At 40.2% G+C, this 144,179-nt stretch overlaps 1 protein-coding gene across 2 annotated transcripts; it reads left to right on the forward strand.

Moving 5' to 3' along the window:
- The first annotated feature begins 16,383 nt into the window (after positions 1 to 16,383).
- On the forward strand, positions 16,384 to 67,563 carry BASP1 (brain abundant membrane attached signal protein 1). 2 transcript variants are annotated; one of them, XM_054285150.1, is made up of 2 exons: positions 16,384 to 16,574; positions 65,935 to 67,563. In XM_054285150.1, the coding sequence occupies exon 2, from the start codon at positions 65,944 to 65,946 to the stop codon at positions 66,673 to 66,675; it is 732 nt and encodes a 243-aa protein (XP_054141125.1). In that variant the 5' UTR covers positions 16,384 to 16,574; positions 65,935 to 65,943; the 3' UTR covers positions 66,676 to 67,563. The 2 variants fall into 2 exon arrangements, with proteins under 2 accessions (XP_054141125.1, XP_054141126.1); XM_054285151.1 differs by lacking the exon at positions 16,384 to 16,574 and adding an exon at positions 16,763 to 16,840.
- Positions 67,564 to 144,179: the final 76,616 nt, after the last annotated feature.

Consider the following 144,179-nt stretch of genomic DNA (forward strand, 5'->3'; position numbering starts at 1 on the left):
TTCATATGAAATGATACTGTCTAAAATTAGGTTTATCGCTTCTTTGCTATCAAGGACAGTCCTTGAACATGTTTTACATATATAATCGAATACCACTTTTCCAAGAGCAAATATTTCCAAAGAACAGAATTTTCCCAGAGTTAACAGTGACTCACTCATGAGGTCTGAAGCTTTGACTGATGTAAATAAGCAGAGAAGTAATAAATGAGGTTATGTCATCTACATCAGCTGAAGCTGTCTTACCACACAGCCTTGAGAAATTTGCTGAAGGCATACCCATTTTAAGAACTCACTGATGGATCATGGAGTCTACTACTGATATGCTTTTTTATTGTTTCCTTTTTGGGTTCACTTGAAAGTTGTAGCATCTGTGGGCCCCAAACAAAAGACCAAAAGACTGAAGCAGTTATCTGTTAGCTGCTTGTGAATGAACATAAGCCAGACCAGAACACTTTTGAAGAAAACTGCTTTAAAATCATGAGGGTTTCCAAAGTGAAAACAATGACATGTTCTGGACTAAGACTCTTTCCAGAAACTAAACAGTAAGTTACAAAATAGGCCAGTTCTCAAGCATTTTGGAATGACAACAGTTCAAGATTTTTGTGGTGAAAGCATAACCTTTGAAACTGTTATTTCACAAACAAACGGCAAGCTCTGTCCGTCTTCACACAAACACAAGATTTGATTGCCTCTGTAAAAACTGTCCCCAAAGCATTTCCTTTGGCTGGTGTGGAATGCTGACTATTCATTAAATCAGGCATAGAAAGAAATTTTTTTGGCCCTTATGAACTTTTGAAGCTTTGGGGGCTAGCAGCTGCTTATCTTGTGAACAGAATTTCCTGTTAGTATCCTTCTGGCCTATTTGTTCACTGGAAGCCCAACAAATGTCAACAAAAATAACACTCTATGTTCCAATTTTTAAACTCAATTGAGAAATCCCAGATATATATTACACTTCTCAAACAGACCTGTGTACTCTTAATGAAAGTACTATTATGACCTTGCTCAGACCTTGTTTGGTTCTGGTGGTTGTTAGCTGAGGTGAAATTATAAAGATGTTGAGGAACTGACTATAAACACCATGTTTGTGTAGCATAAAATGTACTTCCAATAGCAGTGCCAGCAATCATTTTAGGAAAGACTAAATAATTTTAATTGTTAAAAAAATGGCCCTTTTCATGCTGTGAGAGTTTGATTCTTGTTAAATCTGCTATTTCTGTAGAGCTAAAGGATAAATGAAATATTCTACTCCCTCAAAAGTTCATTCAAATTGTAAATAGTTGAAATGAGTCTTTCCCTCTGATCAAAACCAGTCCTAAGGGAATCCTGCTTGATTTTAGGATTGGCAAATGTGCAGAAACATGAAGCTTTCTGATAATGCCATTTCTGGCAATGCCTGCTGCACAGAATGGCGCTGATCTACTGTCTCCAAGGGTATTTGTCACCAACATTAAATCAACTGGGTAGATACCCAGTTTCTGATGGAGCAGGACACACAAGTGTAGCAAACAGTGCTGCTAGGCTTATTCCCAGGGTGGCAGTCTGAAAGCTATGCCTGATTTTTCAAAGCAGGGACCAGACACATGAGAAATAATTTATTTCATTTAAGACACCACTGGAGACATTACTGCAGAAAGCCAAGAGTCTAGGAAGACCACCCACCATCCTGGACTTAAAACTCCATTGCCTTGAACTCCTATGACAGCAGTGGGTGACATTTGCAGCACACAAGTTTGTGGTGCTCTGTGATCCCTTCTAAAAGGCAGGAGCCGATTGGGAAGCCATGAGAATTATGCACTACAGAGTATCACAGCGTTTGAAGGAAGCGATCCTCCTGCTGGCCTTGCAAGTTTTAAAGTATCAAGAGAAACAGCTTTGTGCAAGGAAACAAGGAACTCTGTGAGCAATTGAAGTTACTGTAACAAGTAGAAGTTTGTTTTCCAGATCCCTGTGGCTGATGTCCAGTGTCTGCCCCACACACACATGTTGTGCTGCATGCGCACACAGCAACTGCAAAGCACGTGTGCAGTAAAATCAGAGCATCCAACATCTGCACAGCACATCTGGTCTCGTTTATGACGATGAGATGCTGACTTGCTATGTACATGCGCCTTAAGATAAATGTTTTCAGTGTGTCTTTAATAACTTTTTTGCTTTCTGACTCAATTGTCTGTCTAAAGATGTGTCCAAACATTTTCCTAAACCCAAGGCATTCAGGATGCTCATATCAGTTCTTTCTGGTGTTCTTGGGGTGAAAGTTGACATTAAAACTTTTCCCTAAAGTGGAGCAAAATGGGAGTCCCTCCAGAAATGAACACATGCTAGCTTTTCATGTGAGATTTCTATTGTCATTGTTGGATAAAACTGCCCAATATGTTCAAAGCTGTGAAGGGATGCAGGAAAGAAGTTTAGATTTTGCATTTCTGATTGCAAACATTTTATTTTCCATACCTTCCTTCATAAAGAACATCAACAGTGGCACTGTCAACACTGTCCTGTAACCCGGAGTCCAAAAAGCTTTGTCTTGTCAGCAAATAGCAAATGCAGAAAATGTGAATTCTTCACAACTGGCATTCACCCTAAGATTGAGACAACAAATCCAAAGTAACCAAAAATGCCTTTTTATTGACATTAGTGATTTTTAATACTTCAGGGAGTATGTGCTTATTCACACATATATTTCCATTATATATTTTCTGTTAGGATACTGCATTCCTAAGTCCATTGGTAAGGAATTTTTTTTGGCATCAGAAATTCAAGAGTCATACACAAGCCACATACAGTCTTTCTTACAGCTTATTACATGGACTGCAAGTATAATTTTCCTTATTTGTAGCTGAAACACATTTTAAAATAACTGCTTTATAAATAATCAGGCATATAATGAAATCCACGTGAGTACTTCAAGGTGGCTCTGGATTCTCACACAGAAGTTCTACAGACCAAACCTGTGCAGTGTTTCCCATGTGAAGGGGGACAGACAGCCTTTCCTAAGGATGCTTTCCTTTTATTGAGTGCATGGTAGTGTTTTGGGTTATGAGGAACTGCTTCATGGTGTTCATTAGCATTTCAAAAGCATTTAGCTTGGCTGGAGCACTATAAAAGATTGCTGTGAACTGTATCACTGTACATATATAGGCACTACTGAATACAATAGGAAATAGGATATATTTACATTTTTATAGAGTTTCCTGTGTTAAAGGAATGTGCTGACTACTTTGAAGTTGAGAGCAAATTCTCTTTCTTCTCTTCCTCAGCCAGAATGTTCTTATGTGCAGCACAACTGTAGTATCACAGTGTAGGCAAAGGCAAAGTCATTGTTATTTTACCCATTCTTGCATTTTCAAGGGTGCAAATGCGGGTATGGGTAGAAAACTGAATCTGAGTGCTGGGGCTTGTCTGGTGACTATTTTCACACCTTGTCTGTGCTTGCAAGACATGTCACAGGGAAGAGCTGTGTTGTCCCCTTTCAGATCACAACTACATCTACCCCTGAGTGCAGAAGGGTAAGAGGGACATGTCCTAGAATTCTATTCACTCCAAAATATGAAGCATTTAACACAGCAGGTTTTTCACGACTTGTGAAAGTGAACAGGTAGCTAGCTAGAAACAGGGTTCAAGGTTGCAGAATACTGTATTTCTTCCTTGCATAACAGAAATCCTGCTGAACAGTAACTGAAAGGCCATGATCAGACAGGAGTTCTTCATCCTTCCTTGTAGGAAGGATGAGCAGGGGAAAAGAGACACAAGTGAGGAAGAAGGGAAGGGAGGTTTATTAAGAGTCAGGTTGTCCGGTGTTTCAGCATAAATCTGTAGGACACACTCACTGAGCATGTCCCTGTGTCAAAAGCCCAGGAGGAGGGTGCACTGAATCTGTAAGCACCACCTGACCAAGAAGACATAGAATATGAGGCTTTCTAAAATGATTAGAAAAGGTTTCTTGGTTATATGCTCTCATCCTTGTGCTTCTCAAGCCTCTAGACATCAACAACATGGCAACATTCCAGGAAACCCCTAAACTGCGTTGGTGATAATTTCACAATAAAAACATTAGAGGCTCAACCACAGGTTGAGCTCTATCAGACTATTGCTCACAAACTGTGAAGAGCTGGTGGAAAATGCAGTTGTGGTTGGCAGCTTGGGCTGCAGTAGCCACAGGAGCTCAATAGCTCAGGATCTGAAGGAGGGCTGGGAAGCAAAGCAGCAGGGTTAGGATTTTGTATTTCAGGAGAGCAGACTTGAGCTTATTTTTAGGGAATTGCTAGGCAGAGTGCCCTGGGAAGCAGCCATGAAGGGGAAAAATGCCCAGGAAAGCTGGCTAATTTTTAAAGAAAACTTCTTGAGAGCTCAGGAACAAACCATCCTGTTGGACAGGAAGACCGGGAATTCTGGCAGAAGGCCTGTTTGGCTAAGTCAGGAGTTTCTCAATGAAGTAAAACATACAGACAAAAAAAGGAGTCCACAAGAAGTGGTAACAAAGAAAGGTAATTAAATAAGCGTGCAACAATATTGCTGAGCAATGCATTAGGACAAATGTTGTAGAGAAAAAAACAGGATGGTCAAAACAGAAGGTGGGTCTGGAGCTAACACTGGCCATGGTCAGAAAGGGCAATATGAGATATTGAGGAACATCAGCTGGAAGAAGCTCAGAGAAAATGCAGGCCAGTAGATCAATTAGGAGAGGGTCTAGGAGAGGGTCTTTCCATGTGACAAACATGGAAATGACTGAAATACTGAAGTAATAAATCTTGCTTCATGAACAAAACCTTTTCTCAGAGGCCTGTGTGTTCTAGCACATATTTGGAAAGAGGTGGTGAGTAGGGAGGCACAACACATTAGAGGGAATATTCAGTTCATGGGAACAGGTGGATGCTGATGGAGATGGCTGATGTGATTGTGGTGCCATTGTCCATAGAAAATAATAACAATCAGGAGAGGTAGCTGAGGACTGTGTCCTCTGGACATTTCCAAACCCATGGACAAGAAGGCAATGAAGACTAGTCAACAGTTCCAAAGGATTATTCCTCCTTTGCTAGCCAACTACCTTCTCTGACAAAATGACTGACTGTGAAGGCAAGGGAGATTGATGGGGATAATACATCTGACTTTAGGAAAGAATTTAACATCAGCTCCTACAGTAATCCAAATCTCACCTAGCAGCTGAGAAAGTTTGGACTTGACTAGAATAGAAATTTGGGCTCTAAGGCTAGAATTCAATGGCTTGAGGTCTGACTGCTTACTAGTGCAGTTCTTCAGAGGGTAACACTACAATCCATATTATCCAGGGTTTCATCCACAGCCTTGATGATGCACACACCTTCCACAAACTTGTGGATGATGCGAAATTAGGGGGTGGCTACTGACACCTCAAATGGCAGAACTTCACAGCTGTTCACAGGTTCACAGTGACCTGAGAAAATGGGACTCAGTAAGAGCAAGCACACCTGGGGCAGAATAAGCCAATGTATCAGTACCAGCAGGGAATTGCCTGGAAGAACAGCAGCCTCAGTGATAAAGATCTGGGATTACAGGTGTTATTTGGTGTAACAGTGGATGCCAGGCTGAACATGGGACAACTGTGTGCTCCCATCATGAATAAAGCAAGTTGTTAAGGGCTTTCTTAGGGGTGCATGGCTGGCAGATCAAGGAAAGTTACTCCTTGCTTTAATCTGCTGCTTGGGAGACCACAGCTGGACTAACATGTCTGGCTCTGGAACTCACTCCATGAGGGAGATGGTCTTGCAGGAGGCTAGCAAGGTGGCAAGGGATGCAGAACACATAAGCTGTGAAGTAAAATTTAGGGAGCTGGCCTTGTTTAGTTTTGTAAGGAAGAGACAACAGGGTCATTGAACAGCCTATAAATGCACAAAGCAAAGGTATGAATATGACTAAGACATTTCTTTTTACAGTAGCAAGCACAAAGCAGACAAGAGTAAGGGACACATTTTGTGGCTTGGGAGGTTTAAATAAGACACTAGGAAAACAATATTCACCAAGATGGTAATGCAGCACTGGAAGATGCTATGAAACATGCTGTAGAGTCTCAAACTTTAGAGATTTTCAGGACTTCTCCACATAAAGCCATGACAGGCCTAATATAACATTAATGATTGTCCTGATTTAAGCAGAAAACAGAACTATATAACTCTTCAAAACAGCTCTTGTAGTATGCTGTGATGTGCCTCTAGTCTTGAAATCTGGCATTTCAAGGAGCTTATCTTGCTACTGGGTTGTGTATCAGGGAAGGATATAAAATTCAGATTGTCTGGGAATACTTATTGGTAAGGAAGTAATTTCAGTTTATGGCCTTTTTCTCCCCCTTTATCTCAAAGCAGATATTTTTTAGAGTTTTTTGTTTGGTGAGAGAAGAGGAAATAGTATATTCAAGCACTTTATTTTGAAAGGTCTCTGTAATCAATAAAATTGGATTGCACATAAATCCAGAAAGGGATAATTAAGCAATTAAATGGAAAACAACCTGTAGTCAAACTGATTACCTGTAATTTTTGTTTACAATATCAACTTTAGTATACTGTGGTAAAAACGGTCTGGTTCAGCCTTTGTACCATAACAGTGCAGGAGCTTGCAGTATATTCTTCCCATGTTTCCTTACACACCAATGACCTCGTAGTGAACTCAACATTCCTGCTATTTACTGAGGTAAATCTTGTTTTATCTTCAGCAGAAGGGGGGAAGTAAAGGCAAACCTTGAGCATCTGTCACTCATCGCATGGTATTGGGAATGAGCTGTACCAGCTTCAAGTGCCTTTGCATTTTGTACTGAAAGCAGCTTTAGAAATGTCAGTGGGTACAGGGAACAGGAGGAGAAGTCAGCCTTCCTTCAAGCTTCCAATTTTTTTGTCTGGTTGGTGTGTCTTGTGCTTTTTGTGACAAAATTGCTCATGGCTGTAAAATAAATTGCTGGCTACAGGCTTGCTCCTCCATGAGAAAGGCCTACTCTGTGACTGGTGATTTTTGCAAATAATTTCAAAATTTCCAAATTTCCAAAATGCTTTAGAAAGAGCTAGCAAGTATTTGCTTCTGTATTCAGAAGAAAGCAGTTGAGAAAGCGACATGAGAAAGCTTATATTTTGTCCCCTACTACTGAATTTCATCTGTGCTCAGAGGCATAATTAGTTAGGTGATATACTTTTCCTTAAAAACAGGCCTTTTAAATAAAATATGCAAAGAAAGAAGTCAAGAGGATTTGCTTTGTTATGTGACCAACTTCAGCACACAAAGTAAACAGACATTGAGTAGAAGTGGCAGAACAATAAAACCAGATGTACATTGTAGACTGAACAAGATTGAAGCTTCAGAATATGCATGTGCCTATGCATTCATTACCCATCACTGCAAATTCACCATGAAATCCTCAAAAGTAAGCCTGTTACATCTATTCTGGAAAACCAGTATTCTCTCAGTATATGACTGGCCCAAAATGCCGTGGTCAGCTTTTCTTTTTGTGTGCAACCGTAAGGACTTTTATTCTTAGTATTGGCAGCTTCCATGCCAAAAATTGTGTGTGATCCTGAAATGATCTGATAACCTCTCCAATACCTTTCTTTTCTTCTGCAAGCAGGAAATCATCTGCTCTAGGTGCAGTTCTGATGCTTCTTCCCTGGTGCATAATTTCAGAGGTGACTGAGCCAACATCAGAGCCATTAGCTACCATTACACCAGAGGGACGCAGCCCCTACTAAATCCAGCCTTGCTGCCTCTGAGGCTCTTTCACTGCCACTGCAGGAGTATCACCCATGCTTGTGCTGTTTGTGCTCCTCACACCAAGAGCAGCCTGGCAAGCAGCACAGCCTTGCTTCTGTGCTCACCTTGGTCAGGACCTACAGCACATGGGTGTGCATCACCGGGAGAAGTGGCCCCACACTGCAGCAGGACAGACTGCACAGGTGGAAGACTGGACAGCAAGATGGCTGTGACTTGATTTTCAGTCAATTTTGACTTGATTTTACTTACATTAGGAATTCCTGTAGATCCCTTACATTCCCTTTGCCCTGGTCAAAAATAGTATAAACCACTACATCTGCCAAGGAGCCAAAGTACTGGTTTGTAAAGGTAGGAAAGGGAGAGAGTGGAGAGGAAGAGTACAAAAAAGAGCTAAAACATCTCTTAAACTCCAATATCATTGTTCTCTGGCCACTGTTTTGTGCTCTCATTTCCTAGTTCACTTTCTCAGTTCAAACAAATAGCTGCCTGGAAGCCCTCCTGCTAATGCAGTGGCTACCATATGTGGAGCAAAAACTCTTTAATGATTTGAGTAGTAACCTCTGCTTGTTAACAGCTCAGCCTCAAGATTATGGAGCTCATGGAACCCAAAACACATTTACTAAACTGGCACTTACTTCCAGGTGTGGTATTAGCCTTGTTATCCTGACTGATGAATTAAAACACACAAGTTTGCTTAAGACCAAAGAGCAGATGGGGTCAATACAAGCTGAAATCTGTGGACTTGACTAACCAGAAGTAAAACCATACTCCTCTTCACAAAAATCCCATGTTGAGGAGCCTAGACTGTAAGGTCACACCATGGATTGCTCTGCTGGTCACAGCTCTTCTGGAAGGTGCTTGGGAGTTTTACCATCTCAGAAATGATGGTGCTCCAGGAAGAACACTTGGAAAATACTTGCAGAGAGTTAAAATTTCGCATTCCAACAGGTGGCTTGTCTTCTGAGTTTTGTGTCAGATCTACCAGCAGTCAGGCCTCTTCTAGTGATTTTGATGAGAAAAGATGATGCCTTCCTTGTCCCATAGGAAAATTATCAGCTTTTTAACTCACTAAATAGAAGCTGGAGGTGCTGTTTGCATGGCCTGAGTGGTTGTTACTGAAATGAACTGATCTTCAGTGAAGGACAGAATAGCAGTGTGGTGGCAACAGCAGCCATGCATGTCACCAAGGCTGCCACCAACCCCTAAACAAATAGGAGCTGCTGGGCAAGCAAAAGTAGCATCTGCTTCTGCTACATGAAGTTTTCCAGTTACACTGGTGTACAAACTGCGACTGATAAAGCAGGCAATGTCTGATACTTCTGTGCTGGGCTACAGTCAGTTATCAGCTTCTGCATCTCCACAGATCCCACTGGTCTTCATCTTTTTCCTTCAGAAGTTTTTCAGTAAAGCTTGAACTATTTTGTGTGTGTAAGTAAGTGTTGGATTTATGTACTGTGACAACCTTGATCCTGCCATATGTCAGGAATCCCCATATGCTCTTTCATTTGTAGCATCCACAAGGTTCACTCAATAAAGGCAAAAGGTACAGCCTGGCTACAGACCCTCTGTCATTCAGCTACAAACAGCTGGTAGTGCACATTACAAGGCTTATTTAAAGCTCAAGTACTTTCACCCATCCTCTCTTATAGCTAAACTTGGCACGTAAAAATATGAAAATAAAAATATCAGTGTAGTGTAGCATTTCAAAGAAGCATTCAGAAAGCAGACAGACTGTCTTGCTCCAACATGGAGAATCCTGTGGCTGAATGCACAGCCCATGCTCTGAGAATGTACTTGTCTCTGGTATGAAAAAACAGCTCCTCTAGGTGTGGGGTGCACAAATTACCACCTAGCTGCTCACACTTGATTTTGGTAGTCTGAAGCACTGAATCCTTTGTGTGACCATCTACTACTAGCATTTTGACTTCAGATAAATCTCCACAGCTGGCTCTTGACTGGAAGAAGAGGAGTGTTTTTGCACACAGGAGTGTTTTCAACAGCTCTATGGACATGTTGTTAGTCGAGGAATAATGGGTTAGAGGCACAAGTACAATCTGACTCTTTTTCTGGAGGAGCCACTTCAATCTCAGCATTTACAAATATTTTTAGCTTTAGCCTCCTCAGCCGTAGTAGTTGTTTGACACTTCACAAGCCATTTGCAGCTTGCTCTTGGTACAAATAGCACAATAAAGAAACAGCTTTAAATCTAGTGCCTCCAAGTTGAAGGAATAAAGGGACTGAGAAAGGTGGCTGTATTGGTATATGACTAGAGCTGCTGTCATTTATGAAGGTTTAAGCTCTTTTCCATGCCTACTTCAGGCACCATATATTCCCAGAACACCTAATTTCAGTCAGTTCTTGATCTAGAGATACCCTTCATTGTGAGAGGGTGGGAAAGGACAGGCAAGGTACACAAAATAAATTTATAAGCAGTAGGAAGACAGTAGAAAGAAAACCAAAAGATCCTATAAATTCATCTCCTACAATGAGTACCCAGGGCTTCCACAGTCAGCTTCCAGGATGGGAGTGGTGTGAGCAGATGTCAACAGCGGCCACAACAGCAGGCTCCCAGGAATGTTTGCCCCATCAGAAAAATTCGTCCGTGTCTGAAAATTTTTCCCATATTTTCCTATCTTTCTCTACTTTGACTCTGGGGTAACACTGGCACTGCTAGGAGAATTTTAATTATAAGACTGTGTTTGCAGAAGTACAGATGTAGGTAATTCTCATGTGACCCAGCTTGAATCCAAAAGCTGAGCCGTGGTACCAGTGTCACAGTGCCTTCACCAAGGAGCAGCATGCCAGGTAAACCAAAAGGCTTAAGCTGGAGTTACCTCAAGGAACTGCATGCTGTGCTGTCTTCACAAAGCTAATTGAGGTGCCAGCAGGCCCCTGTGACAAACTGGGTATTGCAGAGCAGCAAGCACAGGGCTAATCCACGAGGGAGGAGGAGCCAGGAGCTGAGAGAGGGGCAAGTTAAGGAGATAAACCAGACCCACAGTCCACCCAGAAATTTCAGTCAGAAGAAATAAAAGATTGGATCAGAGACAGGGATGGGATCAGGGACAAGAGTGGTGTAGCTGGGACAGGGACTGATGGCTTGGGCTGAGCTGGAATGGGGTACTGAGTCATGGGCAGGGGTGGAGGAAGTCCCAGGGGAGGCTTGGCAGGGGCAGTCAGGGCTAACAGTGACTTTGGGGCCATGGTGCTGGGGTTCACAACCAGAAGTTCTCTCTCAAGGTAGGAATCCAAAAATTTGTGTTTCAGACAGAATAATGTTTTAGTTCAATAAGTAAGGTATGTAAGCACCCTTTATTGTAGAGATCAGAACACCAAGTACTGGAGCAAAGAATTGTTTTTCTTCTCTGAGGGTATTTGACACTCTTTTCTGTGCACTCACTTCTGCCTTTTAGGAGGTACATTGTAGGTAGCTGTCACATCAGTTTGATCATCCAGTCAGGTGTGCATTTGCTCCTGCATTACTGGCATTCTTGTAGCTGAAAGAAAACAGAATAAAATACTACAAGAGAAGCCAATTCTGATCACTATCAAGATATTGATATGGTCACTCCAGCTGTTAACTGAAAGACATTTTTGTGGCCATAGAAGCCAAACAGTGAATTCCTTATTCAGCTATTTCTTCGGTGAAACTTGCCAGTGAAAATGGAGAAAAGAGTCTGAGATCTAACCTATAGATGGTCATGGAGAAGCCTGGCATGAATAAATCATAAGGGAAGCTCATGGTAGTTGAACACATTCACTTCTTTTGCACATAAGTAACTCTAATTCTTTAGGGTAAGTGGGGTAAGAGACAGAAATAACCCAGATAATTGTCAGAACAGCAAATATATCCATCTTTGGAAAAACTTGCACGCAGACTTCAGTGGAGCAGAGAAGCCCTTTAAAATCGATGGCTAGTGCAGGACCTCCTGGGAGGCACATATGCTTTGTGTTATAGACTGAGCTGAAGCCAGAAATGCTGGGGTAAAGCAGGGTTCACAACCCACATATCCCTACCTGGCTATAGGCACAAAGTGCCACTTACGACATAAACAGAACCAGTCTAGTAAAACTAGACTCAGATACACCCACCACCATAGGATTTTGGGTTGTCCAGATTAAAATTGTTATCAGAAGTTTGCATCTGTCTTTATGTCAGGACTTAAATTTGGATTGAGGTGTTCCAGTAGTGATTTATCAAAGTTGTTATTTTGGGATTTGATCAAAACTCTTTATTTTATGTGCTTTACCTGCAAATTTCCGTAATGATACCTTGTGTCTGCCTATGCCATTGCAGTCAATTTTTGAAATTTATGTAGCTACTAGTTATATAGAAGAGGAGATGATATCCACTGCAAATAGAAAAAATTAGATATGTCTTTCAGCTTCTTGTATTTGCCTCAGAATACATGACTCTATAACCTCTGTTAATTCTGCAACAGGGAATTAAACTGTAATTACAGTTTAGATATTAATTTAAAAAATTATTTTAAGTGAATAATAATCTTAAGAAACTCTTAAAATTTGCATTGAATGGTGAAAGAAAAAAACCCCATTATTATTAGGAAAATGCTTATGGGGTAAACGGGCTTGGGAAAATCACTACATACGGGAAACTGCGGTTGTTCTCTCGCCTGGATACCGGGAAAAGCAGGATCTGCCAATAAACTGAACAAAATGCTCCCTCTCGTGGTGTAAACTCGGGAACAGGAGAGCGCAGGGCAGCAGCTGGAGGCTGGGGCGGTGGGGCGGCTGTTCCTGCAGCTGCAGCCGGAGCTGGCAGGTTTGGGAAGCCCTCTGAGCTGCGAGAAGCCTGGGTTTGCTCCTGGTTTGTTGTGATTGTAAGTGCGAGGAAGGCAGTGTTTCATTTGCAAGGCTGAAAGAGGGGCACAGGCGAGGGTTTTTACTTGATTTGTTTGGTTTTTTTCCCCCTTGTTTGCTGGTCGTCTCTCTCTTCCTATGGAATAAAATGGAAAGCTCCCCTGCTACCCCCAGCATAGGAACTCCTTACTGATCCTAGCGTCTTCTGAGGAAAAAGTCCAGAGTGCTCAGACAAAAATGGAATTGTGGGTGACAAGGATACAGGCAGAGAGGTGGAAGGAGTTGGGAGCTGGGCTTGTGAGTATTTTGGACTTGTGTTCTGGACATGCTGGGCTAAGAGATGTGGCTCTTGTAATATAATCACAGAACAAAGACTTGATTATTAATCAGAAGAACAAACAATAAACATTAAAGATGAAGAAAGAGTATTTAGGATTGAATTTGTTTCCTTCTGGAAAAGATGGAAATATGACAGCAGGTGACACCCATAAGAGAGACAAGGCTGGGCCTGAAATGTTGAAGCTGGAGGGAAGAACACTGAGGTACAGTAGTGCCAAGAGGTGACAGGAAGAGCTGGCTAAGAAAACGGAGGTAGCTTGGGTATTTGTCAAAGCAGAGTAACAGTGTGGATTTCAGAAAAGCAGCTGTTAATTACACAAAAAGGCCTAGACTTGCCTTTCCACAACAGACCTGGTTATTCATCTTTTTTGCAGGTGTCTCTGTTCTGCACTTTTTCTTCCTCCAGATACTGGTATCCAGTATTTCAGAAGAAAACGGAGAGGATATCTTACACACCCTTAGTTAAGACAAAGGCTGTTTAGAATACCCATTTGCCTAAAAGTATCACTTTTATTAAACAAGGCATTCAGATATGTATCTTACCTTGATGCAGCTGAGTAAATGAAATGAGCATTTGACAAATTTTGAATTTGGCTGCCCTGAGATACACAATTTAGCATGTAGGTGTATTTAAAAGAATGCTGGCTGCTAAACTATGGTTACCATCTGAGCCCTCCAGTTGCTGAAAATAACAAAATGATCATAACCTCTCACAAACTGATAGTAGCAATGACTATTTCTGTGCCATTTTCAGTTGTACAGGCTTTTCCAAGGAAATGACTCAGAACACACTTTTATTTCTGAAATATATTGTGACCCCTGTGTAACTTGTAATTCAGCTACAAAGTCTGATAGCGCTCCACTTTATGCAGGTGAGCATTCATTGCCGAAGCCCATGTTTAAACGCAAGCTAAAATAACAGCCTCTTTCTTTCCCTCTAATATTGCTTCACACTAATTGTGTGGTGCTTGGGCAATTTTACAAGACAATCTCGACAGTCAGAATGTCACCGCCGCATGGGCACGGTTAGCCTTGATCGTCCGGGCCAGCATAACCTGGGGCTCCATCTGCGCCCTGCCCACGGCCCAGGACTGATTTCAGCCCAGCCCAACCTGGGGCTCCCTCTGAGCCCTACACACGGCCCAGGACTGATTTCAGCCCAGCTCAGGCCCCCAGCCCCTCACTGAGCCTCTCTACGCTCACGCTGCTGCGTTCTGCACGCCTCTGCTTTACTCCATGGCTGGATTTCGGACCCATCTTGCCTCTCGCTTCTCTCCAACGCTGCCTCACAAATACTCCTGGCTCAGAAATAAAACTGAGAGAGGGGTTTTCTCCCTTGACCTTGCAGCACGCCGCCCCCGGGCAGGCGCCTGCCGCTCCAGGGATGCTCCCGGGAGGAAAGCGGACGGGCGGACGCGGCTCCCGCGGGATGCGCAGCGGCAGCGCGGGGGCGGGACGCGCTCGCCTCCCCGGGGAGCAGCTACCTCCTTCTCCGGCGTGTCAGGGCGTGTCCCCCTCCCTTTCTTCTCTTTCCTCGATTACCCAATTTAACGCTGGCTGCTGCATGCCCAACCCGCGCGGTGCAGCCGCCCCACCCCCGAGCTCCTTATCGTGAGCGCAGAGATATCGCGGCCGGGGGGAAGGGTCTCGCTTGCCCCCTCTCTCTCTCTCCCTCCCTCCCTCCCTCCCTCCCCCAGCTGCGGCAGGGCGCAGCCAGTCCGCACCGCGCCTCGGGAAGGTGGGATGCTGCATCGGGCAGGTGTGGCATGGCGAGCTCTGCGCCCCGGCGGCTGCGGAGCGAGGGTTAAACCACCAGGAAAACGCCGAGATACGAAGCAGAACTAGGAAAATAAAAACCCTCATAAAATAAAATATGAGGAAAAGGCTGGCTTGCAAACGCTTTCACTTAAATATAAGGAATTGTTCCTGCCCGGTGAGCTCGCCGTATCCAGGCTTCTCCTTTCCTCCCTTCCTCCCTTCACGCCCAGGGCTTTTGTGTGATGGCGGGGGTACAACGGGGGTTCTGGCCGCGCTGCCAGGTCGTCCCCGAGCGTCTCCTCTGGCGTTTCGGACCGGCTCCCCGCCCCGGCAGCGGCTGGGAGGATGCTCGGCACAGCTACAGGTTGCAGGGTGCGGTGTGTGAAACACAAACTCAGACGCATTTTATTGCCCGATAGTTTTCCCTCGTGGGAATGTCCAGGAAGCGTGACATCGCACATCACACCGCGCACCACGGCCCTCAGAACAGCACCCTGGCGGCCGCGCCCTCCCTCTCCACTTGCCCTGCTCCCCTTTCGATCCATATCCATCGAAAATGCAAGCCGGACTTAACCTTATCACGAGCCTACTACGCGTATCTCATTCGGTCCTAGTCCCCAGACAAATGGGAAACAGCTTCCATTGTTCTCGCTGAGAGATGGTGCTGCCGGCTTTGAAGCCCCGGCGCAGCCGGACCGCGCCCCTTGAGCCAGAGATTTCCCCAGACGTGCCGCCACCGCGGTTCTTTCCCAGCGGCTCCGCTCCTTCCCGGGATGCGGGTCCAGGGCCGGTCACCCGGCGGGGCCAGCCCAGCCCAGCCCGGCCCGGCCCGGCCCGGCCCAGCCCAGCTCGGGGAGCAGAGGGCGCCCCAGCCCAGCGGATCGCCGCCGCCGCCTTTGCCGGGCTCCCGCAGCGCGGAGCGGGCGCGGAGCGGCGAGCGGGGCGCGCCCGGCCCCGCCACAGCCGAGCTGTAAAAAGAGGGCGGTGGGAAAGTGCGGGCAGCACCCTCGGTTGTGCTGCGGCGGCCCCAGGGATGCTTTGGAACAGGGGGAGCTCTGGAGGGATACCAGTCCTGAAGCCCCAGCGACGTTCAGGCCAGCTCTTCAGCTGCAGGAGCGCCCGGGAGAGATCCATTCTCCTGAGAAATGTGTTGCTTTCCTCTATGTGTTGCTGCCTTTTGTGTTTAACCGGCAGACCCTCTCCTTAAGCGTGCCAAGAGCATCCAGGCCCGGGAATTTTTAGTCTCCTCCGCCCGTGCGGCCCCTCTCCGCCGTGCGAGCGGCTTTCCCGCTCCCCGGGAGGGCTGCAGGTGTAGGCAGGCGGCCCGGCTCGCCCGCTCCCTCCTCCGCGCAGCATCCCAGCTCCGCCGGGCGCGGCCCGTCCGCCCCACGGCGCGCTTCGGGCGCGGAGGGTCGCGGAGCGCCCCGCACCTCGCCGCGCCCGCTCTCCTCGGGGCAGCGAGGTTGGCCGCTCCCTTCCCTTTTTTTTTTTGTTTTTGTTTGAGGGGTGTGGGGGTGTAATGCTGCAAGGTGCGTTCGCGGAGCCGCGGTCCAGCCCCCCCTGCACGGCCGGTATTTAAACGCGGGGTCCGTGCGCCCCCTAAGCGCCAGCGCCGCGCAGCGCATCCCCCGCCCGCCAGCGCGGGAAATAAATAAATAAAGCGTGTGGCTTTTGAACTGCCCACAGACTGTCACAGGGAAGGGGGGAGGGAGGGAAAGAGGGAGGGGGAGAGAGTGAGAAATGCAGAGGCAGCAGCCGCGGTAGCGGCGGCAGTGCTCCAGCAGGCACTAGGCACTCCGGTCCCGGCGAGCGAGCGGGCGAGAGCCACAGCGCTCCGAGCGAGGCGAGGGGGCTCTGGGCTGCCCGGGACTCTCTTTGTGACACCCCAGCACACAAACACACCGACAGGGACAGAGGAAAAACACAAAAAGGTAAGACGCGGTGTGTCTCACTTATGCCATTTACACGGCAGCCCGCGAGAGCTTTGCCATTTTTATCATTTTCCCCCCTTCCGTTGTGTCTCGATTTGTGGGGAGGGGAGATGTGCGTGTGAATCGGTAAGAGCAGAGAGAGCGGAGCAGCCCGGGAGGCGCCTGCCCGGGCACATTTTAGGAATATCGCTGCGAGGAGCTCGATTCCTCGAGAGGGGACCACCTGGGAGCGGGATCGAGGCACACAACGGACCGAAGGCGATTCCGTGAGATTTAAATGCCCGGGAAGGCTCTCCTGGGGAAGGGTGGGGGTAGCGGTGGGTGTGGTGGGAATAATAGTGCTTTATGCCCAATTTCTTTTCGGCCCTTTTAGCCTGTTTCCAAAGGGAGTCTCCTTAATTAATAACAATAATTTAAAATAAAAAGAGGAAAAAAAAGGAAAAAAAAGAAAAGGGAAAAAAAAAAAAAAAGGGAAAAAAGGAAGATGCCCCAAGCTCTCCATGAAAGGAAGCGCTGGGAGAAGAGCACGCACGGCGCCAGGAAGATGGCAGGGCGGCTGGGCGGGGGGCGGCGGTGCTGCAGGGGGATTGCGGGCTCCGGGCGGCTGCTGGGGCGCTCCGCGGGCTGCGGGGGGCGTCGGGACGGGCGAGGAGCGGCCAGCGGCGCTCGCCCATTGTGGCCGGCGACAAGGCGATTGTCGCTTGCCCATTGTGGCGCGGAAGCGGCGCTGCCTCCGCGGTCACGCGTGCGCGTGGGCGCGCCGGCGGGTTTGAAGCGCTGCTCCCGGCCGGGCGGCACACGCCGGGGCTCGGCTGCCCGAGCAGGGGCCACGGACCCGCCGTCAAACACGACAGGGACCGCCACTGCTGCTGCTGCCCCCCGCGCTACGCCCCGATGCGCCTGGTCTATGAATATTCACCGACTGCCGCCCCCCGCTCCCCACAGGTCCCCATCGACCCTCTGGTTTTCCCCCCACCACGACTCCCCTCGACCTTTTTTCCCCCCCTTCCCCTCCCGACTCGCCGTGTCGCCTCTTCCCCACGCACACGCGTGTCTTTGGAACGCGGCACCCGCAGGGCGCTCTCTCCGCGCCTCAGCTGGGCGTGGCGGCACACGCGGGGGAAGGGAGGCGGACACACGCACACCCCCGGGACACCCCCGGGACACCCCCGCCCTCCTGCCAAGCCGGATGGGCGCCGCGCGGGGGGATGCGAGGCGACAGGGGAGTGCGGAGTGGAGCGGGGATGCGGGGAGGAATGGAGGGCAGATGCGGGGCGGAGGGGGATGCGGGGTGGAGGAGGGATGAGGATGGAGGAGGGATGAGGATGGAGGAGGGATGAGGATGGAGGAGGGATGCGGGAAGCCCCCGCCGCCCTGCCCGCGCCTTTGTCTGCGCCCGGCGCATGCGCGGAGGCGGCGGCGCGGCCGGGGCCGGCGGCGGAACAAAGGCGGCTCCCTCAGCTCCCCGAGCCCCGGGTGCGAGCCCCGGCCGCCCTCGGCAGCCCCGGGGCTCATCGGGGTGACCCAGCCGTATCCCGCACCCTTCCTTCCCCGCGCTGAGCCAGGCTGAGCTTGGCGTCTGTTGCTGTGCGCGGTGGCGGAGCGGACCCGTGCCCCCCCTCACCTCACCCACACAAATTTCGGCGTTTAGGAAGGGGAAAAGGCCGGCCCGCTGCCCGCCCCCTCGGGTTCGGTGGGCGGCAGGCGAGCGCCCGCGGGTGCGAACTCCCCCGGGGCGGGCTCCAACACCGCCCCCGCTGCTCTCGGGGGCCTGAGGGGCAGGAGCCGGGGCAGGGTCCCTCTGCAGCGGCCTTGGGGGCAGGAGCCGGGGCAGGGGTCCCTCTGCAGCGGCCTGAGGGGCAGTAGCCGGGGTAGGGTCCCTCCGCAGCGGCTCTGGGGGCAGGAGCCGGGGCAGGGGTCCCTCTGCAGCGGCCTGAGGGGCAGGAGCCGGGGCAGGGTCCCTCCGCAGCGGCCTGAGGGGCAGGAGCCGGGGCAGGGTCCCTCCGCAGCGGCTCTGGGGGCAGGAGCCGGGGCAGGGGTTCCTCTGCAGCGGCCTGGGGTCGCTCGGGGGTCCCTTGAGCAGAGAGGGCGAGGCGGGCGGCGCGTACGTGCCGCAGAGGCGGCAGAGCCCCCGGAGCAGCCCCGCCGCAGGGACGCGCTCCCGGCCCGGCTCCGGCCGTCTGGGAGGCACACGCGTGCTCTGCGTGCCCGGGCGGGCGCTCTCCTGGAGCATCGCATCTCCCTCTGCCGAGGGGAAGCAATCTATCAAGAGGAAGATTGTGTGCGTGCGTGTTAGTGCGACATCTTGAGATCTCTTTTGTTCGAGTTGTTGCGTCTCGATGCTGGCAGCATCGGTGCCTGTTCCTTCTTCACTCTCTTCTTTCCCGGCTCTTGTCTAAAATTCGGATATATATCTCTTTCTAGAGGGAGCATGCTTAAGCCTGTTTGAAATGTATGATTTTGTAAGCTAATGACAGTTTCTGAGCAGAAGACAACTGGTGCGTTAGTCAGGCTGGAGTTAAAGCTGACAAAAGAATATTGCCAGTGGGCTGCTAAATAGGCGATGGCAGTGGATTTTATTGCTTCCCCTCGAGGGTGATGAACATTCACTAGAAAACATACACCCTAAGGCCCCTTGCATAGCAATTACTTGATATTTCCAGTGTTTCCAATTAAGATCTCCTCTGAAGAAGCCATCAGAGCCCTAAAAAATGTCTAAATGTCCCCTCTCTGCTTGCCAGATGCTTGCCAGGCACCACCTAAACTGGTGGCCAGGCTTCAAACACTGAGGGTTTTTTTCCTGTGTAGATGTTCCCCATTAGCCAGGGAGTGTCTGAAGTGGGGGTGCCATACTGAAGGAAGATGCAGCATCTGCTGCTACTGCTCTCTCCAGGGGAGATACCTTGTCCAACACAATCCTTTTGTGTTCAGGGTGTTTCTGAGAATTCTGGGCAACGTTTAGGGGTGAAGAAAGAGAAGAAGCGAGAACATGGCCGAAGGTTTTTGCACTTGCTGTCAACTCATTGTCTCCCACAACTTCATTTGAGGGAGAAGCTTTGCTTTGTGATCTCCCTTGCTAGTGTATGCAGTGGATATTTTTTTTTTTGTCCGGCTGTTTCAGTTTAGCCAGGCAGCACCAACTCTGATCTGTGGACAGAATAAACACAAAATGTTGGGAAATTTGTGGTGGCTCTGTCTATTCTTGTATGCTTCATGTATGGAATAGCTGATTGTGTAATACTCCCTGTATTTCCCTAATTGTACGTAGCTGCCAAAATGCAATCATGCAGCAGTTTTTTTATGTTCATTTCAACCTCTGAGTGTATCATATCCAGTTAAAATCAACATTAAAAGGGTGAAAATGGTAAAATCACTGTTCAAGTTATTGCCTGAAGCAATGATCAGGTGAAATTTTTTTCTCCCCACCCCGCCCTCTTCTATACATCATTGCATTTGAGATGCAACACTCTCTAAAGCAACGTGGTGATACAAGGTTGATTTATTTGATTTATTTCAGAAAGTGGAATACCTTTGGTGCATACCCTTACCCTAAGTCTACAGAGTGTGCAACCTCCATAATTCCTGATCCATGTCTAGAGCTGTCTCCAGTCCTCAAGTACTTGTGTTTTGATCTTTCAAAATCAAGTCTGTGGAATAAATTGTATTTTCCAAGTGAAGCTGCTTCTGTTTGTGCTGTGTTCCACTGGTAGCTTTGGCCCATGCAGTGAACCATGAAGTCCTTCAGCAGAACCTCCTGCGTACACGACGGCTTCTGTCGAACAATGGTGAATTCTTCCCTCGTGCCAGCACCCACCCATGGCCCAATGGCACACGCTGAGCAGGGTAGGAAAAAAAAAAAAAAGCTGGTTGCAGGGTAGAAACAGGCCTTCCCATGAAATCTTGGGTGAGTTCTGTGTGGTTACAGTTTTAGACACTCAGCTACCATTGAGTTAGTAATTATTTGGAAATCTGCCATGGAAAGCTGATCTTGCACTAATTTATTAATTTCGAAATTTTGAAAACAAGAATTTTGGAGGGCTTTTGTTTGGTTTTTTCTTTCTTTTTTTTTGGTCCCATCTCTATGAAGAGTATTCTGCAGTTTTTTGTACGCGTTTGTGCACAAATCCCAGGTCTTGATCTAGGTGTGTAGGTGCAAGTGTAGCGTAGGGTGCAGTGTAAATTTAATGGGTAAAATCTAGCTCTTCAAATAAGAACACTGGATGATCTTCAAATACATAATGAAGAGTATAATAACCAATATTCAAGGCCTTTCCTTTATTCATACAAGGGTAGCAAAGGCAAGCCATTTTGAGGTATGCTACAGAAGTATGGAGACTGATTTATAACTAAAGAAAGATACTTAGGAATGACTTGGGTTGCTGCTTCTGTGTCAATAAGGAATGAAAAGAATGAGGTAACAACCAGAAAAATCAAAGAAATTCCTGAAAGCATTATAGACTTGATAATAGAAACCATATGCAGCATAATGGGGGTTTCATGCATTAGTAGGAAATGCTTTCGAGATTAAAAAAATATGCAGGGGGAAGAAGGCGGGAAACCTTATGCAGAATGGAAAAGACTTTAAAGTCTTTCTTGCAATATCTTGTATCTCACACTTCTCTTCCCTAAAAGTGATGCCACCTAAGCTTCTTACTTCAAGATGGAGAAATGTGATTAATCTACTGTATCTACTGGTTATTTGGTATGAAAATTCATAAGTTTAAGATAGAAATAAATTGATAGCAATGTGATTCCTCAAACATGAAAGATTCCTGACTTACCAGAATCTGAAAAGAAATCTTTGGCTTTCGTCTGCACACCAATAAATGTAAAGAGATACTGATTTGTAACACATGTGGAATGGTCAGGTTTTGCCTGGGAGCAAGATGTGTAGTAATTCTGTCTTAAGTACAGTTAATGGAATTTAACTCTGAGGAAACAGTTTTATTAATAAAAACCTCATGTCTTAGGATATAAATAATAGTCTGATCTCTTTTGATGTGTTTGGTATTGTCTCCTGCAGAATAGGAATGAAGCAGTCTGTATAGTTGCCTGTCTTGTTGGGTATATACTGCCAAGTACCCCAGCAGTGCAGTAGCGTTGGGAAAGCCACATGCTTTTTAGTCACATGTTGCATAGTTTAGATGTTAGCCTGGTAAGTGGTGCCACATATGATTATGATCTGCTGACCCAGGGATTTTTTTTTTACCCTTTAGGAATTTGAACATCTTTTCAAAAGATTTTATTTTGTGTACACTGCCTTAGCAGTTGTTCAGAGCAGCATGACCTGGCACTTCATGTAAACTGTAGGACTGATGGCAGGATCTTCATTTTGAATAGACTTACTGTCCTTACAGAGGATACAACACTGAATGTAAGACTGGGCCTTAGCTACCAACCTTGATGGATGATGTCACGATGGTGATTGTAATACTACTGGTGCCTTGGCAGGAAGAGGATATGAATGCACTGTTGAAGCATAATCTTTTCCTTCAGGCAACAGCCTAGTAGCTGTAATGACAGTTTCCCAAGAATTAATTTTAATGATAGAAATCTGTGCCATCATGATGTTGTGTGACAAATGGAAGCTAGTTCTGTAAGAGTAATGAAATCGGGGGGCTGCTGGCTATCTCCTGTTTCAATAGTCTTTAAATACTCAATGGGATACAGAACATAACCCCTGCAGAGAGACAGAGCCTGGTCATAGTTTTTGAACTTATTTTTTGCTATTACTGTTTTCCTTGTGTGATTGGTTGGTGATGGAGGGGCTCATATTCAAAATTACATCTTGATGTGATTAACTGTTTTAGAATGAAGTAGATGGTCACATAGTGGGATCCTGTAGATGTGCATCTTCTAGACAAATTTAAGATGATTGATGAACTATGGAGAAGAAATGAAGCAAAGACAAAACAAAGAATGGATCAACAATGGTAGAATTGATGCAAGTTTCCCTCATCTTCCTACCTTAGAAAAACATATGCCAAACATGCACGAATCAAGATGTATAAAACAGTGAAAACCCAATTACAAACATAGTCAACATGGAAGAGTTACACCATGGGAAATGCTTTGGTATGTGCTTGTCTGAGATAGTCTGGAGCCAGAGAATTGCTTCATCAGTTTCCTGTAATCATCCTTCCTCAAGGCAGTGAAGCGGGTCATTAGCGCAGAACGAAAACAAAAACAAAAACAGGGTAGAGGTGGTATAAAATTAAGAGTCTGGAAAAGGACAGGGTGAAACCTGTCACCACTGGATGAGGTGTTGAGATTATTTCTACATTTCCCTTTCCTATACAAAGTCTCCAGTAACACAAAGTTGCTGTATTCTGGCCAGGGCTGGTAAGTGCATGATTGACTTCTGCTGCTAACTGTGCAGATCTGGTGGGAGGAGGCAAATTCAGTGAGATCTGAGGTGGTGAAAACTGTCTTTGTGGGTTTCTTGCTGTCACCAGGAAAACTTCAGCAGATGGGGAAGATGTGCTAGCTGCTCTAACCAACGTTTCCTAACTAGATGTGCTGAGAGTGTGAGGCTCACTTTCCTCCAGCAGCATCACTAAACCCTGCACAGGGAATGCACATTCTGCACTGGGAATAGCTGGTGTCACTGAAGAGAGGTGAAAGATGTGTGTTGGACCTTGCTTTTCTTTTCAAAGAAAAGAAAAGCAAGGGAGACAGAAGTTCTCCAGATGATAAAATTCAAAATCAGGACAGATTTTCCAGGCTCTTCCATCCCACACTTTGCTTGAGATGTAGGAGTGTACTGTTGGTTTGCAACTTTATTTTACTTGGAGCTTTCGCTAGGAGCTTGTGAGGCTTCTGTAGGGGACCTGAGTGCTCAGGATAGCCCCTGAGCCTCTAATTCAAATGCTTAAATTAGCACAACAAAGCAAATGTGGAAATGTGGAAACCCTTTCCTTGTTTGCAGTCCACACATGTTCTGTGTAACTCCAGCAATCATAGCTGAGAGCTTTCTGATAGCCCTAGAATGCTGCATGTAGGATGTGAGAGTTCAAGGAGAGTGACAAGTTGTCCTTGAGGATATCTTTTTTTGAAGGATCTGGTGTTACTCACAGGCGAGAATTTTGGTAAGAGGAATTTATCCATTCTCTGCTTCTGTATGGTATTCCCTTTTCTCATTCCCTACCCTCGGAGATCTTCATCTGGAAAAAAACCATCCTCCGGTGAAGAGGTACCAGCAGAAACCTTTTTAGCTGCTTGTAGCCATCTGATGTTCCACCAGTATTGTGCATTTGAATGATTTATTCAGTGCTAGTTTCCTTAGTGATATCTAGGGGAACATTCAGCTTTCTGCATAGTGGCCCATCCTTTCCATCCAGTTGCCTCGAACAGATGACATTACCTTAATGAATAATAGTTTTAGAGCCAAGCTAAGTAAGAGCTGCCATGTGCACTGAAATATAATAGCTCACTGGGGTGCACTCTTTTCCTCTTCGTGTAATAGTGAGTAGAAGCCTCAACAGAGCTCAAGAAAACTAATATTACAGTATATTTTTGTAAGCACTAGAATGATTATCAGGTCACTGGAAGTTCAGCTGTCATCCTCTTCTGTGGATGAGTCAGTGACTGACAGATTCATGAAGAAATTATTGGTGCTGCTAGCAATAGGAATGTGGCACTCCTTAGGGTGTCTCATTCCCCACTGAACAGCACACTGTACTGACAATCCACTGGGCCACAGTGCATGACAATGGCCTTCAGTGCTGAGGTACCTCCTGTTACCAAGGGTTCAAACTGGACTGCAAATCACCTACAGGTGTCCTTGCAAACACCTCTTGGAACGTCACTGTTACCAAGACATTACGGAGAAGAGCAAATATATCAGCTAGCAGATGACAAATGCTGGAAGCAGGATAAATATTGTGTCTTTAAATACTTGCCATGTGTGTTCTGAGCTGGAGTTGATATATGGAGTACGGTGTTGAGGGAAATGAGCTGGCATTGCTTGCTCTCCCACAGCCATTGACCCTGTGACGAACATCCGAGTACCTCACCATCCGCAACACAGAGGTGATAGAGGATGAAGGAAATTCTGCACTGACAGATTTGTGGTTCAGAAAAAAAATGTCTGTCCAGGAGTTTTCTGTGGAACAATGACAGTAAATTTACAGACTAAGGATAGAAATATTTATCTCAGCAGCTTTTATTTCCTTTCTACTTAAAACCCAAGTTCTTTGGCACATTTTGTCCTGACTGAAGAAGCTATTTTAAATGCTTCTTATTAGAAATTGCATGCTAACCTGTTGGCATTTACTGTATTTTCTCTGTCCATATTTGTAGATGTATCTTATTAAAAATGTTTTATTGTCTTCACACTAATTTTTCATGTAGCTTTGGCTCTGTGCACTTCCTTGCCATATTACTGTAGCTCACTTATCTGTATTTAAATGAAGTTATCATGGTGGCTATGTAGCTATTTCCCTTGTTTATCCTTTCTAGAAGCCCATATTTTCAGCCATGAACTAACTCAGCCTATTTCAGGGAACACCTTGATAATCACACCGTGAGAGGCAATGTGTGCATTAGCAGACATGTAGAGCACAGGAAGATCTGTGTCATCAGCTTCATTGTGTGCTGGCATTCATATATAATGAGAGTCCACAACCACTTCTTGTAAAACTTTAATTTTAAACTCTGTAACTCATGCTACTAGACCCCAGCGGTTTGCATGCATATGGCTCCCAAATCTAGATGTTCACTAAAGTGAGATCATATCAACATGAGAACTTGGTCTTAAACAAAGTTTCATGCAAATCCTGTAACAATATGGAAAACTTGGAGCTCTGCCAGCTGAAAGCATTCAACAGTTTTAAACTTCTTACCAGCTGAAGAAATAAATGTGATTTCCTCTGCTGAGTGAAAAGGGAGAGAATTTTTCCTTTTTACACATTGTTTTAGTTTTAAACAAAAGTGGCTCTTGACTAAATGAAAAAAAAAATTCACCAGAAAACCCAGCCCTTCTGTGATAGCTTGAATTGTGTCTTATTTTCAAGAAGAACTAGATTTGTTTGATCCTGTAGACAATTAAATTGCTGCAAGCTCATAATTAGACTGCATTAGTGAGTTGAAAAACCATCCAGAACACAGTTTTAGGGGAAAGATTTGCTATTATAAAGGACAAAGCTTGTCTGTCAAGCTGTGGGTGTGCTGGGTTGCATATTGCATAAAGGCCAGTAGCTGTCACAGTCATACTGGCCTGGGCTTCTTTTATAGAGAACCATTATTTGGATCCACTTCTAATTGCTCTAGATTTTAATTGTGTCTAAATAAAACACGACATCTATAAATGATGGAGATGACAACGTGATTGCTGTGGACATTGAGCGTGATTCCATCAAGGTGAGGACTGTGTTCAGGCCAAGTGAGTTCATGATGACAGATATATATGTCTTTTATTCTGAAGGACAAGTTTGTAGCTACAGGGTGAAGACACAAAATAGCCTTTGGTCTCTCTGGAGGGTCCCCAAGTAGGGGGCCGGGTATTGATTTAGATCATCTGCTGTACATTGTGGTCCCAAAAAACCCTCTCAAAGGATATTCTTTGCATTAGAATTACAGCTAGTCATCTCAGTTAATTGACTTCATACACAGAGAAAACTTACAGTGTTGATAGAGCCAAAATAATAGATAAATATAAGGTTTATTGACAGCCTCATCTCCACCCACAAGCTGTTTCAAGTTTTGAATACTAATGCTTGTTTCAAGTACGCAGAAGTTTTGGAATGAAAATCTGGAGTCCTCCCTAGTCCCAAACTTCCTTTTTAACACCCTTGGAATTGACTGTGGGTCCACTACCTGGTCCTCAGCATTTTAAGGATTTTTTTCCTAAGCTTCAAGTTCCTGGCTTGAATCTCTTGCCTGTCTCACCCTGCTGTCTCTGGAAACATCACCTCTGAGCAGCCTTAGGGAAGGAGCTCCTCTGGTCATTGTAAAACAAACAAATAAAATCAGACTGTCCAAGGGAGCCCTCTGGGCTGTCTTGCAAAGAGTGGCTTTGGTGAGACTGCATCCATGGTTGGAAGTGCCAGTCATTGGTTGCTCACTTGTGATGTTCATTGACTCCCTGCTGTGGAAAGACCAAAGAGATGACTTAATTATTACAAATGCCCTGTTTTATCCTTATCTTTTATCTAGCCATATGATTCTGGTCCCCTGATCTAGTTAGTTAGGGAGATAGTTAAATATAACTTCATGTATCTAGGCGCATTTAGCTATTTGTGGTTAAATCTGCTCTCGGTTCCTAAGAGACTGTATTTCAAAGTTTCAGAGACACAGCCAGGAATACTTTCATATGAAATAAAAAATACAGAGAGTTTGTCTTAACTAACACAGTGGAATATTTTTTATCTTAGCAATACACCTCACAGCTTACAATCACATTAAAGCCTTTCATGGAAACAAGGAGTCATCTTTCTGTCTTCTGTCACTAAGGACTAGTAGGTAACTGAGTGAGATTTCTACTGTTCATGTAGATGACTTTGGACTGCATGAGGAAAACAGTTGCTCTTTGCTCTTTAACAAATGACAGGTGATCAGTAAGCTAAAATTATTTAAATAAGTTTTAATGAATAAATCATAGTAAAAATTCCTTGTCTGTGGAATAACTTCTAATAAAGACAGTATGTGGTAGTTGTTGAGAATATATGGTCAGAATTGCCATAAAGAAGATTTTGTTGATGAGAAAGGGAAAACAAGCATAACAGAGGTCCATTCCTTAGTTGTAAGTGTTTAGAACCAGAACAGAATAAATTGCCTTTTAACTATCCTAAAATGGACATCGAAGATTTTCCTTTTTTATATTGTGCTTTGAACATTTAAAGATATTACCTGCGTGGGTCATATGCCACATAAAAGAGAGCTACTGTTCAAGTGGATGCACATGTAAACAGTGTGATCAAACAGGACCTATGAAAGGGAGAAATGAACACTTTGGTTTTTGTGCAGTGTAAAGAAGCAAATGATTATTTTAAGACTAGGTTATTTCTTACCATTGAGAGATTACTTAAATATGACTCATTCTGCCTTGGGGCAAGGAGAGGAAATATCTTGACTTCTCTTGAGGTATCTTTCAGTCTTGTGGTTTGTGTGATCAGGGACATGGGGAGCCTTTGGAATGAGCTAGTTCTTGAGTGCAGAGAAATTAGTTCAGTTGAAACAAAATCCTTCCCAAGTGTACTGATTTATGGGCAGTGTGTCTGAGCTCTGTTAATATTGAGATCCAAAGATGAACCTCTGCAGAGATGCTTTATGGACATGGTATATGCTGTAAATAAATACACAAATAAGGCTTTTCTAGAGCTGGCAAGAGGCTATTTAGTTTATTGATGATGAACAGCATAGGTTGTTAAATGAAGATTTCTCACAGTGCTCTTGACAGAATTCTTTAAATGGACTGTAAGTTTGAGGATATTCTTCAAAATGGGGTTGATGTGCAAAAAGGGGAGTAAAGCTTACAAAAATTGAGGCTTTTCAGGTCATAAGTTTTATTTAAAGACAGTGATAAGTAATCATATGTCTGTGTTTGAAAATGTTACTCTTCAAGCCCAGAATGAAATTTTGTGACTGCATCTGAGGACAGTTGCGTACTTCTGATTGATATGACACTAGGATGTCTTTTGTTACTTAGTCTATAGGCTGCAGAAACCTTTGCTGGGTTGTTCCACAGTGGAAAAGGCTATTCACATGTTTTCAACACATGGTGACTGAAACTTAATGGTATAATAACTGTAGCTTGGAAAGTGATATAATCTCTAAAGAAATCCTTGGTGTATTCATAAATGCTTTTGAATAAACATAATATTTAGCTGAACAAATATCTTTGTGTAGTTCATCTTTGGCATGCAGGTGGGCAGCTGCCATTGAAGTTCCTGGCTCAATACCAGGGGCTAGATCCATGCTACTTTGGACTATGTGTTTGAAATCAATCAATCAATCAATCAATCAATCAATCTTTTCCTACCTGAGGGCAACCTAAGAGGTATTTAGTTTCCACGTGTGCTTACTGGAAATAGTGTGCTCTCAAGAAGCACTTGCAGATTTTGCCTGTGTTTTTCTGTTTAATGTACCAGGTTCTTGGCTAGTTGCCCATGTCTTGGTGTTATTAGAGATAAGGGAATGCTCACCTTCGTTTAGCTGCTAATTGTTAGATTATTCAGCAATGTATGGATGTCAAGTTGTGCACAGCAGTGTGTTGGCACTTTTTATAGTAAACCTTTCCAAGAGGGAGGCATGTTTAGGAGCAGAGCTAGAGTGGTGGGCTTGATTCTGGTTTTATTCATGTTGATCAGTGAGTATCTGATTTGAATCTAATTGAGTTGCACTAACAAAGTCAGAGCTGTGAGCCACTAGAATTTCACTGTAATTTGGATGGTTGAGTGGGCAGCACTGATTGGGATTGATGTTTATATATATATAAAATGTAAAATGCTTGTGTTTGCAATCATAATACAAAAGCATTTACCAGAACATTAAATCCCAGTGTTCTGTCACCTGTCTGCTTTTCTGTCTGTCTTTCTCCTTGCTTCCTTTGAGAAACAGTGGTAGGTTATTTTGAATAGTATCAATGTTGAAGGTGAGTTTTCTACTGCCTGAAGAGGAAGAAGCATTATCTTTTCAATCTGTGCAAGGTAAGTGTGTGCAGCAGTGAAGTTTTCATGTTGGGAAGATAGGTCAGAAAACAATATGCCTTAGGTTAGAATTCTTTGGTTGGAAACAAAATCCCTGGCGTTAAGTCTTATTAACATTAATAAGCTCATATAAACTGACACAGAGTACTGCAAAATGGAATGGGGTTTTTTTTCGAGTTCATGGGCTTGTACATGAGAAAGAGCACACCTAGTAATTATGTCAGTGAGGAAAAGGAGTGTGCCCTGGATAAACTGGGTTCTGCAAGTGTGTGCTACTACTATGCAGTAGCATGTGCTACAGTAGGTAGGGAATGTGTAGTAGTGTAGACACAGGCAGTGCCCCCTTCTCTGTGGGAGATCTCTGTGTGGGAGCTATTGAATGAGGGTTGTGGGTTAGAGTGGTTGTGGGGATTTCACTGCTTGTCCTGGGTTTAGTCAGCACCCTGAATCAGAGCTGCCTGCAGCTGTGTTTTGATGGTTAATCTGGTTTTGTTAAAACTGCTCACAAGTAATCCAGCCCAGCCTGTTTCATCAGCTGCCTTATGGAGCTCTGCCAGGCAAACAACAGGTAAGCAAGATGAAGGGCTAAAAATGACATGTTGGAGCTTCATTTACAGGCTTATAAATCCTAGAAAGCAGTTTTAGTATTTAAGTATTATGTTCATGCTGATGCCTAAACTCAGAGCTGGTCTGATTTGTCATAGAGAAATACCTCACAGGTATCAGTCAGATATGGTTGACACAATTAGTCACTTTTACAAAAACCTTTTCTACTGAACAGACAGGCCAAGGAAAATAAACATGAATTTTAAAATCAGCACTCAAATTTGCATTTCAGGAGTAGAATATGGTTTTGAGACTACTATCTGCAACATCCTCTGCTGTGAGGATAATCTGAGAAAGTTGGGGTTGCTCAGGCTGGAGAAGAGAAGGCTACAGGGAGAGCTTAGAGCAGCCTTTCTGTACCTGAAGTGGCCTATAATAAAGCAGGAGAGGGGCTACTTACCAGGACATGTAGGGATAGGAAAAGGGGGAATGGCTTTAAACTAAAAGGGTAGATTCAGATTAGATATTAGGAAGAATTTCTTTGCTGTGTGGGAGGTGAGGCACTGAACAGGTTGACCAGAGAAATTGAGTATGTTCAAGCCCTTGGTCTAGTAGAAGTGTCCTTGCCCACAGCAGGGGATTTGGAACCAGATCATCTTTAAGGTCTCTTCTGACTCAAACCATTCTGTGATCGTAATAGCATTTCTGTTTTATACTGTAGGTAACTAGCCACTTAATAAAGAGTACCATTCATAAGAGTTCCTAGGTTTAAGACCTAAACCATGCAATATCACAGCCTGTGGACTAATTAGTGTTAATTAATGCGAGACATATATAACATGGACAGTCAGGATGCAAACCCTTGCTCCTGCTGACTTCTGCTGGGGTATTAGTTTTGTCTTCCATAAAACATATTCAGCAGAATATTATCTTGTTTTGCTTGGGTCAGGCTCAGCTTCTACTGATAAAGCTGTCTGCTCTGCGCTAAACAAAGTACCAACTGGCAAGAGAATGTCTCTGGTCTGAGCCCTCACCAAGGTGTTGAAAGCTCAGATTCAAGCCTAAAATTGGCAGGGGAGAATTGAAACATGCTCTTTTATAGAAAAAATGACCCTCTTTAAGCAAGGGGCAGCTAAATTTTTGCCTGTTAGACTGTGAAAGCATATATAAAAATGCCACAAATTCCAGTCTTTTGGGAGACTGTAACAGGTTTTTACCATGTAGTTCTAGTATAAAGAAAATGTCTTTGTTTGAATTCATAATTAAATATGTACTCCTTATGCTGTTTTGCAGTATTTTATTTGTAGGAGTTACTGGGAAGATGTTCAAGTCCCCAGCTGCCAATTAAGTGCCTGGTATGAATCTTACCCACAGAGCTGGTCCCATTACATTACATTAAAGACAAAAACATAATGTGAATGCTTAAAATTTACATTACAATATCTGTGATTTTTTTTCTTATTTGAGAACTAATCCCATCTCGATATTAGATAGATACTAATGTGTGGTAGATGTTTCCACCCCAAGGGTGCAGGTTTGACAGCTGACCTGAACCAGCAGCTCCATGGGGTGGGCTGGCTTCATGCTCTTCTGTGTTTGTTTTGTTTTTCTTCTGGCTGGGCTCCTTTCCTCACAGCTCAGTGAACTGAATCACCTCACACAAGGCTCAGCTAAGGGCCAGACCAGCTACAAGGCAACAGGAGCTGGCAATGGCTGTCCCACTTGACAGCAAACTATTTCATTTGGCTTAGCTGTATCACCAAAATACATCTTCATTCCAATATTGTAAAGATTTTTAGTGTTATTCGTCTAAGCATGCTTTTCATCTAAACCCACATTTGTAAGATGATTCATCTTATGACTAGAACATGGAAACACCACATTATGAAATTTAAAAAATAATTGTACTCTAAACCCAGTTGAGAATTCTTCCAATAAAATGCATTTGTTTTAAAATATAGTAAGTGAATTACTTCAGTCACAAAGGGCTAAATGTGCCCAAAGACCACTGTATGTTTTGCACAGGATTTCCAGTATGGGAAATCAGAACTGAGTTAACTCACACTGTGACCTTTAATGACTGTCTGCATCTCTTACATCCATTATTTTGTGTAAAGGAAGACTGACTCAAATATTAAGCTTGCTTCTTTTTCTTTTTCTTTTTCTTTTTCTTTTTCTTTTTCTTTTTCTTTTTCTTTTTCTTCTTTTAAAGTAGTTTCCTGTCAAAGCAAACAATAACCCTTATGGTTTATCATGCAATCCTTTTGTTTACATCTGAGTGAAGATTGATGTGTAAATCTCAGGTGTGACTAAACTGGTATGGTGAGTAAAGGGATGCCTCTGACCATTCCACACTTTGGTGTCTTGGCCAGGAGCCAGATCTTTCAAGGGATATTGTGATCTTGGCATTGCAATAAAGTTGCAGAAGGCTCACTAAATTCTTATTTTATGTTGTCTTTTGATTTGAATAATTAAAATAGTGAGTGGGTTGTTATTATAAAACTGTTATATTGAACTGGAAACTTGGGTTCAGACTTTCAAGTTTTTTAGTGTTTGCTTAATGCTGGTTGGAGGGAGTTTGGGGGGATTTCCATCAGTTTTAATCAAGGGGCCTCTATTTTAATTACTAATACATATTTATGATCTCTTCAAAGGAGTTGTGGGGTTTTTGTTTCAGTTTTTTTGTTTAATACAAGAGTCACTTATAGTTTGCTTCAAAAGATAAAGGTTATTTTAGCTTGACAGTTTCATCTGCAATTCTTGATTCCCACTACAAAACAGGTCGTTCAGACTACAGGCTGTACTCCTTGATAGAACTAGTTCAGTACAGCAGCAATCAAAACATGTTGCACATAACAAATTGCTACATCAGTGCTGGTTTAAGAAATCCTTTTTGTCGTAAACAGGAACTTAGCACTTTTTCTGAAATGTCTTATCCTGTGGAAAGCTGCTCAGCATAATTTATGATTTCTCACTTAGCGTATTTATGAAACAGCTGTAAATCTGCACTTCATTTTGTACAGGGGTTTTGTATTTATGTCTAACTTTGTCAGCCATTTGGCTGCAGGAAAACGGTACCACTTGCTCAAGGGAGGGGAAGTTAGCCCTGTTAGCAAAAAATGAGACAGTGTGTCAGGCCAGCAAGGTAAGTGTGCTATTCTTGTGTAAAGCTGTGTTTTATGAGGTGAGCCCAGCAATCATATTGTCTTTTCATGCAGTAACTCATTGGACACTTCCTGCCTACCAAAACTCCGGGAGAAGTCTTTTCTACCATGTCCTGAGGCAAGGCAGTAAAAAGAAAGGCCTATTGATGGGATTTTTGAGAAACAAACTGCAAGTAAATGCATTTTCTGATTTTATCTGGAAGTGGAGAATAGTTGGACGAGCCTCATCCATCAGTTCTACAGCTTTCTGCTTGTTTATATTGCCGTCATAAAAGTGGGAGTCTGTCCATCATGCATTCGGTAGCTTTAGAAGTGCAGGAGTTGGCTCTGCTCACAGCAGCACCATAAGCCACATTCATGAGTAAGCTCTGTGGGAACTAATTTTATCCTTCTGAGAATTTTAACCACCTCCTATAGAATTTCACAGGCATTTTGCCCTACTGCTTCCACTAGCATGGACACCAGTATATTATACTTGTCTGTGCCCCATAGTTCTGTCTTCTAACTGCATGCTTCAATACCAGTTTCAGTATTGCTTTGCCTGGAATAAGTGTTCTTGTTTCATTCTTTGAAACTGAACTAAATTGAATTGAATAAAAGCAACATATCAAAAATCAGTGGTAGTCAGCTTTATCTTTCATTATAAAACTTTTTTTTGCACACACAGCTTTTCAGAAATGCTTGTAAAATCTAGCAGACCCTCTTCAGTCTTAAAAAAACTGAGTAATGACCAAATGGCAACATGAGAGATGACAGTAATGATGGAGATTCCACTGCCTTACATTTGCACACTTCAACATATGTATGGCACTGCAGAGACTGAATCCATCCTACAAGTGTTAATGGGCCCAGTGTCATTCCTTCAGCACAGATAGTCAGCATAAATGCAGGTTAAAGCACACCAGTGTTCCCTCTGTTAAAGGGAACAGGACACTGACCCCTGTTATCTAGTGAATTTGCTTCTGTAAAGCAAACTCACACTGAGTGAAAGAATGAAGCTTCTATAAACTGTGATGGACACTCAGATAACCAGTGTATGGCTAGCATATCATCCCTGATAGAAATACTAAATACTACAGTACTAATGTTCAAGAGGAACAGACTGAAAAAAAAGCAGTTTTTGACTTGAAGTTGTGTTTTCACAAAACTTCCTGACCTGACCACCCCTGGCTGATGCCACGTGGCTTCTTGGTGGGGAAGCTTCCCAGCAATAGGGTGTGAGGAGGAGCTTACCCAATGGTCCTGCTGGGGAAACTGCACAACTGTGCTGCTGCATCAACACCTGCTTCTTTCTCCTTCTGCCTGTGAATGTTTTTGCTCATCTACCCTGCTGGTGCTGCTGGGATGGCTCTGTGAGGCACCAGTGCTTTTGAGTTCTCTCAAGGTACATGCTAGAACTCCATGGCAGCACAGGGCTCAGCAATCTGCAGAAACCGTGCAAGCAGCCCTGCAAACACACAAAAAGCTGGCCCAGGCTGTGCTTTGGGTAGCCACATGGCCAGCAGCAGCTGGTGTAGCTGGTGTTGAAGCCAGGCAGCGTGCCTCAGCGCTGCAGGCGGTCTTGTGCGAGCCTGTGCCTGACGAGGCCTTGAAGCACTCCAGCTCCTCACCTGCATTAGCATGTCTGATTTAAAAGCTGTTTGCTAAAGAGACTCCCGTAGGTATAAAAGCCACTGCCTCTGAGAGGAGGAAAGGTGACTTCTTGAGAAGAACTTCTTGAGACAAGGAAGAAGCTATCTGAATTTTGATCTGAAACTCAAGTGCTAGTGCTAATACATAATCACTGCAAAAATCTGATCTGAATATTACCAGCTCCCTCTGCTCTTTTGCGAGGACAAACCTTTCTTTCTAAATCTCAACAAAGCAAGCTTTTAATGTGGGTCAAATGGAAATCCTGTTTATTAAAAAGTTGCTAAAGACAACTAGATTTTTAATTTCAATGGAAGAGGCTTCTCTGTGACCCTTAAAGGCATGCCAGTGGACTCTTCCAGCACATGCTTCAGTAAACAACAAATGAATCACTGAGGTGCTCTAACAAGGATTGATGTGTCCACCCAATTAGAGGGATATAAAGAGCTCTCCCTTGAAATTCTGGGTTCATTTGGGTTGCTCTGCTATTTCCGCAGTCTAGCGCTGAAGCATTGCTTCAGGGGTATTGTTGGCCTCAACAACTGGCTTGTGTGCGTTGTCCTAGCTAACAAGTACGATTTTTGTACAGATATTTCTCCCATGAAGAAATTTTATTCTCTAGCAGAGAAATAAAAAAAAATAATGCTGAAGGTCGAAGACAAATTCCTCACTAATATCTGTTTAAGCTAAGAGCAAGATCTTCTCCAAATTTAGCACTGCTATGAGTGTGATTGATGAGACTTGTTAATCACCTGTTTTCAGGGGCTTGCAATTTCTTAACTTTACATGGGTTTGGTTTTCTTCTTGTCTCAAATATGTGCCGTTTTTGGAGGTGAGAGGGTGCAGTGCATGTTGTATGATGTGCGTAATGCAACTGGTCAGATGAAGCAACACATGGAAAATTCATTAAGTATTCTGAGGCCGTTTCCTCTTTCTCTTGGAACAATGTTTCTATTTTCCATTTCAACTGTACATGTAACTTGTACTGCTTCAGAAGTTTCTTACATCATCTTAAAAGAAAGTTAAAAATTAAAATCTTTTTTCACTCTACAGAGAATTTCTATTTCATATAAATAGCCCAATTTTTTGCACAGAACAACACATAAAGTAGCCTAAAGAAGGACATCATGGACATCAAGAATAAAGCAAAGATGAGAGTATGTTTTGTTTTTCAACCAGCTGCTACCTCAGATTGTGGAGCACTTCAAGACTGCACAGGGTATGTTGCAGTGCTATTTAGGTAGTCACTCTGACAAAATGTGTTGGCAATTTACAATTCCCTTACCATGCTTCTAGGAAAAACATATCATGTTATTATATCTGAAGATTGCTACACTTTGACACCTGAAATTTCATTTCATAGATCACAAATGAAACCCTGACTTTTTTGTTGAACTGCCTTGGCTAAGCAACAAATCATTACAGACCATCTGGTTAAGATATTCAAGTGACTGTTAAAGAAGATGCTTTAACTCCTACCTTTTTGTTGCTTCTTTTTATCCCTTCATTGTGAGCTGGGGATTATAACTTAGCTATGGTTAGCAGGTATTTGAATTGCAGTGACATGCCTGGGTTCGATGGTATTTTGATGCCTTGATTCATCATCTGTGAAGGTCCTTGCACCAAAGGCCTAGTGCTCTGAAACACATCATTGTTATATAAAAGATTTTGCTCTATTCTGTGGGTTTTATAAAAAATGTAAATGTAGTGTTGCAGTTCTTGCCCAGAACCTTAAGAAACAAACTCAAATGCCTAAATAAGAAGCCTTGACATCTACCATTGGTGGAGAAAGTCACGTTCGTTAGTATTCCTAATTGCCCACTGCAGATAATTAGCTGACCATTTTTGGACATGTTTATCATAACTCAGATATGAAAGCAGTGAAAATGATCTGAGGATTTCTTTGAAGTAAAGAAAAGATGAGAAGTGTTAGTTAAAAACAAGTTCTTTAAGTTGTTGCCTCTCCTCTTTGTATAGCCAGAATCCTAAATACCAGGTGCTCAGTGAAGCTGATCATATTTCAAAAAGTTTTAGATGAAAATTTGTTTTAGCAACTTTACGAGAGCCAGTTACTTTAAATTTGGGGTTATGCTGTCTTTTAAGCGCAGAACCTTCCTAGATTATCTTTTGCCAATTCCTGATTTTTCATACACAAGACTTTATTTTATTCATAGATCAGCTGTGTTGGGAATTGTTTGATCTCTGTTTCCACTATTTATGTAATCAAGTCACTGAACTACTGCGAAAATTCAGTAGCAGGCAGTTGTGTACAGAGTGTCTGTGCCTTATGTCACTGGCCTTTGTGTCCATAAACCTAAAAGCTGCTGCCTGGCCATTCCTCTTCCTGAAAAGTCTTCCTGTTTGCCAGGTCCTTGAGGACATAAAAGAATTGACATATTTATTTAAAATTGAAGCACACACATGTGTGTGTGTGTGTGTGTGTGTGTGTGTGAGGATTTCCCATCAGAGTGAAAAAAATTTAAAAAAGCAACACAGTGAAAATATCCTGGAATTACTTCAAAAAATATCCCCCTACAGTATTGAGTGAGAGCTCTTTATTTAAAATAACCTTAATAGCATTAAATACTACTGAATGGAAAAACAGATGAACCCTGTGCTTTGATTTAATCCATTGCTGTGTGCCAATGTGTGGTTTTTTGCAGTACTGGAGATTGTTTCACCTCTGTTTCTCTTGGGCAATTGTTTTGGGACTGGACCAGCATAATGGACAATTCTCACTAGCTCAGATAATGGGAAAGAAACACACATGAGAAAGGCTTGGTAGAGAGAAGTCTGTACAAAACTCCATGATTTTAACTCCTGTTCAGTACCAGACCCAATCTAGCTGTTTCCAGGACCTCATGAATCTTTGCAAGGCAGCAAGCAGGCAAAGCACTTTTTGTTGTTCTCTATGGAGTTTGGAACATAGACCAAAATTTGTTTGTATGAATCAAGGATTGCCTCGCTACCTTGAACAGTTTGCGTTCTCTTTTATCTTCTTTCCCCTTGAGACCCTCCACCTCCCATTTTCCAAACCAAAACAAGGTAGGTGAAACTCTACTCACCCAGGGGCTCTCAGGCCAGAACTTCATCTCTTCTTGTCCCTTAACAGGGTGATTTTCCCCTGTCTGGGGCTTCTGTGTTTCTGCTGTGTGGACATTGCCCTTACAATTTGTCACAGTTGTCTTATTCCTTATCACAGCAACGGCTTCTTTCAAATACATTCTTTTATTGTGCTGATCCCCTGTAGTGAGCTATTGGCACAGGCATCTCTGCTATTAAGAATCCCTCTTGTGTCATCTCCTCAACCTTCTCCCAAATCCTGCACGTCTTTGGATCTTAGGGCTTTTCTTGCAGTCAGTTCTCATCTAAGTTTTGCTTCTTTTCCTCCCATGTGCTGCAAGGTAGTCCCAGCCCCTGACTGACCATGGGCTTCCCTTTGTGCTCATCTGTTCTCCTTCATCCCCTCTCCCTGTGTTCACTCCTGCCTGGATGCAGATTAGGTGAGAGACTGCCTGGTGCTGCCAAGGCTCACGGGAAATATACTTCCAATAGACATTGCAAAGCTTGCCAAAACCTTGGGCCAGGGCACAGGATAGTTTATTCTGGCAGCCTGTATGGTCACCAGGCTGCCAGCTGGCAGTGATTCTTTTGTGTGTTTGCAGCATCTCAAAAAATACCGGTCCTTCCTTACTTTTGGTTTATTTTAAATCCTCTCTTACAAGTTTTAAATGATGGGATCAGCTTTTCCATTGTGGGCTGTAGGAAAGGTTGGAGCCCAGGAGGCGCACACTGAGTGCACATGTACAGCATGCCATGAGCAAGGAGCTCCTTCTGCTCCTTGACCCTCAGCCACGTCTTCAGCTGCACTGAGCTGAAATCCTCTCATGGGTTAAGAAATTCTCTGTGATACTTCACACCCCCACAAACTCCCCCAACAAGTGGGAGGTGCCAATGAGTACCTCAAAGCAGAAGTCTCTATATCTGGATTACTTCCTTTGCTGGAGAAAAGAATTACTTTTATCTGGCAACTACAGTCATTTGGAGACAGAGAAAATATCCTGTGTGCTTGGTGTGTTGGAAGTAGTGAATAACTGAGGTATGTAGAATGGAAAGAACTTACATAACACAGACCTGTGGGGAGACCTGAATTTGCTCAGCCCTGCTCTGCTGCATGAGGCTATCTAGTTTTTACCTTGCAAATACTGATTAAACATAGAAAGTGAATCAGACCAGCCATCTCCTGATAGCTTCTAGATCAGCTATGGTCTTTTCCCAGTGTCATTTCTTAGGATGCTTAATGAGCAATTTCAGCTATTGCTTTTGCATCTTACCTTTTGGAATATATTCTTATACATGAATAACCTCATCTATATCAGCAACTCCTAATTCTTTCCTTTCCATTCCTGGAACATCTCATGGCTGCCACTGTCAATACTGAGTAATAATGAGTTTTCCTGCAGTCACCTCAGACCACTCACTGTAAACAGCTGCTATTTGCATCCATTTGACTCTTTAAAGACTTTCTATTCTAATCTGTTGGAGCACACAAAAAGAATATATAAAATGGAGATGTCTGAATAAAGTTATTTTTTTTGTACTGACAATATGATTGATTCCGTTAAAATAATGTTGATTAAATATTGCCCACATCACTGTTGTACTTTTAAAATTTTAATTTTATTTATTGAAGACACAAGAAGGCTAAATCACTTAAAATTGCAAACTATTTTATAACTATCTCACAACTACTGGGATGATCTTTGGGATGATCCTCCATGTTGCTTCTCTCATTTGCAGATTTCTTATCAGAATACTGATTAATTCTCTTGCTAGTTTTATTGGATGAGTGCAAACCACCTGCTGTTTATACTTGAATTTTCATTTCCATTTTTGTAAGCTTTGTTTTTGACACACTGATCAGAGGATGACTGTTCCTTGCTTGAGAAGCTGTGAAAATATTTATCAAATAATGCTCTGGCTCTGATGTTCTTGTGTGTAAAGCACCTTTCTCCTACCACAGGTGGATTAGAGTAAGTTACTGCATTTCTTAAAATAAATTCAGGATGGAAGTCATAGGGTTGACTGTGTCTGTTAGGTGTTACTTTCCTTTTTATTCAGATCATTGTGCTGAGTCTCTGTTGCTGCAATAAAAGTCCGCTGCACTCCTGTGAGAAAGTCTTGCTTAATTCAGGACACACCAGGATGTGTAATTCAGATAGGGCAAGACACCTTCAAACCATGCCAGGAATCAGTGTGTAAAATTTAAGGAATGAATTTCATGAATAACAGAAGAAATGTTGTCCTGGATGTGACATTTTTATTGTGTACAGTGGAATAAATACCACAACTGCTTTTAATAATAAGACGTGCCTCTCTGAGAGAGTGCCACTTTAAGTTCTCTTGAATTTGGAGTATTTCTTTTTCTAAATTTATGTTATATTGCACACAACTAGTATCTTGGTAGTATTGAGTTTTGAGGATACTGACAGGTAAAAATTTATTCCTTATTGCAAGTCTCCATACTGATATTCTGCCATTGAAATCCAATTTATTGCAGTTATTTCCATCTTTCCTTCAGAAAGAAGTGATAATCCTGTCTTTTATCATGTCCAGGGCAATCCCACAGCACATAATTTTGCAGTTTTGCACTTCTCTTTTGCAAGGCTTGTCACTGCATTGAGAAGGTTATGTTCATCTGGAGTTCCTGTCTATCCTCTTGCAGTGGCCTGTGTGCAGGAAGGAACCTCAGCTTTCTCTGGAACTGTGCCTTGCTTTCTGTCATATGGGAATTCTTTGCATCAAATTCTTTTTAAGGCAATAAAGCAAGCCAAATCCAGACGTGGTAGACCCAGTTCCTTAAATTGTGTAGTGGTTGGTTTCATAGAATGGACACAGCTGTAAGAAGTCCTGGTCATCCAGATCACCGATTCTTCGAGAATCTGATGTTAAAATTGAGGTGAAAACCTGTTTGTATTTAGGTCTGGAAGCAACAGAATGCTCTCTGAATCCTCTTTTCTCTTTGCTTAGGCTTGTACCAGACATGTTTTACACTACTGTGGTATGCAGGTAGAATCTTAAGTGTTGAAAGAAAAGGTTGATGATCTCCTACTCCTTCCTTTTGGCCTCAGAACTGTTACTTTCAGGGTGGTGCCAAATACTTCTGTGCTTTAGGAAGCCTTTCCTGGTTCTGATTGAAATTCCAGTCATGCCTGAGTGCCTGCTTGAATGCAGGTCTTGTGTGGAGCAACCTATCTCCAGTTCTGCTCTTAATTAGTTCAGAGCCTACAATCATCCTAAATTTGTAGATATTGAGAACTCTGCCAGTGCAACCTGATAGCTGGCCTTAGATGTTTAAATGAGTTTTGCTGCAGTACTTCAAAGGTATTACAACACCAGGGTTAGTGATGACCTAGTGACTACAAAATTTTCATTTTGTTAGATTGCCCAAAGCTCATACAGTTTGTCAATAAAACAAAAAAAAAGGAGGGAGATATTATTTGTAAATTCTCTTTACAAAACATAATACATGTGGAATATCAGCCAGCTTGGCTACCTGTGAAGTGATTGAAAACCCCATAAACTCTTTGCTCTGAGTTTTTCTATCTCTCACTGCATTACATGAGCCCAATCAACTCTACTTTTTTTTTCTTTCCTTCCAGCTAGATGGTATCTCTATTCAGCTGTATATTAGAAAACTTGTGAACTCAGTGTAGTTTCACTTCCTGCAGCATTTCTGCCATCCCAGGCCGGTGTGTGGTATGCCGGCGCCTGTTGTGAAACTTTCCTCTTTCAGAAGCTGTGCCCCGGGCTGTGGGAAAGACATGTTGTAATGCTGAGGAGGAGGCAAAAACCACACCAGCCTCATCTACAAAATGGTCATTTCTCAGAACCTGTGTGGTCATCTTCTCCCCTGAAAATGCTGAAATTTGGGCTGTGTTTGTATTGTTTTTTCACTTATTTTTTTATGGACAACTGTTGACTAAAAACACTTGCTGAAGGAATAACTTTGCACACATGCTACCTGTGCCTTTTCAGACGGAAAAAAACTTTTCCTGACATTAACTGTATGTCTCTGAAAAGCCTTTCAGAGCTTTTAGCAATTGTTTTTTAGCAATTCTGACCTGACAGAAAGACAGAGTATGGAAAAAAATGCTCTGCAGTATTTACTTGAGCCTTCCTTCTGTCCGCACGAACCAAAATTAGCAACGTCAGTGCCGATGTTGGGTAGTTATGCCACACATGGATTTATGGACTTGCGTAAACATCTTGTTATTAAAAGTTTAAATATTTACACTGAGGATCTGCTGCCGTATGGACTCTTGTGAGATTATTTCTAAACAGTGAGGATTTTTTTTTTTCAAATTGAGAATATTCTAAGGTTGACTAGCATAAAACTGCTTTAGTGCTCTTCTAATCAACAGTTACAGATTAATTTATGCTAAATCAGGGCTTAAGTGTTGCTTAATCCTTTTAGAGTTCTAGCAAAGACTGACCACTTGACCAAGATTATGTAGCTTAGAAAAAAACCCAGTTTTAAATAGAACATTGAAGCAAAATTAGGTAGAGCTCAGAGTTCTGGCTTTTGTTGATATTTTCACATTGGCATTTTGCAGTGCTAAGGCACATTTTTGTATGGGATCTTTAGGAAATCAAGGCTTATGCTGTCTATTCCTCTTAAGGACCCAATATAAATCCCTCTAGAAGAGACTCCTTGTTTTTGGTGAGGCTTAAATTGGAGTATTAAAGCAGAAATCATTATATTGGGTTAAAATTTAAACTATTTTCTGTTTAGTTGTACACACATATAATAAAATATGCCCTTGGCTTGCCAAACGTTATCCAGTTGGCAATCACATGGCAAACAACATGCTGAAAATTAAAAGCCTGTGCTTTAAACAACACCTTCTGTACTTGATGTAATATTTCCCTTTTTATGTCAGGAACTAGCACTGTTAAGTGGGAGCAAATAATTGCTGTGAAAAAGTGCAGAATTTCTGAGTGGAAGTTTATCTTCAAAATCGTAGTGGGTGGTGGGAGATAAGAAACAACCAAATATACCCAGTGGAAGGATTGGCTTATAAGTGGCTGTGTGCTGCACTTGAATATTGTGGGACCTGGAGGAGCTGCAGACTGCCAAACATCACCCATTGAGGAAGGCAGAGACAGCTCTCTTTTAGCAAAACAGCAATGGACTTCAGTCAGTGTGGAGAGGGAAATCATGGCATGAGGCAATTTGTGTCAGGGAGGCATGTTCTAGCACCAGCTGTCTGCAGTGGGTCTTTTAATTCTAATATTTTTAGCGAAGTTTTAATTCATTCAAAGAACAAGATAATCCTATTTTTTCCTCTTTTAGAAGTTTGCAGGGAGGTAAAAGAAGGATTAAGTAATGACTCCGGAATTTTACACTGAACATGGATGTTGGCTCTGTTGCTGTAGCTACATCATCCATCTCAACATACAGTAGCTATGGGAACAGAGCTATTGCACCTTGTAAAAGGAATGCAAACATTTCATTGCTGGTGTGCCATTTGTCAGAGCCCTTTTCTCAGAAGTCTTAACATAATTTCTATTCCAGTCTTAGCTCACTCAAGCCTAAAATTCTAACCATGGCATCTCCCCCCCACAGAGTCAGTCTCAATGCAAACAAGTCTCTTTTCTCTGTATTCTTACAAGTCTTTCTATAAAATTTTACTTTTTTGACTGAGCAAGGACACTGAGTAAAATATAACTGTAGACAACAGGGGAAACCAAACGGGCATAGAATGGCATCACAAATAGCTTCATTGTTCAGGACACACCTGCAGTTGGACAATTCAGTCACAGAATACCATGGGTATTGCAAGTCCAAATGTTCTGCTACTGCTGGATCTTGGGGAATATGGTGGTAGTGAGCATTTTAAAAATGCTTGACAGACAAGCTTGTCAAAATAACCAGTAACAATGAACTTGTTTCAGAAAATGTTGCAATCAGCTGCAAGGAGTTACAATACTGTAATTTAAATATAAATACAAATGAAAGTTGTAACTTTTTAGTGTTTTTTTTTCCCCCAACACAGCATCCTGACATATCCAGCAAAACTCTTGCTCTTTCCTGGCTGAAGAATGAACAATATTAGGTATATCTATATTAGGCTACTTTACCTGAGTGCTCTAAAATGTTGGTGGCCTTGGGAAGGAACAGAAGGAACCATAAATATTGCTCTGTCAGAAAGCTACAGGAAAAGAAACAGGGCAGTTAAAGTAAGATACTTATGTTGATGAAATTAATGTTCACAGCATGACTCTGTCAAAACTTGGCTTAGTACTTATAAGCAATTTATCAAAGAGAACTGGTATATTCAAGATAAAGACAGCCAAAGTGTCCTGGTTTTTGAGAGCGGAATATAGTTGAGTTTGAGCCTCAGGAACTTGATCCAGGCTTACAATTTTTGGCTTCAAATCAAACCAGTAACATTCTACTTCCTAGGAGATGAACTAAAATAAATCATCCGTGAAGCCTGATTCTGTTTCTTGCTTCTATCTATTCTACTGCAAGTAAGATTTCTTATTAAAATCACCATGGATACATGATCCTTATAATCCTCTGAATCTTTTTCTGATTGTCTGCTTAGCTGCAGAAATTTAACTAATGCTATACCTAAACGAAATGAGCTGCTGCCCCTCTCCCAAAATCCCAAATCCAAGCAGCTCACTTTTAAATTAGCCACGAACATATTGACTTGGTTTCACCATGGCAGATGCATTTGACAATGCTTCACATCCATCCAAGTGGGATCTGGGCTATGTGCCCTGTACTGCATGGCCTTTTGCAGTAACAGAGAAATAAAACATGTGTGGGAAGTTGCTTAGGCATCTTTGGGAAGAGTGGAGTAGCAGTTCAGAACCAATTGCCCCGACACAGAGCTCTTTCACAGAGGTATGTGCTCACTGCAGAGACAACAAAGTGCCTTTATTCAACAACCAGTGTGATTGCTGTGGTCCAGCTGGTTATTGCTGGTAAATGGTAAATCAGTATTCTGATTTGTATGTCCCTATGTGAAAATATGAATGTGAAATCTCTGATCTTCTATCCTACTGCTTATATGCAGGATGAATTTGAGTCCCTTAAACTTGGTGACATACAGTGCATTGAGCAGCTTGGTGGTCACTGAGAGCATCTCCTGGCTGCTGGACAAGCAGTGGTCAGGAAGGGAGGCCAAGGATCAAAGGTCCTAATTTTAGTAACTGCAGCAATATTTTGTACATGGCCATTCTGTCATCATCACCTTCTACTGGTATGGGCTTTAAATAAAAGGTAGCACAGATGACTTACACTGTACATGTTGTTTCTGGGCTCTTCCTTAGCAGCAGCGATGTGGTGTCATTATGTGCTTCTCAGAGAAAGAGGCTGAATTAAAAACAACTTCTGTTGCTGTTTAATGTACTGCAGCAAATCTGTAGATCTGCAAATCAAGACATTTGTTCTTCATTTTTAGCAATGCCCTTTCCCTGAACTCATTTAATGAGACAGTTGTAAGATGTTTGTATGTTCTCCAGCTGGACTGGGTGCACAATTCTTGAACTCTGTCTCTTACTACATTCTCATTTTAAACTGTCCTGTGTCAATAGTTAGTGGCAGCCATACTCTTAAGGCAGCCTTGTTCCACAGAATACCACTCTGTAAGCAGTGTAGTAGACAGGAAGATGCTTGAGAGTGAGAGAGTTTGGGAATTTCTTTGTTACTGAAGATCTTGACAGCTGTGTTTTATAAAAGTGAAGGGGCATTGTAAGTAAAAGGGGAGGGTAAATTATGGAAGGTACAGACCAAAATGTGATATATAGCATAAGGTGATAGTGAAGAATAAAAGACTGTTGCTTATTATCCCTGCTTGTCACAGAAAACATGCACAGAAATAATTTCTAGCATATAAATGAAGTTTATGCAACTAAAGCAATATGAATAATTATAAAAGTAGTTTTAGCAATGTAGATTATTGCCTCTAATTTAATCTATCTCTTAAAAAATTAAAAATACGTTGCTAAGTAACTCTACTGTTTTCTATCTGCTCTAGATTAAACTGGAAGTGAGGATTTTCTCAAACCATTTTACAATGTGATGCCCCTTTTCTGCTGAACGTTATGGCAAATGTAGAGAGCTCAGGTTCCTGGGTCAGCCCAACATCCCAACCCCTGTGCACTGAGCAGGGATTTACCAAGGATGTGTCAGGAAGAGCACTTTTCTCTGAACCCTTTGCTTAGGTTTCACTTGATGCCTTGCTGGGCTTAGCCTTGTGCGTTTGAGCTGTGCCACTTCCCTGGTGACACCCGGCACTTGGGCAAGCCAGCTCTGTCCCCAAACACATTCCAAGCTCCATTGCCGGAATTGCTACTACTGATCTGAGGGATCTTTTGTTCTTTGCTGGTTTGCTGGATTGTTTTGTTGTTTAGCTAATGCTGTACCTTCCTCATCTAGTCCAGGGCATCATCTTACACCTGTGTACAGCAGCTAGTGTATCTAACTTCCACTTATGGGTGGGGAGAACTTTTTGTTTGCAAAGATCCCATGGAAAAATGGATGAAAGCTCATCTTGTGTTAGCATATTCTTGCCCTTTTTGAACATGTGAAGGATAGATTTCTTATATATCCTTTTGTCCAGCATTTTAGTCTCTCTTTTGTCCCTCTCCTTCTCTCCCTTGCGGAGTAAAAGTGTGCATTTACTTCTGGCAATTCCAGGTTTTCATGGGATCTTTTGCTACATGCCAATGCAGAGGAAGCAGCAAGATGATAAATGGCATCAGGAAAAGGAAAATGGGGCACATCCTGTGCTGAACATGCACAGGACAGCCTGAAGCTGAGATGCTCTGTCATGGCAATAGAGAATGATATGAACCATACTGACCCTGTGTACAAGCTGGTTTGGGTTTTTGGTTAGAAAAGAAGACATCTTGCCTTCTCTGTGTGGTGCTCCACACTACCTTGCATGCTAGAATAATTTTCTGGATATTTCTGCTGTGAGGAACATGGTAGAAAAACAGAAGGAAGACAATGAGAGGGAGGTGACCTGCCATTTTCCAATATCCACTTAAAAGCTAAAACACATCCTTCAGAAATGTTCTGAGGGGAAAAGGTCACCCTTTTGTCCTTTCTCCTTCTTTTGCAAACTGTTGGATATGAAAGCAGTTTTACTCTTTAACATTTACAGATTGACCTCAAAAATAATCAGTGGCATCCTAAAATGACTGTTAATCCTGGGGGCTGCAGAGATGTCTGCCATTTGTCAAATACTTACACAATATTTGGATTATCAGAAAAGCACAAGGACCAGTTTAGTAACCTTCTCCTGGCATTGTTTGCCTAACATTTCCTATTAGACCGTGCTCACTATGGACAATATCATTGGCTAACTTAGTTTTCTGAATTACAATCATAACTCATGCTTCAGTACCTTATGTTCTGGCTAGTAGTCTTAGCTTAAATCTGTGATTTAACTTTCCTCTGTACCTTTAACCTGCAGATTCTACATAAGAGCTTTCCTTGGTAACCATGCTTGCAATGTCCAGATTAGTGCCCTAATGCCTTAATAATTTTGAGATCTAAAACACTGCTGTAGAAAAGTTAAAACATAGCCTGGAATGAAAGAACTACTTAACAAATGTTATATCCCCTTTCCATGGAATGCATTAGCTAAGTATAGGTTGTTCAAGGTCTCCTATGCAGTGTGACCTCATGGTACTAAATCCAGATGAGATGCAAAGTCCTGTGTGGGGGAAATGTGTGGTAGGACAGTGTATATTTTATTTTCTTTTTGCATTTAAGGTAGAGTTGAAAATTTAGGAGGATTTAGGTGAACAGGAAAATTAACCTCCATGAACATATACCGCCAAATTTATGCTAATATCTGAAAGAGATGTGTCTCCTTAGTGCTCCCAGTAATATCATGATCCAAGAACAAAGTGTATGGCTTTGGGATGCTAATACAATAATTCTATGGAAGTGTCTTCATGTAGACATCATTGTTTCAGGCTGTGACTTTTTATTCATCCCACAGTGCTTATAAATCTGCACAGAGCCCTGGAGTGCTGGTGGTCTCTCAAACCTTAGGAAGATCAGCAGTGGAGCTTACCCTTTCAGAGCTGCAAGATTTCCATATGAGGTGTTAATGGGAAAATAAACATTTCAGTGATGCACTCTTATTTTCTGTGGGTAACCATTTATTCAAAATAAGTGCAGACTGACAGGCTCAATGAAGTCCCCACACCTGGATGGGAATGAAAAGTGGTAACATTTAACATTTACTTTTTTGTTCTCCTTTTTTTTTTTTTTTTCCCCTCTACTTCCTTTCTAGTACCAAGGGAAAGGGGAAAAAAACCACTCTTTTCTCAGCTATTATTACCTCTTTAAAAACTCCAGACTTTTTTTCCTGGCAACTTTAATTGCAATTGTGCTCTAATGTCTTTCTTTTTTAATACAAAAAATGGCTACGTGCACAAAGTTGTTCTCCAGTTGCTGTCTTCTCCTGTCTACTTATTAACAGAGCTGTAAAGTGGTTGATCATGTCACATGAGGGATGGCAGACCTTTATATTTTCTTAGACATAAGTCCAAGGTAGAGTTACAGAGGGCTAATGGAAACTCAGGCTTTTAATTTCATCCTTCTGTCGTTAAATATTTAATTAATTGTTGAATGTTTTTGCAGCTGAGCATTGAGTCTTTTGTTCCACGTGCTTAATTCCATGTGCTGAGGTTTCATGGGCTCTGTGGTGCATTCTGCTTCTCAGCATTGTGCTGTGGTGCTAGTCAAGGGGAGGCTGAAAATCTCAGCAATTTACAGTGGAGAAATGGTGGTGTAGCTTGCAAATGTAAAAAATTTGCTTCCACTAGCTTCCTAAACACTGCTGGAAAGTCATTACAGGGATCTGAGGAGAGTGGTACTCAGTTGAGAAGAGACTTAATTGCTTCCAATCTGTACAGGCAGGTGGTCATGTGTAGCTGCAATATTCCTTTTCTCTGACTATTAGCTTGCAGATTCTGATATTCACCCAGGTTTGCCACTGAGACTAATGTTTTCCAGCTGCTACTTGCTAGCATGAGCATGTTTCTGGCAACTGAGCCCTGCATTTGAGTGACTGTAGATGTCATACAGTTGGGCTGCATATGGAACATTGCTTTTTAAAAGAAATCATTGAATTTTAGGTTCAACAAAGCAAACTGGCTTCAGAGCCTCTGGTTAAGTATTCTTTGCTCCAGTTTCTAACTTCATTCATAGAACAAGCAAAGAATGCTGGAATCTTTCTTATTGTTTTTTTTACTGAAAGGGAGTTGTACTGGTAAATGCTGGAGATGTGATTAAAGATCCCAGTTAAATTCCGCCTTCCTAAATATAAAACTTAGTTTTTATTGCTTATTTGAGTACTGAATTACAGACATTCATTGCAGATCACTTTTGTGTGGCATTTCTAAGCATTATTTTTGTAGTTGAGTCAAACTGTAAAATTATTGTTAATGATGATGTCATTTTGTAAAGACTGAGTTCTTGCTTTGGACTATCAATAGTTATCCTTGAGAAAAAGATCATAAGGAAAAACTCTCAAGACTCCTCAATTGAATTTTGATAATGTAACTCATGCAAATAAAATCTGGAACTTAAAAAAGTATGAGGAAGCCCCCATCATTTCAGCAATACTGAAATTGCACACTGATTTATATCCGAATTAGCACATTACTCTGAACAAGTTTTAGAACTGCTCTTTTAATCTTTTCTAATAGAAAATAGTTATTTGCCAGTTTCTAAAATAAGGATGAGATACAAAAAAAGATGTTCAAAAATATCCAGGAAAAACAGTTGAAATGGCCTGATAGGCAGCCAGGTAAAATTCCCATGTTTTCATTTGTGAATTAATTGAAGTCTATAAATAAAATAAATAACATCCAATTATTTTTATAGTGTCCCAGCTGGAAAACCTCTCAAGAGCACCAAAAATAAAAATGTCAGTAATGTGCAAGTGAGCAAAGAAGTTTATATCAGAACACTCAGTAGCTGGAGAGTTAATGGCATAGATTGTCTTACTGTGATTCTATATATCTAGCTTGTAGATGACAAAATTTTTCTCAATTTTATAAGGTTAATTTAATATTTTTAGGGCAATTTTGTATTTTTTGTGGAGGTTTGAAATGGAAAAATGCCAGAGATATCTTCTTTCTCTACATGTGCTGACTTTGACAGACTCCCATCTCCATAGTCCTGGCACACTTGTTACCAAGGACTCAGTTCTCTACTTTCCATTTACAATTCTTCTGTCTTCTCTATAGCCTTGTAATTCTGGTTATCAGGTTTATTTCAAATGGTGCTGCATAGCTTGGCTTCTGAGTATGTACAGTAAACTTGCCAGAAAAAAGCATGCTAAGAACACTCACACAAATTTAAAAATAAATTTAAAGGACTCTTATGTTTCTTGAACTTATCTGAATACCAGCTTAACAAGTATGAATGATTGAAATAAATTAACATCCATTTTTAAAATGAATGTTTCACATACCTTTCTTGCAAGCATGCAGTATTCTCAGGCATAAACATTTAAAATGAATGATGTTGTAAGAAATCATGAAACAAAAATTGCTTTATGGTTTAGGATTCTTTCAAGACTTTTTTTGCTAAATCCAAGATTTGAAGTGAAATCTAGATTAATTTTGTGATCAGTACTAGAGCTGATGGTTTAAAAAACCACAAATGCTTTGATTTTATTATAAAATTATGAGCTGTCAACTTACAAATACAAGAGTTTATAGAAACTGAGCAAATTTGAAGCTGAGTGTCATTTGCTTAGGATCCCATATTATTTATTTACTTTAAGCTCTCTCCTTTCTCAGGCTAGAATCTCTAGTGTTTTTTGGCACGCATGAATATATTCCTGACTGGTCTCTGAAAGATAATGGAAGTAGGGTTTTTTAGTTTTAAAGGGAAAAAAAAAAAGCCTTCCAATTTTTTCTTTCTTCCTTTGTAACTTTTGAACTTTTTACACAGAAAGTGTGTTTTCAAAAGACTCGTGGTTATGTAATGTAAATGTTCTGAGATAACCTGTAGAAACATAGGAACATTTAGGCTGGAAAAGACCTCTAAGATCATTAAGTCCAACCCTTAACCCAGCACTGCAAAGTTCAGCACTAAACCATGTCCCTCAATGCCACAACATCTACTCATAATGAAAAAATAACCAAATCAAAATGTACAAAGATAGAGGTTCACAAATTCAGAGTCTGTGACTCCGAGCCCCTCCTGCAGTCCTTTGTATCTCTCTGTCCCTTGGTGCAGGTGCTGAGAACTGAGACCTCTGGGGCTGTTCTTCATTCCCTTGATACTGACCTGGTCAAATTTGTACTGCTGATCTTGATTTACTTCCCAAGACTTCTGAAATTCCAGAATAGAAACTAGTCTGAATACCGTGATAGAGGAGAATGTACCTAAATTTGCCACCCTTCAAATCCCTAATTCCTGCCACTTCTTTCAGATAACCATCTCCAGCAGTGTTGTGTTGCTGTGTCTATTTGATGCTTAACCACACTTTAAAGGAAGACACTTCCGATTTTCATTACTTTCTATGACTGTAATAATGTAATTGCTACAGCTCAGATCTGTGGGTAGGAAAGGAAGCTTCTGCAGAGTGTGACAAATATAACTCAGAATTTTCAAACTTGTGTAATCTTAAAAAAGGTCTTGGAAAGTTAGTGAACCAATTTAGAACTTCCTCTTCTATCTGTTCAAATTTGAATAATCACTCAGAAAAGGGATGTCATTTTAACAGAGACATGTATCTACTTGAAAAAACATAAATATAGCAGTGACCAGAATGTGTCCAATGCCCAGAAACATAATGAAAGCAGATCAAAAAGGGCTTATGGTTGTTTTTCAAAGATTCAAAATTTTCTGCTTAAGAAAAAATGGCTTTGTTTTCTTACATCTGTCTTCAATACAGCACTAAGATGGCTGCCAAGCAGTAGCTACATCTTCATCCAGCTGGATACACCTGAGCTTTCTTAGCTTGAGAAAAAATCCTTCTCAGCAAGTCAGCCGTAACTGAGCGAAATGTGCATATTTGGAACTATAAATCAAAATGTCCACATACAGATGTGCTCAGCCTAGAGGCATAAATGTGAAGGAGCTTGGTTCCAGAAGGGTTTTTCAGCAATACCTGAAATTGGTCAGAGAGGCTTTACAACTGCAGAATTGACATAGAACTGTGAAATCACCATGAGTGACTTGCTTGTTATGCTGTTCTTCTATGCGGTGTACAGTGGGAAGCTTCAAAGAGAGCAATTCAGCACAGTGCCAACTTGCAGAAAAACAGCCTTCTCTAACAGAGAATTGGAGTGAAGGAGTCATATGGGATGGGCTTGCTTTTTAAAACAAGGAGAAATATCTCTGAGCCCTTACAGCACCTATTGGCATCAGGCTTTTCTGAGGATGGAAATGGATATTATCCCATTTTGCAAATGGGGAAGTTGAAATGCAAATTCGATGGCCTTTCATGCTAATGCAACAGGGAAAGATTGAGTAGGCTTTGGGTTCTTGCCTCCTCTGACCCCAGGTTGCTGTGGATCCCTGAAAATAGAAAGAGGGAGAGGTAATCTTATGACTTTGTGATGTGTTACAGGTTTAGTGCAGTGGTATATGTCTGCTTTGAAAGGGAAGAACTCATCTGTCATTTTTACCATGGTACACTTGTACTATGACAGGTCCCAGAGGCTTAAACCAAAGAATATTGTCTCATGCTCTATGATGGCTATTTCACCCTCTGAGAATCAGATACCTCCTGCTGTAAATAAGAATGTTGTGATTTTAGGGAAAATGTGATGGGGTGGTTGTAGTTTTGCGTTATTTATCTAAGTTGTCCTGGGTAAGGAGAGTAAATCCTTCTGTATCTGATTTCTGTTTTGGAATGAAGTGGCTCATGTCAGATTCTGTGAGGAGAAGTTTGTGACAAGCAGAGTTTGAAGTCATTGGCAAGCAACATAAAAGAATCTAAATGTTTTAGACTCATATATTCACGCAGAGTTGAATTTGAAAAGTAAACTTCTTTTTAATCACCACGTTGCAAAATCTAGTAAATACTTAAATAAAAGATTTGTCCACTTATAGTGAAGAATTGCTGAGCTGAAAATGGACAGGGAAATTGAACATTTCTGTAAAAAAAGGATTTTTTTTTTGTTTATGTGTAAATCATAAAATAACCTTACCTTTGGTATTGCTTACCAGTTACCTGTGATTAAAAATAAAAGAAATACAGAAAGTAAGAAATAGAGGTAGGTAAGAGACTGAAATGAATATGTTTGGGGTTGTAAATATTCTTAAAATAGGTGTTTCTTGTGATGTATTTCTTAAAACTGGCTCATTTGGCATCTTTTGGGATAGCATGAGAGCTTTGAAAGTAATATTTCCAAATATGGGTAAGAGACTTCAATGTGCTTGAATCACATTTCAAGCCAGCCCCCTTGTTTGGGATGTGTGAATTCAGTGCTCAGCTTGTGCATACGGGGGGGGATTGCCCAGAAAACTGCAGTGAGCAGAGCTGTGAACATGATTTCTGCAGAGCTGGATGCCTCCTGGCTCCTGACAGCCAACATCTTGAAGTTTATGAAGTGCAGCTACCTCTCCCCAGCGCCCAAGAAAATGAATTGCCAAACTCTGGGAGCCAGAGCTGAGGCAGCAGGGCAGAGGCTTTCACTCAGTTCACATTTCTTGATGACATCTCACAGGGGAATGCAGGGGCCCTGTCCCCCCAGCTGACCTGCTAGAGCAGAAAGGGAAAAATCCCCAAATTGAAGTGTTGGCCAGTCTGACCAGTGCTACCTCACCAGCCAGAACTGATTATAAAAAGCCTCTGGAAAAGCCAGTTACTGTTGGGAGTTGTAGCAGCTGTGTTCTGTTAATGGAATTAAAATGAATTTATATCCTCTTACTCCTACACCCTGGGCTTCCTGGGGCACACATGGGTTCCATGTATCTGCTAGTATGGGGAACAGAGAAATGGAGCTGCAGCGCTGGTTTGAAACATGGACTACTACTAAAATATATTAGTGCTGAAACAGCTAGCAGAACCTTTTTAGTGGTATTTTGCTTTTTATTTATGTCTCTGCCTTGAAACATGAAAACCAATTTTCCATATTTCTGCCGTCTCCATTGCTTTGATAGACTTCTCTCATTTAAATCCTGAAATAGCTTGGTTATATTGATGTCTGCTTACCTTCTTTGGTTAGAATAAATAATTTTTCACATAGCCATGGGCTGAAATCTTCTTAAACTGAAGGAATGACTGTAAGAATTCTCTATAAATAGCAAGTAAAGTTTTTTTCTGGTATATGGTATGAGGTGACCAAACCTGCAAAGTGGCCTACATACAGCCTTATTTGATGGAGGTGCATCTAAGAGCTATATCATCAAAGACAATTGGTATGGATTCTGAACTGCTGAAATTGAATTGTGGCCATATTAGATATAACTAAATTCATTGACATAAAATGCAAGTTAATGCCCAGGTGAGGGGGAGAAAAAGGGCATCCAACTCCACAGCCCTCCCTGCAAAGTTACTTTTGCTTTCATTTAGTGAGTTTAAATTTGATAGCTCTTATGGACAGATTTTCTACTGATACTTAAGTGGAAATGTAAACTAAGCTATTTTATCAAGAGGAGATATGCATCTGATCTGATTTCTAGTTTTCATTGCTATTCTTCTTTTTGGGTAGTTGCTGGCTTGGAATGGTTCTGGCTGAGTAATTATTAAATTGGATTTCTGCCTTTCCTGGTTTGAACATAAATGTCTCAGTGCAATTCATGGATTGCACTATCTGCTCACTTCATATCTTGCCAAATGGACTTGTTTGCCTCTGGTCTTACGTAACCTTCCCTCTAGCTGAGCTGATCAGACATCCCAATATAACCCAAACCAAAACAAGCAAAAAGAAAAGAGAAAGTACAGTCACTGAAGATTTCAGAAAGAAATTTAGGCAATCAGTCCAAGCCTGGGAGTCTTGAATCCAAGCTGACGTCTAATAGCTTAAAACATGACATGGTACAGCTTACTGCGTGCCATGGTCTTACTTTGGCATGATTAGAAACACTTTATGTTTTTAAAAAGAATTTTTTTAAAGCTGACCTTTATCCTGTTGGATCAGGAGATGAAACTCTCTTACAGATGTTGGTTTTGTTCTGCAGTTCCCACTGTTGTCTTGCACCACTGGAATCAAAAAGCAAACAGTAGTTGTTTCCTCTGGCACACAGAATATGCTGTACCTTATTAGCATCATGGGGCACTGAAGGAGGGTAAAAGGCTCCACTGACAGTGCTCATGGACACAGACCTATGGTCTCCATCTGTATCAGGAAATACAGCTCTCATTTCTCAGGTTTTGGAGAATACTGCAAGTCTTAATTAAAGATTGCCTGAGAGGTCTTGGTATTTTTAACAGTCATTAAAGGAGTGCAAATGAGTAGTGGTGGAAAAGATGGAGAGAGATGAGACACAAGTAAAAATTATCTGGTTAATACTCTTTTCTTTCAGTAGTTTTTGAGTACCTGTTCCATGCCATTTTGATAAACTTCCCCTAGCGACTAAAGTGAAACTGGTAAATCAGCTTGAATGTAATGTTTTGTTTAAAAAAGGAGGGGAGTGGGGGAAGAAAAAAGTAAAAATGTAGTATTAAACATGCATTCTAAATAAGATCAAAAAGAAAGTCTGAAATATGAGATTTTCTTTTGTCTTAATGTATGGATGATTTTCTTTTGTCTTAATGTATGCTGGTTTAAAAAAACCCTGCATATTGTGCTAGTGTGAGAACCAGGAAGTGAAAGAGACTGAAGTGAAAAACTTAGTATAATAGACAAAGCTGCAGTCTGGTAGAAAATGTATATGGCACAAATGACTGCTCAGGAACAGAAATACAGAAAGTTTTCCAAGGTGTTGAGCATTCCATCTTCCATTTTCCTGATTTATTTTGAGCATGTCTTTACTAGAAGATGTTATTACAATAGATTTGTGAGAAGCTGAGGGCTGATAAGCTGCTGACACTGATACTGTGTTCACGAGGAAGAATTTTTCTTAGCAACATGAGAAATACTTATAATTCAGCCCAAAGTCTCGCAGGTTTAATTATAGGTAGTTTTGATGTTACACAAGGCATGATTTGACTTGAATACATTGACTTTAGTACAACATTTTTTGTTTAAAATGAAACTTTGTACACAGGACTGAAAGCCAGAAGTTTTTATTCCAAGAAGAAATGCAGCAACTCTTCAGGGAGTTGGTGTAAAATACCCTGTGAGTGCTGCTGAGGTGGTGAGAAGGCTTTGTGCTGGTTGCTTGCAGGAGGTTAAATTCCAGCAGAAGCAAGATGTGTAACACTATCCTAGAGACGTAAGCATGCTCAGCTTTCTAATGCCATGTTAGACCTACAGGTATTTTTGGAATAATGTTTCAATTACTAATTTAACTGTCATTAGCAATTGTGTGTTAACTGGAGGGTGAAATTGGTTTTATCCTGTGCTTCTTGCATATGTTTTAATTTTTGAGTAATGCTGTTACTGTGTTCAGGACTGAGGTTATCGGGAAGGTGAGCACATCATCAGTGACTGAAGTAGATGCATGCTCTTTGGGAGAAAAGAGCTGTCAGTGCTCTTTTAAAATCAGCCAACCTCTTCTGATGTCTAAACCCAAAAATGTGATACATCCAGGAGCATCAAGTAGATGTGCAATCATTTCCTTTTGAGGAAAAAGAGAGAAAAGCTATTTCTGCAGCTCAATATAGAGCTAAAACAGATAGAAACAGACAGACAATATGTTAACTAGATACTAAATCTTAAAATACTTCAAGAGTTATGTCATGGAAGAAAGGAGTCAACAATAAATATTTCATTTAAATAGCTATTTTTTTGTTTTGTTTTACTGGGTGGTATTTTGGTATTTTACCAAAATACTGTGTATTTTGGAAGGAAGAGCTTGCAATGCTCTCATGAGCACCACGATATGCACAGCAGCAGCAGCAGGTGCTGCATTAATTCAGTGGCTGCTGGTCTTGGCTCCCTGTTTTCCTCCTTTCAGTGGTGCAATTGTGGCGTCGTGTGCTGTAGTCAGAAATGGTGTGTTGCACTCCATGTGCCTCAGATTTAAAGATGAAAAACAAAACTGAGAACTGGATTTGGTTTATAATTGTAAATGGGGTTCCATTCCTTGTGGTGAGGGTGTCATGCAAACAGAAGAAGGAAATGACAAAATCTAAGGATTGCCATGACCTATCCTAGGTCTGTTAAAAGTTCTGTTCCCAGATATAGGATGCTTTCTTACAGCCAGCGTTTAAGAATGGTTTTTTACAGACATCACTTTTTTCAGCAAGCAGCACCATGAGATGGAAAACAAAAATGAGGAAGAATTTAGCAATGACGTGGAGAATCCATTTTCAAAGCAAAACTCGTAGATCCTAGCTTTCAAAGCTATTTCTTATAGCATACTGTAATTAATATTCTAAGGACTCTTTCAAGTTTGATTAAAACTAGTTTGACCATTTAAATGGGAATAAGAGTAATAAGGTGTTTTTGAGTGTGGAATGTTAGACAAATAAAATGTAATTATAGATCCCCATAAATAAGTTTCTCTAGTGACAGTTCCCTAGTTAAATACCCAAATGTCTTATTCAGAATGTGAATGTGGCTCTCCATGACTATTTTAAGAAATGACAGGTAAATTTACTTTATATACAAACAGTAACCAAGAACTTTTGCTACTGAAGAAAACATGTAAATTAGGATCATATGATAATTTCTTTTTTTAGTATAGAAATCATGAGTTTCAGCTCTCTTCATGTTCCCCAGACTGTTTGTTCTTTGTTCAGGAAGAGGCTAGAAAAATATAAGCTATAGGTGTTAAGCTTGCTTCCCTTTTCCAGTGTGAAATCCCTCCAGGAATGAGGTCTTCCCACCACTGCTCCTCAGTAGGACTGTAGTGAGGAGGAGAAGGATCATGTTTTCATTGCTTGCTAGCATTTGACTGTTACATTTTTAATGTAGTCTTTGGAGGCACCCAAAGGAGGAACTGTTCCTGGCTCCACAAGCCGAGCATATTTGTGGTGTTGAGATCCATGGTAGGGATTGCACTGGAGGGACAGAATTCAAGCAAAACACGATTTAAAAGGAAATCATCCCATCATCTAGGCTTTTATCACCCTGTGTGTTTTTGTAATTATACATGGTGGTGGTGGCTTAGGTATTTGAGGGAGGCAAAAAGTGGCTGGCCATAATTGGAATAATATGTGTGGAATCTCACCTCTCCCTCAGTGTTGTGTGTCCCGGGACCTGAACAGCTTCAAAGATGTGGTAAAAGAACCAGCTCTGAAATTTGCATCATTACCCTCTTAGAAACTTGATTCTAGGATACAGGTTAGAAAACTGGCTAGTACAAAATATTTATTAAACTGGCTGCTGAGGAGACATGCACAAACCCCAAAATGATGAGGCAATTTTGAAAGAAGGAGACGGCATGTGCTTATATGGCTTGGCTTAGCTTTCAGGTTATTTGAATCCTGCAAGCTGTTTCTACAAGAGGTGTTCTTGTAAGGTTAATTTCAGTCTTTGCAAAGCAGGTGTTTACAGCAGAGTTTCCTCTTCCAACCATGTGCCTAACAATAGTGTGATTAAGATCTCACTCTGGGGCAGGCTGACTTTTGGCTGCATGTGTGTGCCTGCACGAGCATGTCTGCAAGCTGCTTTTATTATTCAACAAAAAGAACATATGCAGTTAATCTGAATATAGGAGAAATGCTTTGAATGGGTCTTGAATCTGTAAGAAGACTGGTAGGCAGAATGGAGCAGATGAGGCAAATAAATAGACATTGATGGCAGCATTTTTAATTTAGGCAATCAGAGCATAAGATGAACTGAATGTGAAGCTCAGCAATACATCCACTGCACTGCAAAAATAATATATTTTATGCTGCTTCTTTTTTGTTCAGTTTTTAATATGATTTGTTTTTGTTATACACAATGCAAAACAGCCTTGGATTTGCTGCCAGGGATGAAACCGAACGTGCTGGAAGTTGTATCTGCACTGCTGGGCAAAGTAGGACTGTGTTGGATCAGTGAAAAAAGCCCACACGTGGCAAAACACTGCAATTCTGCTTTGAAAACAGCAATGGGAAAATAACGAAGAAAACTAACACAAAAATGTGTCAGTTGTAGACAATTGGCTAAGGAGAACAGGGGTGCTGTTATCTCTCTCCCTGTTAGGTGGTCTAACAAAAGACTTTATCTCTGCCTGCAAAGCCCAGCCTTGCCTGGGGCAGGGAGGGAATTTTTGCACAGCAGAGCATTTCTTCCATGCTGCTCATTGTCTCAGGAAGCAAGAAGGGTCTGTGTTTTCAGCTTGTGTGCTCTGCAAGATGGCTCTGTAGCTGGAGAGGCCACTTGTGCACTGTGGAAGTGAGGTGCATTATATTTGGGAACCTGCTCCCACAGAGCGACTGCAGCACACAGGTCAGTACTTCACTCAAGTGGCTCTCATGGAGTGACACACAGCCTGCATAAGGCAGTGATGTCACACACTTGTTCCCACAGAGCCTCCTACAGCAAAGGGAGTGCTGCTGTCGGAGCACAGTCAGGCTGAGCCGGGGTTCTTCAGTCACTGCTGTGCTCCCAGGTTCTCCATCTGTAGGGCCCTCCAGGTCAGGGGGATGCAAGTCCACAGTCTCCAACAGTGGCTTTCAAAGTAACCCATAAAATCTTCATCACTCTTTGATCAAATAATGGACAAATTTTACTTTTATTCAGGAATTCTGCCTAGCTAGCCGCCTTTTTTACACACAGAGTGCAAGGATGGATGGATTACATGTGTGAAGTGCTTGTGGTTTCAGGCTGATGCTCTATGAATTGATAATTCTGTCAATACCTTTACCTCTTATGAAACTGCTGACTATCACCCTTCATCTGTTCTTGGAAAATTTTTTTCCTAATTGATTAATTAATACACACCTCTGACCACAATCACATAAATCTTAGCAGTATCTCAGGTGCAAATTTAAATTTGCTCTCAAAAAAATTGTCATGTGATTGCTAACTTTTCTGATAACTTGCTGTATCAGTAGCAGTTATGCTTCTGAAATGAAGCAGTTTTTCATGTACAAGTTCTTAAATAGACAGAGATAATTTTATATCAGCCTGCAGTGTGCTGTAATGATTAGATAATTCTGATAATTGAAGCCTAATACAAACAATAATAATTTAGGTATATTAATAACAAATGGTTCATATTGAAAATCATGCTTCCCATTTTTGTGTTGTGTATATGCCCTTGAGAAATTTAAAGTAATGCAAAAATTGAAGTTCCATTTTTTTAAAGAAATTTGCAGTAAACATATTCTGCTGCTCACCAGAGAAAACTAAAACTGAAATCTGGCTGAGAATTAAGCACTTAAACTTGGCAATATTACTTCCTATGATTCCTTTATTGTCTGAATTTTAAAGGAAAACACATAGGTCCCAAAATTGGAATTGACTTCCTTTAAGATTACAGTTAGGATATCAGGTGAGCATAATTTCTGTGTTTTAAGCATTCGCTGTTCTTTTGCTCTATACCCCTTTTCTAAGTCTTGAGATTCCCAAGCCTTTGGAAGAAGAAAAGGAGATGCAGTAATTACAAGACTGTGCACGTGTTGAGTGGGGGATTAAAAATTATCAGTGGTCTGTGAAGAAAATAGCATGGGTGGCAGGCTGAGATGTTCCCAGTTGGTAATTGTGCCTCACAGCACAAACCACACAAAATTGTGTGGTGCTAAGGAGCAACCAAATCGTACTTTTTTGTGTGCACCTCATGTCCGAGCACCTTGCTGCTCTGGGGTCTGTGCAGGTGTGCAGGTGATGCTCACAGCCCCGCAGGTGCAGATTTCCACAATGTGCTCTGCCTTTCCTGGCACAGCTTTGTGCCAGCCCAGCATCTCCTCAGAAGGGGGAGATGGGCAAGGGCGTGTTTCCTTCTGCCTCCCTCACACCAGCCTGCCTGACTGTGGGAGAGCTGGTTCCCATCAACGCTCTGCAGCACAAGTAACATAGAACAAGAGGATAGGACAGAGTAGAGTAAGGAAGGGAAAAAAGGAAAAGAAAAAGAAAAAGAAAAAGAAAAAGAAAAAGAAAAAGAAAAAGAAAAAGAAAAAGAAAAAGAAAAAGAAAAAGGAAAAGAAAAGGTCATTGATTCTGAGATTCAAAGAGGCTTGAACTTGAACGACACCTAGCATTTCTGTTCTGTTAATTCCAAGTAAAAACAGACTAAATGAAAGATGAGGGAAGATAATGGATAAAGAACAGAAAAACATGGCTTTGTTGCTAAAAGGCAAAGCTAGCAAGTCTAATTCTGTCTAAGGTTATGCTGACAGATATTTTCTAACATTAACCTGAAAAACTGATTGACCTGGCGAGGATAGAAATGTCTCTTGAGTGTGTGTAAATGTAATGGGGAGCATGAAGTTCTATTGTGTATTTTGAGAAGCAGTAAGTTTTGAGTGTTTTTCTTTCATAAAAATTTCAGAAAATCTTTCAAAACCAGCATTTGCATACCCCTAGTTTCTTTCAGTTCCCATATGTATCCCTTAATTAAAATTTTTGCCCTTTTTTTTTTAAATGAAGGTGTAGGGTGAATCACTGGGGTACAGAGACGCAATGGTTTCTTCAACATCTTTCCATTTCTTTTCAGCACCTGGGGGATGAGGCAGTTTCTGGGATGGGTATTTCATTTGGTTTGGAGTGTTGAAACTCTGCCTTGCGAGGGACATGCATTTTTGTCTGCAGGCAGTGTGAGATAACTCATGCCTGGGAACAGGCTTGTGCAAGGGCTACTTTGGCCTGAGCCACCGCACGTGCCTGCCCTGCGCTGGAGGCAGTGGAATTTCAGAAAGCACCCATTGTCTTCCTGAACTGGTTTTTCTGGCAGTGGGCTGAACTCCCGAGGATGCTTTGCACGCAGTCGAACAGGAGCTTTGGAAGTTCAGCTTTGGCAATCAGACTGAGGTAACATCAGGTGCAATCTGTGAGTTTGGCCTTTCCTGTTGCCCTGCTTCAGTGCTGTGAGGGAGGGTGATAGCAAAGCCGGTCTTGTAATAGACTCTTTAATGGTGTGTGAAAGCCTCTGCTGAAAGAAATGTTTAGGAGTTTATAAACACATAAAACTAACTGGGCAGACAAACCTTTACTGACAAAAGAGATAGTAAGAGTCTAACTCTAGGCACTTTTTCAGTATAGAAGAACAATTTGAAGTATAAAACTTCCAAATAATAATTCTTTCTACAAACTGTACAAATGCGTGCTGCCTATGTTCCAGGGACTCATGTCTATGAGTCTTCAGATGGAGAATTTGAAACGTTCCATGAGTTCTTCCTCCTCTTGCATTATGGTCTTATGGACATTGAATCTCTGAGTCTTGATTATCACAAATATGGAAATTTCAAAGTGCTTAACATTCGCTAGGTGACCTGTACACCCAAAATGTTTTAATCTAAATAATCCACCCCAGAGATTATTTCTATTGTACAATAAGAAAGGTAACAATGCAAGTTCTCTGGTTCTGTTCCTGCTTCCTGCAGGAAAATGGAAACTTCAGGGTGTACAAAATGTGTAACAACTTCTAGAAACTGAAGAAGTCCTTGCTCCTCTTTCAAGAAGTGGCTGTTCTACAGTCAGACACAGTGATTTCTGGATTGGTTTCTCTTTCCATAAGAAGAGCAATACAAAGTATTGCTCCATATACCAGCCTGGGAAGCAGACAAATTCTATTATAGCTTCCAGGTCTTATATTTTCCCTCACTATTCTGAAGTACTGCTCTGCAGAGTTGTTCAAAGTTCCCTGAAAATTACTGCTAAATTGCAACTTGTTATAAAAAATCAGCTTCTGGGCTCTCTCTCTCTAGAGTCTTTTCTTTCCAGCAGTAAGAAGGCACAGCCATCAAATGCTGTGCCTTTTTATAGCAATGGTGGTCATTTTCAAGAATCAAAATTTTCAAGGATCTTCATTTGGGACATGCTTGCTGCAGAGAGCATTAGGTTCAGCTGGCAGCTCCTCAAGCTAGCTCAAACCTGTACCTGTCAGTGGAAGTGAAAATAACTGAAGACCTACTGGGGTTCAGCCTCTAAATAGTGGTCAATAGTTGTAGGCAAACTTTGGTCCTGGGTCCCTCATTCACGTGGTGAATGCCGTGATTATGGGGTTAGGGAGGGGCAGGGGTAAAGGAAGAGACTGAGCAGTGAAGCCAGGACCCCAGTCTCACTGGGACAGAGGGTGCATCCCCTTTATTTTTTTTCCATAATTTAGTCCCTTTGTGGGGGTGGGAAAGATGTCTGTTCTCTTTTTAAGTGTTAGCATATAGGTGATAACACAGAGTGGATTTAACACTGTATGAATTCACATCTCAATGATTTTTTGCACTTTGCTTCACTTGGGAGACATTTCACTGACATCCACTTTCATTTAGTACCAAGCGGGATTATCGCTGCAGCAATATCCAGCACAATCATGGAGATGCTTAGGTGTTGTGGTTCACATGCTGGTCTTCTTGCAGGTACAGATGGCTGTAATTTTAAAATACTTTTTAAGGCTTGCTTTGTGTCTGCCACACCTTTAAAGTCTGCACTGGATGGTTCAGAGCTGTGCTTCAGGCTGGGGCAAGGACAAGACCAGAATCTGTGTGAAGAAGTGGAGCATGTGGGGCTGTTTCTAAAAAAAGGTTGCAGGGAAGCCCACATGTGTTATCAGCAGGAGGAATGTTTGTAAATCAGATTTGGGGGAAAAGGGACTTTGTAGCATTGCTACCTGGGTGATGACCCCAGTGATTGCTCTGCTTTTGCATCATTGCCTGGCTCAGCTGTTATCACAACGATCTAGGCAGCTTTTTAACAGGGAGATATGAGATTCAGCATCCCAAAGGGTGAATTTATTCCGTTAAAGTAGTTGAAACTCTGCTGGAAGATGACAGTCAATTAGTAAGTGTAAATATTTGCTAATACACCATAATGATAGTCTCTGACTCTCTTCCCTGTCTCCTGCTCCAGTACCTTGGGATAGCTGGCTCTGATGCCAATTGAGACACAGAGATTTCACAGTGTACCTCCAAGCAATGACAGTGCATGTTTCGTTTCTTAGTTTGGGAGCACATTTCTTGTATGCATGCTTCTCTACTTTTTAAAGGTTCTTTGGCATAGACATTCTGTATCCAACTATATCCAAGGTCAAAAGATTGCTGTGGAAAGAAATAAAAATTGTGGTGTGTTACTACTATCAATGAAATAGCAAAATCTTGAAAACTACAGAAGACACAACAAATGAAATTAAGCTCACTGTAGCTGGGCTTTGCTGGAAAACAAATAAAGGCTTAATTAGGGATTACAAATTGGGATACATGTATGGTTTCAATATAAATCTCCAATCCAACTGACTTGCAAAAGCGCTCCCAAGTATTTGGTTGTAACTGTACATAAACAATAATCAGGGCAATATTTATGGAGTAATCTAGAAGGCTATATGTTTGTCAGATAATGAACTAATGTCCACAGCCTGCCCTAAATACCTAAAAACCTGATAACTCTGTCATGAAGGTAGAGATTAGATTGCTCAGCTGTGACTCTGTGGAAGTTAATCCCTTTATTGCTGTTCCCGTAAAATTTCAGACAATAAAGCAGTGTTTCAGTAACATCACATTACCATTTTGCAGGGCTTTGTGATAACCTTTCAGCAGTATTTGCAAACTGTTACTCTTTTTGAAAGCTGAAGTCAGAAAGATCTCTGCTGACCATAATATCTCAGTTTCGCCCAAGATGTGTGGATATTTGGCTGTTGGGCTCTGCCGGGGGCTTGCATCTGTGGTAGCAGATAATATACTGAGAGGCAGGTACTTCTTAGTTGAATGTAATATTACTTTATATTCAGCCTGCTATGAGCAATCATATGGATTTTTACTGATTTGTATTCACAGTTTTAGCAAGTGTGTGAAAAAAAAAGCCTATAATTATATCTACCTGTGCAAAATGGAAAATTAGAATGATTCATCTCCCTTGAAGAAGTTCTTACATTAAACATTTGTTTGACAGTTCTTTGAAAAAAGTCACTGTCTCCTATTTTCAAATAGTAGAAAACACAGAAATATTTTTCTTAACCTTTCATTAATCATGAATTAAATATTTCCTTTAATACTAAAAGTGTAATTTTTTTCTCTATTCATAGAGGTTTTTCTTTTCAATATAACAATATCTGTGTCTCCTTCTGTTTTCATAGACAAAGTTTGCTTTGAAGTACAGTGAAAGATTTTGTGTATTCTTAGTTAAGACTCCCACATAAAGGCTATATAAATACTGATATGGTTATACACATGGTCAAATTCTTCTAAATAACTGAGCAGTTATTACTTGTCATGCTTGAAACCGGGGAGCAGAGGCTACAGATATGCCCCTCTCTTCTGCCATTTTTTCATGCATCATAAGCATAAAAAGCTTTTGGTGTAGGCTTTTGGTCAGAAGTCTGTATTTGTTTCTTTTGTTTTCTGGAGTGGTCTTGCTGTGCTTCAGGCTCTGTGTCTCCCATCCTGCTGAGTTGGGAATGCAGGGCTTTGGGCAGGCAATCCCTGTGGCAGCTGCAGAGCTGGGTGGGACTCTGTGTGTGGGAGCTGTTCCTGCTTCTGAGGCAGCCAGGTGTGGGTGCCCACATCCCTGTGGATGAGGGAAGCACATGCTCCTGGGCCCTGGTACCTTCAGCTCTCTACGAAGGCCAATGTCCAAGGGAAACTGGCCATGAGGGTAACAGGCTGAGAGGCGTAGGCAGGAGATGCAGTTGTCTGCATCAACCTTCTCACTGACTCCAGGCTTCCTTTGATTTCTCCAACTTTAATAAAAAGGTGGTTCAGAGCCTTTGCTAAAGTGAGGGTGGACTTTGTGTTAACCAGGGGTGGATGCCATGATTGACAGCTAAATTTAGTTCATTCCCAGCCTGAATATAAATATGTCTTTTTTCTACTTCCACTCTTTCTCAGGCCACAGAGGATTGTGGTTGTATGTTAGTCCTCCATTGTCCTGCTACTTGTTATTCTGACCCCTTCCTCCTTGCTGAACTGTAACCAGGGTTGGAGGTGTTTGCAGGACTGTTTGCAGGGGGTGTGTCAGAAGGCGTTTGCTGACTGAAATTCTGCAGGGCTGGGCAGGATGAAAGCTCAGTGGCAGTGGTGCTCTGCAGCACCAGTACATTCAGCTGGCAGCATCTTACCCAACCTCACGTGGTCTCCTTTTCAGGAAGGAACCAGAATCAATTTTTCCTCTGCACTCTGTTGATTCTCTCAGTGGTGAGTACTGGGCTTTGTGTAATCAACCCCTTTCTCTTTTCTGTTACAGAGCTCCAACATGGGAGGCAAACTGAGCAAGAAGAAGAAGGGATACAGTGTCAATGATGAAAAAGCTAAAGACAAAGACAAGAAGGCTGAAGGAGCAGCAACTGAGGAAGAGGAGACTCCAAAGGAGGCTGAGGATGCCCAGAAAACCACAGAGACCACAGAAGTGAAGGAGAACAACAAGGAGGAGAAGGGAGAAAAGGATACTCAGGTCACTGCCAATAAGACGGAAGAAAAAGAAGGGGAGAAGGAGAAAACAGTGACCCAGGAAGAAACCCAGAAAACAGAACCCGAGAAGTCAGAGGCCGTTGTCGATGCAAAAGTGGAGCCACAGAAGAACACCGAGCAGGCACCCAAGCAAGAGGAGCCAACTGCTGCCTCTGCTCCTGCTGCCAGTAGCGAAGCGCCCAAACCCTCTGAGCCTAGCACCGATGCAAAAGCTTCCCAGCCTTCAGAAGCCACAGCTCCCAGTAAAGCAGATGACAAGAGCAAAGAGGAAGGGGAAGCCAAAAAGACTGAGGCTCCCGCAACGCCTGCAGCCCAAGAAACTAAAAGTGAAGTGGCCCCAGCTTCAGACTCAAAACCTAGCAGCAACGAGGCTGCGCCCTCTTCCAAGGAGCCCGCGGCAACAGCAGCACCTAGTTCCACTGCTAAGGCCTCGGACCCTGCAGCCCCTCCAGAGGAAGCGAAACCTTCTGAAGTTCCAGCCACTAATTCGGATCAAACCATAGCAGTGCAAGATTAAATTGGACAGCCTGTTGAAACAACCACTTAAAACAACCTGTGTCTTTTTTTTATTTTTTCAGCTATACTAACTCGTTTCAGATCTGAAATAGCAAATATGTATTGCCCAGAAAAGAAGGAGAAAAAAAAGAAAACAAAAGAGAAAAAGTGAAAAGGATGTCCCATCAAGTTGGGAGGGAGGGAGGGGGGAGAATCCAAATAGTATTTTTGTGGGGAAATATCTAATATACTTTCTGCCAACTTGACACAAGTCCTGGATTAAAATAAATAAATAAATAAATGGATGTCTGAAAGTACAGCACATCTTTTGTATCTGAACTGCTGTAAATGCACTCCACCAGTGTATCAAAATCTTCTTTTTGTTCTGTAATGGGGTTTGGGAGTGATGCGTTTGATTCTGCCCACTAGGTTTGTGCCAAGGCAATCAGATCTTTATGAAAGCAGTATTTTCTGTGTTTTTTTTTTTTTATTTACAGCCTTTCTTATTTTGATATTTTTTTTATGCAGTGGATGAATGCCAACTTTCAGACAAAACCCACTTAGCTGTCCACATATTTCTCAATGCCAATCCTCCAATTCTTCCTCTCCAAATATTTTTTGGGAGTAAAAAGCATTTTCATCCTACTTAGCCTACCTAGATTTCTCATGACGAGTTAATGCATGTCCGTGGTTGGGTGCACCTGTAGTTCTGTTTATTGGTCAGTGGAAATGAAAAAGTCTGCGTTCATTGCAGTTCCAGTTTCTCTTCCATTCTGTGTCACAGACACCAACACACACTCATTGGAAAACAAATGAAAAAACAAAATGTACAATGGATGCATTGAAATTATATGTAATTGTATAAATGGTGCAACAGTAATAAAAGTTAAATAATTTAAAAAATATAAAAGTGTAAAGACTGATTAAATCTTCACTTTCACCTCTTGAGAACTAGGCAAAGGAGGTTCTTACACCTAGAAAAGAAGTATTATGTCTGGGGCTGTTTACTTTCCTATAAACAGTCACTCTCCAACAGCCACAAGTGTTCTTAGGTGAGGTTGGAAGAAGTGGTCAATGGACAGCACATCCCATAAATGTTTTATGCCAGTCAAAATAGAAATGGCTTCTGCCTGCCTTAACATGTGAAAAAGCTCTCTTGCTATTTTGAAGAGCCACAGGCATGCTGACTGAGTTTTAATTGGGACTAAGACAGTGGATTTGATAAACTGATCTTTTATAATAAGGCAATTAAATTTAATCCTAGTCCTATTAAAATATTTCTAGTGCTGATACACTTTGTTCTTTTCCTCATTACTATTGCGTAGGGGATAAACTGCTGCCACAAAAAGCCAGTCCTGTGTATTTCAAATGTGGATGAGCTTGTGTAGCTGAGTAGAGTTTAGTCCAGCATAAACATTTTTCACTACTTTTGCCTACTTGCTTCATTATTATTCAACAGAACAGCTGAGTAATTGCACTTTCTGCTGAGTGGTGTCATTGGTGGATATGGACAATGATTTCAGGGCAGAGCCCAGGATTCACAAAACCAGTTAAAGCAGCATATTTGGCCTGCCTATTAGTAAAGTTTTAGGTAGAGCAGAAGTTCTGAAAGAAGTGGGCAGTGGTAAACAGAAACACAGCTGGTACACATACCAAAGGGATGAGCAGGCTTGTATTTAGTAAATAAGGAAAATGGAGTTTTAAAATGGTATAAATTATTTCAAATACTTTCTCTCCATGCAGCGAGGATGATTCACTCTACAGACTTGCATAATGCTAATCCTAATTTTTTTTCAGAAATACAAACTTCCCATACCACGCTGGCAATATTGTTATGCAGCTGTGCCCCTGGGAGAAGCTTACTGGAACAGGCAGGAATAGTTCAGTTTGGTTTAGATCAGGTCATTCACCTCCATGAATTCTTGCACCACCATGAAGCTTTGGCATCCTTAATGTGATGCTGAATGCAGTCTCTGCTTTAATTCTTTGAGGTAATTAAAAATTCCCCTGTGCTCCACAGCTGTATCCAAACCCAGCAGCCTCTGCAGCTGTGGACAGCAAAGTCTCACCACACGTGCTCTTGCTCTCACAACCTGCTTGCTGATGGCACTTCTGTCCCAACAAGGTCAATACTCCAAAGAAATGTTGGAAATCTTCACATATTCACATGGCTGGAAATCAATAGCATATGGTCAAAGAAATATGCACTTGTGTTTGGGAAATTGAGAGTCAGCACAGCCAAAGATCAGTGCACTTCAAACTCTTCAGTACTCTCAACAAATAAAAAAGGAAAATTGCTGTATGAAGTTTTAAATATTTTTATTAATAGAGAAGCCTGCAAAATTGGTTTTTTTGCATAGTTGCTAAATTTCTTAGTGTACAGCTGACGGTTAAAAGGCATTCTGGCCCAGGCCACTTCTCTAAAATGCTGTTATTCTATACCTACATACACAAGGAAAGAAAGAACCTCTGTTCAAAGAGCTTATGAACTAAACATATATGGTTAATAGAAATGTGATGCATATTGCTTGCCTGAAGAGCCATGAGAAGAGGTGAGAGCCTGGAGGCTTGCTTTTCTTCAGTCCAGATTATATTTTTTTTGAAATATAATCACTCTTTAATGACAGTAAAAGTATGCTGAAGGTGCAGAGCTAACGGGCATGTTAATGCTCTGAGCGTAAGCCCATTGCAGATACCCTCAAAGGACCCAACCCTTTTGTGAAAGCGTGCCAAAGGAATAGAGAAATTCAACACTGGGAAAGAACCTTTCCTATTGTTTAGAGCCCCCACAGAGACATGTTTGCAAGATCTCCCTTGTTTTGCCCTGGAAACTGTCAAGAATCTCTTGCTTTCCTTTCAACAATAGGAAGGTCAGTGCCATTGACTTTACTCATACTTTGCTTGCACTTGCACAGCAAAGAGAAGCTCAGATGCCTTTAAATGTACAACAACTTTACTTCTTTTCTTTTCTTTTCTTTTCTTTTCTTTTCTTTTCTTTTCTTTTCTTTTCTTTTCTTTTCTTTTCTTTTTTCTTTTCTTTTCTGCTACTATTTTAATGGTGAATTTTGGGAATGGAAAAACCCTCAAGTAATATTAAATTATTCATAATGAAATGGCTTGCTAGAAGCAATGCCTACCACTTGCCCTGCAGCTGGTTCTGTACACTTCTGTGCCTGTACAGGATAAGATACTTCTCTCCTTGAAGAAACAGTACAACAAAACATTGCAGGATGTGTTAGTGTCCTATGTGACAGCATTTCCAGGCACAGGTCTGTGTGGCTGCCAGTATCTGAACAGTCAGTGACTTCTGAATTTCTGCTGGCACTTCCTCTGTCCCAGCATTGAACTAGGAGGTCTGTCTGGTCTCTGTCTCACGTGACCATTGCCTTTTCCAGATCACCATGAACTCCAGCTTCATGTAAGTGTACTGATCACTACATCACATTTCTGTGAATTTATCCTTATTTAACCAAATAGGGAAGTGTCTCAAAAAAAAAGTCTCAGATTTGTTGCCACTGCTGCAAGAAAGCATTTTCTTACAACATATTTCTTTAGTACATCTTCTGCTATGCTTTCATTGTTGGGTCATTGCACATAATTCATAGTATTTAAAGTTATTTTTCAAGATTTTTGAGATGCTAATCATGTGGTTTGCTCTTTTTATTCAACAATACATATTTTCTTTCTGCATTAAACTCTTGACCTTAATCTTGACTGCAAGTTAGTGTACTTTCTGCCTCTCATTTCATTATTTATATATATTAAATTTTTACATCCTGTTTTATATTTAACCTCACCACCACATTTCATGCAACATGAATGCATATCAGCTGTTAAGTGGTCAGATTTAGAAATCATGGCACTGCAGCCATGGGAAAAACATAGCCAGCACAAGGAACAGCAATGCACCAGCGGTTTCCTTCACTGGGATGAAAAAGCGTCTCCTCCAGGATGGGCAGAGCTTTGCTTGCTGCATTTATCCTGGTGGGGTCAAGATCTGGCCACAGAGTTCGGTAAGCAGAAGGGGTTTTTTGCTTCTTTTTTTGTTTGTTGGCAAAGAGAGGAAAGGAGTGGATGTTTTGAAACATGGCCACAGGAGTTGGGACACAGAACACATGACACAATCCTTTTGTTTCCTGGAAACAACACTATTGTGTGTTAGCTGGCCACCACAGGGCTACCAAGCCCTTTCAACTTGGATTCTTGTCTCTATTTTTGTTATTTTTCTCTCATTTTTGTTCATCTACACAATAAATATTAATTACAGCTCTTACTCTTGTGGTTGTTTAAACGTATTGTCTCTATCTTTAGCTTGTCTTCCTTCCACAATTTAGGTCTGACATCTCTTTGAGCCTCCTATTGCATCAGGAGGTTAACTGAACTTCTTGACGTTTTAGCTTGATCAAGATGATTTTTTTGAGACTGTTCAGTCAGGTGAGATACAGATTTGATGGAGTTACAGGTTTGTTTCACTTGCTAAGCAAAAATTCAAAGGCTTTACAGGATATTCCTGCTGAGGTTAGAGTGAAATCTTCCTCCAAGTCCTATCAGTCTGTTTTTGGTCATGTCATCAGGTTGCTGCAAAATGCATAACTTGCTAAACATCACTGCTGGTTCAGCTGGCCAGTAATTTTAGATCAACACTTGGTAAAGTTTGACATTCAGTCTCTCTTGGGAATCAAACAAATTGTACTGAGCTCAATTCAAGGACAATTTTAGAAAAAGAACTGTTCACATTAGGAGATAAAAAAGTATTAGAATATTTTTTTTAAAAATTATTCACTTCCATACTGTTCAGAAACAAGGTCCACCCCTAGCTCTTCCTCTCACTTTGGGAATGAGGCAAATCTCATAGCAGCAAGACTGTAAGTTTCCTAGCCACAAAATAGTCTCTAAAAGTTTACAATTAGTACTTTAGGCCTTAAACATGAGTAGCAGATGTTTAATCAGAGGTGTGCACACCCCTGAGAAGCAGGGCTACTAGAGGTACCCAGGGTGGCAGGAGGACAGCTGCTGGTCTTTTGTTCTGTCTATTCCAGTGGCTCTCATTTAGCACCCGTTTTCCCCATTCTTGTTTTATTTGCTTTCTACCAGTGATTGGTTTATTATATCTTAATGAGAACAGTGTGCAGTAATGACAGACCCTACTGATGCTCCACAAATCATATTTTTCTAAATTTGAGTTTTTGCATAGGGTTCTGGCATTACTTGCAGGATTCTCGACTGAGGTGGCAAAAGCTTCTGTCTTTACCAAGTAGAATATTAATTGATCTGGTGGAAAGGAGAAGCTGAAAAAATAATTATGTTATTGGAAATTGGTGCATGCCTGAAAGAGCAAAGTCTTTATTCTACAACAGTCCAGGGTTCTGCAATGGCTCACTGTAAGCTAAAAGACCCTATGGAGATTTCAAAAGATATCACATGTCAATATGCTGAATACATTGTTGGTTTAAGCTCTGCTGCTCTGTCCAATTATCTGAACTTTGTCAGCTGCACTTCATTTTATTTTATTTTTAAATAAAAGACAGCATTTCTAAGCTAGCATTTTTTTTCAAAAAACGAACAACAGTATCTCATAATGACTGCATTGCAAAAGAAAATTTCAATCCCATTAAAACTTGAGTAACATTTCCAAGTAAAAGAAGCTCTAAAACTACCTAGAAATATTTTCCACCATTTTATCTAGAATAAATTTTGAATAGCTTTCTGATAGCCAGTTTTCCAAGGACATAGTAATAAAACCATACTTTTATAATATGAGAGTTGACCAATGGTAAATGGACAGTCTAAAGGTGTCTGGCCACACATTGCCTGCAACGTGTAAGTAAAGAAAACCTGAAACATGGGAGGGCAGATCATCAGCTGACAAAATTAGTGATTTAGGTCCATTCAAATGTATGAAAATAATTTTATTTCAGTTATTCCACACAGAATATAAAACACAGCATGAGCAATAGAATGTCACATTATATTATGTAGAACTGAATGGTCAGATATGAATGAATTAAATTTAACCTTAGTGATAAGCTTATAACAGACAGATTTGAATTTGAATTGAAGAAGTATATGAATAATAATTATGAAAATAATTCAAGTTCTGAAATGACACATTTAAAAGATTTATTTAGGACTTTAGGTAGTCAGTTTTTGTGAATGATTCAGTGTTTCTGGTAGTCATAGGGGACAACATAAGGATTAGCATATTTCCGCATATGCACATGGAGATTAAATGAAGATAAAAATTATTGCTTACAGGGAGAAGAGGTTTACACTTCCTGGTAAGTGTTAAATTTAAACTGGTGTGTCATGCTGGGCTTATCTTGAGCCTGAATTTTGCCTTTCACTGTATCTTGGTGTTCTCACTTAGCTGTATCACACACATGTTGGACCAAACTATTCACTGCACTGCCACATTTTCTAGCCATACCTGACCCAATTTTATACCCATTTTTCTTGCTTAATCTGCCAAGATGCCTACATTCATGGAGATCTAAACATGTGATGACCCAAACTATCAGATGAACTTTTAACATTCAGACCACGTCAGTGGTACTGGGTTCCATCTGTGCTCGTCACCTCTGGCTTTGATGTGCCCATACCAATCGCAGGCACTGGGGAAAGATTTCAGAGGGTTTTAATGTGTGTTATTTTCCTCTCTTCCAAGAGCTCCAAAAGTAAAAGTGGCTGATATATTCTAGCATGCGGAGCTGAAGGGTGTTTCTCTCAGCTGAGAGTTTGAAAACTCAGAAAAAAGCTATTCAGTTCCTTGGTCAAGATGAGCAGAGAATGGAAGAGTTTGAAGGTCTGAGAACTGGTGTAAACATTACAGTGACATTTAACTTCATAGTAAAACTAAGTTTACGAAGACACAAGAGCAGCACCTCAGGAATGGGGTCTCATACACAATTGTAGAGGGGGAAGCTGAGTATAAAAATGTAGCTACCACAAGAACAAATATCACTTTTAGGCAAAAAGAAAACTGATAATGATGGGAGGGACATCTAGTTTGGCAGAAAAGAACTTCCACTGTTACAATAATTTTTAGAGAAGAGATCATATTTGAAATGTGTTTAAGGAGATTTTTTTGTGTGATATTTATATTCCTGAATGGATTCCTGAACTGATTTTAGATGACAAATGCAATAAAATGTGTTTTGGTGTTGTCCTTAAAATTTTTCAGCATCATAAGCAAAACCTTTCTACAGCAGGATATAGGAGTGTAAAAAGAAATGGACTGTGATGTCAGTGAAGTTCAAATTCATCTCTAGCACCCTGAATACATGCAGTGTTTCCAGTAAAGATGAAAGGATGGGATGGAAGCTGTGGCATCAATTCTACACAGTGACCTGAGCCAATATTCAGTGAATTTCCTGTTTTAGTGATGGTGCCATGAGATCTGTCAGATCCAAGGGTACTATTAATCAGATCCAATTGCAGTCAATTCAAGTCATAATGCTTCACCATAGATATGGATTTTTGAAAGGAGCAATTTTTATGTGAATGGCTGTTTTCATTGATTTTATACCTTGCTGCCCAGTTTTAAAATCCCAGAATTAGTTTGATGACATTGAAAGTAAGAATCAATCTGTCTGTGGCTAGTCAGTGACAGGGTATGTGTAGCTAGAGAAGCTGACTGAAAAGACATTACAAGGTCAGATAATCATTTGGGAAGGAGTCAGTCACCAGGGGATGTCAGCAGAAGTTTTCAATCAGTGTGAAAGGCAAGGATAATGATTTTTCAGATCAACTCTTTAAATGAATGTGGAGGCAATACATGAGCTGGCAGTCCGGTCTAGATAGCATGGGTTGCAGGTTAGCCACACTGTGCAAGAAGAAAGCAAAGGGCTTTTCCTGCATGAGAAGGCACAGAGAAAGTCACACACTGCTCTTAATTTCCCTTTCACTCCAGTTCTCCCATTGATATTTACTTCCTCTTTCAGGCTAACCTTTCCATCAAGGATCTCTTTCTTTTCTCCAGTACATGCTTTAGTTAATAGGCCAGATTTTCCTAAAGTGGCCAAAGCACTAATTTAAAAGGAGCATGAGACATATCACATGCCTTCCAGAGAGCTCCTGTGCTTCTGGAAAGGTTTCATGTACAGCCTTGCCTTTTGAACCATGTACAAAACAAAAATGTACCGGCTCACATGATGGTACCTGTAGCCATCACCTGCTTTACCATGGTACCACATAGATTTTCTCCCCTGTTTTATCACTATGAAGATAGAGACAGATGTATAGTGTTTTAGGATTTTTGTTAAAAAAACAATGGTCCTATTGGCCCAATAAGGCCATTTTATGAGCAGCTTCTCTTGTGTGCTGCCAGGCCTGGACTGACCATGAGGGTAAGAAGAGCTGCCCACCTTCAGCTCACCAGGGCTTCCTGACTGTCTGCCCTCCGGCTGCTCTTCCTTCCTCCTGGGATGGAGCTGCACCAGTTTCCTGCTGAAGAGACTTGGCTTGGAGGACAGTAAATTATCTGGGAAGGCTGTGGAACCACCTTGAGGGAGCTTAAGGATGGCAAGAAGAACCCTTTGACAGGATTTACATGGATATGGTTGTTTCTCCCTTAGGGCAGAGGAATGGAAAGCCCTAAAAGACTTTGAAAGTCAAAGTCTTTCAAGTTTTCTATGGTTCTGTGATCACCAAATGCGGTCCCAGTAAGTACTGTTTTCCTTCATCTCAATTAGAGTTAGACTGTATCTGCTCTCATGGAATAATAATTCATTCTACATTGCCTTCAGCAGGACTAAGGGCAGTACAAGGTATTCTTACATGCATTTTTGAAGTGTTGTCTGAGTGCCTGCAATGAAATATTTCTAAATTTAACTTCACTTCCCTCCCCCCACCGCCTCTTACATGGCTTCATTCCAGCCATTCTTTTCTTCACCAGGCCATCAATAGGCAAAACTGTTTATTTTTTTCTGTGTACATCAATAACTCCTCAAATGAGAAGCAGCAGCATGTGTTTTGGTCACAAGCCTCCTCACACATTCTTCCCTTCATGTCTCAGCCTGCTATAGGCAAGGACAATGTTGCTATTTCAACTGGGCAAAATCATCAGTTGTTATAAATCCCCATGGGGATATGAATATGTCCAGCAGTAGTGAGAATTTTCTAATCTTTGTGTGCTTTATTTAAAAGTACAATTCACAATGGATCTCTGATGAAAAGTGCCAGTAACCCTGCAAACTCTTAGACTGCTGCCTGTGCAGAACTGGGTGAGGCTTTCTTTTAAGAAGTACTTCTGTTGATTTGGCAGAATTGGACCAGCAAATTGCAGTGATGAACTGGATAAAAATGACCTGGAAAATCCCTGCCTCATGTACAGTGCTGACTGCTGAGCAATCATTGCTGTTCTGTGCTTTTTTCCTTTGTGCTGGTCTGTGCATAGATAAACCAGCACTAATTCAGAGCTGGGATAGGCGCAGTGGAAACCACAAAATTTTAAATTCCCTCTTTTATCCTGAAGAGAAAATTATTTTCTAAGCCTTTCATTTTTGTTGTGGGGAGGCAGCAACAAGATTAGAAACTGAAGCTAGGTCAGACTCTCTTGAGTCCTTGTGCATCTCCACAGAGCCACGTTTGGGCACAAGAAGCTGCTCATAAGTGACCAGCCAAGTGCGTCAGAGTAATTTGGACCATTTAAAACCCAGGAACTAACAATTTTGAGGATTCTCTCAAATTCTTTCTAGTTGAAAACTTCATGGGTTCTTCTCCCTCTGAACTTTGTTTTGACTTCTGGCATCTATCAACATCAAAGCTTCAGAGCAAAATATCTGCAGAAAATTCTGGATTTTATATCAAGGTTTTTGAAAACCACCACAGATTTCATGTGTCTCTCATGCTTCCCATCTTAGTTTGTCAAAATTATTCCAAATTTCAGTGAATTTATGGATCAGACTACACATTCAACTTCTCATTACATTAGTCAGGAAAATTATGCTGTCAGGAAAATTATGCTGTTAAAACAATCATTAAAGCTATTAGAAGGGAATTTTTAAAAAAGGAAAAATTTATTCAACAGGCAAACCTTCTTGTAGGCAAGATGCATCTTTTCCATAAGAAAAACTGGAATTGCTGAACAATCAGCCATGCCCTTCTACAGAGTTTGGACTGTTTATTCATGGGTGGTTCCCAAAGATTCCTCTCACCTGGTATCTGAAGCAGTGGATGGCTTACACTGTTACCACGTAGGTTTTCTCCACTGTTTTATCACTGTGCAGATACAGGTGGGTGTGAAGTGCTTTCATTCTTGTGTGTCCCTATTTGTAACACTCCCATGAAGTCCCTAATCTTTATTGAACAGCTTTATCTTTTACAAACAAGAAACATGAGTTTCTTACAGAGTGTACAATTGGAATAGTTGTGAGAAGTTACTGAATAACTAAGGGGAGAACCATGTTCCTTGAGCCATTGTATCAAAGCTAAACATGGTTAATGAAGAGAAGACAGCTCCTTTTTCTCTTCCTGATGTGGTTAACAAAGATCTAAGAGAGATGAAATAACACTGTGGTTTAATTATTTTTCCCCCTCTGGAAAATTTCAATATTTCTAGTTCTCACAATTTTCTTTTAGGGAAGTGTTCCAAGCTTCTCCTATGTGTAAAGGATTTGGTATCACAATGATTGCCATGGCTCATAATGCTCATTATCTGCACTAACTGTTCAGAAGTGGTGCTATTTCTATTCATTAAATGAATGGAATTATAGAACACGTACTATGGCATACTCATAGACTACAGGGTATGTTTCATGTGTTGATTTCTCTGTGGAAGAAAAATGGCATTGTGTGTATACCCATTTCTTATAGCTGTTGCAATGGGTCCAGTCATTTTGTACAGTAAATCCACATGCTATGGCTGGCAACCTAGACAATCACAGATATCCCCGCTCTATCATGACTTTATGTTTAATGAGATAATTTTCTACATTGGGACAAAGACAAAACAATTTTTCAAAACTTTCTCCCCTTGATTTGCTTAGTTTTAAAACAACTGCCTAAGAGTATTATCAGAACAGCTCCCAAGGGGTGCTGGAGGTTTGAAGCAGACAGTGGAAAGTTAGAGAGAGAAAATATTTTCATTAATATTGATTTCTTATTGTGCAGAACTTAGCAACTGCTTTACTAATACATATTATTTTTAGGACATCAGCTCTATTTTTGAGATTTTAGAGCCTGAAGTATTTTGTAGATGTTCTCAAATCTATTCTTTACTCTTAATGAAGAGAAAAATAACACAGAAGGTTAAAAAAATGGTCTCACTCTAAAACAAAGCTTGAAATCAGTCGCACCTAATTTGTGCTTCAGCTGCCTAGCAGTAATCCAGCAGGTAAAGAAGTAGTGTGCATTACAGGATGACAACCTAATTCACTTGGATATTGGAAAATCAAGCTGAAACCAGCATAGCCTTGTCCTGGAGAAGATAGCTATGCTTCTCATTATTAACTGCTGTTCTGGAATCAGGCATGCTCTAGTTATTCATGTAGCCCACTTTTCCTCTCACCTCCCTTGCCTCTCAGAGTCCAGGAGACTTGCAGCCAAATATTCTACTCTGACTAGGCAGTGCCATCTGAGGGGAAAAAAGGTGATGGGGCTGCTCTGCTGTACCATTGGTATAGCTGCTGATAAAACAGGGGGAGAAATAATGCTGGTGAGATGCAAAGCTTAAGGGCTTATGATTTCATGTATTTGTAATAATACCAAGTCTATTAAATTATCTGAAAGTACAGAGATTTATTAAACCTCTGTGTACAATGCTGTTCCAACTGGGTATTTTGGTAAGCTGCCTTTATGTAGATATCTGTACAACATAAGCTCATGCTCCACTAAGACAGAAAATGTTTCAGATTATCCTGGAACAATGAAGAGTCATTATGTGAATTACAGAAGTATAAATTACTGTCTGCTGGTTTAACTAGTCTGTGAGAGGAGTAAGTCACCAGGGAAGCACAAGGGAAACAGTCAGGGAGAGGATTTAAAAGCATCACCTAAACAGAAGAGGTCAAGGAAAGCATGAAGGGTGGAGGCTTCCTCTGCTTTCTCCTATTCATTTTCTCTCTTTATTTATAGACTCAGCAGTTTTTGGCATTTCTCTCCTTGCAATAGTTCTGTGATCTTCTGCAGGTGGGCAGTGCTGACATATTGTAAGTATAGAGTCTCTGTTGTGGACTTTTGCTTTATTCTTTAGCTCTCCTGACCATTGTTTCTTTTAAAGAATCCACCAAGTATGATCTCAACAATTATCCATGCTTTTCCTCTTATATACCAGCATCCCACTTCCCCCTGCTGCAGGGTCTACAGTGGTAATCTGATTTATTTGCTTTAAAGGCTTTCTTATTTCTCTCTGGTTTTGGTTTTTTGTTTGTTTGATTGGTTGTTTTTTTAACTACTTTGAAATCTTGACAGGAGGAATTTAACTGCCTTCTCTTTGGGGAACAAGGTTCCCAATTAATCTGTTGTTTTTGTTATTGAGTAAAAGAAGTGACTGCACTTGTTTGTTTCAATAACCTCTCTACTTTATCTGTGTTTATCCTACTAAGTACTGCTTCACATGTTAAAAAAACATAGAAAGAAAAGAGAATTTATTTCCTAATCTTATTCTGAATGCAAGTGAGGGAATTTTTGCTTTGACTAGTAATAACTGAAGAACAAGGTCCTTGCAGAACAAGTCATTGGCTTGTGCAAAACATTGCAAGAATTAATTCCACCATCTCTGATTTTAGTGTGGCAGAGGACAAGTTCAAAGTTGTATGAACAGCTGATTTTCCAAGTTACCATTTTCTCTCATTTTCTCTTCACTTTGGAAGAGTAACTGCTATAAATAACAGGCAGGCAGAGAAGTCGGAGGAGGAAAAATGTTTGAAGGAGATGACTGACAATGATTTAAATTTTTCTCTTTACAGGACAAACACAGTTTGAATCCTTGCTGTGGTGAAAGGCCAATCCAAACCCTGTACAGTGACTACTCAGGCACAGAGAGTCGTAAATTCCCTTGGAGAAAGTTCCGTTCTTTCATCTTTCACATACAGCTTGCTGTGTAAATACTGTAAATACAGACTTTTTCTTTCTTTCTTTCTTTCTTTCTTTCTTTCTTTCTTTCTTTCTTTCTTTCTTTCTTTCTTTCTTTCTTTCTTTCTTTCTTTCTTTCTTTCTTTCTTTCTTTCTTTCTCTTCTTCTTTCTCTCTTTCTCTCTTCCTCCCTCCCTCCCTTCCCTTCCCTTCCCTTCCCTTCCCTTCCCTTCCCTTCCCTTCCCTTCCCTTCCCTTCCCTTCCCTTCCCTTCCCTTCCCTTCCCTTCCCTTTCCTTATTAAATTTCATATTCAGCTGCATTCTCCAGCTGCATTGGACCAGTACAGCTTATTAGATGTCAGAAATTCATTTGCTTAAGACTTCTTAAGATTTGAGCCTCAATTTTTATACTTAATGAAGCTGCAACAAAATTAACACAGTTGCCAGAAAACAGAGCTCTCCTCAGCTGAATTTAGCTTAGCTTGACACATTGTATACAAAGTACATTTGTTTAACTGCAAGGCTATTTTAGAAGGAATTTATTAGTGTGGCTAAGTTGCTTCAAACAGGCAAGCCAAGTGAAAGTGCCATATGTACTCGTACTCACTAATTAACAGAACAATCATAGTGCAAATCTCCAAGTCTGAGCTACACCATGATTAATGGTGAGCCCCCATTTTAGATTACTGTCTGATGCATTGTGCTCTTGGAAAGTTCATTTCTGAAAGTTGAGTTTTGTATTCTGGTACTGGTTGTATACATAACAAAGAATTATTTTCAATAAGGGTGGTGTTGAAAAGCGAATTTCCATTTTTACTATTAAAAGGTTGCAGGGAGAAGTAAGTGTAGAAGGCTATATCATGTGAAATACCCTAGAAGGTCTCAACAGAAAAACCAAATTTTTCTGCTATGGAAAACTGAAAAGCTAGAAATTTGGTTTTTATCTGAACTGAAAATGTTTCTATTTTAAAATTTCCAGCAAAATATAAACTTATGAAAGTTGTAATTCTGTAAAACAAAAATATTTTGTTAACTATTTAAACCATTAGAAGATTGTGGTTATGTACAATAATGTGAGTTTGCATTCTATGTTTATAGATGCATATGGTATTTGTAATGAATATCCTGAATATTTGTATAAATATACTTATGTAACCTCAAAATTATAAAGCTGCAATGACATTTATCAGACCTAAAATTATATATTAGACCTGAAATAATTTACTTTTATTTTTCCCATAGGATGAAAGGAATGGTTTAAATGCCTCAGTTTTGACCAGAGTATATTTAAAGCAGTGGTGAAAAAAACTCCTCTGACCTTTCAGGGAGGCCTTAACATTTTTTCATTTTTCTGCTGAGAGGAGACAGTGTAAAAAAACTAAAGAACACATGTCAGAGCAAGCACTGAAGTTTGGCAGAAGTGCTGAACTTCACACACACAATACCTCCCAGGAATCGGCTGGGAGCCCACTGAAGTCAATGGGAATTTTTGACTGGCTGCAATGTGCTTTGGATCTGATCCAAAAAGGCTCTGTTCAGCAAAATACTTAGGTGGATTTTACTTCAGGCATGAGCTTAATGAGACTTTAGCAGGTACTTAAAAGTCATGCACACTTGCAATTTTTTTGAATGCAGGCTCAATTTTTTTAAATTTATTAAGATCTCTACCATGTGATTTGATGCAAAGTAGTAGTAAGAGAAATCTTGAAGCAGTGTTCTTTAGTTGTCTAAATACACAGAGAAAACAAAATTCAAGGGAGATGCTGGGCTACACTTCTCAAAGGAACCACAAAAAAAGTCAACTATTTCAGAATGGGAAGTGAGAAAAATCAGACATCATAACCATGGGATTTTCCAAGTTTTTAAATATGAGGCCAAATTTGCTCTGTGGTAGGACTGAAAGATCAAAGCAAAGAAGGTATAAATTGGTATATCAATCACTCAGATTAAAGGTTTGATTCATTGTGTATCTGCTCCAGAAATGGAAAAAAATGCAAAACAGCATTTAATAAAAATTTTGGCCTCTGGATTGCAGTCACTGCCATGCCAAAGCCTGCTTCGCCTGCAGTAGATCTATTTGCAAGTGAGAAATGGATTATAGTTTTTATTTTAAAACTAGGAGTAGGAGAACTGCTTAAATACCTATAGAAATTAAAATGAAGCTAAAAATGCAACCTTGTGGATTTTAGCAGCTAGGAGCTATTGAAATAAGATTGAAATTTTCAAAGAGAACATTTCCTTTCTGACATTAAAGAAAATATAGACTTGGGCTCTGTGGTCAGAAAAGTAGGTATGAAGTTGGTAATAAGTCGAGATGGATTAGAATTGAATTCCCAGATCTGGATCTAGGCAGGCTTCAGAATTCAAACCTCATGGTATCAGCTGAAATCTGAAGTTTGACAACACAACACTTGAGTAAGGATTTGAATTCAGTGGTAGAATTGATATTCTGACGGGATACTTTTTGTTAATTATTAGGAAGTGTGATCTTTTCATGTCCCTCAATAAAGTGGGACTCCTAAGTCAGTATATTTTTTTGTGGTTTTAGTTCAGCTGTTTTACAGTGATTTGGTTCTGTGGACCTGTTTTATTGTTCTGATGCAGACATGTTTAATACGTAGTGAAAACATGATCACAAATATATACTAGGTTTTCTTGATACCACATTAGAGGGCTCTGTAAGTGTAGTCACCACACTAGCATCCTGCTCTTCTAGTAACCAAAATATTTGTGCAATTTTATCGCAGCACTCAAGATGAATCACTGGCCACCCTCGGGCGATGCTTCCATCAGATCCATTGTCATTTTCTGGAATGGCAGTCCTGCAGTGTGAAACCTGAGAAACAATAAACCCCTAATAAGGGTAATCGGAAAGCTCAGCCCTTGCAGGACCACATTCTGAGGTCGGGTGGCTCACGTAAAAGAAATCCAGGCAGTCATGAGACAAAGTTTTTGTAGCCACATCAGCTTTCCAGCATTTGCTGCAGTTCCCAAGTCTGACTTGTGCTCATTGTGTTCTTTGTCAGATTTATTAATGCATTGTTCTGGGTTTTAAATTACAGCCCTTAGCAATCATGTTCATACAGATCTGTGGCGAGCAGCAGAGAAGTCAGAAGCAGAAATAAGCACACACAGAGCCTCTGCTCTCTGCAGGATACTGCTTGCTTAAGACAACTCTATTTTAAGATTGAAACTTTCTATGAAGTTATCGAGTTTCTCCCTTCCATTTTCCATTTCACAAGCCTGTACTGCAGTTCTGGCTTATGTCTTCTATCCCCAGGAAGTAACCTGCCAGACCACTGTGAGGATGAGACATTCCTCCAGGCTGGGTTTGCTGCCTTGCTTTCTTTTACCTCAAATCATTTCCAAATCAGGAATTTTAATCAAGTAGATTAAATCAGATTTCATTTAGGAAGAGCACTGTATTTTAGTTCATACTTGTGAATTTAACCATGGCAGCTTAAGACATGACTGGCTTCACACGCCCATGCTTTTTCTCTGCTCTGTCCTTTGTCCTTTTCTCATGCTTATGGTAGCAAGTGAAGCATGACTGTGTTACTCTACATCACAGTCCTGTGTTTTTAAATTGTTTAGGAAGTGTTGTGTACAGTATGAGACTGGGAAAGCCCAGGAATGGATTCAGAACTCCCCTGGTGTTCCCCTTCTGGGGAATCACAGTGACTTACACTGCTGCAGATGAATCACCACTGCTTGATGCTCAGAAACATTTGAATTATACTTATTTAAAGAGTCTGAATAAAACTAAGGATATCCATAGTTCCTCCAGGAACATACTAAAACTACTAAAAAATAACCAATACAGTAAATAATAAATATATAATAAATATCATTAGATTATGTGCATAAAGCTTCACATGGTTAGTGGAAGTTCTGTACCAGATGTAAGTGACATGTGGACATTTATACAGAAAACAAAATAATTTGCATATGTCTATGGGTGATATAACTGATGGTTTGGACATAAGTAGGGCAGCTACTTCTGTGTCCTTCACGTACAAGGGAGTATGGCAACCATCATCTCAATGTGCAGTGAGTGAAGCCACTGAAACAACTTCTCAGATGTGTCTGGGCTTTACAGAGCAACTTCACATCACCAGGAGACAGATACCAGAAGGTTTCCTACCCAGTGTGAAAGGAGAAAGGGGATTTTTATCTCTGGAAACCATGGAGTGGCAAATTCTGAAAGCACAGCAGTTGCTAATGCTAGTTACTGGTGCTTTCTTTACAGAATAAGTGAATAGTGGTCAAAGAAAAGCAGGAGAGGAAGCAGCATTCATAGCTCAATGGATGTGCTGTGTCTGTTTCAGAAAATCATTATGCTGGACTTGCTCATCCCACAGAAATGTGACTTGGAAACTTTACCAAAGCTCCTAATTGGAGCACTTTTTGGAAATGATGCTTCAACTGGGCACAGCGTATAAAGAAGGAATGAGGAAGCTCTCAATAGCAGCTCTTTAGCTGAGGTAGCTTTTACTGGGTTTCAGCAGTTTCACTGGCTCAGAAACATGAGGTACAGGACAGTTTTCCATCTGCTAGAAGCAGACTTTTTGTGATCAAGTAATCTTCATTCCACATGCTAAGTTGAAGGTGCAAGAGATGTCACTGTTCCAGGTGGTTGTAACAGTGTGTACTGTATAAAGGTGTATACTTTTGATGTGTTTTTAGTTTATGGACTAAACTGCATCTGCTAAGAGCAGTTCATCCATAGATTAAACTTCATCCATCCATAGATTAAACACTTCTCTCAAATATCTGTAGCTTTTAGGACCTAGGATTTGTGCATGAAAATAGTATTTGGACCTGGAATGGAGGACTGTAGCCTGGCTTAAGTAACACTTAACTAAACACAAAAATCATAGCATAAGCATAATGTCCAAGACATTCAATATTTCTATGACATCTGAGGGCACTGTTAGCCCTGACTGTCCCTGCCTAGCCTGCCTTGGGGCTTTTCCCATGATTATGATAGCCCAGAGCTCATTTAAGCTCTTTCCTGAGCTATTTCCCAGGCATTTATTTTGTACTGTTATGGTTTCATGGGATGATCCCTTCCTTGCCTCAAGTCACCCACCTACATTTATCAGATGATCACTAGGCCATCAATGGGACCTCTCTGTTGCAGCCCAGTCCATCTGAGGTGCCACAGGCTGGCTCCTCCTTATCAAGAGCATGGCCAGCAATGGGATTGCCTTTAGGTTTTGGCTTATCCACCATTCTCTGCTCCCAAAAGGTCTCCCTTTTTACTGACCCAAAGCCAGATGGCTTCACAGAGTGTTCTGTGCTCACTGATACTCTCCATCAGTGTATTGGATTTGCATGGCCAGGTTTTGGCAGTGGGGGCTACAGGGGTGGTTTCTGTGAGAAGCTGCCAGAAAGTTCCTCTGGGTCTGACACAGTCAATGCCAGCTGGCTCCAGGGGTGGGTCTGTCCCTAGCCAAGGCTGAATCAATCAACCACAGCAGTAGCACCTTAGTGATAGGATATTCAAGAATGAAAAAACAGGTCGTTGTTGTGAAGAAATTGTAGGCAGAGAGGAGTGAGAATATGTAGAGGGACAACTCTGCAGGCACAAGGGTCAGTGCAGAATGAGGGGCAGGAGGTGCTCCAGGCACTGGAGTGGAGATTCCCCTGCAGCCCGTGGTGAGGCAGCTGTGCTCCTGCAGCTCTGAGAGGTCAACAGAGGTGCAGAGATTCACCTACAGCCCCTGGAGGGCACCCATGCTCGAGCAGGGGGGTGGGTGGATGAGAGGAGGCTGTGACGCTGTGGGAAGCCTGTGCCAGACCAGGGTCTGGGGAGGGACCTGTGGACCTATGGAGAGGGACCCACGCTGAACCAGTTCATGAGGAACTGTCTCCTATTGAAGGTACCCCACACTGGAATGGGGTAAGGACTACCCTCTCTGACCAGCAGCAGAAACAACCTATGATGAACTGAACCTAACTCCCATTCTCCGTCTCCCTTGTGCTGCTGGGGTGGAGGTGGCACAGCCTGCAAAGGAGGGAGGGGCTGCAGGGAAGGTGTTTTTAAGATTTTTTATACTTCCTGTTAGCATGCACTGATTTTGATTGGAAATAAATTCAATTAATTTCCCCAGGTGAAGTCTGCTTTGCCCATGACAATAATTGGTGAGTGATCTCTCCTTCCCCTTATCCCAGCTCATGAGTCTTTGGCTATATTTTCTCTCCCCTGTCCAGTTGCAGAGGTGGGTGATGGAGTGGCTTTGGTGGGTACCTGGAATCCAGCCAAAGTCAAACAATTATAATGAGCCTCCCATAAAATGAACGAGCATTGTTTTGAGATTTTGGTAAGATCATTGTTGTGATTATGCATGGAAAAGCATAGGTTTTGGTTCTACATGGCTCATTGACACTTGTATCTTTTTAAATTAAGAAGATAACAGAAATTAATGCAGAAGTGGATCCCAAAAGCTGATTGTGAATTTAAAACATGTCATTTCTTATTAAACACAGGGTCTGTTTCTATAAAACTATATTCGAGCATGTTTTTCAAGCACAAGATTATCTTTCCTTGTTTTGACCACACTGCGGTACCCTTTAAAATCTGAAACCAGCTTCAAAGTATCTCAGTCTTAGAAATTCTGCACTCTGCAACTTTGGAAGACCCTTCCCTGCTCTCTGCTAAGGTTAAAATATAATCAAGAAACAGCTCTTGTGTAAGAAAAGAGACTAAATAGCAAATCTACTTCAAAGGAAGTTTGAAAAATAATAATTCTATTATCTCTCTAGCAACACTCACATGAACACTGGGAAAAACCCTTCAAGATTTTTCTTTCAGCACACTCAACAACATGGTTAAATATGGGATTGCCAAAACTAAATGAAGGAATCTTGATGGCACTTATCTCACAAGGAACAGCTTGAAATTCACAGCACCTGGAGGCTGTTGTTTTCATGCTGTTTTGTAAATGACACCATGTGAAAGTGGTAAGCTCTCTTTTAGAAGTGGAACTGTGGTAACAAACTGTTTGGAGTTAATTTGAAAAAATGTTATCAGCAGTAGGTGACTGGTCAGCCAATGGGTGTTTTTTCATTATCTTGTAACCTGGGATATCCTGTGCTGCAGGTACAACACCAAATTCTCTCCAACAGCTTAATACACTAGGTAGTGCTAGAAATTTAGAGCTGAGGTCAACCAACCTGAAACCCAATTAGAGGGTAACTGTGGTTGCTTTTTTGACAGGTCAGTTACCCAGCCTGGTGCTGCCTTGTTCTGCTTATTACCTGCCCCTAGACTACTGAATTTAAATTCTACTTCTCTGTCACAATAGTTTTGTGGCTGCAGTCCCTACTGTCCTTGGCCTAAATTTGGCCCCCAAATGTACAAGTGCAACTCTACAGTACATTAGCAGAAATCAATTAAGTCTCTCTCAATTTATGGCAACTGAAAGCTGAATTTGACCAATAAACTCTGCTGACCCTCTAAATGCCTGTATCAAATGTAGTGTTGCTGTTCTAGTTTGAACCAGAAGAGAATTTATCTATGTATCAGAAAATCAATTAAGTGAAGCCTTCAAATAATCAGAGCTAACCTCTTGACAAGCACATGGAAACATGTATCAACACTATTATAATAATAAGGAAAAAGTATAAAAGTAGGTATGAAGCTACATTAGTTTTACATGTACACTATTTGGAAATAGAGAGAAATAACCACATAAACTCACATTCTTCTAAGCAGATTATTTTATCTCCAGGAACTATCATTTGAAAAAGTTCTACATTATGCTGTGTCTGTCTAATGTGATAGCTTTGATATTTTTTATTAATTAAGCCACTTTGAGTGATTTCTTCTGGATGATTACTATACAACAGAGGAATATTTAGATGTCTCAACTTAGACAAATAACAATAGGAATATAAAGGGCTGAGAAGGAGTGATAGGGATGGTGTCAAACACCTTTTCAGAGGCATATGGCTCGGTATAAGGGGAAAATTGGGGAGTACATGTCTGCTCAGATTTAAATTAGGAGAATCAGAAGGGAATTGTATAGTCATTAAATGAAATATCAGCATCAGAACCTCCAAATATCTCACACCATCGCTCAAAAGCTGTTACTTTACTCAGTAAAGCCCATTGCAATCCTTGTACATTTTTTTCAGCTAGCAGCTTCCATCTTTAATTCAATTGCTAATTGTTTCATAATGAAGCTCACATATTTTCTTACTGAGAGTAAAAGAGGAAGTGTTTTTACTTTGAAGGGTAAGTCACAATAATGCTTTAGTTGATTGAATAGTGTTTCAGGAAGGGGTTGAGAAAGCTTTGAGAGGCTTTTGCTATAGTGCTTCCTGATATTAGATTTATTGTGTTCTTCTGACTGCAGTGATATAATTAGATAGCTCTTCATTATAGTTAGATAGGTCTGTATTATACAGAGATAAAAGCATACCCCAAAATCAATTAAATGAAGATTTTTGCTTTAGCTGAAGCATTTTGCTAAAGTCAGTGCTCGTTTTACAAGCTACCTGCCTAGAGTTCTGCTTCTCCAAAGAGCTGTTTACCACAGAACAACTTACTCTGAGGGTCCAGAGAATGAGGGTGGTGTAGGACAAAGAGATTCACTTGTATGGCTTAGGTTCTGGGCAAAGGTCCTGGGGTGGAAGCTAGAGATAGAGTATCATTTCTGTAGGGAAAGGCTGCCAGCTGAAACATTGATATCCAGTGATTTACTCTTTTCCTCTTCCCTCCTGCCAGAAATACAGTATCAGCTGATGAAGTGATAATTACATACATAATTAATTCTTCATATTCACCCTTCTTCTATGGACTTTTTATGTGTGTGATGAAGTTACAGAGAAAGTTTCCACATTAGGTGGGGCTTTTTTGGGGTTTTTTTGGGTTGTTTTTTAAAAGTTATATATAGCGTAAAGGTCAGCAGTCATGTGCTAAGTCAGAACAAGGTTCCTCTCTTTTTTTTCTTCTTTTAACTGAAGTAATACAACAAAGCAGACAAGTAGAAGAGAAATATTTTCTTCTAGCATACCCACTCACATCAGATTGTAAAGCACGTGAAAGAGAAATATGTTATAAAAATGAGTAAACTGATACTGTGATTATAGCATACATTTCTGAAATTAAAACAGCTGGTGAATTTCATACAATGTGCCTTCCATACTGTGAAATAGCAAAACAACACATTCCAGCAGTCAGGACTTTCAGAGTGGTAGCCTATATAATGTGTTCAAAGGATCTCACTGATGACTCAGAAAACCTTGTGTGATCAAGATCTTAATCTCTCCCTTCTGGTTGTATTTTAACAAATTCTAAGAACAAATTACTTACTAACAAGATTTATTAAAAAAGATTGGGAAGAATATACAGTACACCTGGACATCAGTCCTAGATATAAAGTTTGGGGCATTTGACAGATGGAAGTGGGAGCAATATGTATTATTTTTTAAAATAACAACAACAGCAGCAACAAAACAAATAAAAACAAACAAACAAAAGTCAAGAAAAGGATGCTTAAATTCTCAGTTTCCAGACAGATGAAGCTGTGGAAGTTAGGCATCTGCTTTCCTGAAAGTAGATCTGCTCAGAACACAGCTCTCATGGCCCTCAGTAGTTATAAAGTGCTTTGCACTTCTTCAGATCAGAGCCTGGGCATGGAGAAAATCAGCTGGCAAAAAGACATTTAAAAGACTCTGTGCATTGATCATCTGTAGTGGGAAAAATGTTTGGTTCAGTGGTATATTGAGTTTCACAGAAAATATTCAGTGCTGAGGGATAATCTTGCTTTTATCTCTCAGCTCTGCAACTCCTTGCTGCTCATTTACTTTCTTATCACATTGTCTCACACACCTCCAGCATCTGTTCTGGTTTTGCATCTCAGTTTCTACTTTTCTTATTTGCTCTAAAATTGTCCACTTCTTTTTTCCATTGCTCTGTTTCCTGGGTCTTTTTAGAGCAGCCACTGAATGGTTCTGCCACTGCAGCAGGTCCTGTGCCATGGCTGATGCAATTCCAGGGAAAGTCCTGTGTGTCCCTCAGGATTTTGAGCAGAGAGGATAGAGTTTTATAGGTTTAGCTATCAAACCATTGAGCAGATACTAATGGAAACATTCAGGGTCTATCAAGTAGTTTGAGTGGACATTCAGAACAGAAAAGAAACCATTACTAGAGGTGATCCACGTGAAGCTCATGCCCTAAAATATATTCTTAAAAAGCTCTACCATGGGGGTTCTGCCATATTGTTTAATTTCTGATGGAGTCTCTTATTTACTTCTGAAAAACAAACATGAGAAATGCTTCAATATAAACAGGTAAAAGTAGGAAGGCATATAAGTAATTGATTGTAGGAAGGATAGAAAAAATACTTCAGTCCTGGCTTTGCAGAGAGGAAAATCTCCTGACTAATACATATTTATATTTTCAGATTTCCATAATTCTTCTTTTTTTCTTTTTTTCTTTCTTTTTTCCCCCCTTCTGTATTATTTTAGTACTTGTTGCATGTTAAGAAAACAGAATGGGAGGAATTTCTGCCACCCAGTTAGTGTGTGAACAGATGCATATGTAAACATATGCATTTCTTATAAAAGTAAATAGCTCTGTGCTGAGGTATATATATGCACATATCTATAAATTCACTGCAAGCAAGGTAGAGGTGGGATAGGGTTCTGCATTCAACAGCCTTATGAGATGTAAACCCATTTTTATTAGCCATTTGTACAGGCAGCAGTCTTTCTAACAAAGTTAGTGTATCTCTTGCAACAGATTAAAGTCAAATATGATACTCAGGACTCTCCATCTCTGTTAACAGTTAAGCATTCCAATGTGAAACGATTTCCAAAACACCATCATATGCAGTAGGCTCCTTCTTTGAAGTCAGCTTAGATGTTTTACTCCTAACTGGACATTAGAACATGAAGAATGTTTTGTATTTTAAACATTCTCATCAATATGTTCACTGTCTGATAGGGAAATAATGCTGGTAAAATTAGAATACTGCATCAACCTGAAAAGTGCTTAAGTACTTGCTTTTGACAAAGAGAAGAGAAACACCCAAAATGTCCAAATAATTTTCTTGGGGGCTTTTTTCCATCACTTTGCTACAGTTCCAACAGTTCTGTTTTTGCTTTGTTTCCTTAGAGGACACTGATAAACAGACCAAGAGATTTAATTGTGTTTGTGGTATTTGGTGCAGTTCTACGTAGTCATGTTTTCTAGTTTTTCTGGGGTGAAGTATTTGCCCATGAATTCAAAGTAGGCCTCAATTTCATGGCTATCTGTGATTTGCAAGAACTCTCTTTGAATTAATGATCAGCTTAAAAGCTTATCTTATCTCCTACTCAGCTTGAGACAGAAAATTTCACCTGGTGCAAAGTACTATGTCCCAAGATGAAAACCACAATCTTCTCTGCCAAATTTGATTTAAATTAAGTAAAAATCTGCCTTTATATTAATGCTGACCAGTCATGAGTGTTTCAAGTGTGTTTATGGGTCAACAGCTTTTCACTTCTGCCAGGTTCCCATTAGAATTTCTGGAAGGTATTTCTGTCTTCTCTGATGAACCCTGCTAGAAATACAGATGTCTTGAAACTAGTGTGTGAAGTAAAACAGTGATTTCATCCAAAATTTGAGAATTTGTTATGTTTTCCAACGTACTCATCCTCCTTGTAAAATTACATCTGTTGTATTATGCTTCCTATATTAAGTTTTAATATGTAGAACTGCAGAGCAAATTTTGTTTTCCAAGTATCTTGGAGGTAATTAACTGTTATTACCTTTTCCCATTGAATTTTTTTTTCCCCAGTGGAAATTTTTTTTTTAAGTATTTCTAGTGGTCTTCAGCTGCTCAAGCAGACTGCCAAAGGTCTCTGTGTCCTGTTAGCTGAGATTTAATTTTTTGTCCTTCTGAAGTCAGTATTTATTTGATTGTAAATGAATAAGTAATGAGGTGGATTGTGCTTGGTTTATTCTCTCCCCCAATACCTTTGCAGATGTACCATGTGAGTCAACATGAACAGAACCTCAGTTCCATACTAAAAATGAATGAGATTTGCAAATTCTTTCTTTTTTCTGAAGTAATTCTCAGACAATGCTCCTAGAGAGATACAAGGAAAATGATTTGTCTTGATTTTTTATACATAATAGAAATATTTGGAGGGAAAAAGTACTTACGTTTTCTGTCTCTTTTTAATCTCAAACATTATAAAACTGTTTTGGTCCACCAGCTCCTTTAGAAAACACACATTTTGGTTACTAATAATCTCTATTTAGTCATTGGCTTTGTTTCCTGATGACACAGGTGGGCTAAAAATATGGAAGTAATTTATCCAAGCAGAAGAATCATTACTAATCTAAGTCACACATATTTGCTACAGGGCACAAAGAGGAATTGAAAACAAACTCTTTAATCTGCACATGGTAGGAAATTATGAGAATATAGAAAAGAGTTTGAATTTTACAATTTGAGAGCATGAGTTTGCACAATCAATACACCAAGGGCAGCTGGTTGTTGATAGGCAGGTAATAATCCAGGTTCTCCAAAGCTCATGTTCTGGTTTCCATCATGTCCCCACGTGGAAAAAAATATGAGAAATTTAAGAGTTTGTTGTGGTACCTTGGGAAGAGTGGGGAAAAAGAAGAGGGAACAGTTCTGTAAGAAATGAAACTCTCATTCCCCTTGAACAGTTCTTCCAGCATCTGGAATCTCAGGTGAAATGTTGCCTCTCTGCTAGGGCTTCCTCCTTCTAAATAAGAAATGTTTTGTATATTATTACTGTACTTAAAATTAGAATGCATGGTTTTGTTGGATTTTTTCTGCAGGAACTTCTCTCGAAAGGCCATCAGACCATCAAAAACCACCTAAGGTAAAATAATTTAATACGGGAGGAAGCAATAAATTTTAGGGGCCGTGGATTCCGTTTGGGCATATGTTACAAAAATCCTGTAAATATTAGTTATCATGAGGATCCCAGCATCACATGATTATAAAAGATGGATCCATACAGTAACAAATCTTGCACAATATAATTTGATATCTTAGAAATGTAAATTTGTAATGTGAAATCTCTTTTATTTTATCAACAGCAATTTTTGTTTGTTTTGTAAATGGCTATTACTGTTCCCTGTAAATATCATCTTCATCTTTCATTTTAAAAATTTGCTCAAAGAAAGGGAAAACATTCAATAGATGATTGTTCTTGGGAGCTGCTTGAACAAAATCTTGGCTCCTTGGATGTTCTCATCCTGCTCTTCTAGATTTTATCCCTCTACTGAAGCTGGAAATGTGTGTGTTTAACATAGTGCAGCAGCCATAGGATCATTTAAATTTTGAAAGTGTAAATAATCTGTGTATATTCAATAGAATGTTAAACATTTTTACAGGAGGGGCTATAATAACTTCTGGCTAAGTGTCCAAATAGCATATTTAGTAATTTTCCTTTCTTCATTCACATTAGTTACTTGATAGATTTTGGTAGGGTTTTGATATACCTAAATCTGTTTGAGAAATACCAAGAAACAAAAATGAAACTGAAACCCCAAACTTCTAACCAATGTATATTCAATTTCTAAGAATGAAAAATGGTTTTAGTATGTGTAATGCTTGGGCTTTTATCAAAACACCTGTATTTTTACTTCTTGACTTGCTTACAAGTTAAAATATCTATTGGTAAAATAATATTTTGTAGTAGCAGCCACAGCTATGCAGTAAATGCAGACAAAATTATGCAAAGGAGAGTAATCTTAACACTCTTCTTCTAAGAGTACTTTTAAACACCTGCAGTCATGACAAGAAATATAATCAGTGTCATTTAATTTAGAGAACACCTGCATCTCTCTCCAGGTATCTGAATTTTCTTTGTAAGACTTTTTCGACATATTGAGTAGAGAGAATTACTAATTTGAATGAAAGACATGGGTTTTAGAAGTCAAAGATTGTAACACTGTAGTGTCACTGTAAACATGAGGCTTTGATTTGCAATGCAGAGACAATGATCACACTCTTTAGAGTGCTACTAATAAAGAGATACATATATAGAATAGGGAGACCCATTTAAAACCAGGAAATTTATGGACCATGATGTGGACACATACAATCAAACTAAGTCTATTTCAAAATTAAGTAGTTATGCTGAATGAGCAAAAGGCTTTCTTTCCAGGCTGGATGCACATCTTAAGACTTATGGTTTTTGTCATGAAGTACAACTTTTAGCTGATCTCAGGGTTTGTTTTATTTTCTCATTGACCATGCCTTTTGTTGACTTTGGTGTGTGAAGCACCCAATCAATCATGAGCATCTGTTCATCTGAGTCATCTGCTCTGAGATGGCACACTGGCTACAAGTGTCAGCCCTCAAGTCTTTTTTTTGGCAGACTCTTCAGTTAGGCAGAAGTGAGTGAGTTACCTCATCTTATCTTTGTTCCTACAGGAGGAAAGGGAAGGTGCTGTGATCACTGAGGTATGCAGGTGAAAGGCAAATTCCATAAATGACACAGAAGTTGGCTGTAGTGTACTTGTGTTTAAATGTGATTGTCTGACATTTGTTCTTTGCTGACCCCTGCAGATTGCCTCCAGTTTTGAACCCCTGGATTTCTGATGTTGCACGCCTCCTTGCCATCATATGTGAGGTCATCTAATCTTGACAGAAAATATTTAAGTTCTTTTTTTTGCCAGAAACAATAACCTTGACATTTTCCCTTTATCCTTCACATGTGATGTTGATTGGTGCTGCAAAAGTATATTAGATTGTTATGAACTTAAACCGGAATTGCACCAGGCTATAACTGATAACAATTCAGGGCTGAAGCAGGTTTGTATCCATTACTGTGAATTCTGGCCTGAAGGGAACATGCAGTGTAGAAAGGTGGGAAACCCACTTATCCTATCTCTAATTAGATAATGACTACAGGAAAAAAAAAAAAAAAAAAAAAGAAAGCAATGCATTAAACCCAGTTCTATCAGTTTTAGGATTTCTGTGTCAATACCTTGAGTGTTCACATAGTGATCCAGGGGAATCCAATTTTCTTTAACTGAGGCGATCATAGGATTGTTTCTATGGTATTTGAATTTGCTCACTTGTGCTTCTTTGAAGCTGTGGAATTGGCTTATCCCTGCTATTTGGACAAATATTGGGTTGTCATGCAACAATGAAAAACAAAATGCTGTGACTGTAAACATTTTAATTGACATTTTTGTCTCTATTAAAAGCTGTTTTCTCATTACACTAGTCTAAACCTTCAGCATCTTCATGCTTTGCTTCCACTTTTATCATTGAACTGGGAATAAGATTTTCTGACACATATCTTCTATCCTACTGCATGCATATTTTATTTTTGCTTCCACATTTGGGAAAATTTCAGAAACTGTTGAGCTGAAAGGTACAGATTCTTTGTATTAACATTCTATTACAGAACTGCCATGTCCAACTAGATAAAAATTAAAAATCAACCTTGTGCCAACTCCACTACCTGGTGTTCTTCTTGACCCTGGGACCAATTAATGCAGCTCACAATGGTGAGTGGTCAGGCTAGTGCCAGATTCTGTGTGTTGAGCTGTTGTGTGGGAATTGTTCGCCTCTCTTGTACACTCTGTTATTAATATTGTTGTTGTTGCTGTTCATTTCTTACCACATTGTTTCCAGTAAATTTCCCCTATCTCCACAAGTGATATTTAACTTTTGCACCTCCAATTCTTCTCTCCAGTCCTTTGCAGAGGGAGAGGGAGGGGGAGGAGGAAGTTAATGAGCAGCACATGGTTTGGAGTGTTCTCAGGGGAACGCTAAATTGGGGAAGAACTCTAGATTGGGGAATACCATTGCTAAACCATGACAGTTTAATAGGTATTTTGGGAATAATATCTTCTGTGTCTTGGTACAAAGCCTTTGTTTGTTTAGCAAGATACTGCAAAAAATATAAAGTCTTTCTTTTGAGGACTGACTACTGCTTTGTACTTGCTTTATCTTGTCCTGGGGTATGTTAAATTTATTTTGTCATTTATTGCTTTTGTCTCACGTTCTATTCACATCAGACTGGTGGAATGTCTGAAGAATGCCTTTTTTAAAATGGGATAGAACACAATAAAATATTTTAAGTTGTAAGTGATCGATAATGCTCGTCTTGTCTGACTGCTGGACCCCTTCAGGGCTGATCAAAAGTTAAAGCATATTATTAAGGGCATTGCCCAAAAGCCTCTTCAACACTGACAGGCTTGGAACATCAATCACCTCTCCAGGAAGTCTGTTCCTGTGGGTGACCACCCTCTCTGTAAAATAAAAATGCTTCCTTATGTCCAATAGAAACCTCTTCTGGCAGAGTTTTGAACCTTTCCCATGTGTCTTATCATTGGATACTGGGGAGAAGAGCTCAGCACCTTCCTCTCCCCCTCCTCAGGAAGCTGTAGAGAGCAATCAATTTACCACTTAGCCACCTTCTACTCAAACTATGCAAACCCAAAGTCCTTGGCTGCTCCTCAGAAGAACTTCCTTCCATCCCTTTCATCAGTTTTGTTGTCCTCCTCCAATTGTGGGGCCCATTTCCCATTGTTAGAGTTCTTTGATATCCAGGTTTTGTGCTAAGATGTTTGAGGTTTTTTTTTTTTAAAGCTATAAGCTAACAGCTGTCAGCTGCTTTTTGACAAAGGACTTCACAAGCGGCAAAAGAGGAGCTGTCCCAGTGCAGATCTGACCTCTACCTTGGCATCACTTAAGCTGACCATCACAACCACATGCTCAGCCATGTGCTCCTGCTTGATAGGTTGTCAAGATGGAGCTGTAAGGCAGAAGTGTTTCAGGACTGTATCTGTGCACTCCTCAAAGCAGAGTTATTTGTTAATGGGAAAAATGTCATATTTGGAATCTGTGAGCCCATTTTAAGAAATATCTTATTTCTATACAAGATTAAGTGAAAGTATTTCATCAAGCCCTTGAAACTTGGTGACTTGTTTGGAAATATATTTTCTGAGAAGTTATCTGCCAGTAGACCTATTGAGATGACAGTTTACAAGGTACTGTTGGGTTTTTTATTAGTTCACAAATCTGGATCCCTTTCTTAATCATGACTTTCTGAAGATGTTCCTTCTTATTGCAAAAGATTAGTGAAAGTGAATTTCAGAAAAACGCCTTAAATCCTACTATTCACTTTTCTTTCTATTCTTCTCATTCATGTTGCAGTCTTGTTTGCCAGTGAAAATATAAATTTAATACTGGGTTTCTTCATATAGGAGACTTTGTGAATATAAATGTACTACTTTTCCTTTTGAAGTGATGTACCTTCACTTGCCATCAAATTCACTCTCTTACAGAGCATGTACATTAAATGTGGTCTCTTTCCTTTCCCTGAGAGTTTGCTCTGGTTTTACTTGTTGTCCTTAATCAGGCCATTTGTCCTGTTTTACTCAAGCTCTTCTTGCTCTGTGCAAAATTCCTTTCGTAATGGTTCTTATAAATTACTATGGCATGAACTCCTCATGAACCCCACAAGTTGCCTCAAGCATTTCAAACAATCAGCTGTGATGCATTGGTGCAGTAGGCAGTGAACAAAAAAAATTGATGCTTGATCAAATACTACCCTGCTTCATTGAGGCCATTATTTGTTACAGGGAGTTTGTCACGAAGGGGTTGGCCCATGTTTTTTATGGTTATCTCTTGGAATACAAGAAAGATGATGTTTTCACTTGAAAGTCAGGAAACACCTTCCTTACTTTTTTTCTTTACTTTTTTTTTTTCCCTTTTTTTGTGAGGGTGATTTAGGAGATTTTCTGCTTTCATTAGTGTGGGTATTATGACAAGAGAGTATAAGGAAAAAATACTACACATTTGGCTTGTGTGAAATCATGCTGTTTGGAGAGACAGGTGAGGTCAGTCTGCAAGTGTCCAACACAACAAATGTAAATGTATATTTATGTTTGCTCTGGAGGATTTGTTACTAGACTCTTTCTATCCCCTTGCACTGGCAGCATGGTAGAACAGTCCCTTAGCCTTCCATTTTATATTTCTCTGTTATAGAGGCACAGAAAGAGTACTAGCTGGCAGATCTCATGCTTTGCTTAGTTGCTATTTATTTTGTGGTGTAAGGCTGCTTTGCATAACTTGGTAAGCACATACCTGTGTTGTGTACCATGCGCCAAATGCCTGACATTGCAGATTGAGTAACAGGCACCAGACTTTATAAAAGATCTGTAGTCACAGGTATTTAAACTTTGCCTGAATAGTTCCCCCTCCTTGAATACACAGCTTGAACTTTTCCCATCTGAGTGGCACATAATGGGCTTTCACTGGTAATGGTAAATAAAACAGGCCTTACAGTGCATCTCCATGTAGTTAAAACTGTCCTTCTGCTCCATTCCCTTCATAACTGGGGTTGGTGAGGATGGCAGCTCAGCAGTTTGGCTACATCCCTGACTCCTGCTCATTCCTACATGCTTTCTGAGCTTCCAAGTGAAAGAGCAGAATTTATGCACTGTGTAACATGCAGTAGTCATTTTCTATGGTGGCAGCTGCAAAATAAATGGCTGTTCACACTTGGTAACCTGTACTGATTTTCTTATGAAGAGCTTTGCTTTAGCGTATCATAAGTTATTTAATTATGAGCAATTATTCTTTTAATTATTCTCATTCTTTTAGTTTTTAATGTATGTGCTTGGCTTTCTGATATATATCATATGCTGCTTTCTGAAATTTTGCTACTTAATGCATGATATTGAAAGAAATAAAAAGAGATATTAACTTTTCTATAGTCTTAAGAGTGCATACTTGAAAATTTATTGTCTCTAAGCATCTCAGTTCATGTCTTGCCTCAAAAGTACATTCCTTCATTGCATGGATGCAGTAGGGTATTGGCCACATGGAATGTGGTTTTTATTGGTGTGTGTCTCACAGGAATCATCTGTAATTTAGGTTTAACGTGCAGGGGTAATAACTCTCTTATTTTTGCTAAATGTCTTCCTAACATCTGTACTACCTGAACTTTCACATTATCTACTTCTAACATGATATTCTATCTTAATTTACTAGGCTGGTAGTATTGTGATTATGTTATCAGAGAGTCAAAAATTTGGTTCTGTTATTTTTTGTCTCTTTATGTGCACTTCTGAAGAGGTGTTTGTGCCTTTCACACACATGGATGCCCACTGTTCATTCGCATTCTCTTTCTTACTCTGTTCTGCTGCCCTGTCTTTGCATCTGGTATTAGTCTGAACTTCACAGTCCATTTATTTTTTGCTCTTCTGCACTTCACTGATGTCACACACATGTAAAGATCTCTGAGTCACTGATTTCTTTTTCATTATGGGGGGATTTTTCCTTGTCTGCCATTCTTTGCATAATGACTTGTCAGAATTTTTGAATGTGTTTCCATGTAAAGAGAATTTCATTATTATCTTTTTTTCCCCCTCAATAACCATAGGTCTTTGGATTTTATTCATCTCTTCTGCTTTGTATTTGTGTGTCTTCTTTGCTGAATTTTCAGTAAATTTTCATTCTTTCTTTTCTCTGCCTTCTTAAATACCTTTGTGACTGCTTTGTTTGTGTTCTCTCTTTGGATGTGAGTTTGTTCTCTAGCTGTGCATGTCTCTGGTTCTCTGTAGAGTTAATGGAGTCTCTAAGTATTCACATCTGAGTGCCTGGATTTTTGTCCTGTCATTATTCTATCACCAATTAGTTCAGCCTGTACAGTTTGGTAATTGCATGAATCAGTCATCTTTGTGCAGTTTGCCAAAGCTCTGACCCATCGTTCTGCATTGATGGTTCTTGATTTATGCAAAAAGGAGTCTTTCATGTAACAGGAATTTTTAATTAATTAAAATGCCCAGGAGCATTAAGATTTATCCCTGCCTGCTGATGATGTAGTGGGATGTCACCAAAGTATAAGACACCCTTCACCCATAGCAACCATACCAATCTGCTCCTCTTGTGGTTTTTTTCCTTTCCCTGGTTTCTAGAGTAATGACAAAATTTGTTGTTTTCCTTCTTTGTTTGAGTAGTTCTATGCATTCTCTCTTTAAATGCCTATGTGCTGAAGCACGGGACTAAATTGTCCCTCAACTTACTATTTTTGTTGTCTGTAAGATCACTTTGAATTTCCTGTAATTGTCCATAAGCACAAGCAAAGATAGTCAAAACAGGTCTACATTCACATTTTTCTTTTTCTTCCTTCATGTGTAAGGTCTTCAACACTCTCACCAAGCTGAGCATTTTATCCTGAGGAAGATCCCTCCATTGTTCTGACAATGTTACTCTCATCTTTCTGTCCTCTCCATCTCTTCACTCTGAGTCTGGCCTCTAGCCACTTTTTCCTTATCCCCCTGGCTGTGTTCTGAATTTCACACCATTTTGTTCTGTGGTATCTTTGCTCCATCAGCTCCATGCTTATCAAATCTCTCTCACCTGTCCCTTAGCACATCTTTCTGCTGGTTTGCAGGTTTGCTGCTTTTAGCCACCTTTTTGCTCCTCCTCCTGAGACCTCTTCTTGCCACATCTACTTATTTTATATTATGTTCCTTAGTGTAGGACTCGGAGAGATTCCTGTTCCTTCCTTGGGATCTGGCACATATGATGAAATTGGTGTGGCAAAGAAGGTGCTGCTTTATCCCTGGAGAAAGTGGAACAGGAGTTTTACCTGTTGAATCTATGTAACCTCTACTGTACATATGGAAAATGGGATCATTCCCCCCTCACCAGAAGACTTTTAGCACAATACATTTTAAATACAAATTTGAAAAGCACATTTTCCTGACACAAAGGCCATTACCTTGTCCTTTCATAGTTTCTGCTCCTAAATGGAAATTTTAAAGGAACAATCACTGCTTTGTTTGGTAACACCACTGCCCAAACCTAAGAGAGGATACAAATTGAAGCCAGGTTCACTGTGTATTAAATGGAGTGAAAACATGAGAATGTTTTCTGAGCATTGACTCTGACTGAGAAGTTGCAGATAAAAAGATGCTGCCTAAAGAAGGAAAAGTCTTGAAACTTTGTCCCCTGCACTATTCCTTATGTTCAGTTCCCCTTGAAATCTTCAGCTGCTTTAAGCAAACACTTTACCTCTTAGATAACACCATTATACAGATTACCTAGGTTTTACACTGGTGTTGCAGGTTTTACAGGTTCATTCCAGACTTATTCCAAGGTGGTTTGCTCTCCTTGATGAAGGATTCATTTGACACAGTCAAAGAATAGAATCTTAGAATGGTTTGGATTGGAAGGGACCTTTAAGACTGTCCTGTTTCTGCTTCCCTGCTGTGGAAGGGTCATCTTCCTCTATACCAGGCTGCTCAGAGCCCCATGCAATGTGGTCTTGAATATTTCCAGAGTTTGGACATCCACATCTTCAAACTCCTTTCATCAGATGAAATTCATGGGAAATGTTTTGGGAACCACTGCTTTCAACATTCATGAATCCCATGCTATGTGAAAGTAAGTGGCCTACTGCAGATATTCAATGACAAAAACAACTTCAGTTTGAACTTTGTAGAAGTCTGGAGGATAATGACCTGAATTGTTTTTTTATTATTTTTGTGCTTGTTTTTTCCCTTTGGCCCCATTTTACTTTCCTTGAATGTATTTGACAGGGTAAAGGTGGAAGAAACTCTTTGAAGAAAGAAGTTTGTTGCATCAGGCAAAATATGCTGAGTCTGGGCACTGGCTTTTGGTAATGCACAAGTGCATCCATGTCCCTGTTTGACCTGTGCCATGGCTTGGGGAGGTCTTTTCCTGATCAGCAGTATGGATGAGAGTATACAGCTGTGTTTGGGAAGGGAAAGACTACCCATTTGAAGGTGGCTCACGCTATGCCACTTGCCATCTCAGTGCCAGAGGCTAAGCTCTGGTCTGAGTTTCTTATATAGGAGAAGTCTAAATGGATCAGCTAACTGGCCTGGGCAGGGGTCTGTTCCTCTTGTCAGTCTGTTGGCTTCCATGGAGAAATGAAGTTGGCTTCAAAAGAATTGAAGCTGGACCATTATTTTCTTTAAGCTGTGACATGGATGTGGACATTCTACTTTTATGTTAGTAAACCACAGGCAGTTTGGTGGACCTTCAGAAACTATGACCAGAAAAGGGCCAAAAGCTGTTAAAACAGTGTGTGTCCTTCTTACATATCTCTTCATGTTTCATTTCCTCTCCCCATACAACCCTCTAGTTTTAACTTGTGTTCTCTGGGCTTGCAAGTGTTTGTGACTTTTAATTCTACAAGAGCTTTTAGACTCCATACTGCAGTATGTGATCACATATCACATACCACAGTATGTGATAACTTGTACCAGGGAAGTTGCACTTAAGGACAAAACTGGAAAAAGTAAAAAAGCTGATGAATGTATTTAAAGGCGGCAAAAATAAAATAAAAATTTCAAATGTATCAGTTTAATGCACCTAAACAATGTTTGAAAGAGGTTCTTGATAAAATACCAGTGCCGACTGACTATTGTTATACTGTTGGTATGTTATCACAGAGTATGTTGTGATAAGCCATGACAGATATGTTGAGCTGAATTTTTGTGCTGAAAAGTCACAGATAGTTATAAAGCAGTAAGTTTGAATTCCTGATATGTTGCCAGGAATCCCTCGCTGCTCAGGCTGGCTGGCATGAGAGGGCATGGCTCTCAGAATCTACTTTCCAGTTGTCAGCAAAACCCACTGTGAGTTTGATAGCAGCACTAGAAGGTCAGGTTTCCATGGCTGGTATCTGTGTTGGCACTTCTGGTCTGGGTCTGTGCTGACAACCCCTGAGTATAACCTGTGGAACTCGTCAGAGAGCATCTTGTCTTCTCATCCAGGCTCACTGCCTGATTTCTCTGTTCCCAGCCCTGCATTTTCTGTTGGCTCTGTGTGCTTCACAAAGCCATTCTGATAATTGCTTCTGTAGATCAACAACATGCTTGGCTCTCTCAGCCCGTCTTTGCTTTGTCTCTGCTCACAGACTGTCTATCAGGCTTTTTTAATTCAGAACAAAACTGATCTCCAGTGGTCTCATAACCCTCTGTCTCTCTTCTAAGCACAGGGCTGCCTTCATGTCTCTTCCTGCACAGGAAACCTGCAGGTATTCAAACTGGACAAACTGGGACAGCATTTGAAACAAGCACAAAGCACGGATCAGAGAGCCTATCCACTTCCACGTGGGCAGATAGGAGAATGGAAGATGAAGAGCAAATAGTTCTTTGTCACCACATTCAACCAAGCAGAATTGTCCCTTTCATGCCTGATAGATGGAAACTAAAGACTGTAATGATTGTTGTTAAAATTTGAGAGAACACATGAATACAGGACTTATACTTACTGAAATGAGGCCTGAAAGTGAGAAGGATCAGTATGTAGTTTAGCTGAGGAATGATGCAAGTGGAAAATAGAAGGATGAAACTGGGTGAGTGGAGGTGGGGATGCAGGAAAGAGAAATACTCTAAAGAGCAATAATTCAAAAATAGCTATTTGGCTGAAAATTTGTATAAATCTATTTTATTTTCTCAAGCTATAATAAGAATCCCCTATAGCTGGAGTAAGACTTGTGCAGAACCAGTTTCAACATTTTCTCTGAGGTTTTGCAAGTGATTTTGAAAACTTGAAAAAGAGAGATAGCCTAGAATATTAGATCAGATACTAGATACAGACAAGATTTCCCGATTTCTAATATTTAATTTTTTAAGCTTCCAAGATTTTTATAGGTTTTGGGTCAGGTCTGTAAGAGGGTCTACTACTGAAGACAACCTTTATTTGCTGCTGCCATTTCCTAAGAAACAATAAGCCCTTCAAGCTCTTTTGAAAATCTGTCTATAAATCAATTTGGAAAAAGAGATTGAGAAGTGGGGAAAGTCCAGATCTACATACAGCATCAGATGCGTGTTGTAATTTTCTTTGACAATATGGCCCTTGAGAAGTTTCTGACTTCTCAATCACTCCAGAATGACTTGTGGCCCACAACAGTAAAATAGTAGAGCAGTCACCGTGTAGGAAATCATAAACCTTATTGTAATATCTTATACACAGATGTATCTCCCACTCAATGTCCTCTTTAATTTACTGGCTGTTATGTAGGACAAATGTTTCTTGTGCAAAAGATAATTTTAAAACCAAAAGGAGAATTGTTTACTTACAATGGTCTGCAAAAGCACAGGAAGGCGTTATTGTTTTTTAGGGAAAGGCAGCAGCAAATAAAGGTGTCACAGATATAAAAAGAAACTAATGGAAGACTGCATACAAAGTAAATAGCCAGAATAAATTCTTTTTTAGGCATTCATAGTCGAATTATGTCATGCATGTTAGTCCCCTTTTCCTCACTTGGAATCAAAGCAAAAATTCAAGATGACAAAGTAGAATTACTTTTTGAGGTACTAATTCAAGGCCACTCTATGACAATGGATCTGTTTTCGTGCTTTCAGTGTAGATGCTTATGCCATCTTCTTTCTACAACCCAGTACAACTTTCTTCCTTGACACCTAATATAAAGCAAAAAGAGTTAGGTAACTTCTGTAACACCAAATTCCCCAAATGTGTGATTGGTCAGAGGAGTATAAATACAACCAGCTGTGCACGTCACATACATTTTCTGTTCCTGATTCAGGGTGGGAAATCCCAGCAAAGTTGCTGGAGTTCTGTGTGGGTGGGTTCTGCACAGTCTCATTGGGCCCTATCTGAAGTCAGGGTTTCCTAGCTGTAAAATTAAGTTAGAATAGTGACACACAGATATAGGGCAGTACAGGGAAACAAGCTGTGAAAATGTAGTTAATTCCTCTTACGTAGCTGTTCCTGCAGAATAGAACCATGCAGACAAAACCTGCTTGTAAGGGATCTAAAGTAGTGATTTTCAACCATCTTCAGTGAGCAGTAAAATTCCTGGTATGGAGTGGACACCTATATCATAAGCTGATTAACTTTTCCTAATAATCTTTAGACCCCTGCAGACCAGAGATGATGCTTCAGATCACAGAGGGAAGAAATTTCTTAAGCAGAGACATTTAGACATTCCTTTTCTGTATTTTTGCAACCTGTTCCACAGAGCATCAATCTGCTGGCCTTTCTTGTATGATCACTCACAAGATAAAAAACAAGCCTTCCTGAAATAAGGCAGGGGCAAATTGCATGACAGCAATTCTTTCTAAATTTTAATTTTCCTCACAGAACTGACATTTATTTGCTAGAGAGACAGAGAGTTCTGTAAGTCAAGTAGATCTCATACATCCTCATGAAATTCTATTCTGCCTCATTATTTTACCAACAAAATTGCTTCACAGGGGATTTGTGTCATGCCATTTCTTTAGAAACTTTAAGAATGTGGACGCAGCAGAAGAGTAGCAGAAGCAGGTCCTGAAAAGTGGATTTCTCTGTGGATTGTGCAGTTGGATGAAAATGTGCAGGATATAAGAACTGCAGCATTGTAGTTGTCAGCTGAGTTTTCTCTGTGGTTAAAATGTCTCTCTTGTAGTATGGCAGGGTAAATCTTTAATAACCTGGGCAGCCTTCTAAGGTAGCACCTTGTGAGAGTAGTTGATGGTTTCAATGTAAAGCAGTCTTTGCAGTACATCTGGACCTGCCCTGGCACCTCAGTGGTCATGATGCTCTCTGTTGGATCATCTAAAACACCTAGGCATTTTCTGCTTGCCTTTTAATGGATTTCATATAGGAAGGACAATGTGGAGGTATTTAGTTTATGAAACATTAGGTTTTTTGTGTGTGGTAGACTGTTCTCAGATGCAAAAACTGAAAATATTGAAAGATAATTGGTGATTTCCCATGTTCCTCAAATAGACTAGCCAGAAATTCACCAGAATTTTCTGCAAAATTTCTGAGCCTCAGAGAATACCCAAATATTTCTTTAGTTTTGCAATGCACGATAAAATAATTAACTGAAATATAAAGAAAAAATAAATTTAATTTAAATGACACATTTTTTAATCTATATTGCTGTTTTCAATTTTATATGTATGCCTGGTGAGAGATGAAACTGCAAATGCACTGTCAGAAAAGGCTTATAGACTGCCACAGTTTTTTGCTGTGTTTGTACAGATTTGTCATAAAGTCAGCAGGTTCAGGAAGCTTTGGGGCCTGGCACAGCTGCTGATGGGGACAGGCAAGGCACAGCAAGGGAGGGAAGGACTTGTGCTGGTTGAAGCTGGGGAAGGAGGAAGGATTGTGACAGTCTGGAAAGGCAAGGGCAAGTAAGAAGGCAGGGATAGAGGCTGTAATGGGAGAAGGAAGGAGATGGAGGAGGACTGAGAAAGGAGTGTAATAATTTGTGAGGGGTGTCAGGAAATGAAGCAAGAACAGATGGGAGAATGCAAATGAGAGAGAGAAGACAGCAGCACCTCTCGGGCTCAGCTGCAGAGAGGTTGGAACTGACACCTCTGTTTAATATAATCCTCTCTCTGACTCTGGCTTTGAGAGCAGGGCTATCTGGAATGTGGCTTATGGAATGATTTGGAGTGTGTCTTTCTATGAGGCAATTGCTATCTCTTGTGCAGCAGCTGGTTTGAGCCCTGCAGCCCAGCCAGAATGAGCTATGCAAATAGAAGAGAAATGAAGGAACTACTCCTCTTCTCTATCTGTCTCACACCCTCCCTGGATCATCCAGCCCAAGTACTGACATCCTGTTGGGGGCTTCAGCATCTTGCCAAGAATACCTAGGAAGCAGAAGGGCACTGCAATCATAAATCTAGAAGTCTTGCAAAGCAAATCCTGTGGTGACATATGTAAAATCTATATTCTGCAGAGAGCTCTATAAACTGTAATCCACCATTTTGTCTCCTACTAGAGAAAGTACACATGGCTTAAAAATCATGGAGAAAGGATGTCATTATGTATTAAATTCTGTGAGATGAAGGCCTAATGAACCCTATTGACTTCATCACCATCTCTTTCCACTTTATTTTTTTCATGGGTAGTTTTTTATAGACTGGAGCTACAGAAAAGCGTGTACACGATTTCCATTTTCAGAATGTTTTTATAGTGTGATTTTTGTCGTGGAAAAACTACAGATCACTGAAGCTGATTTCAGTTCAGTCAAAACTGGCTTACTGTGCAAAGAACTGAGCACACTGTTATCTTTCACTAAAAGGTTATAGTTCTTTGGCAGCAGTGCCAGAATTTGCATGAGGTATAGTGTCTTAAAATACACAACATGCCTGTCCCTCAAATTGTTGTAAAAGAAATACTGTGCTTGCTCAAAGTGATTATGCAAAGTGAATCTTGCCCTGTTTTGAACTTTGAGTCAAAGGACATAAATATTTTGAAAGGAGCTATTGGCTTACAAATGTGACTCCAGCTGAGACTTTAAACATCAAAGAGATGTGTTGATGGAGATCAGTAAGAATTTATAAAGCCATATGACTTGGAACATATCAGCCAGAGATGAAAAAGAGACTGAAGTCCTGTGATCCTTACTTTCCCATAGTAAGTTGCATTTTCCTGGGGATGCTCAACTGCTGTTAATGCCAAAACAGCACCATAAATGTTCATCTTCCTATCTGTATAATACCAAATTATTCTCAGACAGACAGAACTCATTGAAAATTTCTTTCCTTTTGATATAAGGTTCAGAAAAGAACATTTATCCCACTTCAGCCATCACCAAAATTTCCAAGGTGCTGCAGTTATTAGGCATTGGAATAACCCTTATTGGGACAGCAAGGTAAAGTAGATCAGGATGGTCCACCTGCATGTAAATAAGTGTACTTCATCAGAGGTGCTGGGGAAAGTTTAATACATTCTTTCTCTTGCTGAGGAGAAGCAGGGGAAGGAAGAGATGTAGTGTGCAAGGAGCAGTTTCACATGGAGACACAATTCAGCCTTTCACTGGATGGTAGTAGCAGTAACCACTGTGTGCCCTTTCTGGGAAAAGAACCTTTCAGAGTGTCTTTATTTTAACTTTTGTATGTGCTTACAAAAGATTTAAGATTTTATTTTTGTTTAGTAGAAAATCTCCACCCCATATTTGTTCTACATGATGTATTAAATATGTTATCTTTTACTGACAAAAAAATCAAATATAGAAAAACTGTGCATCATATTCTGATTTCATGTATTGGTGCCTGTACAAAAGGAGAGGCAGCAGAAAAGGGAACTCCTCTTTGCCACCACATAATGTTTGTTCCACCTGTAATTAAACTTGACAGTCAGTGGTTCTATAACTCATTTTTAGGCTTTTAAGATCAATTATTCCTCACGTTAATTGACAAAAGAGCTTGTACTCCTTTTTTCCAGGCAAGGATTGGATCCTTTTATCTTTTACCTTAAAAATTGCCAGGCCTGGACCTTGAATTGGGCATGGTGTGTGTCTGCAATGCAGCCATTCCAGTGGTATCAGGGTCAGCCTTCTCAAATCATGTTAGGAAACCTATGGTGGGCCTCAATCTGGTTTCTTCACTGAGGAAATCTGTAAGTAACCAAGCTTGTGAATGTGCCATCTGAACTTCACAGCAGGACTTTCTGTGCAATTTCCTGTTAACGCCGTCTTTTCTTACAGAACTAAAGGTAACCATCTATACAGTCTTCACTGGTCTTGTTCTGAATTTTCAAAAAAGGGCAAGCAAGCAGAATGTCTTTCAAAAACTAAAGGGGGGTTAAAAAGCTCCCAAAATCTACCTATATAAATTTCAGGGACAAAATAAAAACAAATTAAAAAAGCAAGCCTTTCAGGTTATTCTTGTCATTATTTGTTTCTTGGAAGCCTCAAGTCCTGATTTAAGCATCTCCTGTGTTCCTAGTTCTTGGTCAATTTCTAAGCCTATACTTGTAAAGAAAACAACACATATGTAAATTCCTTTTCTAGAAAACATACATTTTCCCACCTATATTTCAAATGTTTTGAAATGAAAAGGTCTCAGCTTCTTGACAGACTTTCTTCCAGCTGACAGAAAGAGCTCCTAATTTAGGTCAAATTGCAGATTGCCCAAATGTTCATCTCAGGTTGTCAACCTCCTTCTTCAGTTCTGAAAGTTGTGTGAAAACTCAAAGTAATTTTCTATGTCTTTGGAAACCTAGTGGATCACCCAGTGGATCATTGCAAGGAAACCATTTGTGAAATGACAATTAAGGGAACAAAAAGCTATACTCTACATAATCCTATGTAAGAATGATGAAACCTTAGGCATACTGAGTGAGTGCTTTAGCATTCACTGTTAATTCAAAGACATCATTGTCAAAAATCTCTTCCTCAAATTAGACTTCAAAATGATTTGCATAGTCTGGCTCTGATATTAACCATAGTTACTGATTAGCAACATATTATTGGCATCATAGTCTTCATGATTATATTTGTTGATTATGGTTTGAATGAACCTGAGAAGGATTTTCCAGTGTGCTTCAGCTTCTGAGCTGCGCTGAAAGCTAATCCCTGAAAGTCTAAAAGGCAGATCTAGAACAAGAGATCTTCTGCCTCCATTTTAAATCTTTTTTCTAGTACTTCCCCTTTAACTCTTTTCCATATTTAGATTTTGCCTCAGCATGCCAGAAGCTATATATTGGACAAGGATATGGAATCAGAAAGATACATTGAGCAGAGCACTCCCACGCCAGCACTCTGCAAGAATTTCTCTGGATGATGTTTCTGTGCAACATACATAGCCTGATCTTGTAGAAATGGCTGTTTGTATGTGTCTTGTTTATTACTGAAGGGAGCACCAGAGCCACCACAGTCATGTGATACATATTCACTTTATAATTACTAATTTTTCTTCCTCTCATCTTACAGTAAGGCTTCATTTTTCTGGTAGTGGGAAAATAAAAGTTTCTTATGAGAGATGATACTATGATTTTGGAGGCTAGCTTTTTTCTTGGGATCTGACAAATTCTGTATTCAAAAGGGTTCAGAATTGGGAAAGTTAGCCAGCAAAGTTTCAAAATATGTTTTGTAAGGACAGATTAAAAGGAACACAGAGAATTAATGATTCTGCTGCACTCCCAGTTTCTCTGACACCTGAGAGGCTTCACACTGTGTGCTTCCTTCTAATATTATGTTCCTTTAAAAATAATTCTCCTATTTGCATTAATTTCTGTCTTTGGCAGTCATTTAATTTTCTTTAGTCTTCATTACTTTCAGTGAAAATGCAAGAAAGAGTATTTATTAATATTTCTTCCTCCTTTGTTCTAATGTTTTGGTCAATCTTTTTCATCTGAGAGCTGCAAGATAAAAAGATTACAAAATTTTAATCTGGGAGTGTTCTCCATCTGGCCACTTTTTACTCTGAATAGTCTTCTTCCTGTGCCTTGTGTTTTAGTTATCATATTACATTTTTGCTCTTTCAGCTAATGTTTGCAGTTTGTTATTCATATCTACCGGCACTGCTAGGACTCTGGGTTTTAATTTTTATGGTGGAAAGAATAACTTTTGGGAGAAAACCCTCTTGTTCAAATTGCTTGTTCCTTTCTCTCTCTTTCCCCCCCCTTTCTCACATAATTTTGTTTGATTGGAGAATTGATTTTTAGCCCTCCATCTGAGACCTCCCAGCTTTCTTTCCTCTACCTCAACATTTACACAGATCTGAAACTGAATTTTGGCTATTACTCAAGCTATTCCCTGTGATTTCCTTCCTGTCTCTGCTTCTTGCTTTTGTTTTGTAAAAGGAAACCTTAGTTGGTGTGTGTACAAATACCTCTCTGTAATCTTTGGAAATGCCCATTCCCATTTCGTTAGCTAAGATCTCCTGTAGTACGTGCCTACTGGAGAGTTCCACCTCATTTTCATTCAATACTTTTATCATTTTCTTTTATTGCTGTAAGCTTGGGTATCGAAGTTTTACAATAAAATCCCAAATCAATGTTTCTTAGGTTGTATTGTGCTCAGTGTTTGTATGGTTCCCTCTATGTCACAGTCCATGAGAAGCTGTCTACTAAAGGACGTAGCTGCTGATCATGTCTCCTAGTTACAGCTTCAAAACAGGGATCATGCCCAGTTCCAAACCCTTCTGCTCAAGGAAACAATTCTACCTTACTTGTTCTTTGCTATATGTGCTGAACCACCTCACCATGGTAATTTGGATTCCCCCTAAAGAATATACTAGTTGGTTTCCTTGTTTTTCATTGGGGTTTTCTCTATTTACATACAAGGACAATGCAAAGGTCCACTGGTTTGTTTTATGCTGGGTTGAAAAAAAAAGGAAGAAGAGAACATAATCATGTTTCTCTGAATTAGAATAATATCCTCTGCAGCTATCCCCGGTAGGAAATACTTTCGCAGTTCCCTATTTCAAATCTTTTGTTAACTCTTTCATTTGACTGTGCATTTTTTATCTGCACAGAATTTCTTTTCCTTCCATTTACCAGTTCTTAACTTTAACAAATGGATTTCTTTTATCCTGCAGTATTTTTTCACTTTCACCTCAGCAACCTGTATCAACTCTGGTTCTCTCAATTTTACACCTCCTTTATACAAAATTAATGTATTTTAAGTGCAGTTACTTCATTTTATCATCTGGCTCTACCCTCATGATGATAACACCTGTTTAAAGTCCTTTTCATGAGAGGGCACCTGGTGGCCTCAAACTTAGCCAAGGAATCTGTGTGATGAGAGTCTGTGGGGAGAAGCTCCTACTTTTTCTTACCTCATTAGAACAGTGCAGTGAAGAAAGGTCATGCCATATACTGGTTGAATTTTAATGCTGTTAAAAAATGAAACTTAGGATGTGTCTGAGAATCAAGCTAGCTAGCAGTTACTGGTGAAATGGTGATTTTCCATCTGATTTGAGTCGTCTCTCCTGCTCAGGTCTTCAGGCTGAAGGCAGTTTAGCTTCACAAAGAAAATGAAACTTTATCTTTTTTTCCCATCAACAGAAAATGGGTTCTGGTGCAAGGTAAGATATAGCTAAAATAATTTCCTTTTGCATCTAATTTAGCTCCTGAGAGGACCTGCCTCTGCAGAATAGTTCTCTGCTGCTTATTGTTTTCTAAATATGATTTACAAATGTTTTCTAAACATAATTTTACACAACATTGGGTAAGGCAATCAATGAGGTATTTTTGTGTGGGGAAGTACCTACTGAAGCTGTTTATTTTTGTTTCAATTAATAGTACTGTATATACCAATATGTATAATACTGCCCTTACGTTGCAAGTACCTTCCCAAATATCAGTTTATAAACTGTGTTGAAGTGTTATCATTGTCACTTAATATTTCACTGCTCATTAAATCTGAAACATGCTTACCAATGTGTAAGCATGTTTCCAATGCCTCCAAATAGATTCATGGGTGTATTTGTGTACTGAGGGTAAGACACAGTGTCTCAGGCTGAAAATGTAAGTCTTTGGAAGTACAGCAATGATTTATGTGTTCTCATGCACAGGAATGTAGGAAGTGCAAAGGATCTGAGTTTTACTCTTGCGACAAAAAAATCATTTTGTGTTCAGTTTTTTGTTTCCTTGTAATAACCCCATAGTAGGTTTGCCAAGTATCTTGTAAAAATGCCCTAAAATACAGACATGGTTTGGTTTCTCTCTTGTGGTGTGTGTCTGCATGCTTCATTGATTCAGAGCTGAAAGTGCTGGTTTAATTATGGTTTAGTTCAAGTCACAAGTGACATTGAGAGACATCCATTTAGACATCTTGTTCTTGGTAATGAAAACATCACTATAGGCATTAGCAAAGGGTAACACCTTTAAATGCTCCTGTGTTCAAGCTAGATAAATTTTTGCACTTATTCCTAGTATTATCAGTAGCTCACTGGTAATAATGTGTGCTGACAATTTAATAACCAGACAGAGCAAGAAGATAAACACATCCAACCCCAACCTTTCTATGATTCCTGATGTCATTGCCACCTGTTGGAGTTTCAAACACCAGTAGACCAAAAATGTAATTACTTGTGGTGTGCGTACCACAGTTTTAGTATGAGTGGAAGGATAAATGGAGAAGGGATCAGGAAATCAGTCTTTGACTTTTGCAGTTTTTTACAGTTGAGTATATGTTTAGTTGTGATTTTCCTCAGCTAGGCATTTTTACTGAGGGACAAGGAGAAGAATAAAGAGGACTGCTCTATAATGATATTGGAAAGAGTGAAGAGAAATGCAAATTTTTTTCTGGTAAAGTGAATATCTTAATAATCTTACTTTTTAATTTTAAGAAACTTCAGGTGTTTCATTATGAAGTGTTTTTAATCACAATAAAAGGGAAATGGCTCTACTCAGAGTATTCTGCTATGAATGTAAAGATAAAATATTTTCAAGAACTTTGCTTCCAACCACAAACTCTTGTTCACTCTTTTTCTTGGATCTCTGCATCTCAAGCATGTGACCTTTGTAGCTGAGCATGAACGTGCAGCTACATTGTCTTTGAACAATTTATTTGACTTCAGGCTACAGTACGCATAAGCCAAGAGCTGCCAGCTCTGTGTAGCTGGGAACTCTGATTTCAAATTCAAAGGTCCTGTGCACACCCAAACATCCCCCAGCCTGGAAAATACATACCCTGGTATTTTTTACCCAAGTTTGCTCAATGGTCTTTGCTATGTGTAGATTGAATCTCAGCAGTGGTCTTGAATTTTGGGTTAGTGTTGAACATGTTTGTACCACAGTAGCTTTTCTGAATACTTGGAGGAAAAAATCAGTGCTCGCTTGCTTGACTGAGAATAAATCTGTATGATCTTTTACATTGCAGTAGAATTTGTTTGGATTTAAATAGCAGTATTGTTTTCTGGAAGTTAAGATAAATTATGTGCTCTTTGATAAAACAGTTGCACTGGAGATATGTCTTCTTTTCTCATACCAAGAATTTTCATGTGATTTTGTTTATGCGTTGTATGGACATAAACACAGTGTTCCAATTTAGTCTAAACAATTGGGGCCTTCATTTATGAAGAACTGTGAGAAAGTCTGACAAGAGAGGTTCAAGGGAAAGTGCATAAAATCAGCCCTGGAATCTCCCAGCATATCTAAACTTGTCAGTAATTAAATTCAGAAACTGCTGGAATCCTTTAGAAGTTGAGTAGCTGGGGGAATATTTAATTTTTCTCCCTCACTGGATTGATTACTATGGTATTTCTGTTACATGTGAAGAAATCAGCCCCTATGTGAGCCAGCCAAAATGCTCCAAGGCTTCTTTGGAAAGAAACTTTTAGTCTAGTTAATATGTGGTTTAAGAGATAGTGAGTGAGAGAGACTATATGAGGGCATAATGTTTAGGTTTTGGCATTGTAAATGGAAAATCAGGTATCTGAATTTCTCCTTGCAGGGCAATGACAAGGAAACCTTAGTTGCTAAACACTTTTTACAGTTATGCTTATGAGAGGCTGAGCCTATTTTTCTCATTTGAACTCAAGAGGTGGATGAAGGAAAGAGCCAAATATCACTTAGCAACAGAAGACAAAAGGCAAACCAGAAAGTTGCTACTACAGGTGAACTCTCATCTAAATGTAACTGGAAAGGAAACTGTGTTCCTCATCTGAGTTATCAGCAGCAGCTTTTCCTGAGCCCAGACATGTCTTAGTTCCGATCTGCAGTAATGCCTGAATGAGAGCAAGGTTTACTAATAAAAACCTTTGTTTTTCCTTTTGTGTAATTTATCATAATTACATGCATAACTTTAATTTAGAAAACTTTACCTGAAATCTCATTCTGGTTTTGAAAGGATTCAAAGGGAATTAATTATATTGATACCAGGTATTAAAATTAAACTTATTCTAAACTTTGTCTTTTTCTTTAATTCTCTTCCTAATAGTCACTCTTTTTTTTCTTTCTTGAACACAAAAGACATTTGTGAGGGAAGTGGAAACTATTCATGCCTATTTTTAACTCCTAATCTTTATAATATATGCAGACCTGACTTTACAGAATTAATACTTTAAATTGTCTCTAAAGGAAAATTCTTCTTGAACTCTAGACTCACTGGCTGAATGCTAGCAACATATTCTACCACAGCATGAAAAAACCTAATGGTAATAGACAATTAAACAAATGAGCAAAAGGGGTGGGGAAAACAAGAAATGTGAAATGTCGGATCAGGATTAAAGTACATGTGCACGTACACAGGTATTTTGCATAAAAGCCCTTCTCTGATTTTTTGGCACTATTTTATGAGAATCCTAATTTGAAAATGAGAGGCTTTGGGAGACAGTATCAAAAGTTTACTGCTGTTTCCATCATACTTTGGATGATAAAACTATACTGATTCCAAACTGTAAAACTTAGAGAGCTAAAACCAAAAGTCCTTGCAATTGTAATTGTTGCCAACTCTTGGAGCTTTCTTGCTAACTGGTCAATGTTTAATGTTCTACTTTTAATACCTCGGTTCCTGGAATCAGCTGACTAAATGAGTTAAGATTTCCACGATAAAACTAAAAAGGAAAATTCAAATTTTTCTAAGTATGGAAAAAAAATCAAATAAATGAACTCCACTGGTATGTAAACCAGAAGGAAGGATCCAATATTTTGAAAATCATAGTATTAAAAAATTTAATGTATTATATTGTTTAGTGGAATATGTACAGTCATGAAACAAGCAAAAAAAAAAAAAAAGAAAATATCAATTGAGCAGTTTTTTGTTATTTCTCTTTTTTTTTTCTTGGCTTTCGAAGTACTTTTACACTTGTGTTCAGTGCCAGAGCATTGCAATTTTGCTATCGTACTAGAGCAGACAGTTCCAGTTATTTCTTGCAGCGCTTCTGGAGGAAGAAATGCACAGGAATGAGGAACATTATTCTAAAACCACTGCAAAGAAAAAGAGAACAGCCTGTATTTAGCCTTCTTTCCACTTTTCCTCGATGCTAACTTTGGATACAAGTCTCTTACAATGAAGGGCTTTATACATTTTAGCTGCCAATTCCAAAAGGAAATGTTGTATTATGCAATCAATGGAATTTCACAGTAGATAGCTTTACATAAATGAAGTTCTTCTGGATAGTGAGTGTGCTGGGAGATACTTCTTGTTCTAGGGAGGAAAGATGCTGTCGCAGTGCTCCTGGCTGTTCAGATTCCTCATGTTTTATTGATGTGCTCTTCTATTGATGTGATCCAGGGTAGGTATTAACAGGAGTGTCCAGGTTTAGAGCAAATTTGGGGAAGAATCCCCCAAAGGAGCTCCGGTGGGAAAAGCAGATCCAATCAGCCCCTCCTCACAACTGGTCCGGGAGGAAAAAATACCTCCTTGGAGAAAGGTGGAAAACACCTGTTTATTAAACAATAAAACCAAAACAATATCAAACAATGAGACCCCTTGCCACTCTAAAAGAGATGACAAACTGAGAAAACCCCGGGTTCAAGCAGCAGCTCACTCGGTCTCTGATCAGTCCCTCAGGCACTGGAATTGTCGCAGGCCAGGCCTGGCCCGGTGGGCCACAGCTGCAGCTGCCGGTGCTCCCCTGGGTGTTCAGTCCAGAGCAGTTTCAAGAGGTCCAAAGAAAAAGGGAAAAAAAAAAACAGTCCAGGGAACTTCTTTGCCTCAGCTAGCTAACGCTAACTAAAAAGCCAAAGAAGAGCTCTGTCCTGCTGTCTGTCCGCAGACAACAACAGTCCAGGAGCAGGAATGTGGAGGAAGAGTGCAGTGTCTGAAAACAAACTGCGCGCTTCTTCTCTCCCCCACTTCACTCTCTGGAACACTCTTAAAGGTGCAAAACTTATTATTCAACATAAAGAGAATGAGACGATTTAGGATAAAAGCATCATATAGTCAACCCAGGACAAGGAGATACTGATCAAGCTTCTGCACTGCTGCTCTGTGTTGGGGTACAGCAGGGACCATGGGCTATGGGCAGGGCATGGTTGGTGCCCCAGGCTGCAGGGGCTGTGCCAGCCCTGGCTGGGTGTGGATCCACTGTGTCCAGCAAGCTAACCAGAGAAGGGCTGGGAGAGCTGGGGGCCAGTGGTCACCAGGTGAAGGCACAGTGACAAGACAGGTCCTGGGGTGCAGTGGGCAGTCAGCCTGTGGGCCTGGAGCAGGGACTCTGACCAGTGGGGTACACGGCCAGGTGCAGGCGTGGCCATAACACAGCAGCAACACAGCTCAAGCAGAGGTAAAGGGCAACAACACAGCTAAAAGCAGTTCCCAAGGGAAGGAGAGGCAGTGTCTGCTGGAGCTCCTTCTAGTTTTCTTCACAGCAGCTTTCAAGCCAGCAGCTGTGCTCTCTCTAAGCGGACCCTGAGCCCAGCAGTCAAAGCCTCAGGAGCAGTAGGATGTGCTTTAAGCCATGTCACTGCCTGCTTGCATGATGCCAAAAAATGGAGTTCAGGTGAAACAAAATACCTGTAGCAGATCAGACCAAAGTTGTGTCTAGCTCCATTTGCTATATCCACTGATAGATATCCTCTGCTAAGGATATCTATCAGTGGATATAGTATAGTATAAGGACAGGACAAGCACGTAGTTATGTGTCTCCAAGGACTTATCTGATCTTCCCTTGACTTCATAAAAAATTGTAGTATTGCCAGAATTCATTAATTTTTTCAGCTTATTCTATCATAAATCCAAATTTCTAACATCCTTGCCTCAGTTCTAGAGTATTATATATCTCAAAATCCCTCTACTCCCCTGCTGCTCTTCAAAATAATTTTTTTGGCTAGTGTTGGTCTCTGGAGAGACCTCTCAGACAAATTTGGTTATTATCAACTTCCAGGTTTTCTGACCAGGTGGCAGGGGGAAAAGGACTTTTTCCCCTTGAATATCCTGAAAAAGATGAGATAGATGGACAGATAATAATTCTTGAGGGATTTCCCTCATATGAATTTAATTTTCTCTTCAAGACAGGTAAACTCTGGGTCCACAAACTGTTCTGTCAAGGAATTCCAATACTTAAAAACACCTACCTCTGTGTTGAAGTGTGCTCCTTCAATGTTCTCAATGACATTTAGTACTTGAGTTAAAAGAAAATATGGATGGTTGATCTCCGTGTTTCTTCTTCCTGCTGCCTATGGTTTTAGAGACCCTTATCTTAATTCCCCAGGATTCCCTCTGAGCCCGATGAGAGTCTTACTCTACTTACTCATCACCTCTATTGAAACCCTTTCACATTTCTAATTATCTTTTCAAGCATTTATTCTGGTTCTTCTGTGTCTTTTTTAAAATGCAGAGACAGAATTACAGAGCTTAATATGTAGGGAGCCCTGATTCCTTACAGTGGAATGTTTTGCTCTCAATTTTGTTCTTAATAATCAGCTCAGAGGCCATGATTTTGTATACAAATTTAGGATTTTAGGATTTTTCTTGCCCTTGTACATTCCTTTTGATTTATCCCTAGTGAACTAAAACTGGTTTTTTATTATGCAGTGTGCAGAGCACCTCTACACTCTTTCACCCCTATTCTTGCCTATTCCTGCTCAGAATCAGTTCATATCATTAGCAGATGTTTTCAACTTGTTGCTCACATCCTTTCTGGTTGATCCTCACTGTATGGAGCAGCATCAACATATGATTTTTCTCAATCTTAATGATCTTATTCTGTTCTATTTTTATTCTGTTTTGTATTCCCTGACTTTTAATGAGGTATTCACCATGCACTGCCCCAACTAATTAGTTTTCTGAAAATGTGCTGAAGGGACACTGTTAAAAAGCACTTTTAGAAAGCCAGGTAGTTTATATCAGCTGAATGCACTTGTATATCCTGTGAAAAACTCCCATAAATTTGCTAGACAGAACCATGGTGAAAACTCTTGCTAATTTTTTCCCAAATATGTAAACTTTCCCCAAATGTCTACTAATTCCATTATTCACAATAATTTCTACTAATTTTCCCACCATAGATATGGCCAGAGTTAGAAGTCTGCAGCTCCCTTGTAAATATTCTTAAAAAAATTGGCATCCTGTTTTCCACCTCTCACTCCTCAGATGAAAGGACTAATGGAAGAGAGATTACAAACTGGGTTTTTTTTTCCCCAGCAGTTTGCTTGAGTTCCTTTATAATTTTGGGGTTAATATCATCTCAGTCCTGGTCATTTATGACTGCTTATTTTTTGGTTTGCTCTGTTTAAGATTCTCCTGTTGTCCCTTACTTAAGATACACCCTTTAACTTGCTTAAAAATCTTGGTGGTGTCTCCATTTGTTTCTACAGCCATTCTTTTGGTTCCATTTGAAATTTATTTGGGGAGAAATCTTGCCAGATGGTAAAAAACTGTCTACTTTCTAATTAGATCAAGGAAAAATTCTCTGAAATTTCTCTTCCAGATTATGGGTTGACACTAAATCACAGAGTGGGTAACACATTAACCAGTTTCTGCTCAATAGTCTAAATTTTGTGTTTAACCCTTTTTGCATCCTATACAAAACATAAAGCTTGCTGTTGCACTTTATACAATCAGGTAATATAAGAGTTCTGGCAACTGTACTGGAAGGCAATTAATTTTCATTAATAATACTCTTACCATACCTAAAGCCTTATTACAATGTAAGAATAGACTGTGATATTTTGCAGTTATGTCAATAACAGTTGTTCACACAAATTTACAGATTAGGAAGTTGAGAATTGTTGACCAGAAAGGCAGCATTCTGCCTCTAAAAAGCCCGGAGTAAAACATGAACAACTGGTGGGGAAAAGAGCATTTTAAAAATGGTAATTTGCTTTAGTATTTTGCACTAAATCAGTGAGTGGCATTCAGTCCTTTTCTGTCTGTAACTTGAAAAAATTATTATTGTTTTCCCCTTAGCTATCTCAGATCCTTCTGTGGTTGTGAAAAGGTCTTTTAACAGGATCTGTATCAGAATGGAAATGAAAGCATCTTGTGCCTATGTGTGCTTCTAAATCATGGAAATTGCTGCTCATTCTCTGTTGTCTAGAGATACCCAAACATACCCAGCTTGTGAAGCATCACATAGAGGTTGATATTTTCTGTACAGGCAGCGGGGACAGACATTCCTGGCTTCATTTGTGCACAGCAGGAGGAATTTCCAGTTTGCTGATTTTTTTATGGCACAATGCACTACTAGTGACAGCCATACTGAGCTGGGGACTGCCAATCACAGCCATTCATTTTCCACTTTTTGTCTTCACTCTTTTACTTTTTGATGTCTTTTGCAGAGGCAAAAAGTTTTAATTTCCTAACATTTTTTGAGACCGTGTTCACAGTTATTGTTTTCTATCCTTTTTTATGATCTGAACTTAATTAAAAAAACCCCAAACAATCTCTATCAAAAGATATGGACAGCAAATTCTTGAGGGGTAAAATATCAACAATCCAGCTGTGAGATTGGATGGATTTGAGTCTGATTCTTCCTGCACCCTGAGTTCAGTAATAAGTGTGTTCTGTTAATAGCTGCACAAATTGCTGGGTTAGTTACCTTTGAAGGGAGGCTGATGTCAGATTTTAAAACAGATGTAGTAGCAGCAGCAGTGCTTCATTCCTCACATTCCTTGTCATCATAGCCATCTCCAACCTGGAGGACTGGCAGGACTACTGAGCTGCTGCTCTCATTAGAGCTGGCATGCAGCTGGCAGAGGAGGAGAAAAAAATTGACTTTCTGGTTTGCTTGCTTACTTTGTGACCCCATCCATCTGCAGTGCTCTCCCCTAATTTCTCCCTCAGATACTGACAATTTTTTGCTGCTCCTCTTCTTCATTGAGATCTTTTATATTTGTTGAGACTATTGAATCATTTGTTGTGTTCAGTCTTAACTGTGCAAATGTAGGAAATTAAATATGACTATCTGGCACTTGTAAGAATTTCCTGCAAAAGTGTGTCTGCAAGTTTTGCACTACTTGGTGGTGAAAGGCATCATACTGCCTTAGTAAGTAATTGAATTTGCAAAATATATTTTGCAAGTATTATTTGCATCGCACTTAAAGCAATATTAGCAAAATTTATATACTATGGAAGTAAGATAATCAAGAAAAAAGAACAATAACAATTTAAGAACATATTCTCTGATCAGTCTAGAATTTATCCCTGCACATATATGATATAGCAGATGTTTCAATTATTAATCACTTGGTATTTTGCTCCTCATGCCTCAGTGCATGACATGGTGAGGAAATGGCCATGTTTTTTTCCTTTATCACTATATTCAATGCTTTATGTTTGCTGTACATTAAGAGCTAAGCCTGTTCTGGGCAAACAATTATTAATTTCTGTGTGGGTTCTGCTGCTGATAATCCCATTTCTGTGTACCTCACAAATACTATTTAAGATACTGTCCCACAACCTGTGGAAGGTCGAGGTATATGACTGCTGCTTTACACGTAGAGGGCTAAAGATCTTTGTGTGCAATCTTTGTGACTGCTCTGAATGCAGTTAGAGCTGGTCAGGGAGCCTCAGGTTGGTTGCAGGGGCAGCTCCTGGGGATCTGAGGGAGCTTCTATGTTTGCTCAGTGCCCTGCAGGCCAGGAGGGGCCTCTGCAAGTGCTTGCTGAATGCCCTGTACAGCCCCACCCCAGCAGCATCATGGCTTGGGCAGACAGAAGTAGGTAAGTATGAGTACCACACTGAGTGCAGAAACTTGAATTGCTTTATGGCATGGAACTGGTCTCCAAACTAAAGATGTGCCAAACACCTTTCAGGACTATGTACAGGGTGGACAGGCACAGGGCTGCTTGAGTGGTGGAGTCAGAGAGAGAAAACTGCAACAACAACGACAACACATTCCCCAAGGGAAAACATAAAGAAAAAAACCCAGATGCACAGATGGCCAAGCACAGCCTTGGAGCAGTCCCTGGAGAGAGGTCCCCTTGGTGGAGAAATATTTGGCTGGAAGGATTGGAGCTGTGAGCAGGGAGAGGATCTCTAGCTCTTTGATTTTTCTGGTGTTGAAGGAAGCAGGATACTGCACATTCCTGCACTGTATCTGGCCTGCATCAAAGACACCTGACCCCCACCCACACATCTTCCTTTTGAAGGGGCAGTTTTCAGACTTTGGGTATTGTTTTATCTGGTTCGACTGAGATGCTTAGGTCTGAAAACCTTACATGTAGTCATGCTCGCACCAACCTCAGTTATGCACAAGGAATACTGAACACTCCTCCAAATTGGATTTTCTTAGACTCAACCAACATTCAAAATAGGTTTTGGATGCAGTTGAACTGATGCTGCTTTCCAAATTTCTTTTTGTGTTTTTTTCCCCCAAAATTCACTCATAGGGAAATATGCTTGCCTGGCAAGGCTAGATCCTCTAGAGATCTATCGTGGATCTTATCCCACTCACAGTAATGGAAAAAGACTGTTTTTCTATTGGTGTGAACAGTCATCAGAGGTGGGAAATGTTCAGAATTTGCAGTCACTGAGTTACTTCACAGGTCAGTCACGGCTCTGACTTTCATCTTTTTTCTAACCTGTGAAGAAAACCTTAGAAGAACAGCTGATTGGTCCATATGGGTCTGGAGGTGTACAGAATTTTTGCTTATGCAATTAATTAAGAACTCACCCCACTTTTTTTACCTCATTCAAATGCACTTGGATACCTCAATTTTCACTTCCTTTATGAGTTTGCATCGTTTTGCCCATGAGGGTTGGCTATATTGCTTCCCATTCCTTTCTTTCTTTCTTTCTGTCCCTGCAAAGCAGCCTTTGTTGTGCTGTCCTTGGATACCTCATATGTGCAGTTTGTTTGATTAAGGTATTCTTTTGAAGTTTGATTTGGAACAGAGCATGCCCATCGTCCTTGAAGCTGTGTCAAGCCGGTAATCTGGTTTCTCATTGCCTGATGGTTAGGCAGTTTTACCTTTCAAACCACACCAGCTCTGACAGTCTTAGGAATCCCTTGTACACCAGGAAAATACAAGTTCTAAAAGACATGCCCAGGCACATTTGCTCAAATATGTGCTGTGTATGAGGTATGTGTAACCTTAGCTTTTAGTGAAAGTTATTTCCAAACAACAGAAAGCACCTTCAGTTTATTTACTGGTGGAGTTTGAAATGATGTTGTTTCACTGCAGAAAATATCACTGTAGTTACATCTGATTGAGCAATAGAGCCTCTTTCTCTGAAAAACTATTTCCCTGTGTTTATTTCTAGAGATGAACTACTGGTTTAAGAGGAAAAATACCACTTTTAAGCTTTACAAGGTCAAAAAGTGAAATTGAGATTCATATAATCTTATCTTTGGCTGTTGGGTTATTTGGGCTTTTAGGATTTGATCCATCTGCAAAATAAGTCTGATTTTTTTTTTTATAGTCTCAGGTGGAAGCTTACATCTGTGTTTTTAAGGGGTCAAATTTCTTATTCTGATTTAGACTATCAATGAAAATTAAAAAGATGCATAGATGTTAGTTTAAAAATGCGACCCATTAGGAAAGATCAGATATCCATTTGGTGGAATGTTGTATTAAGTGCTAACAAAAATTTTCAGAAATGTCTATATGCTAAACTAGACCTCTTTAACCCTGTTGAGTGAAACCTGAGGGTTCACCTCGGTCTTTTCCAAACCTGTAAACAAAATCCAGTGGGGCATATCATTACAATGCCTTTTTAAACAAGAGTGAAAAACGACTTGAAAGACCTCAAAACAGATTCTTAAAACCAGAACTCATAAATATAATCTAAGACACTACATTACATGGATTCTGTTCCGTTCCATAATGTAATGTATCCTCATACATTTTAGATAGTCCCAACAAACTCAATAACACTACCTGACGTGATTATTTCTTTCCTATATTCCATTCCCTATGTTCAGGTGCATCTCAGATATATTTGATTAATTTTTTAGCACCAAGCACTATTGAAGAGGACTTTCTTCTGCTTAAATTAGGAAGGTGAAGAAGAAAATTTCTATCAGAATTTAAAGAACCTCTATTTTCCATCCATAAATACAGTTATTTGCTGATATGAAATTTGTTCAACTTTTTTGGTGGAAGAGAGAATGCAGATAGAAAGATTAATCTTAATAATAATCTCTCCCAATTCAAGCAGTTTGGTATATTTACAGTATCTCTGTCTATGGATGGCAATATCATGAATGATATTAACTTATATTTTCTCATTTAATTTGCACAATCATTTTAGATTACAATTCTGCAATTCTCAGACTGCAATTTTTTTCTGCTACTACTCACTCTTGAGTAAAAAAGATGTTAGATTTGTTTAATAAATAAATTTGTCTTAAGCAATAAAAAAGGAAATGTTTTTAAATGATTTTTTCTTGTTTTCCTCAGCCTTGAGACTCTGATTATATGATTTCTTCCTACACTACAGCATGACCTTCCTTGTTCATTAAAATTTGAAGCTTAAGCAGAGCAAAATATTGATTTTTTTCCCTTTTCTTGCGAGTAGGATTCTTCATTTCAATGCAGCTTTAGGGAATTAAATATGGATTTGAAAGAGATGTCCAGCTGCTCATTCCATTTGGCAGAAGCTGTCTGAACTGTGAAAGTGGGGGAGAAATGCAGTCATCTCGAGCTGTTCCAGCCTCTTCTTGACTAGACAACTCCATCCATTATGAATCCCCTGGGCCAGATCCTCACTGAGGTAAATTGGCACTGTTTCCTTGGGCTCATTGCTTCTGTGCTGACTTACACCAGCTGGGCCCTAGATTATATTCTCATTAAGTGGACAAGAGTAGCCAAAGCGTGTCTGCAGGAGTCAGGATTGAAGTACATTTCTATAAGTACCGTCTTGCTCTAGTAGCAGCACTAATGTGATGGAGGCCCCTCATAGCCTCTGCAGAGCTGCTCTCAGGGGAAAGGGACTGGGGGTAATGTATCCACAGCTGTGAGCTGCTGTCCCTTTGGACCAGGGGGAAGAAGTGGCTGTGCCAAATGAAGCAGAGGAACTAGGAGCCATGCTGGCGCATCCTGGAGCAGCAGCCCCAGTGCCCACATTGTTGTGCTACGCACTCTTTCCTGATAACTTTCTTTCCTGCTTCCCTCACCACTGGATCCAGGTCTCACACAGGACAATTCCCCTTTTTCCACATGTCCATTGAAGAAATGGTGGAAAGGGATAGTGCTTTCCAAGGTATAACACTGCATGTGAAGGTTTGATGTGCCTCTCCCTTGTCTGCTCAAAACCAACAAAAGCCAGAAGCACCGAACAGTCATACTGTAGATATGGTCTGAGGAGTTCAGCATTGTGTCTTCTCTGGAAGGGAGAAAGGGACATTTTTCATACCTGTGACACACAATGCTTTTTCATAGAAGATCTCAGATTTACTGCTCTTCTAATGGAGACATAAATATGTTGCCACCTAATCTATATTAAATACTAACAAGTTTCTATACCAATTTCTAATACTACCAAGGCAGGCTGTCAACTGGATGCAATCTGCCTGGAAGAGTTAGAAAGGTGTCTGCTTCTGCCAGATTTAAAGTAATCTCATTGTCTTCACAAGCCTTGGTCCTTCTGGGTCCTGTACATAGTCCATGTAGATAGGAGAGTGCAGCCATGAATATTTTAGAGCCTTGATGCCCCCTTCAACTAGAAAATTGTGATGTTTCTGAACCTGAAAATCTGGAAAAAGAGTGGATCAATCAAATGGTATGATGTTGCTAACACATGTTGCATTTAACTTGGGTAATGACAGCATACTTGATGCACATATATGTAGGATTCTATTTATTAATAACCTAAAATAAATGAATGCTCTCTTAAGAAAATGAAAAGAAGTTATTCACAAGTGGCACAAAAGCCTACTAATGAGGAGTTTAAAAGATTTTCATTGCCGGGGAAAAAAAAATGACAATGTTTATAAATGCTGCCTGATTTTATTGACCAATGGCTCAAAACACTACCAGCGTGTTATGCTTTTTATTTGCTGAGTGGCCATTTTGAGCTTGTCTCTGCTGACTGTATTGGGCTTGGTTTCAAATCTCTCTTAATCCTGCAATGAACCTTTAATAAAGCTGGACTGACTTTAAATCGTTACTTTGAAGCATTAATTAAAATAAAACAGGAGGGACCAAAAGATCAAATGATCCATTGTGGTGGTGGTGGTAGTGGTTTTTAAATCAAAGCTCTCTTCTCCACCCCTCTCCAGAAAAAAGTAAGCCTTTGAAGGCTGCAGCTGTAGGACTTCCAACATGGCTTTTAAGCTGGCCTAAGGTTTTAATTACTTTCGCTGTTTTGGGTTGGCATTTTCTATATTTTCGAAGTGTCTAGGACACTTCTTTTTACCCTTCCTTTCAGAAAAGTAGAGGTTAAAAAAGGCAAAATTTCTGTAAATAGTGTGACAGGGCATGGCAAGCCCACTCAGCCTGCTCTGTTCTGTGTTCCAAGAGCACAGTCTCTTGCAAAGGCTGGAAATGGCCTCGGAAAGTTGCCTGCTTTCTGAGCCAAATTGTAATAGCAATCATATCCAGTGTTTCAGCTCTTTTTTATATTTTTTTTTAAATTTTATTTCTTAGTGACCCTCCAGCAGTCTCTTTGTTGTCTTTTTTACTATTAGGCAGCAGCATGTTCTCCAGACAATAAAGCCTGTGTAGTACCTGCACTCCCTGCTCTGCTCCACTGTGCCTCAAGCCTGCAGAAAAGCTCATAGATAGAAGAAAGAAATGTGATTTGAGCAGAAATGTTAGCCTCTCTCAGGGCTGATATTAATTACCTGGTATGGTTACACTTCAGGAACTAGTTCAGGGACACATGACCCTTGTTGTCAAGGCTGCTATTTCATAAGTAAATGATCTCATCAGTTGTTCTCAAAGCAATTGGTCTTTGTATTGTTTATCAATTCCTGCACTCCCTGTGTCAGGTTACAGCAGGAGTTTTCCTGTACTACTTTAAAAAAATACAATTAAGCTTGTGAGAAACCTATCAGCTGTGTTACAGGGAAACCTAATAATCAGTTTCTTAGGCCTTGCTTCAAGTGTTATTACCTTGCTTGAACTGAAGGCTTGAAAATATTTGACAGCATTACTGAAAGGGAAGCTGAAGAAGAGGAGTTGTGTAATTTTCTCCAGCCTCAGTTAGGTGGAAAGTCATGGATCTGTTTTCTACGGCTCTCTCCAGGAAGGTAATGTCAACCTGATACAAAATGTGTGACTTCAGACATAGGTAAGATGGTTCACTGAGAAAGAGGAGGGTAAAGATCTTTAACTTTACAGCTGTGTGGGGCTGGGTTGCTGCTGAGCTGTGCAACCTGAGGCTGTGCAGGATTTCACTCATCCTCCATCTCCCTCCTCCCAAGGACCAGAGGCCAGGGAACCTACGAGGGCAAGCTGTCAAGGCCTGTAGTGATTTCTCAGTGTTATCACAATATCAGATACCACTGAATCAAGAAGCAATTGCATCAGAGCAAGTACCATTGTAAAGTGAGCTCAGATGTGGCCTAGCTTGGACCACATGCAAAATAATTTTGCTTTTAGCCAATCTTACAGTCCAAAGTAATGTCTAAGGAGAAACTGTAAAATGCATCCTTCTGGGATGGCCACTTTACACCAGGGAGAATCTGGGGGTGGGTAGGAGGTGAGAAAAGGTTTAACATAAAGCCAGATGTTGCTGCCACTGCAGTGAACAGAGTTTTATTGCTTTTTCTAGGAGAGTGAATCTTCTGGTTTTGTCCTCTGTGGTATCTTGGATCTGGAGCTTATTGGGGGAGGAAGAAGAGGAGAGAGGTTAGACAGACAAGAAAGTACTACTCATTTACTTGGTGGAAGTACAGTGCTTTTTCCACTGCGTTGCTTTGCACTGGGCTGAGTAGGAGGGGTGGAGTTGTCAAAAATAATTATGGGAAAAAGGAAGCAGAAAACTAAAAAATACCCCTAAATGTTGAGAGCAGCTGCAAGCTTAAAAATGTGAATTCAAAGTGAACTGCTTCTTATATAGCAACATGTTAGCTTCTCTGGTGGGCAAACTGCTCTTCTTGACACAGTCACACAGAATTAGTCATATATACTCTTGCTAGGCACCAATCTGTTAAGTCTCTGTTACAGGAGCTAATTGCTTTTTAAGCTAATGCGTACAAATATAGTTACTTAGTTAATCTCTCTCTCTTGGCTCCCTCTAGCATGTTTGAAGTGTCACCAGCCTTATGAAAACTTCCTGAAAATATTTCTGACTGTAAGCCTTGCCAGTCAAAAAGGGATGATAAGAGGATAGGAGTGTAGTGGGAGAGGGGAAGAATGATGCAAAAGGGGATTAAGCCCTCCCCAGCACCACTTTCCCAGCAGATCCTAATAAAACAACTAGCCCAAAAGAAATTTTGCAGATTTATATCCATGGGAGATGTGATTCATTTCTTCATTTCAGTTTGCTGTATGGCATGATTTTAACTTATTTAGAAGATGCTTTTTTTAAAATGCTGTCATAGTCACAGAGTCTATGATAATCACAGAGAAATTTAAAAAAAAAAAACCCAAACCAGATCCATATTCTTTTAATTAAAAAAAAAGTAAAAATCACCTTTCACTTTATTTCTATTTATTTTTATAATCTTCATTGGAAAATAATTAACACAGTGATTTTAGCACATTAGACATAAATCTTCTCCTAATTATTAGTTTTGGAAGGTAGGTGGTGAATGATGGGCAGAGAATGTGTAAGTATGAGAAGTTACATCAAGAATGAATGTTTGAAAATAATTAAAGGGAAGAAGCAATAAGAACAAAAATGACAGAGTATGTACAGTATATAGAGAGTTTTCTGTGAGACCTTACAGTGTTAGTTTGGGAGGGGTCTGTTTGAAATACATACGTTTACATTTCTTGAGAATTTCCTGCTTTAATTGTGACATGAGCAAATGTAACACTTGGTCAAAACCAAGTAACATTTTTTTCATTAGGCCTACTCAAAAATCATGTTTCTGACAATATCTGACATTCTGTTTTTATCAACACTTTCTTCTAAATTTGTATTTGTGAATAAAATCCCGGCTGGACATTGGACTGCTATTGCTTGTGCTAGCACAGATAGTGTTAGTTATTCAGTGTATTGTCAAATGGGTATTTTCTTTCTTGAAAAATCTTCCAACCTAGGGATATGCCAATATTGTAGTAATTGTAGTTAGCAAAGGCTTTTCCAAAGCAACTTAAAAGTTAGCTAGCCCAAGTACTTCTTTCAGTGTTTTCATAAAGCTCAACACAGATTATGATTTCCATCTGAGAATCTTAATAAACATTTGGCTACTTCATACCATTTGAGATTGATGATGTGGCTATTTCTCTGCTTGCAGCCTCTGATCTAAGTACCTTAAAACTGTCTCTGAAATGTTTTTCTGGACAGCAGGGAGTGGGGTGTAACCATTTTCTGAATGAGAATTCATAGCCTCAATTGCTCAAGATTGCCTCTAGGCCCAACAGCAGATGGTTCAGCCACCCATGCTGGTTTATTCCCACGTTTCCTTAAAACAGACTCAATGAAATGACTGAATCTGGAGGAGTAACTTATTCTTGGTGACTTTGCTTGTTCCCAGCAGATCTCTTCCCTAGGAACAAAGATCAGCAGTGATAAAATGCCTTTGGCTCGTCCAGAGCACATGGGGCACCAATGGGTGTCATGGTGAAGATAGACTAGATATAAGGAAAAAGTTTTTTACAAGATGGGGGGTGAGACAGTAGAACATGTTGCCCAGAGAGGTGGTAGATGCTCCATCACTGGAAACATTTGTGGTCAGAATGGACAGGGCTCTGAGCAACTTGATCTGGTGGAAGGTGTCCCTGCTCATTGCAGGGGGCATTGGACTAGGTGATCTTTTTAGGACCCCTCTAATCCAAATTATTCTATGACTCCATGGGTGGATAGATTCTGTTGGAGTGCTTGATAATGAATTATAATTTTACCAGTCATGATAAAGTCTGCTGCTTCTGAATGCTGAAGACAGGTTTTCTTAACTGGATGAAGTGACTGTTGGAAACTCAGAGCGATAGCCCCCTTTGAAGAACTCTTATCACTGAAAACCCAGCCAGACAAGCAGAGAAGGTGGTTTAGTTTGATCTAAATCTCAGCAGGTGGAAGGCTGGAACTTTGGACATCCAGTGCTAGCCTTTATGCTCACTTCCTCATTATACATGAACAAGGAAAAAGTTATTTTCTTAGAAGTCTATAAGGTCTTATTCCAGAGTGTCTCCCTAAACTGAAGCATTAGAAAAAAAAGAAATGAGGAACCTTAGAGTGCTTTAGGGTATGAATTCTAGCATTTATAAAGAAACAAAATATTTTGAAGTACAAAATGCACCTTACAATTACTGCGCAATAAATGTTGTTCTGGGCTTCAATACTGTCTATGTAAGTAAACAGAAGGTTTTTTAATCCACTCACAATTGTTTTCAGTACCATCTTTGCATTAATCTGGTCTCTTATTTCCAACAGGAACTGAAATGATCTGTTTCTCATTTTTTTACATTATTCTTAGTGTAATTATTTGCCATCAAAATACATTCAAAGAAGTTGATAAAAGACTTTGCTACTTGATAAGAGAAGCTGTATTAATGGATGTTCAACTCCTGACTTTCCACAAATCTATGAAAAGGAAGTAGACAAAACCAAAATGGGACTCATGCCCTCAGTGTTGCTTAATAAACTATTTGTATCATTGGCTTGGTAGAAAGTGAAAGAATAGTTTTTCTTCTGTTCCTTCTTGTTCCAAGTACTACATGAAAAAATAATATTATTTTAGAAACTGGTTAGTTTAATGTATTCCAGAAAGCTTAGATGGAAACAATATAACATGGGCCATTTACTACTATCGTCATTTTCAGAACCTGCCAAAATCTGTGATTAAGTTGAGCAGTTTAAGTCATTAGCAAGCTGAGCTAGCACTTTCTCCACACCACCTCCCACCCACTCACTCACCTAGTTTGTGTCTCTGTTCAGTGAGAGGAAAGTGCAGCAGAAGAAAGAAGACAAGGAGATTAAAAGTGGCCTGGTATCAGTTACTCAACCAGATGTATCTTTTGGATTATCCCTGTGGTGCAAATAGCTAAATTTATAATGGTGTTTTTTTTCTACCATGTGTTTGAAAACCTCTGTGACCAAAATACTTATTGCTGATCAACCCTGTAAGAGCCAGACATGCTGAATGGAGAGCTCTGAAAGCAGAGTTACTGGAGTGAAACAGGCAGGAGGGAGTGCAGAACTGTGCTCAGAGAGATAAGCACAAATATCTTGTTTTTACGTCAAGAGCCATCTCTGTGAAATCCTTAAGTCAGTCTGATCTGTGTATCATACAGAACCAGTACACTAGGTTTGAAAGAAGAAAAAAAGAAGACAAAAAAATAGAAGAAAAAAAAAGGGAAAGAGGAAAAAAACCTGCAAAAGAGTTTTTATTTTCTTTGATTTCATACCTGTGTAGCTTGTGCCGTTTTACTCCAGTTCTTCACCCTCTGAGCAGGGCCTGAGCACCAAGCTCTTGAATCCGATATCAGAATGTCACTATATTTGGCTCTAAATTTGACTACAAGCAATCTTAAATTGACATTGCCAAATGTTTTCTGGCCACCTGTGGGTGAAACCCAGCAAACATCTAATCTGTGGCAGCTACATGAACCCAAAGAATAAAGCTTAGTAGTGTTCCTAATTTCCCCTTGAGACCTTATAGCAAGCCTGACCTGTTTTCTGAATTTCTACCTTACTCTGTTTTATGCCTGGCCTTGTGGATGTTTTTAATGTCTGCAGCTCTCATAACTCTGAAAAATTAGGTCTATATTTATCTCCCTTAGAAAATACTCCTGCCACCTTTTTCTCTACCCTTCAAGAATCCTTGCAATGACCTGTAAAAAAAGGGCAGCAAATGAACATAGTGTGGTTTTTGGTTTAGTTTGTTTATTCTAGCAAGCAATTTTCAAATACATGGCAATGAGTTGGCATAGTAGCTTTCAAACTGTAAAAATGCATCTTCAGAAACACTTGATGGCAAAGAGAACCAGCTGTCTTAAATAATGCAGATTTTTGTACATCTTGAAGCATTTAGTGTAACTGAAAGGGCTGTCAGAAATATGCATCAGAAGACCTAGCTTTAGTTAAAATCCTTGCCTTCTAATTCTGGTTCTATTTGTTTTACAAAAATCTCTTTCTTCCCAGCTGTTACTTAGCAGGCCATGATGCTCCAGAGTGCGAATATCCATCAATTACGCAGCGTTAGTCAGCCCCTGAGAGAGCACGCTGCAGATGATGGAAGCAAACAGGGGCTGCCTCCATTCACAGGCATTACTCTTTGGAGCATGAAGCAGGTGAGATGGGACTGTAATTCTGGGCTGTGTTGCTGTCCCTGGAAGAGGAATGTCAAGGCTTCTCCTGCGTCTTTTTTTCCCCTTTCATATACAAAATCCAGAGCACTCTTCTGCTGCCTGCATTTATTTAGTAACCACTGATTTTTCAAGATCTTTTCAGAATCTGGAATCACCTTTTTACTGTAATCCACAGTCTATTGAATTAACAAGTAAGTCTGAAGAAACCAGGATATTTGTCACCCATAAAGTCTGTGTATTTTTCCTTCCCTCCATCAAATCCTTAAACCTGTGAGTTTTCACTTTCTGTAATTGTTTTTTGGTTTGCTTTCGTGATAAGCTGACATCCTAATGAACAGCTACATGAGCTGATTTGTAGGCAAGGGCCATGTGAACCAGTTAACCCAAGGCAAATAGAGCTGTCCTGATTTTTGATAAGCAGCAAAGCCATCATGTGACTTGAGTACAGCTTGGGGCTGTCCCAAAACATCCTTGGATGAGTCAGGGCCATGTTTCTTGGATGATCAAATGTCTTTATTTCAGTAGGCAGTTTGCCTCTTTCACAGGCTTTCAAGTGTACAGTTTGTTACTTTCTCAGGAGCTGCCATGGTACATTTTTTCTGATCCATGTCAACACCTGCAGCATTGCCTCTTCCATCATGCAGCCAAAGTCTCAGCTAAGAGTCCCTGTGGCTGTCACAACAGGACTTCTGCAGCTTTCAACCAAAAAGATTCAGCTCAGTAGAGGAGCAGCCAGAAAGAGCACAAATGATGCATTTACAAGTTTGTTTTTGGCAGCAGCCTCTTATCAAAAGCAAATTGTTATTTTTTGTTTTCTTAAGCATTTGAAAGAGGGATGTTGCTCTCCCTACTCACGCAGTGACCTGGAAGGTCCATCACAGCAGGCTGGTAAGAGGAAGAAAACTAGATCCTTTCATCAGAGAGGAAAACAGCAACAAGGAAAAAAAAAAAAATTTGCCCAAAGTCACATAGGAGAGAACCTGAGCATTAACAATGAGATTGTTCTTATTGTATTTTCTTGCGCAAAGCAGGAGCTTGGGAGCTTTCCAGGTAACCTTGGGGTTTTTCCCCTGTTGCAGGTAAGTGCTTGGAGAAGGTCTGAAAATGACAGCAGATCATGTCAGGCACCATTTTGTTTCAATGGATTGATACTCTGAATTTTGAAAAATAATGATGTTTTTATGGGTTCTGCTTGCAAAAAAGAAAAAAAAAAATCAGGAGCCTGAATCACAGCGGGGAGAGCAAAGAGCTTGCAGCAGTAGTTCTGAGAGGTCCAAATGGCCCATTCATTTCAGCAAGATAACTCAGCTGGCTAGTAATAGTAATTTAAATGTCAAACTTGTTAGCAGGTTCATTCCTAATGAAAGACCTGGCTTTACAGATAGCTTTACTGGATAACTTTCCAATAAAACCCTACTAATGGAATCAGAGTTAAACTAGCAAAAAAGTGCTAGGGCTAGCATAGTTTGCAGTGGTTCAATGTGTGAAATGAGCTATACTGACAAAAGCACTTTTGGACAATATAACTGCTTCTATGGTATCCAGCAGATTTGTGGCAAAGGATTAAAACTAGACAGTTGAAGGGGTTATAGCCCACAACTCTGATTTAGGTCCATTTCACTGCCTAGCAGCATCTGTCAGGAAGGTGCAGAAGAATACCTGGGTCATCTAGTTTTAATCTGTGGTCACAGATGTGTCAGAACACAAACTCTGGACTTTAGGCAGTGCCACAAGGATTTTTACAAATCATATGCACACCTATTTAACCAGTATGACTGATACAGCTAGTTTCTTACATAGCTTTATGTAAAGAGGCATCCACAGGTTTTTATTAACCACTGGTACATGGACAATTAAGTAGTATGTTTGTTTGGTGTCAGAAGTGATATTACTTTTTCCTGGTACAGAAACAGCTAAATCAAGAAACCCAGGAGAGCTGCTAAGTACATTTGAGCTACACTCTACCAACACAATGGTGATACGAATATTTGTGTAGTACAGTGCATGTGGCATATCAAGAAAGCAAATAACACAGCCCCTGCCTGTACTGGAGGGGCTTGCACACACATTGTCATTTAAATCCCACTCAGCTATCCTAATGATTTACCTAATATTGAATAGGTATGCCTGAGACTCTGAGTTGAAATGCAGATGCAAAACCCGGCAGTAAAACTGTCTTTTGGTTGCTTTTTTGTCTGGTTTGGTGAAAGCAGTTTGAAACACAACATTTCTGAATTTGACTTTTCAGTGTGAATGTTAGGATTTGTGCATTCACAGAGATGAAAGAAATGTACCCTGTCATATTATGCACTGAGTTTGGCCTCCAAGCTGCTTTTTAAAAAAAGTAAATTTTCTGTCTTCTGTTAGAAAAAGACATTTGGTACACACCTATACTTTATGGCTACAGGTGGAAGATTTAAACCCATTTCCCAATGTGTCCACTGTGCCCTTATTCCTGTATATAATATACCAACCTGAGTCTCTTTTTCCTCCTCAGTCTTGTAACACTGATTGAATCTAAATAACCCCTCATTGTATCCTATTAATTGTTTCACTCACTGTGCAGGTTCAGAGGTGATGCACAAATGCAGTAGCCTTAGGCTGAAACTGAAGGACCTCAGTACAGCCCTGCCTCTTTCCAAGCTTCTGCCAGTGTTGTTCCAGGGAGACCATTTAGAAATAAGGGCCAACATGATCCAATAACGAAGAGCTGTGTCACTGAGTAAGTGACCAAGGCTGTATCATCAGGATGTTGTCTTGTTTCTCCACAGATGTGTAAGCAGCGGTCCTGGGCACACAAGTCATCTCACACAGACCTTCCCCTGTCAAGAGAAGCTCTCATATATTACTCCTTGTTGTTCACCTTCAGGGAAGCATCTGTAATATTCCTCCATGTATGGTGAAATAAAAGTTTCTGTAAGATGGCTTCTTACCTTCCATCAGTGCAGCATGTGCACAGAAGGAAACAATGTGCTTTATCTGCTAATGCGCAGGGCTGGGACTTGAGAACTATGGATTCCCAAACTGCTTTTGTCACAGGCTTGGTAGGTGACCAACAGTGTAGCAATAAATTGAACTCTTGTGCTGAGGAAAGGAAAGTGCTACAAATGTCTATATTTTTTCTAAAGTGTGTCTTTGGACATTGATTATATGTGTTGTGGTGTTAAGATGCTAGATTTTATCAATTATGATAATAGAAAATGGATTCCTCGCTCTAGCAGCCACTGAATTTAAAAATAGGGGATTTTTTTTACAAATAGCATGATCTTAAGGCCAACCACCATGTTTTGTACAGGTTTCCCAGAGCACTGACATTTTATTTAATTTTTTTTTTTTTGTAAAGCATCAGTCATGCATGAATTACCAAATACCTTTCTGAAACTGAATATATATGGCTTTACTGTGCAAATGTTTGAAGTGCATGACTTCCATTAGGAAATTTTTTTAGTGGGGTGAAATTCTAACTGTGTTAAAATCAGCAGGGCTTTTGCTATTTGTTCCAGCAGGGTATTAAATTTTCAACTGAGAATAGTTTACCAGATAGGGTGCAACCTTCTCCGCTTTTTTGTGGTTTTAGAATTATGTCCAGGCAGAGTAGATGGAGCATAGCTTTTTACTATGAATTTGAAAAAGCTTTGCTAATTCCCCCAGGAATTATTGTGCATGAATTAGTGTTTATTCCCATTTAAGGGATAAGAAAATTGAATAACCCCCCCAGCTGTCCAAGATTGCACAGAAGGAGTTATAAAACTGAGGAACAAAGCTCTGACTAATTGCAAATTCTGGCTATCAGTTTTTCTTAACTTAAGAACTGAAAGAAGGGATTCATGCCTTTCAGTGTCAAAAAGGCTGGAATCTGCCTGTAACCCTCAGAAGACATGAACAGTGCATTGAAGCATGGTACACTTTTTTCTCTAGAGCTGATTTTCTCGTTTGCATCTCTCCTTTTCATTCCGTCTTGACCCTGTATGTTGTTTCCCTGATGCTCATGACACTGCTTTTAGATCTCTTTTATGGATTTAGAGAGAACTGAAAAGCCTGCAGCAACTTGTTTGGCAGTAGGCATAAGTGATGGATTTGAAAAGCAGAAAGGTTAGAAAGCTGTAATGGTGTATGTAAGTAAAACTTATGAGCAGTAGAGGGTTGTTTGCCCTCTGCTCTTGGAAGTGGGATGGAGGTGACTGTAAAATCAAAACAATAGAAACTAAAGGTTAAACTGTACTGAAAATGCATTGTTTCAAATCTGCTTTTAGCAGACCAAAAAGCTTTTTTCATCAATTAGACCTTTTTTTTTTTTTTTTTTTTAAGTGTCTCTGAAGTATCCATTTACACTCCAGCCTTCTAATGCATACTGCCTGTGTCTCAGAAGGTCACAGTTGTGTGGGGAGGCTGTTTTCATTTGTTAATTTGAGAGAGTTTGTAGCTCCTGCTATACCTGACTCTTGTAGGAAGAGTAAGTGTTTAGAAAGCCTCCAGAGCCAAGGTTTGGAAGCTCAAAGTAACTGCTGAGGTCTCCCAGTTTTCAGAATAGAATGATGCCTTGACTGCAGCCTCTGGATTTTCTGTTGGAATGTTGTATGAGACTTGCTGAAGCAGCTTTGTGCAAAGCAGAATCTTAAACAAAGCTCCTTCAGTTAGGATCTATTGTCTGCAAGGCTCATCAGTATTGAAACACTTTTTTGTTCATCAGTCTGCAACAAAATTTCCTGCTCATGGTACTGACTGTGGCTTAAGGAAGTGGTGCTGGAACTGCAGTTCTTGTAGAGAAAGACAGCTCAGCCCCTGAGAGTGGCATTAGGGGGCTTATGATGGAAATGTGCTCCTTACAGTAAGTTTACATTTTTTCCCACTTAGCAAATGGTAGGTTTCTGAGCCAAAAAGTGAGAAGAGAGAATTGCAAACCTATAACTCAGGGTAAATTAAAGCAGATCCATATGGTAATCTGTCAGCTATTGCTTTGCCCTGCCATCTGGTAATAATCAATAAAAGGCATAACATAAATAAGCCACAGTGCATTTTGTGTGCATGCTTGTGTGCGCATGCGTGTGTTCTGGGCTTCCGCTCCATCCTGAAATCACATCTGCACTTTATTAGGAGGATACTTGGACGAGATTGTTATCAGCACTCCACATTTGCAGTGTCCCTCTGCTCCAATGTGATAAATATTTAATGTGTTTGGCTGTGTGCATGCAGAATAATAGGCTCTGCCAGAAATGCAGTCAAATCACTCAAGCCTACAGGGGCCACCACATGCAGGGGAACACGGTGCATGCGCACACACACAAACAGGATCACCCTCTGTCTGTCATTCAGTCAGTGGATTTAACGTTTATTATCATGGGCAACACTCTTATCCTATTTAATCCTGTCTAGATGGCTCTAGAATTTCACACAAACACCCAACTGAGGAAATGTAATCCAATAGTACTTTGTTTCAGGGAGCTGTTGAATGCAGATGTAGTAGAAAGTTCTGTTTTTGCTATTAACTTTTCCCTGAGCATCATGCTGATTGCTTTTTCCTCCTGCAGTAGCTATCCTTGTTCCCTTATATGCTCTTGCTGCAGCAACACAGCTTTCTGGTTTAGAAAGGTAATTAAGTAAAATAGGATCTTCTGAACATAAACGCACAGCAGCAGGGATCATGGTGCATTTAACTTTAATCTCTTCATCAGCTTAAGAAAAGACTACTACAAATTGTAGAGAAGGTGTAATATTCCTTCTGAATCTCTGTCATGGAAATGTTCCAGACATTTGAGTTAATACATGACCGCATACATAAATAATACATTTTTGAAGGCAGCATATTAGGAATAGCTGAGCTGTGTAGTGATGAATTTGTGGTGAGCTAAGCAAGTTGTCCAAGGGAGAACAGACAACTAAATTAAAGTAACCTTTACTTCTCTCCTCCTCTCCCACCTGCATGCCATACTCCACAGAAATAATCATTATTTTGTTTGACAATAGAGCACACATTATGTCAGATATTTGCTTGACAGACAATAAAGAAAAGTGTGTTGCTGTAAGGCAATTGAATATACATTGCAAAACATGATAGATTTGAAGGTCAGTGGATCCAGCACTCAATCTACCAAACCATCTACCCAGCTTGATTTATCTGTCAATATTTAGACCTAGTCAATATTTTCTTTTATAAAGGCACATTGCTACTTAAAAATGCTTAAATAAATTAGTTTCACTTGCAGAACAAAAATATTTGTCAAAAATCATATGTTCTGATTCTGTGCTGAAATGTTAATTCACTTCATATCCTGGTAGGGATACTTGGTTATGGACTAAGATGCCTCAAACCTTATATTATTTTATTACAAAAATCAGAAAAAAAGGTAAATTTTTTCCTAACCAAACTCTTTGCTATACTTTATAATGGAGAAAAAAAATATCAAAAACCAAGAAACATAAAAATATCAAAATTTTAGGACCTAAACATTCTGTTTCATGAAAATTATTTTGGCAAAATTTATGAGCAATTAGCTATTATTACCAATATTTTAAATTATTATGTACCATCCAAATAGTATCTATTGCACCTTATGGTTTAGTAAACAGGAAAGCCCTGGCTACCCACATCTTTCAAACCCAGATGGGAAAAGGGCTGCTCATTGGGATTACATTATCAAGCAACCAGAAGACAAAGCTCATTTTCCCCAGGTTTTTTTTAAAACGGAGATCAGAATGTCATCAGGCACACATGGCCCTGCCCCTCTGCATCCCCAAACCATACGCTCTCCTATTTAGCTCTTTTCAGGCACTGGCTGTGCACAAAGGAAACATAAATGTGGGAAAGGCAATGAGCAAAAAGAAGTGTGCTGTTGGACAGTAAAAGTGATTGTCAGGAATTGCTGCCCTGGGTTTATGGTGGATGCTGTGAGTTGACTCACCACAGTGAGGCCAGAGGTGTGCTTGGTGAAACACTGCAGTTGCCATTGTTTCCTTCAGTGCAAAGAGCAGGGATGACACAATAAAGCTGCAACAGGAGAGGCATTCAATGGATACAGAAGAAAAACAGGAGGCATTGTTGGGCTCTGAGTGTGTAAATTAGTGTACGCAGATTAAATGCAGTATAGGAATTATTGATTTGTAACTTGAAATGCAAAAGAAATGCATTTCCTAACAGCTCTTACTTTGGTATGGTCAGTGACCAGGGTAATAATGGATCTCTATCTTTACATGAAAGCCTCTTTTCTTAAAATAAACAATGAAAGGGTGCCCTTCTTCCCCTCCCTCTAGTACACACAGAGAGAATAAAGATTAAAACTTCTTTCTGTGCTATTTTTTTTTTTTTCCTGAAGACATTTATCCTATTACAGGAAAAAATCTCAGTCAATAATTCATGGAAAATACACCCATAGTTCACATTCTGACCTTCCATTTTGGTAACAGATCTCCCTCCAACTCTCACAGGGCCAGAATGAAGTGTTTTATCTGGTGCACAGGATGGAAGCCTTCTGCCACAGGAAAAAAGGACCTTTAGTATGTGTTTTGGTCTGTTAATTGAGATGGAAATCAGAATTGCATATAAAGCTTTAAATTTATCAGTTAGTGCTTCCTGTTCTTCGGGATTTTTTTTTTGAATGTAGAATTTGAAAGATGTTCAGGTAGCTCCTTTGTGTAAGTTTTTGCCTGCTAAAACATGTTTAAAGTCCTGCTTCTTTGAACTTGATATGAAGAATTCTATTAGCCTGCAGTACAAGCTAATGCAGAGAGAGACAACAAGAGTTAATTCATGTTTAGATGCCTTATTGATCTGGCACAATTTGAGAAAGGAAACCCAGTTAACTACAGCTTAACACAGTTTTATCTATTCATCCCAGGAAGCAGCATGTCCTGTGAATTTTAGATTTACTTCTGAGCAGAAAAAAATACAATTAAATTATTATTATTATTATTATATTTCAATTTTACGGGCTGGAAACCCTAAACTTGTACTCCCTTGAACATCAACTATCATCAGACCCTGAGATGCATGTAATGGCACCTAAGACGAATTTCAAACCTATAAAACCTTTCCATGGTTGGCTACTCAACAAGATATGCCTTAAGATTTCTTCTTTCTCTCACAGGTTTCTTGTTAACTTGTACTCTACTTCATGCATAAAATACATTGAAAACTGCAAAGAACTTAATCTGCCAGCTAAGCATGTTCCAGGAAGTTTTTATAAAAGCCATTAACTATTTGTTACTCAGTATCTAAAATAGCTACAAAGTCTGCAGTCACTTTGTGTGGCAGGAACACAGTGACTGTGAGCCTAAACCCACTAGTTTTGAGTGTGTTAATTCATTTCTGATTTAAAGTGGTACTCCTCCACTAATTTTGAGGATTCAGCAATTTCTCTTAGCACTACAGTCATAAAATATTCACTTTGATGATGTAACAAGATGAAAAGGTCTTAGAGATTTATGTCTATGGTGCAATAATTTTAAAAGACCCAAGGAATATTCTGCGATATGCAAATGTTCAGCAGCATGTGCCTTTATCAAGATAATCATTGCGGGTGATTTTCCTTCTCCTACAGTAATATGTTCCAGGTGTTGGGTTAGTTTAAATAAATGGCAGGTTAAAAATTGATATTTATTTGCTCTGTTATATGATTTACATTATATACATCCCAACCTTTAAAAAAGCACCATAGATAACGAACAAATCAAAGGGAAGCACAATTTTGAGATTCTCATGCTACCTGCAAATTCTATAGTGAATTGAATATTTACTTATAAAAGAATTGTGAATTGAATATTTACTTATAAAAGATAATTATTGAAAAATAATAGTGAATTGAATATTTACTTATAAAAGATAATTGATAATTGTTAAAAAGATGTATTGCTTTCATTCTCCTGGGTTACTATAATAGAAGGCATGGCATACAAGGATGTTCCACCTGAACACAAGGAAGAACTTTACTGTGTGGGTGACTGAGCACTGGAACAGGTTGCCCAGAGAGGTTGTGGAGTCTCCTTGACTGGAGATATTAAAGAACTGTCTGGACACAATCCTCTGCCATGTGCTCTAAGATGACCCTGCTTGAGCAGGGAGGTTGGACCAGATGACCACTGTGGTCCCTTCCAACCTGACCCACTCTGTGATTCTGGATGGCTCCATTCTCTATTGAGCAGGGCGAGTGGGGTGTCAGGAAACACTTTGCAGCAGCACTCAGAGCTCCTGCAGCAGGAATGGGTCTCTGGGCCACTTCACCTCTGCTATGTATATATAAGTACTTGTATATATATGAGTACTCTACTACCAAATTATTCCATTCACTTTTCTTGGATATTTATGAACTCTCTTTTAAATGGAAAAAAAGAAAAAAAGAGAGTTCCATGAAGATTTATTTCCCTTATAAATTCTTGAACTGCGCTGCAATGCCATCCTGTAAAACCTCTGTACTATGGGGCTAAAATTATGGAATTGTGATAATATTGGTGATATTATTCATACATTTAGTGTGAAGAACTCTACCATTGTCCCTGCCAATCATATGATGGTGCAGGACAGAAAATGGACTCCCTGAGATCAGCTTGCTTTGTCATGACAGAGACACAGACCTTTAGAATGGTATTAAAACTAAAATAATATTTTCTGAAGTGGAAATTTTCACTGTGACTAGACATCACACTTTACACAGCATCCTACCTCAATGTTTTTCTCTCCTTTGCTACCTTAAAATGTTTAAGACTATGTTATTTTTTCCCCCTGAAATTTAATGGCAGAATAGGAGATCTCTTAGGGCATGCAGCATTCTGGGAAGTACATGCATTTAGAGAATATTAATTTTGCCCCTAAGGGAAAGGGGTCTCCATCTGCTCAAATCTTTCATTGCTTAGCCTGTGAAAGGCTCTACATTAATTTTCAGTGAATTCTTAATCTCCATAGGAATGGTTACTGTGCTGACATTGCAAGCTAGTGTCACCATTTGAAATTCCAATTATCACTGACTTCTTTATGAATCTGTTTGCTTATGCTTACTTTCTGACATATCCTTACTAATTTTATATCTTGAGATATGCTTTAATTAGGTTCAGTCAGCTTGGAAATGAACTGTGAGCTTACTGGAGCTTTGCCAACACACAGCATGATTTTATGCTGTTTGATCTATTTAGCTGTCTTATGTATGTTGGTTCACAAAGGCTGGTGATCTAGCTGTACTAGAGTCAACAGTAGAAGTGAGAAATTATGTTTTGTATCTCACAGCTTCTGTGCTGGTTTTGGCTGAGGCAGAGTTAATTTTCTTTACAGTAGCTGGTATGGGGTCCTGCTTTGGTATTGTGCTGAGAAAAGCATTGATGACACAGGGATGTTTTGTTATTTCTGATAAGTGTTTACAAAGAGCCAAGGCCTTTTCTGCTCCTCACCCTGCCAGTGAGGAGGCTGGGGATGCACAAGAAATTGGAAGAGAGGACATCCTCACCCCAGGGACATTCCATACTGGATGGCATCATGCTCTGTATATGGATCTGGTGGAAGTGTGTATATAGTGTATAGGTCTTGTGGAAGAAGGGGAGGGAGGATGTTCAGAGTGAAGGCATTTGTATTCCCAAGCCACCTTCATGTGTGATGAAGAACTGCTTTCCTGGGAAAGGCTGAATAACTTGACTGTCCATGGGAAGTAGTGAATGGACTCCAGTTTTGCTTTGCTTCAGTGCATGCTTCTGCTTTCCCTATTAAACTTTCGCTATCTCAAGTCCTGAGTTTTTTCACTTTTACTCTTCCTATTCTCTCCCCAGTCCACCTAGGGGGAGTGAGTGCCTATGTGGGGCTTAATTGTCAGGTACAGTTAAATCAGGACAACTTCGTATGAAGGAATCCAGGCAATGTAAATTCTCTCATTTGGTAAAAATGAGGAATAGCGCATTCTAAGGTTGTTCAAGGCCTCCTACACATCCAAATGGAAAGAGGATCCTCTGGCTTCCTAGTGACTAGAGTCAGCTAATTAGCATTAGCTTGAACTGACAACAGTAATGTCTGTAGGAACTCTCAAGCAGTTCTTTTCTATCCCAAGGCATGATTTCTGAAACATTAGGGTATGTTCAGTTACTTCAGGTTACCTTACACCCATCACTAGTTTAGGAATTGGTCTCTCTGAAATGTTTCATGATGGTTTGTAAGTCTCATCTGAATAAGACACTTTTTTACTCTTCTTTATTTTGAGAGATATATTTATGTCCACTAAATCCAAAGACAGTCTCTCTGTTGTAAGATGGATAGCTATAGAAATTTCTTTGAAAAATTCCCAGCAGACAAAGGTCTGATGATCATATGTAAATTGTATGACACTTGCTAGTTGTTCCTCAGTACCCAAGATCAGCTTCATGTACAGCAGCAGGAATGTGATTTCCTATAATTCAATTTCAAATTAAGTGTTTGGATGCTATCTATGAGAAGCTTTCAGATCTCATACCTTATCTCAGTTAGGTACCAGAGGCTTCTGAGGGCAAAGTGCAAGTGTGGTGCTTCATTGGGAACTTCAGTTTCTGTTGGGAAGGTCTGATTTAGCACTACCCTCTGTCTGAAATGATTGCTTGTAATAATCAGATCTGTTAAACAGGAGCTGACAGATTGACAGATAAATGGTTCTAAAAAATGTTGATGCTGTTTTGTTATGTGCAGTAAAGAGGGAAAAATTGAAGAATAAGGAAAAAAAACAGTCAGCAAAATTGTAAGTGAGAGAGAAGCCTGGGAAAGGTTATATCATGTTATTAAGGAGAGGAATAAGATGAGAGGATATGATCTGTTCTGCAGGAAAGAGAAAATAGGCTCCCCATCCAGAAATTTTGCCTACTGCTGGTTCTCTGCAGGTGAGCAACTTCTCTGTTTAAGTGGGCTGCTGCAAGCAGTTTTATCATCCTTACCTCTTTAATGCATCCCATGTCTCACTCTCTGTCTTCATCACATCGTGCTGGCCCCTTTGCTGCAGGATGCATCCCTCCTCATTGTGGGGCTCATTGTTTGTTGAGACAAGAGCAGCTGTCCTGCAAGGTCAGGGAACTGAGTCAGTGGCAGCCAAAGGGTACAGGGCAGCAGTGATCCAGACACCACTCACAGTCCCCTCTCACATTCTGTCGGTAAGGGGAAGGCAGCTGCTCTGTTGCCTCATGTTAGCTGTTTTTTTCATTACATCCCAGGGTTTATGGATCCATATCTATCTCACTAACCTCTATCTTATTGGCACTGGCTTGTGATGATGTCCTCCCACCTGCTGCCCAAAGAAGAGAAAAGGGAAAGGTAGATAAGATTAAACTCTGTGCAGAACAAGGCAGACTAAATTGTCTTTGTCTTCTGTTACAGGCATAAACTCTGGAAAACTGCAAGCTTTGCAGAGAGAATGTCCAAAACCAATTCAATACATTCCAGAGCTCTGCTTTCAGTTAATACAGCTAATCCAGAAGCTGCAGGCCACTTTGTTACAACTATATTACCAGTGCAGATGCTGCTGCAGTAAAGTGTAAGAGTACCCTAGCCAGCTCCAGTGTGGGTATGTCAGGGACCAGTATCTGATTATACATGATAACCCAGAGCAGACCCTAAACACAGAAAACTATTTGCTTCCTTTTCCAGTACACAAAGCAAGTGGCAT

The sequence above is a fragment of the Melozone crissalis genome, unplaced genomic scaffold (assembly GCF_028551555.1).
Source record: "Melozone crissalis strain CALT ecotype California unplaced genomic scaffold, PUWL_Pcris_2 ptg000042l_1, whole genome shotgun sequence".
NCBI lineage: Eukaryota > Metazoa > Chordata > Aves > Passeriformes > Passerellidae > Melozone > Melozone crissalis.

What these genes read in the sequence shown, in the direction of transcription:
- BASP1 (XM_054285150.1), top strand. Translation starts at nt 65,944, where the DNA reads ATGGGAGGCAAACTGAGCAAGAAGAAGAAGGGATACAGTGTCAATGAT.